This window comes from Rhinolophus ferrumequinum, chromosome 8 (genome assembly GCF_004115265.2).
Source record: "Rhinolophus ferrumequinum isolate MPI-CBG mRhiFer1 chromosome 8, mRhiFer1_v1.p, whole genome shotgun sequence".
Classification (NCBI taxonomy): domain Eukaryota; kingdom Metazoa; phylum Chordata; class Mammalia; order Chiroptera; family Rhinolophidae; genus Rhinolophus; species Rhinolophus ferrumequinum.
This window is the reverse complement of record NC_046291.1, coordinates 43,599,602-43,721,497: the sequence shown is the minus strand read 5'-3', so window position 1 is coordinate 43,721,497 and position 121,896 is coordinate 43,599,602. Positions and strand designations below refer to the sequence as shown.

General features: G+C 35.7%; 2 protein-coding genes across 3 annotated transcripts; both read left to right on the top strand.

Annotated features, from left to right (window-relative positions):
• Positions 1–9,296: 9,296 nt before the first annotated feature.
• On the top strand, positions 9,297–40,481 carry DUSP19 (dual specificity phosphatase 19). 2 transcript variants are annotated; one of them, XM_033112207.1, is made up of 6 exons: positions 9,297–9,693; positions 14,628–14,674; positions 21,488–21,640; positions 30,704–30,794; positions 31,262–31,299; positions 40,352–40,481. In XM_033112207.1, exons 1-5 carry the CDS (start codon positions 9,468–9,470, stop codon positions 31,291–31,293), a joined length of 549 nt encoding a protein of 182 aa, XP_032968098.1. In that variant the 5' UTR covers positions 9,297–9,467; the 3' UTR covers positions 31,294–31,299; positions 40,352–40,481. The 2 variants fall into 2 exon arrangements, with proteins under 2 accessions (XP_032968098.1, XP_032968097.1); XM_033112206.1 differs by lacking the exons at positions 30,704–30,794; positions 31,262–31,299; positions 40,352–40,481 and adding an exon at positions 26,704–29,960.
• NUP35 (nucleoporin 35) lies at positions 36,848–70,615 on the top strand. The gene is given in 14 exon segments (XM_033112208.1): positions 36,848–37,001; positions 40,352–40,366; positions 40,369–40,409; positions 40,411–40,495; positions 40,498–40,524; positions 42,816–42,848; positions 42,851–42,923; positions 42,925–42,940; positions 45,557–45,617; positions 63,869–64,010; positions 66,894–66,963; positions 67,765–67,893; positions 68,944–69,108; positions 70,081–70,615. Coding segments are annotated over 14 exon segments (975 nt in total). The 5' UTR covers positions 36,848–36,961; the 3' UTR covers positions 70,159–70,615.
• The last annotated feature ends 51,281 nt before the right edge of the window (positions 70,616–121,896 follow it).

Sequence of the window (121,896 nt, the reverse complement as noted above, 5' to 3'; positions counted from 1 at the left end):
TAGCCAAGAAATCTCAGAAGGGATAAATGGTTAAAATGTAGGAAGCCGAAAATTTGCAGGAGAAGCAATAAATATAGATAATCCATAAAATGAAAATCAGACGGAATGAAATCTTGAGTTTATTATAGGAATTGTGATTGCACTTAACCATAGTTTATCTGCAGGTTTGGGTATGTTTTTGTTGCCTCTTAATTTTGTTGGTTACGGAATGGATCAAGGTTTTCCAAAATTATTTTTTGCTGCTACAATGGAAATCTACAAAAACGGATAATAGACTATTTTGGGACCATTGTTCAGAAGTGCATTTATTTTAGAAATGGTTACCATGGAGATGAGCACATGTGGTGTGACTCTACAGCTTTTGAGTTAGAGTCATCTATGCCACCAAGACATAAATAACCATATACACATAGAGGCACAAGAGTTCACGCACACATGCACACTGAAGTTATATTGTTCCCCTCTTTTTGTAATATAACAATAATAAAATTCCATGCAATGCTGATCTCTGATGGTGGGAGGAGCTGCAAACTCTAGACATTTTAAATGTAATACTGTACAATGATATAAGAAAAACTTTTAAAAAACATTGTAAAGTAGTCTGAATCATGCTTAAAGACAAATGACATATTTAACATGTAAAATAAATGATGAGAAAATACTTCTTAAATATCACTGCTCTTTAAAATAGAATTAGAAAAATAAGAAATTAAAAGAAGTCAAACCCAGAGTATATTACAAAAAAGTCCTTGAGTTATTTTCCCCAAAGTATATTAATATTGGACATAGTTATTTAGCTAGTCTTTCTCTCTCTCCCATCTTTTTAGTCAGCTAGCTAAGTAATTTCTTTTTTTTGTTTGTTTCTTTTCATTTCTTTGTGTTTCTTTTCCTTTAATAAATACAATTTTTTAAGATGCTGAAATTCCCAAAAGCCTGGCCAATTTCAGGATATGACAAAGGTATGTATTTTGATAAAAGTTAATTTATCTTTACTTATTTTACTTTTTTGTTCACTTTCTAATAATGAACATTTTCAAATTTTAAAAAAGGAGAAAGTAAAATTAACCCCCTTTATGTAATCATCACCCAGTGTTGATACATAACAACATATGTCTACTTCTGTTAGATTTTTAACCCTCCTTCAAATCCAAAACATCGTAATAAAGATTTTTTTAACTAATGACACTAAGTCAATAAGAAATTTTTTCCTCCATAATTTGATTTTTTTATATATTTCTTGGAAACTTCAAAGGTTTCATTATATATTAGGTGCAATATGAGGTACTAAATTCAGTAGTGTGAGCAGTAATGACTAGAACCAGAATAATAATAATAATAATGCTTCCTTGAACGTTGAAGCAATTTAATACACTGATGATTTTGCCACATTTAGCTTTGTCTTATGCGAAAATAAATCTTTTTTTTATGCAGCAGAGTTGCTTTTTTTCCAGGCTAATGAGTGCATATGTATTTAAAAGTATATTTAAAGGAAGCCATGCACCTTCACCTTAACTTGTTTTATAGAAACTTAAGAAATGTACATCAAATAAAACCAGTAGGTGTTTTTGCTTTTTTTTCATAGATAGTTATTTTAACATATTTGATTAGTAAACAAATGTTCCATAGTTGCTAAGGAGTACACAGAAAGTTCAACTATAAAACAGTACATCATCTTTGGCAGTCTTCTCATAAAAATTAGTCATGTAAAGTTTCTCAATAGTTGTTGCTATGTTCATACTGAAGCATCATGTACTTTTAGAGCTGGGGTAAATCTTTCAATTGAAAAATCAACAAAATCCCAAACTGAGGTCAACATAAAAGCTGGTAATATAACTTTTATTCCCTGACTTTTACTTCTCTACGCTTGCACACTGCTTTCTAGAATTTCAGCACCGAAAGATGTGTGAAATTTGCGTTTTCCTCAATTTATGAATCCAATATGCTTTACTCTTTTTATTGTTAAATACTTATTTATCAGAGTATTGTATTAAGAGCAAGTCTTTAAAAATCTAGTCTTTAAATCTTGGCCTTTTAAATCTCAGTGTCAGGAAGTAAAAGATTTAACTCTCATACAACGAGAGACCTCTCAGATCAGAAAAAAATCCTTTCACTCTATATAGTCTCATGCCAAATTAATTAACATGGTTTTAAATAATCATTGTTTGAAAAGAATGAGTGCTTTCTCCTATTTGCACAACTCTAGTGATTTTAGCTTTTACTCTTACTCCTTATAGAATATCAAAATCAAGCGATATTTCCAGAGAAATATACAGTTCTTCAGGAGTATTTCCACGGGAAAAAAATTGCTAGGAATTCCTGACTCAGTTGAAAGAGGACTGAAGATAAAAATAGGAGACATGTCATACTTCATTGGACCAGTTGGTCATCCAGCTGAATGTTGACATTAAGACACCTTTTGAAGGGAAACACTCTGGCTTTCTAATCATCCACCTAAAATCCAGAAATATAGATGGTTTCCTTAGAGAATTGGATCAGCTGATGAATGATCCTAACATTTTCCAAACTTCTTGTTCATTATTCTGATGATTGATTATTCCAGTGCTTTAGACAACATATTCAGTTAACTTTACTACCCACCAGATTCCTTTGGTTGACATAAAATTACTTCTTTTAAGCTTCACAATACACTCCTTAGTGTTTTTAATATCCTAGGATTTTATTAATATAGTTAACAGTATCGATATTATTCCTGAATCTTTTGAATAATTTGATCATAGTTGTTTTTTTTACTATTTTAAATAAAAATATCATATATATGTGTGTGTGTGTGTGTGTATATATATATATATACACACACACACACACACATATATTTTGTAATTAATGTAATTAAGTTTAGAAGTGGATAAATTTCTGGCAGAAAGTGGAGAGGTCTACATTCCTTGAAGATGACACTATGGAAAGGAATTTTCTGTCACTGACAATCGATTATTTTCTAAGCATGACCTACTTCTGCCTCCACTTCCAATCTATCAAATCTTTTCAACCCCTCTAATTTGACAGCTGCCTCCACCACTCTTTTGTTCTATGTAAAATCATCAGTTGATTTCATTTCATCATATCAAATGATCTTTTATTGTTTCTCGGTATCTTTGCCTCTCTGCAACTTTTTATATCACTGGACAACATTTTTTTTTTCTAAACTCTGTTTAACCTTTGGTTCCATGGCCCAGGTTGTCTACTGGCTTCTATAACTTCTCTTTATCTGGTTTCTTTCCATGTTTCATCTGCCTTTCAGCCCCCCAAAGTTTGTCCTGCAGAGCATTATTCTTGAATGGGCTTTCTCTAAACTGGCTCCTTTGAAAAATTCTTTTTCTTTTTTCTTTTTTTTTTTTTTTAAATTTATCGGGGTCACAATTGTTAGTGAAATTACATAGATTTCAGGTGCACAATTCTGTATTACATCACCTATAAATCCCATTGTGTGTTCACCACCCAGAGACAGTTCTCCTTCCATCACCATATATTTGATCCCCCTTACCTTCAAATCCCACCCCCCCATATTTTCTCATTCAGTCATTACCTCTATGTGAATGATCTCAACTCAACTCAGATATCCTGGCTTCACTCATTAATTCATCCCTTCATGAAATATTTATTGAATGCTTACAATATGGCAGGCACTAAATAATAAATTGGGTTCCTCAACACTATAAAAATACAACTCATAACCCTCATAAGACTCGTGTCCAAGTTTCTCTAGCTTTAAACTGTCAAATCATCTTTGATGAGCCCCTTTATTCAATTTCTATATTCGTTTCTTCAATATCTTTTATTTATTTTTGAAAAGTGTGTTTTGAGTTATCTGTTCTTACTGGTTTCAACATATTCCAAGTTTTCATGTCCCTTATAGCTGGCTTATTACTTTAGCTTCCTAATTGGTCCTCTGATTATTTTCTTCAGCCTGTATAATAATATTTTTTATCGTTATCACTCCTATTGTTCAGAAACACAAGCCCAAACATCTCAACCGGGTTTTTGAAGCTTATATAATCTAGACTCACCATACTGTGTAAATTTTAGTCCCTACATGCATCTTTATAGCTAAGATATTTCCCCATAACACGAATTATTTTTTACTTCTATGTTTTAGCTGATATTGTTTTCTTATTCTGTGATTTATTTTTTCTTGGTTGATTTTTCCCCCTCCCAAATGGAATTGTAAGTTCTTGGAAATCAGGATCTATTTTTTGTTATTGAATTTTATTAATTCTGAAATGCACATTTTTCAATATTATTAACTTCCCTGAAATTAAAATACATCTTATAATCAATGATGTCTTAAGCATTGTAATAGCTTAATTGGCAGTATTTCTTCTTCCTTGGTGGTACATAAAACAATGATGTGTCTTATAATCTTAAATTCAATGGAATACCATTTTTGGGGGTAACTTGACAGACTTTGATCGAGTATGAAGCCCATTGCAGATACTCTGTGAATGCTTGTTGGTTGATTTATTTCCTAGTTATGTGGTTTTTGAACCACAGAAGTGACTACAATAAAGATAACCCACATATCCAGCATGTGACTAATTTCAAAAATTAAAACAATAATGGTTTGTTTTTGAAGGGAGGTAGAAAAGATGAAAAAGAATTTGACAAGTATGTGGACCTGACTTAAAAAAAATGTGTATCTTAAAGGATTAAACTCTAAATTTCTGAATTATATCCTAAACTCTCTTTCTCCAGGCTTAGAAAAGTTCTCACTAGTTTTGAGCCATGTGATAGCCTTAAATATCACCACAGACATGCAAATAATTAATATTTGGAAGGAAATGTAGAAAGTTTCTGCTTCTGCTTTTACTGCTTCTTTTTTGTATTATTACTGTAACCATGCATATATAGGCAAAAAAAGGTTGTGTAATCAAAATGTTCCATTAACAAATTCATATAACAAGCATTGTATTCATAAAGAAAATTTGCAAACTTATTTTATTTAAACTAATATTTTTGAAAATGTCCTTGAAAAGCTTGCATAGGAGCAGTGCCATAATTATGAAAGAAGTTTGGTTTTTCTCTGTATTCATTTCAGGCTGTGTCTGCATGTTCTCAGTCAAGTGCAGCATTGGCTGTTAAGCCAAAAGTTGTAATGTAAAGTATATTTTGGATTATTTATTAATATTTTTACTCATATAAATCATATCTGAATTCATGAAAATCGTATATTCCCACGATCATTTTATTATGTAATATGTCAGAATGTGTAATGTAGTGGGATGAAAGAGTGCTTTGGGATCCAACTCACCTGAGGTTGAACACAAGATCCACTTTTTACTAGTTTTTTGCTTTTCAATTAGTTTATCTAAAAATGTTTTTTTTTGTGAGGATTAGAGATAATACTTGGAAAATGCCTAGCATAGCACTTGGCATAGAACTCAATATCTGTTAGGAGAGAAAAAATATATGGGGGGGGGGGGTTAGTGGCACAAGAACATATTCCAGGGTGTATTCATTTCACACTTTCCCTTTTCCCCCAGACCCAGGGGCTCTTAGCATTTGGCTCTTAGCCACCTCCTTCAGGTCAACCCCTTATCAATCATGTCCCAACATAGGCAAAGCCTCTTCCATGGATGGAATGCTCCCCTGCCCCTCTGGCCTGGGTCTCAAAACCTTTTACTTCTTCTATGTCTTCTGCCAGCACTCCAGGCCTAAGAGAGTGATACTTTCCCCAATCCCTCTGCATCTGGGCTAGTTATGTGAAAAGAACTTTTGCCCTTAAAGGACTTTTTGGAAAACCGTATAGTGAAGTGGAACAAGCACTAAGTATTGAATGAAGAGACCTGCGATCTGGGAGCACGAATGATGTGACATTAGACAAATCAGTTTATTTCTCTAGACCTTGGTTCCTCTTCTGTAAAATGAAGAGTTGAGTCAGTGAATAGAATCAGTGTGTACTACTATGCAGTGCTACTGCAGAGAGGTTAGCATTGCAGTATTATCAGCAGGGACTGCAGCTATGCATGTGCAACCAACAATTCTACCCATCCTCTATAGAAAACCTGGGCAAAAAACCTGGGCTTTTGAGTAAGAGGAACTCTGTTCAACTCTCCTTGTTACTTGAATTTAACAAGTAAATGCAAACTCTGTGACCAAAGGCTTGGTCCTTAAGTTTCAAATTAAATATCCTCCTATTAAAAAATGTAGTAAATGTTACCTCCCTCACAGGTTTGTTATGAGGATTGAATCAGATACTGTTTGTAGAGTGTTGGGACACAGCATCGTGTCTTGCTGGGGAGGCCCTTAAATCCAGTACTAGTGCTCAGTCTTCATCTTATTCAACACTGTCGGCAGCATATGACACAGCTGATCACACTGTCCTCCTTGGAACTCTTTCTTTATTTGTATTCTCAGACCTTTCTTTTCTATCTCCTAGGCTTCTCCTTCTTCTTCTCCTTTGCTGCATCTTCTTCATCTTCCTCACCCCTAAATGTGGGCACACATCATGCTTCTCTATCAACCTTCACTGTTAGATCATCTCCTTCGATCTCATGGTTTTAAATCGTAATTTGAAGCGGACTACTGCAAAGGTTACGTCTCCAGCAGAGATCTCTTCTATGAAGCCCAGATTCCTATTTCCAGCCGCCCACTTGCCATCTCCATTTGGTCACTGATACGCATATTAAATTTAAGATGTCCCAAACTGAACTTGTCATCTCCACATCAGCCCTGTCTTGGTAAATGGCAAGTCTACGCTTCAGTTGCTTAGGCCAGAAAACCTTGGAATTATCCCCTTCTCGCCCACATCAATTGTTTTTGCTTGGCTCTCATACATATCTAGGACCCGACTACATGTTACCTCCCCCTCTGCTGCCTTTCTAGCCCAGACAACTGTCATCTGCCATCTGCACCATTGCAGTAGTCTCCCAGCCAACATCCCTGCTTCCATTTCTCCCTCTCCTCACAATAGCCAGAAAGATCCTTGTGTAGCATAAGCATATGTCACTCGTCACAGATTGGGTTTTCCTGGAGGGAGACTGAGGCAGGAGACTGAGCATGCAGAACGTTTTAAAGGAGTGTCCTTGGGATAGACAGTTATGGAAGGGAGGGGAAGGACAAGTCAGGAGGTTATGCAGGGCCAGTGACAGGCTTAGCCAAGCACATGTTGGCCATTAGCGCTACAATGGTCCTTCAGAGTTGTTTCAAGTAGGGCTAAGATGGCCAGGCCTCTATGGTACCTCATCAATCAGTCATGGATGTGGTCTGGCCTGTGAGGGACAAAACCTCAGGCAAGGCAGTCCTCTGCAGCTGAGGCAGCCTCTGAAGGGATTGTCACCAGTCAGCCGGTAGCACTCCCAGACCACAGGCATTCATTGAAGGGGTAACTGGGCAACACAACACAGGATCTATGACTCCTGTACCTATTTCCCTCTAGTGGCTTCCTATCTCACTCAGAATAAAATCCGAAGTCTTCATCATTTCTCTTTGTCCTCATCTCCTCCCGCTCTTTCCTTCACTCACCACTAAAAGCTACATTAGCCACCTGGAAGTTTCTTGATCCCCCTCATCGCCTACCTCTCCCGTACACTCCTGTCTCAGCACTTGGCTGTTCCTTCTGTCTGCAAAGTTCTTCCCTCAGATAGCTACAGGTCTGGCTCCTTCACTTCATTCAAGTCTCTGCTCAAATTTCACTTTATTAGGATGGACTTCTTTCACTAACTTATAGCAAATAACACACTGCTCATTCACTCTGTTCTCTTATTTTACTTAATTTTTCTTTCTAGCACTTAAATCATGACCTACCATGGCTATTTATTTACTTATTGTCTGTCCACTCACTATCTCCACATCCATATAAGCTCCAAAAAAGACAGGAGTTTGTTTTCATTTATTGCTATATCCCCAGTGACTATAACAGTGCCTGGCACATAGTACAGGCTCAATAAATACTTAACTTCAATTATTTTGGGAGCAGGGCTGTACTCCATAGCAAACGAGAGCTAAGGCGTCGGACTGAAACAAACCTAAGTTTTATTTGTTGGTTATAAATGTATAAGCTGTGAAATATGAGATGTTATTTGTTCTTTGTGCATCCAAATTTTGTCACTTGTAAAATGCATATACATAATACGTTTGTGGTGAGATTAAATGGGCTAATGTGTGTAAAGCATCATTAAGCAACTGATGGGTAACACTGACAATCTAAAAATTGCTTATAAGCACAGTACCCAGCATACAGTAAGTGCTCAATAGTTGGTAGTTTTTAAAAAATCATTTATGATAAACATATGAAATGTTTTGTGATTAGAGTTGTTTTTGAGGAGGTTGTGATTGTTTAATTGATGCAAATAATTTTTTCAGTTTATCACTTTAGAGTGCTGGTAGATAGCCTGAGCTGATATCTCACTCTTTTCAACAGGGAGAAATTTGGTTTATTTTATGTCAGCGAGTTTCAACACAACAAAAATTGTAATATGTGGTGTTGGAGAATGTTTTCATTAAATGCAACTTCTTTACTTTATACATGTATTTATACATTGTGTCTACGTCCATTTAAAGTTGCATTTTCAATGAGGAAAGGAAAACTACTATTTAAAGGAATCTTGTGATTTCTTTTGCAAAAGAAATCATCTTTTTGTAATCAGAATCATCCTGTAATTATGTTTTGTAAATTTGGATGTTTGCATATTTGATTTAATCAAACTGTATGGAAGGACCTGCTGCAATGCTTCTTATAAACAGTGTATATTTACTGCATAAAAGGCCTCTTTTACTGGTGAAAATGTAGGAGAGAAGTCAGAAAATGCTTTAAGCTTTTTCAATTTGCATCTTACAGAAACATAATTTAACAATTTAATAGAAAAATATCTTTGCAGATTTAAATTGTTAACTCACAAATATACAAAACAGTTTGTATCTAGTAAACGTTCCTCTGGACTATAAAAGCAGAAAGAGAAAGTGTGAAGGGCAATGTCTGTTGTATCCCCCCACCCCCCTGTATTTCTTCTACAATTTTGCACCGTGACTCCGCCGAAAAACCCAGGTCAACAGATATAGCTCACGGTCACTAACACAAATGACACAAATCGCACATGGAGAATCACTACTTTTAAAAAGCGAGGAACTATTACCCCTCTCTCCAATTAAATCTTCTATTTTACCATTCTGCGTGAATGATAGAGCTGGAGTTAAACAACAACAGTAAGAAAACGTCCCTGCGCATCCGCTGAACCTTTAAGGAAAACGCAGCTTATCCGTAGTCCGGAAGAAGAAAGGGCATCCAATCCGCGCCCGTTTCTCAATGGCCAATCAAACTTCGCCTTACATTGCGGCGCTGGGAAAAACCCAGCTGGAAGTCTCTGTCTCCGGGGGGTTGCTGTTACTGTCACCTGGAGGGCAGTCCACCCCTGAGGCTGCATTTGTTACCTGAGCATTCAGGAACAAGCAGTTCAGCTCTTTTATGTGCTGGCTGGATTTGCTTGTATTTGTTCCTAGTCACTGCTCATGTGATGCACTCCCTTAACCAGGAAATTAAAGCATTCTCCCGGAATAATCTCAGGAAGCAATGCACCAGGGTGACAACGCTAACTGGAAAGAAAATTATAGAAACATGGAAAGATGCCAGAATTCATGTTGTGGAAGAAGTAGAGCCGAGCACTGGGGGTGGTTGTGGTTATGTGCAGGACCTTAGCTTGGACCTGCAAGTTGGCGTTATTAAGCCATGGTTACTCCTGGGTGAGTATGTCGATTTGTCATTGAGTCCTTCTAATCATGTTACTTTCTCATTATTTCCCTTAATATGTAGTAGTTTGTACTATCAGCTATCCTGCCAAAAAGTTGATAGGTTTCCTTTTTTGAATATGGAGCTTCGATTAGCTAGCTAGAAATGTTCCTGCTCCCACAATATATCTATTAAAAACATAGGTTCTAGTAGCACATGGCACCTGGTATTTGAATTTTAGAAAAGCTTCGTGTTTTTCTAACTTCTCTGGAGAATAACACACTGATGTTGTGTTTTCTGGGATTATGAAAGGATATAGCTTTTTCTTTTTATCACCCAATTAAAAATACTGCTTTTATTAGGCAAAACTACAAGTGACAAGTGTTAAAATTATAGAAAAGTTAATATTGGAAATAGTCAAGGGCTTGTTTGCCTGCTGAGGTTACAAACCATATGGAATGCATGCCTCCTGTGGCCACGTCTGTGCATGGTGGCTGTTTATAGAGTTAAGGAAAAGGTGGACTTTTATAGCTACGTATGAGTCTGATGGTTTTACGACTTTTTGTATTATGGAAAATGATTTTCTATGCAAAGCATAGTCCACAAAGAGCAACCAAAGCAGTTATGAAAACATAATACAAACTTGTTAGCTTGCCAGGAATATGGTATGGTAGTATTTTAAAAAAAATAGTCAACAATATTTCAAGTAGGTTTGAATTATTTTTCATTTATGAATAGATAAATTAAGACTTTAAAAGATTAATGATTTATCAATATTTATGCAGCCAAGCCATTTTTGAGTAAAAAGAATACTAAAACTGTGAGTCAGAAATAGCCAGATACTACATGAAGTGCACACAGCATCTCACTCCCTTTAAAAATTCTGTGAAGTAGGGGTTATCAGCTCCATTATACAGATGGGAACTGAATTTTAAATTGGTTACATAACTTCCACAAGGTAACACACCTAGTAAGTAACAACTGGGCATCGAGCACAAGTCTGATTGACTCCTGCTCCCCATTGATACATAGACTGCCTCAGGGAGTCTAGGTTTTCAGCCCTGCTCTGCTTCTAACTTATGAGACGAGCTAGTGCAAGTCATTTATCCTCTCTGGTCCTCCAAAAAGCTATCTGTAAAGCTGAGGTAACAGTACCTGCTTATCTCATAGGGTTATTCTGAGGTTGTGAAAGGTTTTTGAAACAAATCAGTTGCGGTATACATATGAGTTGTTATTGTACATGTATATTATATGAATTGTTACATGAGCAATCTTTAAATTCACCAAATAAGTATCTGCAACTAGTTTCTGCAGCCCAGTGAAAAATTAAGAGGGTCATCTAGCTAGTCTGGAAGATTTGACCAGGATTTGTACACCATTTCTAGGAGAAAATATGTCCAGGCACATTTTTAATTATTTGGCTTTCACTGTAGTAATAATGGTTTTAAATTATTGTAGAATTTTAAAATTTGCTTATTATTTTTTTATCTAGACTTATCCAAAGTGAGCTGATAGAGATAGTGTTCTCAGATTGGCATGGAACCCTTCCCAGGATCCTGGGAGGGTTCTGGAAGGGGCTGGTGAAACTATTCCTTATATGGTCCGCTTTCTGGACCAGGAAATGGGATATTTTCATCAAGTACAACCTCATTTTTTCTGACAGATAGATGGCCCTTTTTCTGTCTAGTTACAAGTGCCTTATTCCTGAGGGACCCATAGTTGGTTACGTCTACAGTTCTTCCACATGAATGATGCAGGGGTTGTTTCTGACCAGACTAGGTTTCTTTCTGGACATGGGATTGTTTCTAAGTTGCTTCGCAGAGCTTCCTTCACCTCTTCAAGCAACACAACTCCAACCCAGCTCTACATGGCAATTAACTTTTGTTTTTGGTGGGGAATAAGGAAAATGGAGAGCTATTAAAATATAATCTGTCTTTTTCAGTTAGCTCATAAATTCAAACAAGCTTCTGCCATTCAAAAGTTTTACATAAAACTTTGAACTAGTATCTCATAGGTTGATAAAAGATCTTAGTCAGTGGGCATTTTCGTCCTAGGTTTTGCAAATTATATTTTTACAACAAAAATCAATAAGATTTTTGGATCAATCCGACTTTATTTGGAAAAGTAGAAAATTCCATTTCTCTTGGATAGTTAAAAGGTGCACTCATTATTTGTCATATCCATTCTATTAAGCAGTCCCAATTGGTGACATTTTGAGATCTTCAATTTCAGGTGAAAAGTTTGGGATTCTTTATAAGGTTATAGAGAATATCTGAGATCTCGGAAGCCCAATATTCTTGGTGGTCAGATAATACATTAAATTTGTATATAGCTCCTTATTTTGTAAAATTCTTTCACAAATCTTATATTACCTTATTCTCATATTAATTTATACTACTTCTATCCATTTATGAATGTTCGTGATGACCAATTTTCTGAAATAAAACATTTCTCTTTGGAATATCATTTATTTCCCCTTCAGTAGTATAATTTTTTTTGGTTTGTTTTTGTGATGATGAAAATAGCGATTTGTAAATTAAGATATGCTACATCAGAATTTATATAATATTTGGTATTTTCATAAAAAAGATCCCTTAAAAAATAGAAACAGGATTCTAGAGATCTTACATAGCCTGTTTTTTATGATACATATAATATGATTGCAAAACATTGAAATTATTAGAAGTCTCAACTCCAACAGCATATATTATATATTCTTTCTAAATCAGTTATCTGTAATATTTCTATAATACTTGGCCAAGATAATGAATACTAGTGATTTTGTAAGTGTCAATGTACAATATAACTGTAAGTTATTATTATTAGACCTCTTTGTTTAGTTGTATTTCTAGTCATCAGCTTTTTTATTATTTTTAAAATTGTCACACAGTAAAATTGACTCTTGGTATTCAATTCTGTGAATTTTAACATAGGTTCATGTAGCCACTGTTAAAATCATCAAACTCTTAAAATTGATACTTGTTTTTAATCTTGATTAAGATAGTTTATAAAAGGTTAACATTCTAATTTTTCAAAACAAAGGTTTAAAATAACAAGTCACAATGTATGATTTACAGTGTTTATTTCTTTTTAATGATAAATGTTTTTCCAATAAAAGTTTAACACAAGACTACAACACAAAGCAACCATTTAAAATTGGAGAAAAGCTGATGTATATGTAGAATTTAGAGAGAATTAACTTAAACTGAATACTACGAATTATTAGATGAAACACACAAGCTGATTACCTGAAATCCATTTGTGTTGACTAAAATTGTTACCCCACAGTTAACACTCATATAATTTTCTTATTGTTGGAAATGGCAGAGCATACAGGTTGCATTTTTTTGGTCTTAGGAATACTAAATTTGTCTCAATATAGTCATATTTGGAAGTCACGTTCAAAATCTGGCATCCAACCCTGAAATATAATTTCTGTTCTGTTTGGCACGCACGCGTTTGAGTGTGTTTAATGTATCCAGCTTTGATAAATGTAATAATGACAGCCTAGGGTAAAAAAAGGAAAGAATTTCATTCATGCATTTTTCCTTTTATTTTTTTTTGTTTTAAAGACTACGTATAGTAGAATTATTATTTAAAAATGACATGCATATTAAACCACTAAATTTCAATTAATTTATTTGATCCCGTTTCCTCCCACCCCCCGAGATGGGTAGGACTTCTGATACAAAACTGAGAAAATTTTTTACATTCTGAAGTATTTCAAATGTATAGAAAATTACGGACAATAATATTACAGATAATTATGTATCCACCATCCAGCTTTAACAGTTGTTAGTATTTTGATAGGCTAACTTTTAAAGTAGAATACAATTACATGTAGACTCAGTAAGGAGTTGTATTACCAAGAGAATACTGACCAACCAGCACATTTGCTGGCCTTTCAGCTACTTAAACTCATATCTTAGAAGCTGGCAGATTTCCCAGAAAGGTAAGGTAAGAAAAACAATTGTTTATGGAAATGGAACCTAATTTAGGAAACTGAAATACTTGAAATCTTTAAATAATCAATGCCTTATTTTTTCAATTGTACAATTCACTTTATTTTAATTAGTTATTCTCCTGTAAGCACGTGCTTATTAACTAGAGTCATTTTCCAAGTGTGGGAAATCTGGAAAGCCAACTTTGACACGAAGAAACTGTAAGAGTACACCGCTTGTGGTACATAGAATGTGGGTGGAATTCTATAGGCCAGTACTGTTTGCTTTAAGCCACTGGGTCTTCCCAAATGAGCTGGTACTAAAGTCATTTTGTGGGTATGTTTTTTTAATACCATTTTTTTAATTACAAAGGAATAGATTTTTATTATAAAAAATACAAATAAGCGTAAAGAAGAAAATATCACCTATAATCCCACTGATAACATTTTGTTCTATATAGTTCCTGTCCATTTTAAGCATATACATTTTTTTGTTTTTACAAAAAGAGATGATGGTATTTTGTATCGTGCTTTTATCACCTAATATATTGGGATATATTTCCATGCCATAAATATTCTACATTTATCATTTCTAAAGTCTGTATGTATTTCACTACATAATTGGACCATCTTTTACTTAACCCAAACCCTACTATTGAGCTTTTTTAAAAACAAGATTAAAAAACAACCTATTATTGGGTTATTTGTTTTTTTTTTGTTTTATTTTTGTGGTATTACAGACACTACTATGGTGAACATCCTGATAACTGATCTTTGTAACATCCAGAACTTCTAGGACAGATTCCTAGATGTGGGATTTCAGATTCCAAGAGTATATATAAGATGAATATTTTTTAATAAATATTTCCAAATTGTCTTTCAGAAAGTTAGTCCTTCCAAGTTGTGTTTTTAAAAATAATTGAATACCTAACAGAATTATTGCAAAAATTGATAGAAAGTCAGGATGATCATTTTTATGTTCAAGGTGATATGATTTATTTCTTATAGGATCACAAGATGCTGCTCATGATCTGGATACACTGAAAAAGCACAAGGTAAAAAATGTTTCAGGTCTGGCACAATGTATCGGAAGTATTTTAACTGTTACATTTATTTAGGAAAAACTGTCAGTTCATTTCAGAGTTTAATTGGTAACATTTTTGGCTATTATTTTAATAAAGTTGCAAAAGTAATCTCAACTAATTCAAACATGTGCATTTATAATCCATTTTTCCAATTTTATATTCTCTTAATCTCCCTTCACATATCCTCATGAAACTGATTTTGGACGCACATCTTGCTTATGCAGTTCCTCTGTGTGGGATAGATTTTCCCTTCTTCTTGCCCGAGACCTACATAGGCTTTGAGTCCCAACTCACATACCTCTTCTTCCCCAAAGCCATTTCCTCACATCCTCTCACATACAACTCGTGATTTATTAGTAATTTCAATATTTACTCATAATATTAGGTTGGTGCAAAAGTAATTGCATTTTTTGCAGTTATTTTTAACCTTTTAAACCACATCTACTTTTGCACCAACCTAATAATTTTAGCCTTCTACTATTTTGCCAAGCACTGTTTTAGGGTCATGGAATTGCTATGGTTTAAGGAATGCAAGAGGTTCTTGTTCACATGAAGCTTATGATCTGAAGGGCAGGGAGGGGAGAAAGACAAGTAGCTATCATTCAGGGCATTGTGTGCTGTGATGGGAAAGTACAGGGCGCCGTTGGGGCGCATAGGAGATGACGCCTTTAACCCGTATTTGTTTTGGGTTGGGTCAGAGTTGGCTTGGGAATAAGAAGAACAGGGAATTTTTCCTGGAGGAAGTGATGTTGAAGTTTTGCTCTGAAAGGGAATGGGGGAGGGGGAGAAAATGGGTGGGGGAGGGAACAGATAGAAAAAATGGTTTGTGTGAAGACACGGAGGCAAGAGAAAGGCTGATGCTCTCGGTATGGAAAAGAAGTTCAACAACACTGGAATAGAAATTGTGAGAAAGAGGGGTACCAGGAGACACAGTGAGATAAGTGTAAGCCAGATCACGAAAGTCTGTGTAAACCAGAATAAATTATTTGGACTTGGTCCAAAAGACAGTGGGAAGCCATTGAAAGGTTTTTACCCAGGGCTCCAACTTGCATTTTAGAAAGATTGTTCTTTAGAGGCAATGTGGAAAACAGAGAATTGCTCAAGCTAGAGATGGGAGACTAGTTATGAGACTGTTGCAGTAATCTGAGATTAGGCTGAGATTAGGATTCAGGAGGGGTAGAGAAGTACATGGATTTGAGGGGTTTTTTAAGAGGGTGGAGTCCTCACAATTTAATGATTAATTAATTAGTCACCTATGAGAGAGGGTGGGAAGGGGAGGGAGAGATTGAAGGAGAAGGAGGAGTCAAAGCTGATACCCAGATTTCTTGGGTAACTAAATAGGGTTGGTGCCATTCCATGAGATAGGGAACAAAGTAGGGCTCAGTTTTGAACATTTTTAATTTCATATGTTATGGGTAATCTAGGTAAAGTTATTCAGTAGTCAATGTGGATATATCGTGTCTGAAGTTCAGTTGAGAGGTAAAAATATAGATTTAGGAATCTTCAGCTTATACGTGTGATTGGGATGAATAGAGCAGATAAAATCATTTGGAGAAAGGTATAAAGTGAGTGGAGAAGAAGGCCTACACAGAACCCTGAGTAATACCAAGTCATGAAGAATGGTCAACGGAAAAAAGAATTTGCAATCAGAAAGGAGGATGTAAGAGAGGTTATAGGAAAGTAAAAAAAAAAAAAAAAAAAAAAAAAAAGTCGTGTCGTGGAAGCCAAAGAAAGAGAATGTTTTAAGGAAGAGAGAATCAGTGGTGTCAGATGCTGCCAGAAGTTTAAGTGCAATTAGCACTAAGTTATTGGACTTTGCAATAAAGTCGTTGTTGGTGGGAACAGTTGTGTTTGAATTGGAGGCCAAAGCCAGATCAGATTTCAGAAAATTGAGAAACGGAAGATATGATGACAGAAAAAAAGAAAGAAAAAGAAGGAGGGGAGAATGGAAAGAGCCAAAGGAGGGAGATGGGAGAATTTTGAGCATGATTTAGGGCTGATGGTGGTAGAGGAAGGAACTGAAAATACAGGAGAGCAAGAATTGTGCCCAGAGGGATGGGCCAAGAAAGTACTAGGCAGTTTAATCCCAAACACAGGTGCCAAAATGAGACTTACAAAGGATGTGGGAGCACATCATCCATTGTAGTAAGAAGGCAGAAGAAAAATATGGGTGAACATGTAAGCAAGTTGTTAAATTGGATGGTAAGATGTGCGGGTTCCTATGATGCCTTCTGTCTTTACTATAAAGCAGTAAGTGAGGTGATCTGCTGGAATAAGGAAGAGATGGTACGCCTGAAAGTTATTAGGAGAATGGGGAAAGACTGAATGAGCTGATATGGGGAGTGAGGAGGAGAGCCTGCTAAGGAAATATAGTTGCTAAGCATTGCTCAGGGTTCGGAAAGGTTGGCTCTCATAACTTTGGCATGAACTGCAACGTCGTGTGACTTTTCTCCAGCAATGCTTAACAGTCTGGGTATACTTATACGAGTCCACTTTTACCAGACAGGTGCAGGGGAGGTAGACCATGGACTATAAACTGACTAGAAAAGGAAGTAAAGGCAAGAGGGGGCTGATAGATAAGAAGAAAATAGAAAGATTAAGAAATTGATGGGCTCTTGTGAAGTCTAGTGGGAGTAACTGAAAGAGCTGGAAAGATAAGAGCAGATACCTTAATTTATGGTATCAGACTTGGAGCAGTTTGGGGCATTGGCCTTGAAGGGGTGTGACTGAAGTGGAGCAATGATGAAAGTCATTGGAGATGAGGTAGTCAGAGAACTAGTAAACCTAAATGGATACTGATATCACCTAGGATAATGGTAGGACTTGGGGTAGGATTCAGCCAACTGAGAGTCAGGTGCCCAAGGAACACAAGGTATAGAAAATGGAATAATCAGTTTGTATGAATCTCAAAAAGCAAGGATTTTTACTGGAGGGTGGAAAAGAAGGGATTTGGAAGAGCAGCCAAAAGAATGCAACCCTGCCTCTCACCCATGAGGTAAATGAGTGTTAGGCCCCCTTTGTAGGTTCAGGAGATACAGAAATAAAGGAGGAGTAAGGTCCTTGCTCTTAAAATATGATACTTTGAGAGGAAATACATTCTCTGAAAGAATTGAAACAAGGCAATGAGAGGAGTTGGAGGGTAGCAACACAAGTCAGGGTAGGCCTTTCTGAAGGTATTGTTTTTCAGCTGAGACCTTATGACAGAGTTGGCCCTGATTAGGTCAGGGCAAGAAATATTCAAGCTGAGAGAATAATAGCAAATGTGAAGCTTGCAGCGGGAAACAATTTCAGAAATCTCTTCCTCTCTCTGGTCCTATAACACTTTGTTCTCCTATAGCTCTTCACACCTCTGCTTTGTATTATTACCCTCAGTGAACATGTTTTCTCCTTCTCTGCTATTCAGCAAACTTCTAGAAGATAGATAGATAGAGACCTTGTCCGACTTCTTTGTTGCCCACATATTTGAGAAAAAAATTTTGATTGAGTTGAGGCTAAAAATTTTATGTGATAAACACTTGCAATTAATTTCTCGAAGGAAATAACTATTAACCAATTCACTAACTAATTTGATATGTTTACTTGTCAGCTTACTTGTGTTTAAACTGGACTCTCCTTGTTTTGTTATAATAATTCCTGCCTGACAATAACAGATAATGGCCTGGAAGGAATTGTATAAGGATATGAGAATTACTATGTTTCTTAACAGGAATGCTCTTAAATCAATATTTTAACATAAGTAGAACAAGGTTCAACATCTTACATTAATGAATTAATATTTCTTAGGGTAAAAACGAAAAAAATAGCTGATAAATTTGTTCATTGTCAAATACTGTTATTGTTTATCCCCCTCTTATGATACATCAGTTCAAATTCCATTTCATCTTGGTGATGTGTACCAAGTAAATGTTTAAAAGGTCCTTCTCTCTCTGTATACGACCTTTTAAATGCTTGGAAGAAGCAAAGGTAAACTGAGCAGCGGAATAGAGGGTTTCTAGAAAAATTTAAGGATGTTGCAAAACAAAATTATTGACTTAAATACATGGCACATTTCAAAGGGATATCCTAGAATTCAAGTAAAATGCTGTAGCTAGGAGAAATTCTCTGGTGGAAGATCATTTCAGAAATTTCTGGAGGAATTTCATTAATGTTTAGATATGGTAATAATGGTTGCTTTATTAATAAGGTACTAGAGAGCCTAGTGTGTGCCAAATAAAGCACTATAGAGAACAGAAAACTGAGAGTAACATAAAATGTTCCCAGTTATTTATTGCAGCATTGTTTATAATAGCAAATTATGGAAATCAAACCATGTATCCATCAATAGGGAATTGGTTACATGGACAATAGACCACCCACATCATAGACTAGTATAGAACTATAAAAAAGAACACATAAAAGGGTCTCCAATGACTGATATGAAAAGATCTCCAGGATGTATTTAAATGTGGGGAACCCCAACGTGTTGGCTTTGTGTAAGAAAGGGAGTAAATAAAATATCTGCAGAAAGATACTCTAAAAGAATGTACAAGAAACCAACAATGGCTGTTATCATAAAGGTGGGAGGCAATGGAGTGGATAGGGACAGGGTGAGAGCAAGACTTGTTAATGTTTCTTTTTATAATGTTTTATTTTTGAAACAGTGCAATAATATATATATATTTTTAAATTGGAAATAATAATGCCTAAATATGAGGATTAAGTGAGATAAACTGTATGCCTAGCACATACTAAGTACTCAATAAAGGGGCTATTCTTATTATCCCTATTGTAAAGGGCATCCCAAGGGCAACCATTGTTAGAATGTCTTTAACTGCATTTTGGAAGCATGTTTGATACTAGAAGGGTTTTAGGTTGGGTTCCTACCACCACCATTACCTGTGACTTAGTATAAAACTTTTCAATGAAGGCCTTTCAAACACATATAAATTGCATTTCCAAACAGCTAAACTACCCAGGCATTCGGTAGTTTAATAATCCACAATATTTGTAATGCACTTTTACCTCTCAACAGGTTTTCCCAAGATTATCACTTGGTCTTCTCCATAATCCTGTGATGTATAGGGAAGATCTATAGATAATGATATACATATATATAATATATATGTAATATATATAATGATATATATAAATTCTGGAAGTGGTCAGGCTTCATTCCTGGTCTTTTGGGAATGCAGAATATAGTTGTAAAGACAAGGCAAACACATCAATATTACAAAACATTGGAAGGTGTTATCTAATTAAGGGCAGAATCGTATAATCCTGGCTAGTCGTATAATGGGAGTGAGAGTGTGACTTCACTGAAGAAAGCAGGACACTTCAGACTTTATCTTCTGAAATTGTCCTTCCTTCCTTCTAGCTTCTCCCATTTCATCTCTATTTAAGAGTCTCTCTGGAGTAGACATTTGAGATTTTTTTCTGTTGTCTTTCTTCCTCGGGGCAGTTAGGTTAGTAAATGGCCTATGGCTCTCTCTTTATGAGGCCTAGCTCCCTGACTGCCTTAACCAATATTCTTTTGGTTGTGAACCACAGAAACCTGGGCAAGGAAAAAGAATGTGTATGATGATTTAGGGGGATCTCTGGAACTCCAGGGTAGAGAGTGGCCAGAGAATAGAAGGCCATTCAAGATAGCCCCGCTCTCCCACTGGCGTCATGGTCCCTCTCTGCACATGTACTCTATTCTTCACATTTGGGTGCAGGAATTTTTCAGCTTCTCTGAGCATGTAATAGAAAATGGCTGTCTTAAAGCTCACTTGGTGGATCATTTTAGCTGTCTTTTACACCTATTTTATAAATTTCTAAAGATAACGATCCGCCTAAGCTTGTCAGGTGTCCACCCAAACCCAGTCAGCTGTGCTGGAGGGAGGAGTGAGGGGCTGCCAGAGATATACCTGTGCGGGAAGTTGGGGCAGGAGAGGCAGGGCTGGACAAATACTCTAAAATATGTGTGAAATACATGAAAATAATGAGATCAGGCAAAAATCTAAGACACATGCTAAGAAAAGAATAAATGCAGTGAGAAGCATGTTATAACAAGAAACACTGACTCATTTTTCTTTTCCATTTAGCCTTTGGATTGTCTTAATGGACTTTTCGTGGCTCCTTCCAGATGCCTGGTGGATATAGGAAAGGGGCTCGTATGCATACATGGAGTAGGAGGTTGCTTATGTTTACCATTGGAAAGAAAATCCTTCAGAACCATGCCACCTTTAAACCAGACTACTGCATCAGAACCTCTGGGTTGGAGGCCCTGGGGCATTCATATTTTTTAAAAGCTCATCAGGTGATTCTAATGTGCAGCCACACTTGAGAGCCATTGTCCTTACAAAGAGTATGAAGGAAAATTGGGAAATAATTATTGAAAGGGAAGTTTGTGCTGCTGATACACTTCCCTTAAGTTTTTTACATGGACATTCATGGATTTATTCAACAAATATTTTAACTAATTTCTGTGCTAAGGTCACTGCTCATTCACAATGCTTATTTATGATAGTGAGTAAGCTAAACATGGTCCCTACCTTCATGGAGTTTCTAGTATGGCGAGGTAGACAATCTCTAAGTGCTAATGGCTATAATAGGGCAAGTAGAGGGTGCTGTGGGAGTATATAGAAATAGCACCTCTGGTGAGGGATGAGGCAGTCAGAGACGGCTTTCTGGAGGAACTGTTATTCATGTGAGTCATGCTTAAATTGTTTATTCTTGTTACAGATCTCAACATCCAGTCTCTTTAATTAACCTAACTCATGAGTGTTTTTTTAAAATTATCTTTTTTTTTCTCTCTTTAAGGTGACTCATATTCTCAACGCTGCCTATGGAGTTGAAAATGCTTTCCTCAGTGACTTCATATATAAGAGCATTTCTATCCTGGATTTGCCTGAAACCAATATCCTGTCTTATTTTCCAGAATGTTTTGAATTTATTGAACAAGCAAAAGTGAAGGTAAGTTTTATTTTGATCCATAGTTCTTCAAAAGCAGAAAATTTAAAATATGGGTCCATTATCCCATCTTTATTCTTTTTGTAATGAATATGTAGAGGACCATTATGAAATTTCCCTTCCAACAATATTTTATTAATTCCTACAACTATTTAGTTCTCTAACTGCACTTTTTTCAATGATATATTTATTTTTAAGATTAATTTCTCATCTTCCTGTGTCTTCCTGAGAAATGTTAGGAGATCAAGTTCTCCATTTACTGAATTTTCCTGTATATATATATGTACTTAGATTTCCTTTGACAGTTTATCACTACCTGCCCTCTGACCAGTTTGCAAGATAATCAGGTGGACTACAGGGAAAATAGCTGCTCTAGTTCTGTTAGTTATTTATGAGAATTAATTTGCCTTCATTTTCATGGCTGAGGTAGGGTTTGTGAATCTGCATTTTTAACAATAGAATTTTAGGGTGCTCTAAAAATTAAACGTATATTGCTTTACTGAGATAGTATGAAAATGCTGAACAGAAGCTGTCCATTGGTTCTCTGACTATGGAAGACCATCACACATTATGTACTTTGATCTTGATATTGGATCCAAGTCAATACTCAGACAGGCAGGATTTCTAGGTTGGCCGTTACCAATAATTATACCTTGAAATGATATCACTTTTAGTCAGTATATAATTCTTACAAAATTTATATGAGGTAAATAGATGGGAATATAGAAGCACTTACAGAGCAAAGCCAACTCTCTTGGAACACCTAACAATTGACAGTTAACATTAGAATCCAGTTTAATTGAACTCTAATGATCTCCCTTCTGCCTTTTCTCCTTCCCTTTCTCCCTCCCTCTCCCTTCCTTCTGTTCATTTAGTAATATTTATTGAGTGTCATATGTGCCCCGCACTGTTCTAAGTGCCTTCTCTGGATTACCTGGAAAATATAAAGCTATTTAACCCTACCACTCAACTTTATTTAATAACAGATATTTGGATGAAAGAAAAGGAAGAGGTTTTCTAATTCAAATCCTAATGTTGGCCGCTCTGTTCTCCTATGAAAAATTTGATAAGCTTTAGATTGTAACAGTATAGGCTGCCAGTAATTAGCGTTAAAAATTAAAATGATACTGTTTCTGTATTAGCTACTTTTCTAAGGAGATGTAGAATATACCTTAGATGGTAAATGAAAAATATAGACATCATTCATATTCATATTCGAATATATGTATTTGTTGCAAGTCAAAAGTGGAAAGAGTAATAGTTAATTAACATAGTCCTTTGCTTGGGTTTCTGGAAAAACAGAACCTGAGACAAGGATTAAGAGCTGATGCTTCATTTGATAGGTGCCGTCCCTAGGCAGTGAGGGTGAGATGGAAGGGAAGTGATTCAGGGAAGGATGAAAAGCAACATAAGATGATGTGTTTAACCCTGCTGAGCACAACTTCACAATGAGCTGACAGTGACAGCTGTGTGCTCCAGACATCTCCTGGCAGGGAGTACAAAGGAACTGCACCTCAATTCAGACTTTGGGAGGAAGGGTAGACAGAATTGATTTGCCTGACTCTCTGTCAATTCCTGTTTGCCACTGGTCAGAGTTTACCCATGGGGAGGTAACCACGCCCACAATTCCAGGTTACAACTTGACTTCTTTAGCAGCCACCTTGAAGCCAAACCCAGTGCCCTGTGGTGTGACTTTTCATCCAAGTTCAGAAGCAGCAAGGGTATAAAGAACTCAGGGTTGTACCTGTCTGTGCAGAGACTGCCACTGAGAAAGGGGCCTTTTGAGGCAAGCACAATTCAACAGGCCTAAGAGGAGGGGCACTCGGCCATAGAGGTGACGGCTGCAGGGGAACAAGCTTAGGGTCCATGAGATGATAGTACTGAGAAAATCTGAGGAGATACATAAAACATTTCTGCTACAAAATGTATGAGAATTCTGTAATACATTCTAATATCTCAAGCCTTTTTTTTTTTTTTTTTTAAAAAACCCTTTTATTTATTTGTGTTTTCCAGGACCCTTCAGCTCCAAGTCACGTAGTTGTTTCAATCTAGTTGTGGAGGGCGCAGCTCACAGTGGTCCCTGTGGGGCTCCAACCGGCAACCTTGTTTAAGAGCATTGCGCTCTAACCAACTGAGCTAACCGGCCGCCCCTCAAGCCTTATGTTTTATACTGGGATCTGAATCTCAGCCAGTATTTCCTTGCCCTGAAAACTCTTATTGTTTAGATTAATACATATTTGGTTTTAGCAATAGAATTCTTGAATTGTCTTCATTCATTTTTTTCTAGACAAGATCTCTTCATGACTTTGTCTATCGTATATGCAAGTATTATTAAATCTGATTACTCTATGAATTGCATATTTCAAAACTACCTTTTTGGTCCTAGTTTTCGGGTTTTATCTGTTTACATATAGCTGTCAATGGAGTGTCTTCTATTTTCCCTTGTCTTTCCTCATTTCCCTCTGTACTTATAAAACCCTGATTTCTCTGTCCTTCCTCTATCTCTGCCTCATGCATTATTTGTCAGGTTTATGCCTAAAGGGACAGAAATAAACATGAGAGGGAAGTAGTAAGGTAACCTTTGTAGCCTCAAGAGTTCTCTGGAAAATTCACTTGGCCCCTTTTATATGTGTGAAAGGTTTTGTTTGTTAGTATGAAAATGTGTATTTGATATTTCATGTTTACTGTATTATAAGATGTGATTTTAAAAACATGATGTATGTAATCCATATCGTAGAAAAATAGGAAAATACAGATAAGTAAAAATTAAGATCACCCTATTTCCAAAATTTAGACGTAATCACTGTTAGCATTTTGATATGTTTTCTATATATCAAAAGACTCATTTACAAAAGACCTGAACTTGGCTAAGTTAATCTTTCAACAAATATTAATTACTTATTCTGAGAAGATATGAGGGATACATATTGCTGCCCTCAAGGAACTTGCAATCTAGTTCAGAAGCTATTACTAACAATACAAGAACAAAGAAAGCTTGATAAAATGAAATACTGTAACCTAATTACTATCTGCCCATAGCAAAATGGTGATTTGAATTTTTAAGAGAATGCTTTTCTTCTCAGAAATGCAGAAAAAAATTAATTGATTTGATTAGTAAACATTTATGGAATATCTACCACGTGTCAAAAATTGCACTAAGTTCTAGGCATACAAAGATGGCTGAAACAGCCCTCGGCCTTCGTCTCACTCAGAGGGAGGCAGGCTTCTTAGACCAGAAGCCAGAGTTAGCTGGACCAAGAAAAAGAGCAAAGGCCTTCCAAGCAGAGGATAACAGCAAGTGCAAAAGAAAAAACTGCTTTATAAATTATTTAATTGTCAGTATTTTGAGTTCTGGAAAGGGGATATAAAGCCAATATTTTCTCAAAATACTTGCAAGGACAGTATGATTACCAAGGAATAGTAAAAGGCAAATAGGTAAATTCAAAAGCTACAGAAACCAATGGAGACATAACTGTTACAGAAAGAATGTAAGAAAGAAGAAAATGTTAACACTATTAAATCTTAGCTAAAACTGGATGCGTAGTATATGCGACTGAAAATAAAGCTAGCTTCATTTTTAAAGGTATGGATCATAAAATAAAACTGACTAGTATGTAGTCAGAAAATATTAAAAATGACACTGAAGAGTATCTCTTATTAAGGTTATGATTCTAAGTTTCTTTGAAATATCTAACTTATTTTGAGTTAAAAGAAGTTCATTACTAGTTTTCATCAGTTACTGTAATATGATTTTAAAATATCTTCAGTCTCAAAAATGAAGTATTGTACAAAGTGAGAAAAATTTCGTATACGAATAGTGAATATTTGTGTTTTACTTTTCTTGTACAGAAAGGTATATCTGGAAATGACTCAGAAATATGTACATAGAAGAAAACAATTGAAATTATCTTTTCGATATGAGGATTTTCAAAATATTAACTAATTTGTTGTGAATCATTTAGCTTTCTTGAAATGAGATGTACTTGCAAATTTGTTATAACAGATCTAGGAAAGGAATTTCGCAACAGATTTATGAATCTGAGAAAACTGCCTGTCAGATGTAAAGTAATCCAATAAACCATAAACATAGTCTTGTTCATGTGTGGTTTGGGTAGGGTTTTTTAGTTGTTAAGTTTTGTTTTTTCCCCTTTGTTTGTTCCCATCTGTCTTTTGTGTTACACCAAAAGAGGAATCAGGAAATGAAGTAACTAACATGTCAAGTTCTGAAGGGCATGCTCACAGTTCCCTACATTTCATTTAGATCATTAACTTTTTAAAGCCTGAAATAAGCCAACCTGTATCAATGGTGTTCCATCAGATCTATCACATTCATTATTAATGCAATATTACCCCCACCAGCATTGGGCCTGCACTGTGTCCCTTTTCACTTGTAAAGTATCATTTGCAAGTTACCCGAAACGTTTTTCATTTATTGACCTCATGCTGGTGTCAATTACCTTTTCCACTTCACATTGTCATGAGCTTTTTGTGTCGTTTCACTACCTCATAAGTTTAACTATTTTTTAAGTTGCTTCCTTCCAACATAAATTATATCTGAGGGTAGAAAATTTTTTCCTTGCTGATCATTTTACATGTAGATTTCCAAACTAGTGACACTATTAATAGTTTCTTTACAGGAATACTATGTATACCAAGACGGTCACAGTCTTTCTGTTTAGTTTATTATTTCAGTTTTCTTCGTGTTTGCACATCTGTTTCCTGTAATTTTTCTCTTATTTATAGGCATGTGGCTAAGTTACTAGGCTTTTATGTGTAGTTTTACTAGATTACTTCAGTTTAAAGGGTACTTTTTCAGAATTCTAAATACATCAAAGCATTTCAATCCTCGGGGTTGGTAAGAGGTGTTGCATTTTTCCAACTGTTGACTGTTGACTGTTGGTTGACTGTTTTTTCCCTTCTTTCCTTACACGAATTGTATTTTAATAATTGAATACATTGAAAGAATGAATATTTTTATTTTATAATTTTAAATAGTGTAAGAATGTACGATAAATTTAATAACCTCTCAAATGAATAATGAAGAGTTTTGTTTCATTTTATTGCAGGATGGAGTGGTTCTTGTTCATTGTAATGCGGGAGTTTCTAGGGCAGCTGCAATTGTAATAGGCTTCCTGATGAATTCTGAAGAAATCTCATTTACTAGTGCTTTTTCTTTGGTGAAAAATGCAAGGCCTTCCATATGTCCAAATGCTGGCTTCATGGAGCAGCTTCGTACATATCAAAAGGGCAAAGAAAGCAATAAGTGTGACAAAATACAGGAATTAGAAGGGGACAACAGTTCATGAGTTACATTCTAGCAGATGATGGACAAGTGTAAATTCTGAGTTGTCCTCTATAGCTACCTTTCCCCTTGTTTGGATAGTAGACTAATAAAAAATGTCCTTTTCTCTTGCATTTTTCAAGTGGAAGTGGAGGTCAATTGATTGTCCTGAGCTAGTGTATAAATAATTTTTAAAATTATGTATTCTTTGGTATTATGTGATTAAATGCGTCTTTGATTTGCTAAGGGAGAATAACAATGTATTACCAATAATTGATTTCTGTAGAAGGAAAAGGTTTAAATTTAAAATCTATGTTAGAACATGGAAAGATTAAATCAGTTAATTAAGACTTTTGGTATTTTTCTATTCCAGCAACTGTTTCCATGAAGGAAAAAAACTTGAAATGCTACTTGACTTACTATTTCAGAGGGGGATAAATTTCTTGTAAATAATTTAAGATTAAAAACCAATACCCTAAACCTTCCAAAAGAGGTAACCAAAATGTGAAGGTTTACACAATAGTTACATAGTAGTTACCATAGTCACAACATTTTTATGTCCTTTTATGAAAATGTACCCACTTTTCATTTTGATTTTAAAAAATTTATATTCCCTGCTTTGACTTTTTAAAGTTTTTGTATAGCTTTTTCTCTCTTACATTATAGTGAGCTTATGGTTCGTTAATGAGGTGATCTAGTCTCTTACATTGTGTACTTTTTATCCTGGGTCCCTAGCATTCTGTTTTTGGATCCCGTAATTTTTTTTTTGATTTCCTTGGATCAAGTTTTATACTGAAAGATCATTTTTCAGATTTGATTTGTTCAATGATCTGTTTTCTAGTTTGATATTCTACTAGAGAACATATTTTTAAGGAAAGAATGGTTATGGTTTTGTAAGAAATTTTACATACATTGTTAGACAGACTAAAATCATTTATAATTTTATCTCTGGCCAGAGACTTTGAATAGTTTCTTTTTTTTAAAATTAAGTCTCCATATTGGCAAGGCTGAACTTATCTATACACCATAAATTTGCTTAAAGATATTCTTTGACTTATTCAAAATAAAAAATGTACTTAAAATTAATTATAATAATTAAGATAGGATTTATTTAATAGCTTTCAAGTAGCCTTTCATGACTTAGACAATTTTATTGTCCTTTAGATTTTATAACAGTTCTGAGCTCTTCTTCAACATATATTAGAGAGAGTAAGCATATTCCCATATGTAAGTTGAAAGTGCATGCACATACATTGAGCACACAGTGCATTTGAGGAAAACAGGTTTCTTATGTTGTCAGGAGCAAAAGCATAAGTGAGAAGTGCAGATTATGTCTCGAGATATCTTATAGTCTGACAAGATGCCATCACATGCAAAGCTATGAACTTTGCTTCTGTTAAGCAGCAGCATACATGTAATCAACCTACTGTGAGCTGTTTAAAACAACCAAGGTGGACAGAATCACCTTAAATATGAAACTGATGTGTACTGTTGTCTCTGTTGCTGAGGGTTTGCAGGGTGAACCTTTTCCATTCACATGAAAACATTTATTTAAATACATTTTCTTTTGCCTAAGTGCTGTTTAGTTTTTCAGCCATTAAATGTTGTGACATGAAGCCTTGAATAGAACTTGTTCATAATGTAGTATAGTACTTATCTCTGTAGTTTGTATGCTATAGTTGTTGCCTCTAGTGGTTTGGTTATGGTGCAAGCTCATATTTTCTTTATCATCTACAGAAGTGTGTTGAATATCTATTTCATTTGATCTTAAATGATAGTAGTTGCTGTATCTAAAATAGATCAATGAGTGTAATTCAGTCTTTTAAATTAGGGGTACTATGTAAGGCAATGATGGGTCATATATATAGTATGTTTATTGTTTCCCATGGATATAAGGCACTCTGTCATACCTAGTTATTTATAAAAAGGAATTTTATCATTATGATGATTTATCTCACATCAATGAAAAAAAATGTATATCAAATAGAGGGAAAAATATTCAAGGAGTTTGTACCTGTATTTTAAAAATAGGTTTGTCTACCATTTTTTAAGGGGCAGAGGAAATGAAAATATTTATTTTTAAACGTTGAAAAGAAATATAGAGCCTTCCTAGCAACCTGAAAAGATGAGTAGAACAAGGTACTGAAATATATGATAAAATTCTGTTTATTTGAGATTAATATTTTTTAAATGTTTTGCTAAAACTTTATGTTTTAATATGTTTGTGATTATACATAATTTGAATTGAAAACCAAGAAATATTTTAAATTTTTTGAAAACTGAAGAAATCTTTTTTTAAAGAGTCTTTTGGACAAAATTTAGACCATTTTAACTCAAAGACAAGATTTCAGAGTAAATGGAGTACAGTATTTAAAATTATTATTGCAGTTTTACTTTCACATCCTTTTTTCCCTATTGAACTTGATTGACATGTATGAATAGCACGTTCATATTGTATGAATATGTATTATGCAACCTAGGTAATATACTTTGATTCTGATTGATAATTTCAGTGCTGACGGGGAACTGCCAGGACTTGTCCACATGATTATTAGTAACTCAAATGTTCAAATGTATATAGCAAGTTCCCCTCAAAGGTAATTTATCCAAAGATTCTTGAATGTAGCAAGTATAAATCAGATCTTATAACTTTACCAGTGAGTTAACTCAATAAATTGACACCTTTATAAGCAAAGCCATAATACATTCTAAAATAACAGAAAATGTAGCACAATGAATTATTTGTTTTTGCCAGGTGACTCTAAATAGTTGATTTTTCTGCCCAAAGGATCCTGAACATATTTAGTCACCATGTAATTATTTAAGAATATAAACCAGAAGATTTTAAAATTTTATATTCTTGCAATACATTCAATGGAATTTACAGTTAACAAATTTATGGTTTGTTTTCATTGCTATACTTTAAAATAACATAAACTTTTCTATTTCAAGTGAAGCTTGACTTGTTTTGTATCCATATTTGTAATTACCCTTTATTGTTTCTAGGTATTGATGTACTTTAATAAAATAATAAATTTATTATTTCCCCTGTTAATACCTTTATTTCTTTGAGTTTATTTGTTTTAAAAGATTTAATGCTGACTTGCTGTCAAACTCTAGGTTAAAAAAATCTGTTGACAGGGTACAAAATTATACATTTTTCAATATAAATTTGTTTCAGGTCCATGGAGATTTGTTGGTTCCAGGCACTTCAAGAAATGAAAAGCTAACATAAGATCTTATAATTAGCATTACTGTGAATAATTGGCATTGAAAATTCAATGGAACATGCTAGTATTTTAAATCAAGAGAAGGTGCTGAATTACTCTCAGATTAAATATTCTAACCATGACAGCATTGAGATTAGTCAGACCATTGTCTGGTACCCACCTCCACATTCACATATTACTTCTCTGACCTACTAATCACCTGCTTTCTCCTCACTCTGTTTCAACCAAACTAGCCTCTTGGCTATCCATTCTTTGAAAATGCATAATCAAGGCCCCCACTTCATTACCTGCTGTTCCCTCTACCTAGGACACTTATCCTCAGAAACATCAGATCTTTGCTCAAATGTTACCTTCTTAGTAGAGTCTTCCCTGACCACCTTATTTAAAATTGCTCCCATCCCTAACACTTTTATCCACCTTCCTGTTTTATTTATGGCATTGCCCTAATTTTATCACCAAAATTCTACATATTTTACTTATCTTGTTGTTTTTCCCATCAAAACTTGAGCCCACCATGAGGGCAGAGGTTTTTACTATATTGTTTATCTGTACTAGGTGTATCCCATAACAGGCATTCAAAAATTGCTTGTTCCAGGAGGAAGGAAGGAAGACAAAAAACTGATGTATGTCTGTCTCCCCAAGTTATGTAAGTTCTGATGTTACTTTTTCACTTCCAACACATGATAAGAACCATTTAATTGATTAAAAGATAACAGGTGAATCAGCTAAACAGATGTTCCCTTTGATGTTTGGCTGCCCCCTTTCTGACAGTTATTTACTGTGATGAAATGATCAGAAAAATCTCATAAATTTCCAAACATAATATTTAATTTATAAAGACTTACCTTTGGTGCTAATTATTTATAGAGGTCAGATAATGCAAATAACTAACGGATCTGTATGTTTCTGTACACCGTCCCTACAACTTAAACACCACAAAGCTCCTTTGGGGATCACTTGTCCTTGGGCCCTACAAAGTCATGGTTCCTCTGTGTGCTTTAGGTGACATCATAGTCTAAGTGACTAACAGCCCGTGCTACACCAGTTGCCAAAGGCTGGCATGATGAGAACATGAATGATAGGATGTTCCCTCTCCTTGCTCTCTTTCCGCAGGTGAAAAACTCCATCTTTTTCCTAAAGTCTAACTAAAGGTGGGTATCTTTTCTCTTCACTTCAATTTTTAAAATATCTTGGTTTTTATTTTTAAAATAGACGGATAGTAGGAATTTAAGACAAACAAGTTGACTTGATGTTTATATACAAATAGTGTTATTAACAGACATTTATAAATAGATTGATGAGTATTCAGTATATATGGTAGATACACAAGTAGTTTGGCTGTGAAAATATCAAATATATTGAAAATAAATAAAATTGAGATTTCACATATATCCAACTGTTTAAAATTTTCTTTTGAGTTTGGGAGAAAGATGAAATATATATAGCCCAGAGCTCATTTTCTGGTTAGATGCTCTGTAGCCCTACATACTCCATTCAAGTGAAGAGTAATAGTCAGTAGACAGTTTAGGGTACATGAACCCTGAATTAGTGGGGCTTGCATTCTCCCTGTTTTTTTTTAAACCCCAACTGGAGCAGTTCTGTGGTATGTATTAAGTACTGCACCATAATTAGTTTAAAGAAAGAGTTCCCTATCTAAGTTGATTGAAAAATCATTGATTTGAAAAATCAATGGTCTACAATAATAGCACTTTGATGAAATCTTACGCCAGAATAGAAAAGGGGAACAGGTATTCCACTTTATATGATATTTTATTTAATATGTTCATAAGGGAAAGGAAAGCAAGTATTGTAATTAAGATAATATTCATGAACAGAAGCATATGGTGAACATGCAATATTCCTAAAGATTATAGTTTAACAAGAAACATAAAAGTAAAATCATGCCATACAAACGTTTTTCATGCAAGATAATCCAAGTTATGAGAATATCATTTTAACAAAACAAGGATAAATAATTAGAACTACAAACAGTGTGTTCATTTTATAATATAATTAATAAGCACTTCTAATAGAATTAATCTACAAAACTTTAATTTTAAAAATCTGAAAACATGCAAAATTGCATCAAATAAGTTATGTCAGATAATTACCCATTATTCAGTATTTATTTAGAGCTTGTCATTAATTCATTTACTTTTTCAATATATATTTATTGAATACTGATAGAAATACAGAAAAAAACTTTAGGTCCCTGTCCTCAAGAAAACCTATCCAGTGGGACTGAAAACTTATAAAACAAGTATCTTACAGCAAATGAGTTGCAGAAGTAATATGTTATACGTTCTGAAATGGCATGATGATTGAGGGCTGGCAGGGCTGGGGCAAGTTTGATGGCAGAAAAGAGCTGCTACTTAGAGGAGGGCAGGACTTTGCAAATTGGGGTGGGAAGCAAAGAGATGCTAGGCAAGGGGATTGCTGTGAGCAAGAATACGATGTGGAGATCTTTCACAACAGGTTGAAGGCTTGCAAAGGGCTATAATGGGAGAATTGATTGGAGCAGAAGGTTGAAAAGCTTTACTTTTTAAGGCCAGGGTTTTCAACCACCCTAGGTGAAGGTAGGTGACAAGGTGTATTCCCTTTAAGGGTGCCTACTGAAATTTCTAAAAGAGATCCTCCTGCCCTCCTGTCTCAGTCCATTTTGGCTGTTATAACAGAATACCACAGATTGGGTGACTTACAAACAACAGAAACTTATTTCTCAGAGTTCTGGAAGCTGGGAAATCCAAGATCAAGTCACCACCAGATTTAGTGTCTGGTAAGACTCTGCTTCCGGTTCATAGGTGGCAGTCTTGTTGTTATATCCTCACATGGCAGAAGAGGGGGTTGGGGAGGAACTCCCTGGGGTCTATTTCGTAAGGGAACTAATCTCATTCATGAGGGTTCCACCATCATGACTCAATCACCCTTAAAGTTCCCACCTCCAGATACTATCAAATTGGGGCATTTCAACGTATGAATTTTGGGGGACACCAATATTCAGTCTGTAGCACCTTATCCTGAAAGATTGATTTTCCCCTTCCTTTGCTGCCCAAGTGAAAATGTTGTAGTGTAATGAGGGGTGTTATTGGTTGGCATGTGTTGCCCATGTGAATTCTGTGGAGCTGAGGATAAGGAGGCTGATGTAGGGAACAGGAAATCCATGCGGGTTTTTGGACAGCTGGGTAATGTGTACAGAGAAGGGAGAATTGGCCAGTGGTATTTTAGATTTGGTGGGAGAGACTGAACACAGGAAGATGTTAAGGATTGACTGCAACTGTCTAGGAGTTAAGTAGAGAGAGAAAGAATAGGACTTGTTATCTGAATATTTGATGGCAGGGAAGGTGGAAGCGGGAAGGTGGAAGCCGGATAAAATGTATGTAGTGTAATGCTATAACATACTGATTTTAATTTCTGGTTACTAAAAGATTAATAGGAAAGGGACAATTGGAATGGGGCAAGTTTTAGGGGTAAGATGAGTTTGTCTTTGAGGTTTCATGTGCCAGTAGGTTGTTCTGCAAGCATTTGGAAAGTTATCATTTGGCTTTAGAGAGAGGAGGGGCATTACAATAATGGAAATTATTTGCACAGCTGTGACAATCAACAAGGACTCCAAGGGAAACCATAAAGAATTGAGAGAGAGAGAGAGAGGACAAAGGCTTCACTAACAATACTATATCCAGGTGTCGTGCGGAGCATCCTGCCAACTTCGCCATGTGTCACGCAGGGCGGCCTGCAGGGTCTCAGCTCCCACTCCCCACATAAGAATGCAGGACATGGTGAGGCCAAAAAGGAACACCCACGGAGCGGAGCCATAGGTAGGGAGAGTAATACCACTATACTCTCGCTGGTGGCTGGGTTGGAGACACAGGAACCAGGAACAACACAATTCTCAACCCTCACTGTGCCGCTTGCAGACTCAGCCACCATCTTCTTGCTAGCTCCCCCCTTTTCTTTTTGCTACTAGCCTAGCCACGGCAGTTATATTCATGGCTAATGGCTCACTGGTTACAGCTGACGGCCAACTAGCCACAGATGCTGGCCATTTGATCACAGTCGATGGCCATTTACTACCTGAGCCAGCACCTTTCTATGTGAGGCCGAGAGCCTGGAAACTGCTTTTTGGGGCTCTGTCCCCACACCAGGTTACAATAAAATGGGATCAGGTATGGAAAAGCCAGGGAAAGAGTAGAAAACTATGAGGAGAAATAGGAAGTGTAGCATCATCCAAAACAAGAAAAACACTTATATATATATATATATATATATATATATATATATATATATATATGTATATATATGAATAGATTGTCAAAGCTGTTGAATACTGAGAGGTCAAGGTACAGACCTAATAAGGCAATTAGGAGAAAGATAGTTGGGGGGATTTACACAGGAACCAGTGTGTAATGAATTAAAAACCACAGATTTACACAGGAACCAGTGTGTAATGAATTAAAAAACAAGATGGTGAAGTTACAGAAATAGACTAAATTCTGTAAGACTTTTCTTTGAAGATCTTGAAAAAAAGAAGAAAATGAGAGAAATTAGTGCATGGTGGCTAGAAGAAAACGTAGTTCTAGGGCAGATTGTTAGTAGAACACAGTGGGCATCTTTATACCTTGATAAGGAAATAGATAGTTGAAAGCATAGAATTAGAAATGCAAGTGAAGAAAGGAAAGTGACTTTCTTAAAATAAAAATATTTTAATCTTAATTACTCAAAATAGTAAATACACCTACAATTAACCACTAAAAATTATGTAAATTAAAAGCCCTTCTTAAGACCTCCAATTTACAAACCCCTTTCCCACTCCATCTTTCCCGTTAATAGTTTGGCACAAAGGTTTTCCAACTTCTTTCTTTTTTAAATAAGCATCTCTCTCTGTTTTTATACTTTTTTTAATTGATTGTTTTTAAAGTTTTTTATTGGGGAATATTGGGGAACAGCGTGTTTCTCCAGGGCCCATCAGTTCCAAGTCATTGCCCTTCAATCTAGTTGTGGAGGGTACAGCTCACTGGCCCAAGTGGGAATCAAACCGGCAACTCTGTTGTTCAGGGCTCACATTCTAATCAACTGAGCCATCCGGCTGCCCTGTTTTTATACTTTTTGTTGTTAAATTAAAATGGTGCCGTATAAATGTTTTAAAATTGCTTCTTTTAGTATATTCATCCTGAAAATTTTTCTAGGTCAATAGAGACACTCAAATATCAAATCCATCTTCTTAACAGGTGCATGATCTTCTGTTAGGCTAGATCGTAATTTATACAGAATTCCTTCATTGGTGAACCTTTCTTGGTACCTTAGTTCTGAAAAGGCGATTACTGGGTGTGGGGCTGAATGACAGCCCCCAAAGATCACAGTCTAATCTCTGGAACCTATGAATATTTCCTTACATGGCAAGAGATACTTTGCAGATCTGATTATTAATTTAATCAGAACTACTAGACATTGAAATGGTAAGATTATCCTGGATTATTTGAGTAGGCCCTAAATATAATTACTAATGTCCTTATAAGAGGCAGGCAGAGGGAGATTTTACTACAGAAGAAGAAGGCCATGTGATGATAAAAGCAGAGAGAAGCAGTGTTGGAGAGATAGATGCTATGCCCCTGGCTTTGAAGGGCGAGGACAGAGCCTCTAAAAGCGAAGGAATATAGTTAGCTTCCAGAAGTTAGAAAAGGCAAGGAAACAGATTCTCCTCTGGGGCCTCCAGAAGAAACCAGTTTTGCTGACACCTTGATTTTAGCCCCTTATAAGACTCATTTCAGATTTCTGGCCTCCAGAACTGTAAAAGATAAATTTATGTTGGTTTAAACAGCCAAATCTGTGGTAATTCACTATGACCTCATCTGAACTTGACTACATCTGCAAATACCCTATTTCCAAATAAAGTCACATTTGTATGTACTGAAGGTTAGGACTTGAACATATCTTTTGTGGGGGACACAGTTCAACCCACAGACCTATAAAAAAGAAAGTCAATTCATCTGTCAGTGGTTTTAATTTTTTATCTCTGGGAACTTGCCAGTGAGTGCTGGAATTGTTATTGCCTCATTCAAATTACAAAATTTTTGCTACATTTGAGATTTCCGGAAATCCCAGAGAACACAGTGAGGGAGGGTGGGTATTTTGCAGATACTGAGTTTGGTATGGGCCAGACACATCCCATAACATATACATGTCATTTTTATAATTAGTAATTGAGCAAAACTTTATAATTAGTAATTGAGCAAAAAGAAAGCCCGGCTGGGATAGGAAGCCGCACAACTGTATTCTGCTGTGTGGTGGGCTCGTATTTACTATCTTTTGTATGTATTAATATGTAACAAAACAGCAAATATGAGTTATGCTTTAATGTAAAATTGTGCCTCTATGACACAATGTTTTTGAAAATGGCAGAGATGATAGAAAACAAGCTTTGAGAATGGAGCTTCACGTACTAAACCCAGAAATCGATACTGGAATGCGGCACCAATTGTTTCTTCAAACCAGCTTTTTCAGGTGCTCCTTGGAAAAGCTGGCAGATGACAGAGCACTGGGTAAACTCGCGCTACTTATGAAACCTTGAGCTAAAGTATTCCCACAACCCTACTAGTTTCAAAGCAGATTCGTCACCTACCCAGCGAAATCCCCCTCGGAGTCTGCGCAGAGACGTTGCCCTACTCCAAAACCACGGCTCCGGTGCCCACAACTTACGGGAAGCGCATATCCGGAAGTTACGCAACCCCATACGGCAGCGCGCCCCTACCCGTGGGGACAGTTTCCGCCATTTTTGAAAATCGGGAAGGTCCCAAGCTAAGTGTAGTTGCCGCCGCGATGGCAGCCTTTGCCGTGGAACCCCAGGCACCCACGTTGGGTGAGTGAAAAAGTGCTTCTCTTTTCTGGCACTGAGATTCACGCCGTAGGCCCGGACGCGGGCCAAAGTGAAAGGCAGTAGTCATCAGGCTCTGGTCAGCTGGTTTCAGGGGCCGAGGGGTCGTCTTTGGCTCGCTCCCAAGTTCCTAGTCAGCCCCCTGCTGAGGCATCGCCACCCCGACACTTCCAGGGCGGCTCGGGAAGCTGCGGGCCCGGTGCAGGCTGAGGAAACGGCCGCCGAGTGTTGACTGAGCCGTTTTGTGCCCCCATACGCCCGCCCGACAGACCTGTCGATACCTGAGACCCCCGGCGTCTCAGAGCGGACGCTGGGGGTGTCGGATCCGGGGAAACGTCGGTGGGAAGAGATTTATGGGCGTACACGTGAGTGGGCGGTACCCTGGAGTGTGGTGACCGACCATTGCTCTTTGGTCACCTGGGCTTCGGTTCCTGTTTGATTCCTGCCCACCCCTGGGGTTTGCCAAAGGAACCTGTTATTACTGGACGCTTGAATCGTGCCACACTTATTTGATCAGGTGATGACAGTCATCGAGATTCTGGCCCTAATAGGAAGCCAGGAGTTCTCACGATTCTCCCTGCCTTTACCTTGGGAAAGTGACCAGCTACTATAGGAGGTCTTTTTCTCAAAGCAGTCACATAATGAAATTTAAAAAATTTATTCACTTTATGTAATGGGGAGCATTGCTGAAATGTGTCGTTGAAAAAAATTTAAAAGTTCACAGGACGTCGACTTCTTTTTTGTCTGCTGAGTTTTTGGGACTTGTGAGAACAGTCGAATACTTAGAACAACAGAAAATAAACCGTCTACTTTCATATGTTTGAAAATTAGGTTACAACTTTCTGAGTTTGAAAAGAAAGCAAGTGTGATATCTGTAGAATTGAAGTTTTCTTTTAGATTGGAAGGGTATATATAATGCTTTCCATGTTTTGTGCAAAATAAGTTTCTTTTGAGACTAGAGTAACGTGAACTGTTTTAGTATTAGTCATAAAAAACTAAATGCATAATGTCAGTGGAGACACTCTGCTATATTTAAATTTATGTGCAGATGTTGGTGTAAGTATTTATGTTTTGTATTATTTTAGTGATCAGAAAACTATTTATTTCCAGTTCCACAGTTTTCTACTCACAAAAACATTTTGGAGTGCGTATTTCTTGGCGTTGCAAATGTGAATAAACCTGACCCTGGTCAGAACTGACATTAGCTGATATCAATTGTTCACATATTGCAGATATTCTAGGTGATGAATAAACATTTTCCCAGCACCTAATTGTATGTTAAAACTAAGGGTTACTTCAACAAACAGTTGTAGCTGAGTAAGAAGGCACAGTACTTAGCATTTTGGAAATACATACTGTGAAATGGAATTGGAAGACTTGCACAATCCGCTGGTATACATAGCTTTCTCCTTAAGTGAAATTTAGCCTGAAGGTTCATCACTGATAGTCTGATAAAGAGTCCTTTGTGCCATCACTCTGGTGCTTTGTACAGTATCAAAATATATGTCCAGATGTATCAGAACTTTTCTTGACTTAATTATTTTTATAATTACCTTGTTTCCTCGAAAATAAGACCTAGCCAGACAGTCAGCTCTAATGCGTCTTTTGGAGCAAAAAATTAACATAAATATATGAATATAAATTTCTTTATTATATTAATATCAACACAAATATAATATAAATTAAATATTAATATAAATGCTAATATAAAATATTAATAAAAATTTTACTATAAGAATGGGTCTTATATAGTAATTTAAAGCCGGATATAATACAATATAATAGCAAGTCTTATATATATAATACAAAGTCATGTAATATAATTATATTAATTTTTTGCTCTAAAAGATGCAGAAGAGCTGATTGTCTGGCTTGGTCTTGTTTTTGGGAAACACGGTACCATATTATTTTTTTTTCTTTTGGGGATGGGAGAGTGAAGGTAGTTGGTGGTACCTAAAATTTTTATTTATTACTATGGGTTTTAATATCTGTTAAGAAAACGCTTTGTTAGACTTTTGGTTTGATTTTAGTGTATGTTCTTTGGAAATATGTAATAGTACCATAGTAACATAGTAACTAGCACTTAAAATAATTACAATGTAATTATAGTGTTTTCTGCTTGCTTTATCTTTTTCCTGAATTACTTTACCTTTTTCCTATTTTATACACTTGCATTTTAAATATCTAGGTTAGTAACAAGAAATAAGAGGAAGAATAAATTAATTGACAGCATTTGATGCAAGAACAAATTTTTGAGGCTGTCTTGAGGTTAAAGAGTAGTTAAGATGATTAAATAATACACAAAACGTTTACTATTTCTGAGTGCCGTGAATCACATTCAGGCTTGTCACATAGTTGAAAAATTAAATTTTCATGAGCAGAAATTGCAAAATTTTCATATATACATTAGTCACTCAGTTTTGGCTATTATAAGATCCATTGTATTAATAATTAATATTTGTTGAACACTGTATATTAGGCACTGGGTCAAGTGCTTTACTTACTGTAATTGCAATCAAAGCTGGTGGATGCTGAGAGACTTGAACCCAGGTCTCTGACTCCAGAGCCATATTTTCCTGCTGTGCTGTTTTGCCTCTGAAATTAGAGTAAGTTATAGTTCCTTATCTTCATAGTGGGAATAATAATAACTACCCTGTAAATTGTGAAGGTTAATTTTTCAATAGATGATTATGAAGTATCAGCTGTTTTAAAATTGGTCATATCAGGGAGCTTGAAGTTATTCCTAACTTAAAATGAATGATTTTTAAAATGATCCAAAAAGTAAACTTGGCAAATCTTTTAATATGTTTCTTAGGTGGGATGCTAATCATTCTGTTATTTCATATGTGCTGTGTGTGCATGAGTTCACTTCATTCCAAAAATGATTTACAGCTTTTATGTGTGGGGATTTAAAAATGTGACCATATAGCAAGTTAAACCCATTGTTTGACATGCTAAGACTTTGTGTAAGTAACTTGTACACCCTGTCTGTATTTTTGGTTGTTAACATAATAGAATCTGATCCAGAAATGCAAAGAGGGTTTTTCCTGCATGTATTAGGGATTTCTTTTTATGTAATAAAAATTTTTTTATTTAAAAATAATGTTGATTCTTAACCTGTGAAATAATGCTCACAAAAATAGCAGTCAGAGATTAATAAAATAGTCATATTTTTCTAGCATAATTTTTATTGGTTTTAAAATAATACGTTTAATTGGTTCTACAGTATTTTAACAGTATTGATTACATTTCCAAATTATTATGTTAGATTCTTACATCTTTTGTTAGATTAGTATAATGTTAAAGTTCTTTATTTATTTTTTTGATTCATTTAGGATCTGAACCAATGATGCTGGTTCACCCACATCTCCAAAGCCAGGGGTTAATGCCCAGTTTCTTACCTGGATTTTTAATGGGGGATTTGCCAGCTCCAGTAACTCCACAACCTCGATCAATCAGTGGCCCGTCAGTGGGAGTAATGGAATGAGATCACCTTTACTGGAGGTAGGTAAATTGCTTAAAATAGTTTCATAGTACTATTAGTACATGTACTAGAATTTTTAAAAAGAGTCATGGTGCAACTTTCATCTGATTAACCCCTTTACTAATTAAAAATAAATAATGGCTTTATTTTTTATTTTTAGGACTCTTGGAATAGAGGTGTAAGGGATATAAACTACAGTAGTTCCCCCTGCTTATCCTCAGAGGATATGTTCTAAGAACCCCAGGAGATGCCTGAAACCACTGATAGTACCAAACCTTGTATATGCTGTATTTTTTCCTATATATATGTACCTATGATGAAGTTTAATTTATAATTAGGCACATTAAGAGTTTAACAATAATAACTAATAATAAAAAGAGCAATTATAACAATATACTGTAATAAACTTTGTGAAGTGTGATCTCTCTCAGAATATCTTATTGTACTGTATGTACAGCATGGATACACTGGACAAAGAGATGATTCATAGCCCAGGCTGGACAGTGAGAGATTTTATCATATTACTCATGACGGTGCATAATTTAAAACTTATGAATTGTTTATTTCTTGAATTTTCCATTTAATGTTTTCATACTGAGGGTAACTGAAACTGCAACTAGCACAACTATGGGTAAGGGGGGGCACTGTATTATAATTCAAGAAGCACTCATTAAAAATGTGCTTACTACATTCATCTAGTCCTAAGATGCCACTGATTATAAACTCAGTTATTTTGAGTACCACTAAGAAAGAAAAACAGTAAATATGCTACAATGCCAAGATCCATTTTTTGTCAATTACTCCTGTTTCAGAGGTGTTAAAGGGTGTGTGTGTATGGGGGGTGGGGGGGAGAAATATGGTTGTTTAAATTGACCTGAATTTAGTTTAAAAATATTCATCTTAAATGTAATATAGCAAATATTCAGTCAAAAGAAGTGTAATTTGAAAATTTGTAAGCTATGATTCACTTCTAGTCAGAGTGAATTAAGAATTCTCGTTTGTAGTGTGTTTAGTGAAAGGTCTTACTTCACAAACTGGAGTTTTTGACATAGAATTGCCATTGTCAGCACAGAATGTCGTTACCTAAATGCAACATGTATCTTTCACAGGATGCTTTAAGAAAGAAATATTTTAAAGATAACTTTGAAGTTTTGACTATGAGTAGTGAGGATTAGGTACAAAAATGATGCGATTCCAAATGTGAGCTAATACCCTTTCAGTAGATGTTTAAATGTAAACTCTCCTTACTTTGTCTTTAAAGTATTGTTTTGTTTAAAGTGGTTTATTTTATATATATGTATGTACATATACACACATACACATATTATATGTATGTATATAGGATTGATCAGGTACAATTATCATAAATTATATTTGAGGTAATTTACTTTAAAATATTATTCTGGACAGATTTTTGTTTTGTATATATTTTGAATGTGTTATTATTTTAGCTACATATATTGAGTACTATGAGCTGGGCAGTATGCTGAATATTTGTTATTTTCATTCTTTATATCAATTTTAAGGGATAGGTAGTAGTATCCCTGTTTTTCAAAAGAGGAAACTTAGGCTAAATGCAATAAAGAACTTGTTGAAGCTCACTTGTTAGTAAGTGACAGAGCAGAGTCCAAAGCCCAGGTCAGTCCGGCTCTATAGGCTGTGCTCCAAAATAGCTTATGCTGTACCGTCTAGGTTCAGACGTTAGTCTTACAAAGCGCATGGGCTGCTTCACTATTTGGCATTGCTGATTCTCTGACTTAATAAGACATCTTTATGTTCCTAAAAGTTGGTCCTTATATCTTTATTATGTACTTAAATCTAGTTTTACTGTGAGAAACATGAACGGGATCTGTTTTCATTTGACAAATTCCACATTAGGGGATTATATTTATTAAAGTATATACAAACTGAAGCTTTTTAATACCTACTTTCAAGTGAGAATAGGATCAAGTTTTTGTATTGACATGTTAAGCATTTGTAGAGAAAGCAAAGTTACATGTGTTTACTAAAAAACTGAAATTTCTGTTTACTTATTCTGGAATCTTTATTCAAAGTGCGGGCTATGGATCACCAGCATTGGCATCATTAGGAGCTTGTCAGAAATTCATAATCTCAGACTCTACCCTACACATTCTGAATCGGAATCTGAATTTTAACAAGATCCCTAGGTGACTTTCATATGTATTAAAGTTTGAGAAGCACTAGGAGACAAGAGTTTTAAGTCAATATTTTAAAAATGTAAATTAAAAAAAAATCTTATCAGAAAGATGGAAGATTTCTTTTTCTCACCTGACTATATTTTTTATACACTGTAGGTGGGTCACCACCACAACCAGTTGTACCAGCTCATAAGATAAAACGGGAGCTCCACCAGTTAGAAGTATATATGATGACATTTCCAGCCCAGGCCTTGGATCAACACCTTAACTCAAGAAGACAGGTGATACACATACCCTCATTCGTGATCCACAATTAATAATTTCACATTTGGCTCTCCAGTGAGGGTCAGTAATTTGAAATGTTTCCCTGAGGTCTATTTTAGTGTAACTTTGTTGCACAAAATAAGCATTAAGGACATTTATCATAGACTCTACTTAAATTGTGTTTATCATGAAATGTACTTAAAAATATAATAGAACTCCGGATTATTTTCTCATATAGGTAATTCTATGGATTCTGTAGGTATGCCTTATTCACCTGTCCATGCTCCTAATCTACTTAATATACATGTAGAATAATTATGGTTTAAGTCATACCAGTTCTTTAAAAAGTTCAATATTTATACATAATTTTGTGAAGAACAAATGAAATTCAGGGTTTTTTCCAGATCTAGGGCACTTAGTAATGATTTGAGATCTTTGTTTTAGGAATTGTTTATTAATATAAGACCACCATCCTTTTAGATCTAAGTTCCCTGTTTACTTACTTACTAAAAACACTGCCTCCTGCATATTTATGAGCTGATGATTTATGATGGTTTAGTATGTTCCTGATGTCGGTGTTCTGATGGTGATGTTAAGTTTTGGTTGGTGTAGGTGTTTGATGGTGTCATTTTTACTCGTAGAGTATGCAAGATAGAGATTCTCTGCTTTGATGGGCCTGATTGCTATGAGAACATGTCTGATACTTATAAAGTTCCTATGGTGCACAGGCCCTAATCTCACAGTTAAGTAATTGTCAAGGGTAAGGCAGCTGGTCTAGCAGAGCCAGGCTTTCAACCTAGGCAGCCCTAAATCTAGAGCTTGTGTTTGTAACAGCCATCTTGTGCTAGTATTACTGTGATAACTCTTGATTGTCACTTTGAAGGTGGTATGGATTTTTTTTTTTAAGTAGGAATTTAGTAACTTTTGTAGTCACAAGTGTTCTCTCCTACCACTATTGTGCTTAGGACTTACAAAGTATGTCAGTTAACTGATAATTTTTTTTTGTATAAAGACATTTCTGCTGTTTAATTTGGAGAAATATTTTATGGCTTTCCCTAAGTCAAATATAGCATAGTGTTGGAAAGTTGAAGAATAGTAGAAGGCATCTTTCAGTAAATTTTGATTATTATAGGATTGATATCCCTGGCATAGTAAGCCTACTTGTCATCAAGCAAAATGAATTCATTGTGTTGAACAGATTATCTCTTTTTGCAACACTTGCAGACCTTCCTGCCTGTCCAGTATAGTAGCCACCAGCCAAGTGTGGTGCTGGATACTTGAAATGTGGCTACTGCTTGTACTTAATTGAGGTATATGTGTCTATAAAATTTAAAATTGCCTGTATGGCTTGTGTTATATTTGGATGTGGTGGTCTAGACCAGGGGTGTCCAGACTTTTTTCTACATTTTTCACAAGGGCCATATGTGGTAAAATACACAAACAGCCGGGCCATTCACGCGAGGTGAAGTACGTATTGCCTCACCTGGTTTATTAAGTAAACTAAATATATTTTGGAATTTGCTGCAGGCCAATTAACAATGGATCATGGGCTGCAGTTGGCCCGCGGGCTGCAGTTTGGACACCCGTGGTCTAGACTTAACAAATCCAGAATATTCTCGTCTGGAATATTTTTCTTAAAGTTGGTAAGCAAATCTGATGTTTAGTTGGTATGAGAATCACTGGTTTATAAACTTGTTAGTTGTCATTATTCCTCTGATGATACATGGAAAGAAAGGTAGTTTATAGTTATTTCTGTGTTCAAAATATTTATAAGTCTTGTGTGTCATAATTTGTAGAGAATGTTTTTGACTTGAAAATTGGTAAGAATATTATTAGATTAAACCCAAATTAATTTTGTGTCCTAAGACTTTGCTCAACTTCTCTAATTATGATAGATGTTGGCATTAAGAATTCAATGATACATTTTGTATCTCTCCTGACATTCTTTCAACATTTAATTCTGGTTGTTAGATAATAGTAAGATTTTAGATTTTCTTAGTTTAATCAGGATTTGTTAATAGAATTTATATTTACTTCTAGAGAAAGAGTTGTCATTCTTGATTTGATACTATTATCTTTGTTTATAGAAGGATTTTTACTGTAATCTTAATTTTCTCACATTTAAAGGAAATAGTATTGATAATCTTGCTTTGTAACTTTCTACTAGTAAAGGCAGAGATATGCTGTCTTTTACTGTGTAGATTGTTTTTAAATCTATAGTATTGCATGGTTTGTAAATGTCTGTTTAAAATAAAATCTTGCCATCTTTCTATTTTTCTATGTGAGCTTCGTCGTTTGAAGAATCACCATTATTTGTGTTATGTCAAATATTGTACCTTAGGGACTAAACCAAATAGCAGTGTTACTTTCTATTAAAAATAATGTCTTTTTACGTAATGTAACTTTACTATTTTAAACAAATAATACTAAGGGTCTAGCATGTTTTAGATTAATAATCCTCAACTTAAAAAAGAAATTAGGGAGTACTCTTTGATAGTGAGCTGGTTATAGGCATCTGTAGTACCTGGTAGACATTCAGTTGTCTGTTCAGTGAAGGCTTTCAATATCTATTGTGTTTGTTATTGGGAGAACTTTGCAGTTTTACCTTAACAGTTTCTTCTGTTTTTATGTAGCTAAACATGTCAGTAATGCAGAGTCCTCTTGTTGGAGTTACGACAGCTACTCCTGGAACAGGTAAGCAATGCCTTTTTAACACCAAAGACTGTTCTCTACTCTTCGAATGAAGATAATATAAGACCTTTGTTGATAATTGCCAATTTTATTTTCCCCCCAAACTTGGAGATGTTCTCAAATGTCAGTAATTTCCTTCAGGAAGGAAATACTTTGTATATGATTGTTTTCTGAATTTAAAGATAAGATGTGATATTCTACTCAAAATATTAAGAATTAAAAAAAATTATATATTTCATAGTGTCTCCTGAGTTACTAAAAACTAATAAAGAGCTGTTGCAATTGAGAAGAATATGGAGACTGAATAATAAAGTTGTTTTGAGAGGTATTCATAGATATAAATCTGTCATTATAAACAGCCACTGATTATATTTAGATTTTTTAAAGATTAATGGTATTCTTTTATCACCATCAGCATCATCATCAGTACAACTCTTATTACATATTCATATATTTATAATCTATCAAGTGATCATTCAGCAAATAATTGAGCATTTAACCATGTACCAGGCCCTGAGAAACTGGACAAAATAGATAACCTGGCCCTATGGAGCTTACATTTATTTACAGAATTTACATTTGTAAATAAAATAAGTAAATTATGAAGTTTGTTAGAAGGCAATACATTTTATGGAGGAAAATTGAGCAGCAAGGGGGAGTAGGAGGTGAGAGCTTATATAGTTTTAAGTGGGGTGGTGTATTGGTTTTCTATTGTTACCATAAAAAAATCATCACAAACTTAAAAGTGGCTTAAATAATACAAATGTGTTATTTCATGGTTTCTGGAGGTGAGAAATCTGAAATGGGTCTCTGGGCTAAATTAAAGCATTCATAAGGCTGTGTTAATTTATGGAGGCTCCGGGGAGAATCTGTTTTCCTGAATGTTCCATCTCTTAGAGGCTGCCCATGTTTCTTTGCTTGTGGTCCCCTTCCTTTATCTTCAAAGCCAGCAACTTTGTAACTCTGATGATTTTTCTGAAGTCATGTCACCTTTCTTGTCAGGACTGTTGTGAGTATATTGGGTTCTTCTGGATAATCCAGGATAATCTCCCTATTTTATGGACAGCTGATTAGCAGCCTTAATTCCACCTGCAACCTGATTCTCCTTTGCCATGTAATGTAACATATTCCAGGTTCCAAGGATATGGACTTGGCCATTGGGAGTGGGGGCATTATTCTGCTTACTACAGATAGTTGAGGAGAAAGTAACATTTGGTCAAAAACCGGAACTACCGTAAGTAAGGGAAGTAGGAAAAGTGTTCCAGGCAGAGGAAATGGCAAGTACGAAGGCACAGAGACGGGAGTGTGTCTGGGGTGTTCAAATAACAGTAAGAAGGCAAGTGTGAAATGAGTGAGTGAGGGGAGAGTAGTGGGAAATGAAATCAGAGGAATAATGGAGGCCGATATCACAGGGTCTTGTAAATCATTGTAACAAGTGGTTCTTACCCAGAAATGGTGGAAAACAAATACAATGAGACTTGGTGTGATGAGAATAAACTTTTGGGTAAGGGTAAAGGTAGAAGCAAGGAGAACAGAAAGGAGGCTACTGCATTAATGCAGGTGAGAGATGGTGGTGGCTTAGATATAAAGGAAGTTGGGAAAGGAGGAAACGAGGAACAACAACAAAAATACGGAACAAAACAGCAGCAAGAGAGTAGATTTAAAATGAACCAAGTCAACAAATATATAAAACAAAACGTAGTGAGCACTCCAGTTAGAAGGCAGAGATGTCATAACAAAAGCAATATCCGATGACAAGTTAGATCTTTCTATTCTCCAGATCCAGATTTCTTCAGTCAGGAATCCTTACTGGCTGTGTCCTCAAAGTCTAGATTTCTACTTTCAGTTTGTTCAAGGCTATGTAGGTTTTTTTCTATCACACTCCTCACATTTCTTTCCGGCTTCATCCGCTGTCCAATTCCTAAGCCACTTCCACATTTTTAGTTGTTATAGCAGCACCCCACTTGTGATACCAAAATCTCTTTTACTTTTAAATTGCTACCATAACAAATTATCACAAACTTAGTGGCTTGAACAACACAAATTTATTATCGCACAGTTTCTATAGGTCAGGTGTCTGAGCACAGCTTGGTTCTTTGATTTAGAACTCAGGTGTCAGCAGGGCTGTGTTCCTTTCTGGAAGCTCTGGAGATGAAATGCTTCCATACTCATTCAGGTTGTTGGCCGAATTCAATTCCATGTGGTTGTAGGACTGAGGGTACCTGTTTCTTTGCTGACCCGCTTGGAGGTTGTTCCAAGCTTTTAGAGGCTGCGCTTATTCCTTGGCTTGTAGTTCCCCTTCGATCATCCAAAGAACAAATGGCAGATAAGTCCTTTTTTATGCTTTGAATCTCTTGCCTCCTCTTTGTTGGATCTCTCTGACTTGCCTTTTCTACCATCTGCTGCTATTAAGGGCTCATTTTATTACATTTGGCCCAGTGGATTACAGTTTTCCCCCATTATCGAACAGTGGAGCTTTCCTATGAAACCTGAAATCTGAAATGGCCTAAAGTAACGAAGCGATTATGTATCTCAGAATACATCTTGCTAGCGGAGGACAGAATAAATCGAAATAAAGCACATAGTCTCACAGACACAGTTCAAAGCGATGGCAGCTGTTGCTGAGATGCTGAATGTAGTTGGGAAGGAGCTTGGAGGTGTGATCTTGCTGCTCCTCGGGTATATGCTGCCTCTCTAAGGCTCGCTTGAAAAACAAATGTTGAATGCTATTTTCAATGTTCACCTTTTTTTCCAAAAGTGAAATCTGGATTTCTTTCGGTTAGCAAACACAGGTACTAACATAAGTCTTTTGTAAAAGGAAAGAGTTGTAGCACAAACTGAAACTGCGAAAAGGTGGGGATACCTATAATCCAGTGTAATTCCTTATTTTAAGCTCAGCTGATCAGTTTATACTATCTGCAGAGTCCTTTCACAGCAATACCTAGGTTAGAGTTTGAATTACCCATCAAATTTTGGGGGATATCTTAGATTTCTGTCTTCCACATATATCATGGTGAAATATCTAGGATGTCACCTCAGTCTCATACTTGACGTGGAATGACCTAAGGGAATAGGTTTTAACAGTCCTATTCTGATTGGACAAATAAGTAGGTGACAGTGCTTTGTTATGTGACTATTTGTTATAATAGTGACTAGTTGTTTAATTGAGTCAGTAAGTGATGCCAAGGATTGAAAATGCAAAAACACATAATGTTAAGTAATGTATTTGATGTTTTACAAGATCTCTTAGTTGTCTGAAAAGCATGCATTATAATGCTCTTGTTGGTGTCAAGTAAAAGAGTACAGGATTAAAATCTGCTAAATATCCTTTTGTTAACTTATTTTTGTATAATATAATTTCTGTGAGGGTCTTGTAATTTTGGAAACGAAATATGAAAATAAGATTTGTGGTAAGAAAATATACCTATCATAAATTGGCCACTGGGAACCACTGGTGCTTCTACTTTGAGTTTAAGGAATTTGTGTATAGAAAGTCTTAATTGGGCATAAGTGAAAAAGAATATTTTTGAAAATATATGATGAGCATGAGGACCTACCATTCAAGGCCCATAATAAGCAAGAAATGGGAAAAACGAGTTGCCTTGAGAAAATTAAGAGGAAAACGGAGACTTTTCACTTAGAGCTATTTTTAAACTGTTATTCGTGTTAAATAGATGAAAATTCTTGTGTAATGAGTAAATTTTAAACCTTTCTGAGATTGGCAACTTTATAAAGAGATGTCGTGGGATTTAATGACACAAATGGTATTTCATGCTTAGGTCTTTGTGTCCAAAAAGGAAGGATTTTTTTTTTTTTTTTTAAAGTTCTGTAACTGATGTTCTCTTTTAGAGTCTTATTTCTGGTGCAGGAAAACCTTAGTCATATGACAAAGAGGGGAATCTGGATTAAAGAATTTCTGAAACTCTACGCAACCTTGGTGTATTATTGCCCAGGTAGAGAATGCTGACTATGTTTGCCCTATCTTTCCACATCCTCCCCCTCAGTTTTCTTCTGCTACTAAATATTCATCTGCTTTTCATCTTCTTTTAAATTTAATTTTTTTCTTGAGAACTTCTTTTACTTGTCTGTCTGCTCTCTTCTCGAAAGGCATACGTACCACTTACATCTACTGAATTAAAATCCTCGTGTAGCATGTTGTTAACAGATTAAGTGTGATGATTTAAACCAAAGCACTTTTGGGCTGTTTTTGTTAATGCTGGTAGCTCAGAGTTTTGACTGTGTTCCTGGAAGGGAGAAAAAGGGACTAATTTATCTGAGGGACGGTGCCCTGATACTTTTTTTTTCAGATCTGGTTTAGCTGTTCCCTGTACGTGCTCCTATAAAGCTCTCTCTGCTCAGCTCTTATCTTTCTCCATTACTGATTTATGAATTCCTTCAGGACATAGATTCCTTCAGTATCTTCATTATTTACCCATCACAGAGGTGGGTGTAAATGGACCTCAGTAAATGTTTGTTGACTGAGTAGATTGATGGATTTAAGCTATTAGTAAGTTGAATGGTGGCCCCAAGATTATACATCTGCATCCTAATACCTGGAACCTGTGACTATTAGTAGGTGGCCAAAATATAAGATTAAGGATCCTGAGAGGAGGAGCTCTCATGGAGAGTTTAGACAGTTAAGGAGAGAGGGAAGTGAATCCTGGTGATTACCTGGCTGTCCCTAAATCCAAGTATAAGTGTCCTTAGAAGAGAGAGGCAGAGAGAAATCGGACAGAATGGAGAGACATGCAGAGGAGAAGGTGAAGTGATGACTGTGGCAAAGATTGGAGTGATGTGGCCACAAGCCAGTGAACACTGAAACATGCCAGCAATCACCGGAAGCTAGAAGAGGCAAGCAGTGGATTCTCCCATAGTGTCTTCTGCAGGCTTTTGGATCTGCCGAAAACTTGATTGGAACTTCTGGCCTACAGAACAGGGAGAGAATAAATTTCTGTTGTTTTAAACCATTCAGTTTGTGGTAATTTGTTACAACAGAAATAGGAAATGTATATATGTATACAGTGTTGAGGCAATGACATTCCAATGCCAAGCAAGAGGATTGGAGTATTTGTGTCCAACTTGGTACAGCATAGTTTATCTTTAATAATAATTAGAGTAAACACAGCCTTATTCTAGATTGCATTAGTTTCTTATTGCTGCCAAAACAAGTTATCACAGATTAGTGGCTTAAAACAACTCAAATTTATTATCTTAAAATTCTGGAGGTCTGAAGTCTGAAGTGGGTCTTAATGGACTAAAATCAAGGCATTGGTAGGGTTACATTCTTTTAGGGGAGAATCTTTTTTTTTTCTGTTCCAGCTTCTACTGTGTTTCCCCGAAAATAAGACCTAGCCACATAATCAGCTCTAATGTGTCTTTTGGAGCAAAAATTAATGTTAGACCCAGTATTTTATTATATTTATTTATATTTATATTTTATATTATAAAGACCTGGTCTTATAGTAAAATAAGACCCAGTCTTATATTAATTTTTGCTCCAAAAGATGCATTAGAGCTGATTGTCCGGCTAGGTCTTATTTTCGGGGGAAACATGGTAGTAGCTGCCCAGGATTCTCGGCTCATGGCTTCCTACCATCTTCAAAGCTTGCAATAGCCAGTTGAGTCCGTATATCACTCTTTTCCTCATTTAGGGTCCCTTGTGATTATGTGAGATTTACTGGGTTATTAAGATTATCCTTTATAGGATAATCTTAATTTAAGATTAGATGATTAACAATCTTCTGTCTTCATCCTTAATTCCTGTTTCCCATGTAATGTAATTTATTCACAGCTTCTGAGGATTAGGACATGGACATCTTTGGGGGACCATTTTCTGCTTACCATATAGACTTTTAAAAATTAGTCGCCAACATTTATTTAGTTTCATGCCAGGTTAGGCATAGTACCATTGAATGGTCTGTAGTTTTAGTGGGGGTAATATTTTACATTTTATTCAAAATAATAAAGGTAGTTTAAAAAATCAAATAGTATGTACTTAAATACAATGAAATGCAGCAGTCTTTAGCTTTATTCCTCCAGAACTAACCAGGTCAGATCTCAGAGCTATTCCTTTTGGAATTTACTTCCTAAATGAGATGCTGTATTCATTTTTTCATTGCTACTATAACAAATTATCACAAATTTAGTGGCTTAAAACAACTCAGCTTTATTCTTTTATAGTTCTAGGAGTCAGAAGCCCAAAATCAATTTTATTGGGCTAAAGTCAAAGGTAGTGTTGGTAGGGTGGGTTCATTCTGGAGGCTCTGGGAAGAATTCTTTCCGCCTCCCACCCCCAGCTTCTAGCAGCTACCTGTATTCTTTGGCTTGTGGCCACTTCTTTCATCTCTAAAGTGTATCACTCTGATCTCTGTTTCCATCATCAGATCACCTGTCTGTAGCAAAATCTCCCTTCCTCTCTTGTGAGGACACTAGGGTATATATGGGGGGCCCACCAGAATAATCTTCCCATCTGAACATCCTTAATCACATATGCAAAGTCCCTTTTGACGTACAAGGTAAGGTTCCAGGGATTAAGGATCTGGGGATGAGATTCCAGGGATTAAGATGTAGTCATTTTGGAGGGCCATTGCTTTGGCCATATATGATTATATTGCTAATTCTTGATTTTCAGTTTTTAGTATTGCTCTATTTAAGATAATTGAAGATATTATCTCCCCCACATTATCTGAATATAATTATATCAAACTTTATTCCTTTGTCAGTGTTTATATTATTATGACTATATAAGCACTGTCAGTGCTGAACCAAGTAGCATATTATAATGTATCCTTTTTGTAAAATTTTAATTTTTCTTTAGTTAATAAGTGTTCCTTTTTTCCCATTTGTCAAATTTTCTATGTGTCACTTGTTTCTTTTATTTTAAGCAAATGTTCTGTTGCTATGATATGCATCTATCTTTTGTTTTTTAAATGCTCAAACATAATTTCAAAACAATTTTTGTTTGTTTATTTTAAACTGAGAATATCTTTTAGTCTCTCTGGCTGTTTCCTATTACAGCTATCATCCTGGGACTTGCCTTAGCAAGTTTCTAGAGTTGATGTATTTTTCCAAGATAACATGTTTTCTTATTTCCTCATTCTGGTGAAGAAATATGTTTGAGTACCTTTCTAAGAAGGCTTCACTTCAGGGAAGTGAAATTTAAGACCTCATGTCCGAAATGCTTTTTTTCTGTCTTTCGACTGGATTGCTAGCTTGGCCGGGGATAGTATTTTACATCAGAATTTTGGAGGCATCATTCCATTGTCTCCTAGCTTCTAGTGTTCTGTGGAAGTTATTTGCGGTGATGATTCCTGAGTCTTTGTATGCGGCCTGGTTTTGAAAATTTTAAGATGCCTCTATGGTTAGTGTTCTCAATTCCATAAGTGTGCCTTGGTGTGGGACTTTTTAATTTGTTTTGCTGGGGAATTAATTGATGGATCCTTTAAATCAAGACATCTTTAGTTCTGGGAAACTTCCGTATATGTATTTATTTGGTAATTGCTCTTGCTCTTTTTTTTGTTGTTTGTTCCCTCTTTCAGGAATTCCTTCTGATGGTGAGTGAGCACTGTAGACTTTTCTACTTTTTCTTCCTTACGTTCTTTTATATGTATATTCTATTTTCTGAGAGTTATCCTCAATCTCAGCTTCCAACTCATATAATAATTTTTCTATTCCGTCATTTTAATTTCCAGGAATCTTTTTTGTTGTTGATGTTTTCTGAATATACTTAAAAATGTAGCATCCTGTTCTTGTTTCATGGGTATAATATCTTACCAGTGAGATTAATGTTTGTTTTTTATTTTTTATTCCTGCTCATATTGTCTGTTTTCTTCTAGTTCTTTCTTTTTCTTTCTACCTCTTCTGTCTTTCTTGGTGGAGGGATATTTACTGAATGAGGCACTACAAAGCTACTTGGAATCTGTGCATGTGTGTGCATCAATATTGGCAGTAAGGGGAAAATTGGTGGCGAGAAGCTATTTGTCTCTTACCGGGCTTCACTGTAAGGGAATTGGGCAGTTAGCTAGATTTTTGTAGGGAAAAATCTGATTTTAGCATATGTAGGTCTTTTTTCTTTCAATTATTCCCAAAGAAGAATTTGTTAATAGCCTTACCGTCTAAGCTGGTATTCTTCATATAGAATGGGAGAAGTCTCCTTTTCAAGACGCAGATTTTCGCTTAATCACTCTCCTTACAGTTATTCTCCACTGTGATTGGACTCATTGACTCCTGAGCCATTTGGATTCCTTTTCCTCAGAGAATACTAAGTCGTTGGTCTCTTGGGTGTGGAATGGCTGAGTGACAGTCATCTGGCTGCCTAAGATGTGGAGGGGCCTGCCATTTCATCCTTTATTACACCCACTTTAAACTAGTCTTTCTTGATTTCAGTCAGCAGCCTCTTCTACACCTTTCATAGTTGCTGTGGTCTCCAAAACCTGAGGCTTTCTAGGATGACTGTCATTGGGTGTTTGAAGGCATTAGAGATGAAATAAGTGTTTACTTATTACCATGTTTTATTGGATGTTGTTGTGTCCATTGTTCAATATGACTTTTGGGTACAATCAGATTGTTAAACTGAAAAGTCAAAGGAAACAGTCCCCACAAGATTACCCTCACTTCAGATGCCAGCTGCAAGTTTCGGGGTACCCAGAGCTGCTCTCACTTATGGCCTACAGGCTATAAATTCAGGGTTCCCAAACCCACCCTAAAGTTTGGTAATTTACTGGAAAGACTCAGAACCCCCTGAAAGTGCTATACATATGGTTACAGTTTTATTACTGCAAAAGGATACAAATAAGAGCCGAAGAAACATGCATAGGGCAAAATCTGGAAGGGTTTGAAACACAAAGCTTCCATGATATATCACCCTCATGACATTGCTATATGGCACTACACAGAGTATTGACAATGGGGAAGCTCACTGGAGCCTCTATGTCCAGAGTTTTTATTGGGGTTTCATTATGTAAATATGAACAAATCGTTGATCAAGTGGCTAAACTCACTCTCTAGATGCCTCCTTTGCCCAGAGGTGGGCTGATATCACGTGGCTCCAAGTTCCATTCTTTTTATCATATGGTTGCTCTTTATGGTGAGACTTGTCCCCACCATGAGTCATAAACTATTAGTTTGTTAACATAAACTATCTAGTGCACTTGAGGGCCTACCATGAATAACAAAAATACTCCTATTGCTAGGGAAATTCCTAGGGGTTAGAGATTCCCTCCCAGGAACCTGACAAAGGCCAGACTTCTCTTTGGGCTGAGGCCAAATTCTTTGTTATACATTGTGCTACTTCGTTTAGTGGTAAGAAGGTAACCGCACTGCTGGGAAACTTTTCCCCAAATTTCATATGCCATGTATCTGTTTAAAATTTACCACTCTTTGTATCTCTTGTTTTCATTTAGGCCAGTGGTCTATTTTGAAATAATTGAATCTGTTTGTTAATTGAGGATGTTTTCATAAAGAGTAATAAGATCTTTTGCCCTCCACTGTGATCTGATCTTGTGAAGAGTTTGAATTGTGATTTACCAAGGGAGACACATTAGAGTCCAATTTGATGTGGTTTTGATAGGTATATTTTATTTTCATCTTATAAAGTATAGCATGTGGGTACCAGAAGTCTGATTGAAAGGGAAGTAGAATCAGTGGAGCAATTAAACATTAACAAGGTGGGGGGCAATTATGCTAAATTTATGTAAATAGTTTTAGATTATGTATAAGTAATTATGTTTTTCAGAGTAGTTGACAGGGCAAAAATTAGATTGCTTATTCGTTTGAGACTTAATTTTGATTTGTTTTATTTTTAAAGGTCATAATGGTTGTCTCATTTTGAGCCTTCATTTAATTTCTCGCTTGAAGGTTATTGCATGATATAACATAACTAAGTTTTACCTTCTTAATGTTAATACAGAACATAAAAAAATTTGAATTGGCTTCAGATTTTATACTAAAATGCCTTTTACTATTGTTTGTGTATTAAAGGCATATCTTTGTAGTAAGAACTAAATTTATTTGAATATCTTTTGTGTGTGTCTGCTTATTTCCTAACGAGATAGTTGATAAATTAGTTGACAAGCAGACACTTGTCAAAATGGAGTGTTTCATTTTAAATCACCCACATTTTAGAAATGTGTTGTACCAATTATTTAAATGCATCTGTGAGGATGAGGGAAAAAAATTGTTAAACGTGTTACAGCATGGATGCAGTTTGACGTTCATTTCAGTGATTTACTTTGTATTCTGTTTTTCATCAAACATGAACTCAGTTTTAAAAGTCAGATAAATCTATAGGACTGAGCTATGTAGTATACTGGGATCTATTTCCTTTATGTATACCTTTGTTTTCTCTAGAGCTAATTAATGATTTGCATGTCAGCATTTGATTGCTTTTCAAAAAATATTTGAATATACGTTTCTCAAGCTTTCTGGCTGCTAAATTGTTTTTTAACTTGTTAACTTGATTGAAATAAGCAGTCATTCTTGAGCATCTTGTTTTCTAGTTGGGTCTAGGATAGTATTTTGAATTAAATAGATTAATTAAAGTCTAATAGATCTGAGGTTATCTGAAACATTTTTTTCTGAAGGAAAGGCTACATAAATAGGTTAAATTAGATTAATTGTGGTTTCTAAATTTGAGTCCAAATGAAATAAAGGGATTCAAGTTGTATGGCATGCTTAAAGAGTTAAGAATTTTGACATCCTAAGGTCACCATATATATTTTTTTCTCTTTAGTCAGAATCATATTGTTGCATTGTAGTTTTTACTTAATTGAATCTTTTAACTTTTGATTCTGTTGAAGGTGTAGTTTTGGTTTGGTACTGTTTGGAAATAAGAGGTGTTCATCATTCCTAGAAGTCCTTTAGACTTGACTCTGAATATATTTGTGGTGTTAATGCAAAAGAATAATTGTACCAAGTGCATCATTTATATTAAAGTTATACATTGTTAACACAGTTAAGTTTTTTGAGTTCTTGTCAACTGCTGCATTTGATTCTTGGAATTATAGGTAAGTCTTGTGTTACAGGTTAATGTATGGATATAACTAAGGGAAACTAACGTTTATTTATTACAGGTTTATTGAGATAAAATTGACATAAAACATTGTAAGTTTAAGGTACACAATTTGTTGACATGATGCATTCATATCTTACAAACTGATCACAAACACTAACACCTAATTATCATTTCTTTTTGTGGTAAGAACATTTAAGATTTACTCTATTATATATAATGTAGTACAGTGTTATTAATGATAATACCATGCTGTGCTTTAGATCCCCAGAACTTACTCCAGAACTTACTCATCCTATATACTTTTTTTAAGATTTTATTGGGGAAGGGGAACAGGACTTTATTGGGGAACAGTGTGTACTTCTAGGACTTTTTTCCAAGTCAAGTTGTTGTCCTTTCAATCTTAGTTGTGGAGGGTGCCATTCAGCTTCAAGTTGTCTTTTCAGTCTTAGTTGTGGAGGGCGCAGCTCAGCTCCAGGTCCAGTTGCTGTTGCTAGTTGGCGCAGCCCATCATCCCTTGTGGGAGTCGAACCGGCAACCTTATGGTTGAGAGGATGCATCCAGGAGCTCGGAGGCAGCTCAGCTCAAGGTGCTGTGTTCAATCTTAGTTTCAAGGGGCACAGCCCACCATCCCTTGCCGGACTCGAGGAATTGAACCGGGAACCTTGTGGTTGAGAGCCCACTGGCACATGTGGGAATCGAACCGGCAGACTTCGGAGTTAGGAGCATGGAGCTCTAACCGCCTGAGCCACCAGGCCGGCCCCTGAAGTTTGTATACTTTCACCAACATCTCCTCATATCCCCAGTCCCTGGTAAGCACGACTCTGTTCCTATGAGTTTGGCTTTTTTTATGTTTCACATATAAGTGAGATATTATAGTAATTGTCTTTCTCTGACTATTCACTTAACATCATGAACATCCTGCCCTCAAGGTCCATCCATAATTGTTGCAAATGACAAGATTTCCTTCGTTCTCAAGGCTGAATAATACCCATTGTAGATAGCTACCACATCATCTTTATACATTCATTTATTGATGGACACGTAGATTGTTTCCGTATCTTGGTTATAATGAATAATGCTGTAATGAACATGGGAATGCTGATATCTCTTGAGATCCTGTTTTCATTTTCTTTGGATATATACCCAGAACTGGGATTGCTGGATCATAGTGGTAGTTCTATTTTTAATTTTTTGAGCAACTGTCATATTGTTTTCTGTAGTGGCTGTACAAATTGCTATTCCCACCAACAGTGCACAAGGATTGTTTTTTCTCCAAATCCTCACCAACACTGTCTTTCTGATGATAACCATTCTAAAAGGTTGGGGTGATATATCATTGTGGTTATAATTTGCATTTCCCTGATGATTAGTGATGTTGAGCACCTTTTTTTGTACCTGTTGGCCATTTGTATATCTTTTCTGGAAAAAATGGCTATTCAGTTCCTCTGAAAGATAGTCTATTTTTTTTAACCAGATTGTTTGTTTTCTTTATGATTGTATGAATTCCTTACATATTTGGGATATTAACCCCTATCATGTGTGGTTTGCAACTATTTTCTTCCATTCCAGAGGTTGTTTTTTCATCTTAATGGTCTTGTAGATGGCTTTCAGAAGTATGGACATTTTAGTATTAATTCTTCTGATCCATGAACACATGGTATCTTTCCATTTGCTTGTGTCTTCAGTTTCTTTCATCCGAGTATTGTGGTTTCAGTGTACAAATCTTGCACCTCCTTGGTTAAATTTGTTTTATTGTTTTTTTGTTTGTTTGTTTGTTTTAAGGAGGGCATGGCTCACAGTGGCCCATGTGGGGATGAACCGGCAACCTTGGTGTTATCAGCACCACGCTCTAACTAACTGATCTAACCGGTCACCCATTTTATTATTTTTGATGGTATTGTAAATAGGATTTTTTTCTTTATTTCTTTTTAAGATACTTCATTATTAGTATATTAGGATTTTCTGTATATAGGATCATATCATGTACAAACAAAGATAAGTACACTTCTTTGCAATTTGGATGCCTTTTATTTCCTTTTCTTGTATGATTGGCTTGGCTAGGAGCAATAGGAGTGTTAAGTGGACACCATTTTCTTTTTTCTGATCTTAGAGGAAAAGCTTTCAACCCTTTCTCCATTGAGTATGATGTTATATGTGGGCTTGTTGTATATGGCTTTTATTATGTTGAGGTATATTCCTTCTGTATCCAATTTGTTGAACACTTTTGTCGTGAAAGGATGTTATATTTTGTCAAATGCTTTCTCTTTGTCTATCGAGATGATCATGTGATTTTTATCTTCCAGTCTGTAAATGTGGTGTCACATTTATTGATTTGAGTATGTTGAACCAGTCTTGCATTCCAACGATAAATGCTGCTTGGTCATCATATGTGATCATCTTAATGTATTGTTGAGAGACTTTTTGCATCTGTATTTATCAGGAATGTTGGTCTGTAGCTTCCTCTTGTAGTTTCCTTATTTGGCTTTTGTATCAGGGTAATGCTGGCTTCGTAAAAAGGAAACTAACATTTATTGAACCTTTTAAACAGGCTCTCAGTTAATCTTCAACTATGTTGGATAGGCATTTTATATACATTTGTGCTTTGTGTTCCTCATATGTAAAATGGATATGGCAGTTATTTCTCATAGAATTGCATTTAGGATTAAATATGAATACTGTAGTCGTCCCTATTCTCTGTTTTGCTTTCTGCAGTTTCGGTTACCTACAGTCCAAATATACATGGTCCAAAAATACTAAATGGAAAATTCTAGAACTAATTCATGTGTTTTAAATTGCATGTTGTTTTGAGTAGTATGATGAAATCTCAGCCATTCCATTGCATTGTGTTCGGGATGCGAATCATCCCTTTGTCCAGTGTATCCATGCTGTATATGCTACCCATTTGTTAGTCACTTAGTAGCCTTCTGGATTATCAGACTGAATGTCATGGTAACCACAGTACTTGTGTTCAAGTAACTCTTATTTTACTTAATAATGGCCCATACGAGCAAGACTAGTGATGGTGGCAATTCAGGTATACCAAACAGAAGCCGTAAAGTACTTTTTAAATGGAAGGATGAGTATAGTACAAAAAGGTATTTTGAGAGAGATGTCATTCATATAACTTTTAATACAATATATTGTTATAATTGTTCTACCATTATTAGTTGTTGTTGACCTCTTACTGTGTCTAATTTATAAATTGAACTTTATCATAGGTATGTATCTATAGGAACAGATACTAGGGGTTGCAAAACAATGTATACAAAATGGACACTTTGGTCAGTGTTGCTCAAGCAGTAGTTCGCCATAATCATAAGTGTCTGAACGTTAATGATAACCACTGAGCACCTCTTGTAATTGCAGAAGTCAAATGTGACTTGTGTTCATGTTTTGTTATCAGTTATCAATATTGAGTTTTGTTATCAATATTGAGTATTACAATTTTAATACAGTTTTCCTTTCTTAAAATGTTTTTGGCATCCTCTGTATATAGTCATGTGTTGCTTAACAACAGGGATACATTCTGAGAAGTATGTTAGGTGATTTTGTTGTGCAAACATGGTAGAATAGAAACACAGATGGTGTATCCCACTACAGACCTAGGGTATATGATACAGCCTCTTGCTCCAAGACTACAAACCAGTACAGCATGTTACTGTACTAAATACTGTAGGCAGTTGTAACACAGTGGCGTTTGTCTATCTAAACATAACTAAACATAGAAAAGATACAGTAAAAATATGTTACAAAAGATAAAAAAAAATGATACACTTGTGTATGGCATTCACCATGAATGGAGCTTGTAGCATGGGGACGTGTCTGGGTGAGTCAGTGAGTGAGTGGGGAGTGAACATGAAGGCCCAGGACGTTACTGTTCACTGCTATAAACTTTATAACCATTGCACACCAGCACCACCACAGTCACTTAAGTTCTAATGTGTTGTCCTACAATGTACGACAGCTGTGACATCACTAGGCAATAGGAATTTTGGAGCTCCATTATCTTCTGGGATCACCGTCATATATGCAATCTTGTTGGCTGAAACGTCGTGTGGTACATGGCTGTAGTATGTCCAGGGCTCAGTGCTAGCCATGATTTTAGGCATCCACTGTGCGGCTCTTGGAACGTATCCCCTGAGGATAAGGGGGACTACTGTATAAGTACTCGTATATGCTGACAGTCGTCATTAATGTTTTTATTTTTGTTGTAATATTTGGGAAGTGAGGCTCAATAACTTGCTTTAGTTATGACCGTAGTAGAACTGCAATGTGAACTGACTACAAAGCATATCACCCTTCTCACTACCTGATTCTCTTTACCAAGGTGAATAATTGGCCCAGGGCTAGTGTTGCTATCTGCCATCCAATCCAACCCAGTCTGGACTCCTAACACAATTACATGTTGCCTTCCAAAAAGCAAGATGCTGTGCTGCCTTCCCGTCCCTTATATAGTAAAGACATTTGCATTTTTCAGTAATTCAGCAGCAGTTAGAACATGAGGATCTAGAAAAAAGTAATAATCTCTGAAAATAAGTTATTGAGGGTGGGTTAGTGTTTTGTTTTTAGTTTTCTTTGACCTTTCGAGTGTTAGAATTTTATCTTGAGAGTAACCTGACTCTCCAGTCCATTTTTTGTTCTAGGTTAATAATGTATTACTGTGAGTCATGTGTTAAGAGAACAACTTTTGCTTTTGTTCTGAGGAAATCATTCTATATGTATTAACAGAAAATTAAAACTCAGTTGTAACCCTTTTTGTATCTCAGCTTTGGATTTGAATAGTAGCTTTATTATTCATTTCCTAATAGCCTTGGTCTCTGTAAATTCTTGTGTTAGTCATGCATTTATTTATAAGGCATATAGGAGGTACTGGACACAAGATCATTATTTACCAAAATATGTGTTTTATTGAGGATAAAATGTGGTTAAGTAGACTATAGGAACTTTTGAGTTGAATGTAGTTACAAATATTTCTTTATTGGAAAACCTTTGAGAGTTTTTTATGTGCATTGTAAGTCTCCCATCAGGACAGTATAATATATGGCCTTTCATAAAACTTTTACCACAGTACCTTCCCCCCCACCCTGTAGCATATCTTTTTTTATTTCTTAAGAATATACTTTAACAAATCCATTTGACTATAAACACTTTGGAACGACTTAGGGTGATTTTCAACTCAGTTGGGAATTCAGAAAAAAATGACAAGACAGCAGGTAGCAGGTATTATAGTTAGAAGATGTTGAGCAGAGAGCCTTCAGAAAATTAGTAAAGATGGAGTGTGAATCATGTGCAAGGTCCTATAGAACAGCTGTTCTTAAAAATTGAAGACCTGAGAGCTTTGGGAGTACAGCTATTGATACTTATTGCATTAGAAATTAAAATTGAGGACATTTTAAAGTATGTATTAATTCATTTAAAAATAGTTTCATGTAAACATAAGTAACGCTTTTTAAAGTAAAAACTAACTTTTCTACAAGATTTTCATGAGAAGAGTGACATTGTTTTATGGTTTTCAAATCTTACTGTCTGGCTTAAAATACAGCTGAATTCTCATATCTGCTTCTGTATTCAACCTGAACTGATTGAATCACATCAAATAGCCTCTGGAAAAGTCCAGTGTACCCTCATGAGTGAGTGAGAATGAAAAAGGCAAGTAAAACCTTAAACGATTAAGAAAATAATTTTGATTTGGCTTAGCCCATGAGAATGGGCTTGGGGAGCTATAGGCCAGACATGTACAACTGCTGCTGTAGTGATTACAGGTGTAACTAGATTACTGACTAAGAGCAATTTCAACTTCCTCTCTGGGTGTTATTTAACATCACCCTGTTTCCTAATTTGCTAAATGGAGCTACTAATAGGATCTACGGTGTAAGGTTGTTAGAATTAAATAAAATTATACCTGTAAAGAATGGTGTTATAAGTACTCAGTAAAATGCTACTGTTCATTATCATTTCAAAATTTCAGTGCTGTTACCTCGTCCTTGCTCACAAGTTACCATTGGCTTTCCAACTCATTTCAGGTAAAAGCCAGTCTTGACAGTGGCTTGCAGAGTTTTTTCATGGTCTGACATATTGGTACCTCTGTGCTCATATACTTGTCCTGACCTCAAAACTCTCTCCTCACTGGACAAATACTGGCCTTCCTGCTGTTCATCAAACACCGGGCATGTCCTTTCTCAGGGCCCTTATACTTGCTATTTTCTCCACCTGATATTCACATCTGCAGATATTGTCATGGCTTGCCTCCCATCTCCTTCAGGTTTTTGTTTTAGTGGCACTTCAGTGAAATTGTTTTTATTAAACCCTTTCACATATATACATATTCCTTATCTCCCTTCTCTGTTTCATTGTTTTTCTGTAGGGTTTTCGGTTTCCTTACATACTGGGTATTTACTTATTTGTCTTTCACTAGAATTTAAGCCCCATTAGAGATATGGTTTTTTTGGTTTTTTTCTTTCTTTTTTTTTTTTTTTAGTCTAACTTGTTCACTACTGTATCTTAGATACCTAGAATGATGTGACTATTTAAGTGCTGAAAAAATATTTCTTTATGAGAAAATCATTGCTACTACTACAAAGACCAAAGAAAAATTTCTCTGCTGCTCAGAAGTGTGTGGTCTTGATAAGACAGTGCCTCTGAGATAATTGACCATGTAAAGCGTTTAGCTTGGCATGTTGGACATGAAGAAATACTCATTATTGAAGGGTATTGAAAGTTGTTGAAGGTTAAGAAAAGAAAGGACAGAATCAGACACTTAAGATAGAAATGACCTGAAAAAAATAAAACTGCATTCACATCTTAGGAGTTAGGGTAGAGACCGTTTAGTGGCCGACTAGAAAAAGAAGGGTAGAACTATATTGTGGGGGCCAGGGCATTTGGATTTTGTTCTGTGGGTAATGAGCAGTTACTGAATATTTTTAAGGCAGAGGTGCCATGATGCAAGTGGTAGGTTTGGGAGATTAATCCAACAGAAGTCTTTGAGGTGGACTGGAGATCTTCTGGTGTAGGCTTAACTGGAAATTAATAAAACATTTGCAAAATCATTAGTTATGCTCAATTATCAATGACTTCTTAAATTGTATGGTAGTATAAAATTATCATTTGATTACAGTTGTGTATTTTAAAGCTATTTATGCAATTGCCAACTTTTAATACTTTTTCATTTAAAACTAAAAGCTTCGATTAAAAATTAACCAAGATTTTTATATTGGTAACTAACTTACTAAATATACTAATATAGGACAAAGTATGTTTAGTCCCGCAAACATTGGTCAACCACGAAAGACAACGTTATCTCCTGCCCAGTTGGATCCTTTTTATACTCAAGGAGATTCTCTGACTTCTGAAGATCACCTCGATGATACATGGGTGACTGTGTTCGGGTAAGGATTCTGGATCATTTACCATTAAAAGAAAATAACCCTCCTTAGCATTTTTAATGAATATTATCAAACATATACAAAATTAAAAGAATTGCACAGTAAACAGCCGTATACCTACCACCTATGTTCCACACATAATATTTGCTACATTTATTATATCTTCCATTCATCTTTTTTGTTGTTGGTATAATTCAGAGTAAATTGCAGATATCAGTACAGATCACTCTGACACTTCAACATGCATATTACTAACTAGTGTTAAATATTTGTTTGTAGTTTTTTCATCATCTGTCTGTCTGCCTTTTCTCAGATTTTTTTCTCTTCAGAATATTTGCTGGATATTGAAACAGTTGCCTGTTTAGACTTAGGAAACTCCTTTTTCTCTTTCTAGTTAGTGACTGTTCCTCTGCTTATAGTAGACTTAACCAGTTTGGAACTAACAAATTGAATTTCATTTGTGTATGTGTACTATGTCACTATATATATATATCTGTATATTTTTTTTCTAGTCACAGAATATTAATTATTAATAGAAATTGTGCATGACAGGCCTAGATGTATTTTGAATAGATTTTTAGATCTAAAAAGTACTTTAAAGCATCTTAGAGATACTGCATTTTTACAGATGAGGAAACAGGTATAGACAGATTTATTTAGAGGTTTACATATAGTTGTTAGTAAAGCTTCAGCAAAAACTCAGGTGTTCTTAGGTTTCAAGCTCTTATTTGTATTGTACTATGTAAGATTTGTTTCTGAAAGTGTTATATGTCATACTGATATTGGACCTAACTATATTTAGTTTGGGAGTAAAAAAGTATCATAAATATAAGAATAAAAATATAAGAACGAGCTCCTTGAAGGAAGAACAATGCACAGTAAATGTAGTGGGCTTTATATAAGTCAGTGTATTTAAAAGTTAAAAATTCAAAAGAATATACAGTGGAAAGTTTTCCTTCCTGTTTTTTCCCCCAGCTACAATTTTTCTCCCCTTTAAAGCAATAATTGCCACCTACTTTTTGTGTAATCTTTCAGACAGATTCTATGTGTTTGTTACTGATTGTGTTTAGGTAAAAAGTAGGATCATTACTTTCTCTTGTTTTGCAGAAAGCCCACAGTCAGCCCTTTATCCATGGCAATTGGTCTGGCTACTCGTGTGTGTGTGTGTGTGTGTGTGTGTGTGTGTGTGTGTAAATGTTTTGTTTCCTCTCATGAATGGCTGTATGTTTTTGAATTTGGATGTCCGTTCCTGTCTGTTTTTTAGGATCAGTAGTAATGATGTCACTTTTAAGATTCCTTAGGAATTGACTAAATTACTTGAAGTACTTCTGCTAGTCCTTTTCTTCATTTTTAAGACATACACATTCCCAGCTATTTATTTTCTGTTGGTTTTATGTTTTTGTAACCCTCTGTATAAATTTAATTGCAAGAACTGAGACATTTTCTTCTCAGGAATACAGTATTTCAATAATTTATAGGAAAGTATATCTAAAATACATTGTATATGTTCTTTCTTTGATAATTTAACTTTTCCTGCTGACTCAGCATCGTTATGAGAAACCATTCATTGTTTTAGGGTGATTCTTTTAGAGGGTATTGGAATGTTTCTATTCAAAGTGGTCCTGAGTCTTAGAATTATGTTTTATTTCTCGAGTATGTCCTTTACTTGTAACCATTATTTCTCCCCTTCATTTATATTTTCTTTAGCTCTGCTTTGTTAGGCACCCTGCCTCTTTTGTTGTTTCTTTGGGGTTAAAAATTTTATATTCAAGCTTATATAACATAAAATAAAATTCCAGTCTTGAATGCAGTGAGTAGTTTACTCGCATAGATTTTAATTTGCAGAGTTTCTCATTTATTTTTGTGACTTAGATTTTTGTTTTTTAAGCGTTGTAATCTAAGCTTTCGACTGAAGTCACTGGTTAAGGGAACTCTGTAGATTTTCAAATTGAAAATGGATTTATTGATTTGACTATATAAATATTAATGACTTGTAAAATATTCAAACCATGTAGAACTTTATAAAGAAGAAAGTAAGTTACTTAGAATTTTCCCGTACAGAATATATGGCTATTAAAATATATATATATATTTTTTCCCCTTTCTTCCGCCTCCCCACCCCCCTCCGGTTTAAGCCGTTGTTTCTCAGTCTAGTTGTGTAGGACACAGCTCCCTGGCCCATGCTGGTATTATGAGCCTTGCGCTCTCCCTGGTTGAGGCAGTCGGTTGCCAGCTCACAGCAGCTCACGGCAGCTCACGGCCGCTCACTCTGGCTGCCGGCTGCTCACGCTGGCTGCCGGCGACCTTGGCGTTAGGAGTCCGGCGCTCCAACCACCTGAGCCACCGGGCCGGCCCAGCTATTAAAATACTGGTAACCATCCTTTTAAGTGTTTCTATACCATTGACATTGGTACTGACTTTAATTTTTTTTTAGGGCTAAATTTATGAATTTTCAGATGATGCTTAATGTATGATGATATGACTATATAATTTAAAATTCTTTCCCTTTTAATAACTGTAGTATACCTAAATATTTCTCACACACACACACACACACACACATCCTTGCAAAATAATTATACAGAACAGCAACTTCATCGTTCTTTTTTTAAGGGATGTGATAATGGCAGTGAGAGTGGGATTTCAGAGATTTCAGGGGTGGAATCTAGAGATGGAATAGAATGGCTGATTCAAAACTAATTTTAATGTATTTGCTTTTGGGTGATAGACAATGATAGATTTAGCTGGTATAGGGGAAAACAGGATGATCAAGGATCTCCTAGTTTTCTAGATAGTTGGGAGGAATTTATCTTGAGACACTTGTAAGTACGGTAATTTGTATTCATATTTATTGTGGAAGATGACTGGGCAACTCTTTTTTTTCAGGTTTCCTCAAGCATCTGCTTCCTATATATTATTACAATTTGCACAATATGGGAATATCTTAAAACATGTGGTAAGGCTTAATTCTTTTCAATTCCAGGTTTAGCCTGAGGAAAGATAAGCCATGAATTGAGAGAAACTTTGTTGCTGAATTTTGTCTGTATTTCCTTTTTTTAAAAAGTTTTTATAGAATGTGCCCACTGGAGTCTGGAAGTTGCATAGTATTTGTCAAAAAGGGATAAAGAGAGAAAATAAGAAAGAGAGAATGAGAGTTTCAGGCTTCCCCTCACCCCTTTTTGTAATTAGTTTACAGTCTCTTAAAAAAGATTGTACATAATTTTATTCTACCGTTTTCCAATTTGAGCTTGTTTTGTTGCGTATGAAGAAAAAGGGAGAAGTTCTAGACTCATAGAGTTCTTAAGGCTTTATAGTTTATAGAGAGCTTTAAAGAAAATTATCTTACTTTGCACAAGTTATAAATATAAAATAACAATATAAATAACAAAGCATTTTTTCTGTTATTAGAGATTGACTTATTTAACTTCTACACAAAAATCAGGTTAATGAATATAGTTTTAAAAGATTTTATAACAAATGTTGATAAGACCTTTTTACTGGAAACAATTATCTTTTGAGAATTACTTTCAGAGAATATTTGTTACATATTCTTTATATTAGAGAATTGAGAGTCAGATAGAGATTATTGAAATTGTTTAGTGAGATTTTTGTTGAATCCTAGTATCTAGCTTTTTACAGGGCATCAAATAAAAAGTGGAAGCAGATTTATCTTCATATATTTTTATTTTCTAATGTAATTCATCAAGTTTAGATTTTATATATTTTATATTGTAAGAGACAGCTTTATTCTTTGCAGATGTCTAACACAGGAAATTGGATGCATATTCGTTATCAATCTAAACTGCAGGCCCGGAAAGCCTTAAGCAAAGATGGGAGGATTTTTGGAGAGTCCATCATGATTGGTGTAAAACCATGTATAGATAAAGTAAGTTATTGCTGACGTAAGGAAAATAGCTTAATCTATATGAAGAGCATAAGTCTAAGTTTTGACATTGGTGGTTATGTCACTTTGCTTCACTATGCCTGTTTTTCTTAGTTTGTAAAATGTGATGATGTTATACTTTTTTTATGGAAAGCAAAAGATGTTTAGTCGCAGACTTTAAAATTTAGAAATCATCTATCCTTTTCATTTTACATATAAGGATAAGAGTACAAGAGGCCTTAAGTAACTTATCCAGAGTTGTTAAAAGTGAGGTCTAGATTCTAGATCTCTTAACTTCTAACCCATTCTCTTTCTTGTGCAAAACAATATCAGATTTTTTTAAGTACCTTGAAAGGAATGATGCTATTTCAGAATGAATTATTTCACATGAGGGTTCACTTAAATGGCTGGAGCTTTTTATTTCTATTTTAAGATATTTAAAAATTATATATTTATATGCTTATAAAACAATGCTGAGCACAATTTAAACTTTTCTTTGTGGCTTTAAAATCACGATCGTTATTTTTAGTAAATAAATGTGAACTTCTACCTACCAGGAACTGTAGTTAGTGCTTGCATATACACATTAGTGCACAAAGCAGACATGGCTCCTGTTCTCATAATCTAGGATGGCTGTGTAGTTGTATAATTATTATAATGTGTTGTACCAGATATTTGTAGAGGCTAGATGAGAATTTGGGGTTACTGGATACTATATAGTACTGGACTTTGATTTTTCCCTCTCCCCAGATTTCTCCAAGAATTCTTTTTCTTTCTGGCTGATTTTCCATAGTGTTTGTTAGGAGATTCTTACTCTTGTGAATCTGTAGTTGGCTTGAGGATGTTTGAGATCATTGAAGTTACATTTTTGGCTGAACATTAGATCACACATGCTAGCTAAGAAGCATATATTTTATCAAGTCTAAAATTATTTTAAAAGTTAATTAGATTAAATGAAGTCTTTTAATCAAGTTTTCTTTGTAAGTAGGATATAATATTGGGTAATATGTATTATGTTTATAAACAGAAGTTGTTATATCTTTATTTCTCTAGAGTGTTATGGAAAACAGTGACAGGTGTGCTTTATCATCTTCATCTCTAGCCTTTACACCACCAATCAAAACCTTAGGTACACCAACCCAACCTGGAAGTACTCCTAGGATTTCTACCATGAGACCTCTTGCTACAGCATACAAAGCTTCTACTAGTGACTATCAGGTATTTTAAAAATTGGATATAAAGGATGTACTTTCAAGGCTGAAATGCATGGCATGTTTAACTTTTTCATTGGATTGATTTGTATTTTTATGCCATTAAATATTTCCTACTGAAGTGATAGCCTTGGTGAAACCTATAAACTTTATATTCTTAAATTTCCTATTTTAAAAATTAGAATTTTGGTCAACTGGAAACTTATCTTGAATTTTTAAAAAATTTCTTTGCTATTTTTAAAAACATTTGAGAGTTTTAGTTTTTTAAGGTATATTTGCATATATAAAAAGTTTCTCTTGTGAATGTCTCTGGCATGAGGGAGTATTAAAAAGCCTACTAAGTTGACAACTAAATCTGATGGTATCAAGAACCTCAGGTGGAAGTAGCCTTTGGTTATCAAAAGAAAACATTGACCAGTTCTCATTTTAGAACTTCTCATTTCAAAAAAACTTAAAGGAAAAGTTTATTATATTCATTGAAGAATGGTGAAAGCATTAATGACTATCATTCAGCTATTGTCCCCTAATTAATTAGGCAGGAGTTCTGAACTTGCCCAGCTATAGACATGGGTTCTGAAACAGTAACTAAGAGTTGTGCTGTAGTCCTGCAGGTAGTAACAGTTTAGTCTTTTGACTTACCCTGAAATTTGGAGGTCATTCCAGAACTGTGTTTTTCTCCTTTCGTTTCTTTTTAACCAATATTTTAAAGCCCTCATCTCTTGTAGATTTTGTGTTGTTTTCTCAGTTTCCTAATTTAAGGAGTAGATGTAATTTGCCTTGCCAAAAGAATGAGATTTTACCCTTTTTAACTACATAAGGATGTTCTTTCTAACTAAAGGCATATTTTAATCTTTAAATATACAATTTCGTTCTACAAATGCATTTTAATGTTTGGCTCTTTTAAATCAGCCATTAACTCCAGAATTGACTATGCCACTGAAGAACCCACAATCTAACAATTATGTGTTTTTTTCACTAGGTCATTTCTGACAGACAAACGCCAAAAAAAGATGAAAGTCTTGTATCCAAAGCAATGGAGTACATGTTCGGCTGGTAGTATAATGACAGCTAAGAACTCAACTACAAAGGAGGAAGCTGCTACATTCAAATAGTTGGTGGAGTACTGCCAGTTTTCCTTGGGTTAGTTATATAACCACTCCTGGCAGTATCGCATAGCTATCTCATACTTCCTTTAGAAGCCTTTTTCTTTTAAGGAGACAGCATATTTGTAGCTCACACTTTAAAAGATACGTTTTAAAGAAAGAAAACTTGAAATATGTTTCAAAGAAAGAAAAGTCCCAGAAATTAGGATTTTATGCTTTCTGTGGTAGTGCATGCTTAAGCACAAAAAACTCATCAGCATTGATTACTGTAAATCATATAATTGAGTTTTCAGTGAGGCTGTGTTGTCTTCATCAGTTGGTGGGGTGAATTTCATGAAGGGTAACTTGTACAACTGCTTCTGACAAGACACAAGGATTATAATTAACAATTTGAATTATGGCCTAATATTTTAATTATCCTTGTTTGTATATCTCCTATCATGGATTGTCATCTTTCAGTAGTCTTATGCCAAAACAATCTTTTTAAAAACCTGATAAGTTCTTGATAATAAACTTTATCAATTATATGTATTGAATGTTTTTTGAAAGAGTGATTTATTTTGTTACTACAAAAAGTCCTAAGTGGTTGCCGAAATAGAGAAAATGTGTCATGAACCTCCATATACCTGTAATCCAGCTTTAATAACCATAAATATTTGTTATACTTGTTTCTTCCCTCCCCCTTTTATTTTGTTTAAAGCATATCTCAAATGTGATGCCATTGTAATCTAAATACTTGAGGATATATCAAAAGCCAACATTTCCTTATGTAATTACAGTGTTAGTATCACACCTAACAGAATTAATAATGGTCTCTTAATATCTAACATCCAGTCCATTCAAAAATTTATCAGTTGTCTCAAATGTATTTATGCTTGGTTTATTTGAATTCTATTAAGACTCAGTGTATACGTTTATTTGGTTGTTTGTTTTTGGAGTGTTTTAAAATCTAAATTAATTTCTCCTCCCTTCCCCCTTGTCCAACACACCATGACTTGTTGAAGGAACCATGTGAGTTTCCTGTAGTGTCCCATAGAATGAATTTGGTTGATTGTTTTCTTGTTTATCCCATGTCCTAGAAGTTAGATCTAGAGAGGATTAATTAGATTCTCATTTCATTTTTTTGAGCAAGAATACTTCATATTAGTATGATGCACTTTATACCATATTAAATTAAGAGACATTTAATTCTGATTGTCCCACTTTTAACAATGCTGAGATTGGTCATTGGCACATGGGCAGAAGCCTGACGCCTTCATTGGATAGTTCCCTGTAACCTTTTTACATAATACTTTTAAAAGCATGCATTAATGACACTTGCCTGGCTCAGTTATTTCTTAAGGTTTGCAAAATGATGATTTTCCAAATCTATCATTCCTGTTGCATTTATTTGCTGGAATTCTTTTATATAGAAGAACCTTGAGCCATCCATTAGGGCTATTTGGTTATCATGGAATACATTCATAACCAGAATGGCAGGATAAATATTTAATCCTTTTCCTTCATTAGTTTTCAGAGTAATTTTTGTTGCCCTGGCAACTTCTGTTGGTGTCCTATAAGTTTTAAAAAAAAAATTTTTTCCTTAGGTACCACTATGAACTTAAGACTTTTTTCTTTTAACTCACTGTTTCAATCACTTAGTCGTTATTCTTTTATTCAAATTATCTCCCTTGGCCGGTGAGAACCTCATCAAGTTGGCTCTTGTGTGAAAAGGAGGTTTTTAATTGAAATAATATTTCACCATAGTACATGTATCTAGGTAATCTGCATCTTTCCTTGCTTTTATTACATCCTTATAAATAATAACTAAAATAACACATTGTATGGAAGGTTTTGAAATGATTTTGAAATAACAGCAAACTACCATTGAAGACTTGTTTAGTTCTCTGATGAACTGACACTAAGGAAGGTACTGGCATGGATGAAAATTGATTTATCATACATTTTATAGAATGTTTTTCATCTGAAACTTATATTGAAGTATTTTAATTTAAAATAAGATGGCATTTTATATCTACTTCATTATATTCAGAACTCAAAGGTAGAACTGGCTACTAAATATTGAACTCTTGCATTTGTATTTGAGTTAGACACATTTTTGTAAAAAGACTGCGGTTTTTGTTTGTTTTTTGAGAGGGCAGTTTTATTTCCATAGACCTCTGGAGCATGAAGTTTGCTTTCTGACCAAAAATATTTGTTTGCTATGTTTGGGTTTGTTTTTTTACCCAATGTTGTATCTTACTATCTTTGTATCTTTAAATAAATCACAATTTATTTAAAAAGAGCAAGGAAACATATAAATGTATCAAACCAACTCATTGAACACCTCAAACTTCTACAATGTTTCAATTATATCAATACAAAATATAATAATTAAAAAGCAACCACCATCATCACCAACAACAAAAACAAGCCAGGCAAAATCTCAAGAAAGTAAGCTGCCATACTTATGAATACTATACAAAAACAACAGGACTGGGAGCTCTGAAGCTAGAAAAGTTACCCTGAACCAAGTCTCTTTCTACAAGTTCAGAACAGCTGATTTCACACAAAAGTAAGTAACATGAAACTATAGTCATGCAAAGTTGTTGTAGCCTTACAGAAAGTACATCAGAAAGGCATGCCAATGAAATAAAGCTGACACTATTTCAAAATGAGTAGAAAATGTTTCGAAAATGATACAAAATGTGAAAGAATATAAAAAATCAGAATTTTAAAAACTTGAGAAAATAAAGGGAAAAAATAATTCAGAAATGACTAAACTAGAATAAGCACAAAAGTAGATAAACAACAGGTAATGCCTTAAGGGAAATAGAATTTGAAAAGGGGGATAGCTTTAGAAATCAGGAACGATATACAAAAGATTAGTGGGAAGATGACAATTTTAGACATTAAAAAATTCAGAACATATATACAGAACAAAATATGAAAAATACTTTTTGAAAAAAGTTATTTAGAACTACATATTGAAAGAACACCCTGCTTACCTGAGAATATTATCTCAGATATAAACTTGGACAAAAACAGTAAGTGACTTAGAAAAGCAAAACTAGCACTATACAAGAAGTATAACACATTTAAGAATATTTGTGGGGGGAAAAGAGCAAAAGATTTTATATCTAACAAAACTGATTTTTATAGAAATCACTGCTCAGATATTCTCAATATGCAAGAATTCAGGAAACATACTTCCCTTGAGCACTTGCTGAGGAGTGGACTAGAGAATACGCTCAGGCAAGGTAAATAACTAGAAAGATGACGGAAGTCTGGTGTGCATCAAATTTGACATATCACTAAACCAAAGTGCTGACCAGGTAGGTTTATTGCTGGACGCTCAGCCCACGGGGTGGATTTTCTTTTATCACTGTCTTGTAGCAGTCAAGTTTTAGCTTACAGCAGATCCTGAGTTGATGGAGAAATGTTAGTGTCTTGGAGGTAAGTGGCGGGTTCTGGGCCACGTTTTCATGAAATTTGGAGCCTCTGGAACTGCTTGGGCCCCCTCTTAAATGTACCATGGGTTCTTACTATGTTGGCTCAGTCTTAATGGCATTTTGGATCTGACAATACCAAGCATATGATGGGCAGCTCTGGTCACATACTTATGCTGTGATGTGATTGATGGTTTGGTGCCAAGTCACTTGTTTTGATACCCTCTCTCACTCCCAGCCCCACTAAAATCTTCCAAGTCCTCTGAGAAATGGTTTGAAGCATTTTCCCCATGTATGTTTTTTGCTGTCTCCAACATCCAGAAGCCTACCAATTGCTGTATCTTTTTTAGTGGTAGGAGGAGCAAGGTGAATAATTTGTCCTTTAGGTAGCAGTGTTTCAGCATGCTCTAGACCACTGGACCCCTCCTAACCACCAGTGTGGTAAGCCTCTGAAGTTTTGTGGTGCAGCTCCTATCCACTGGCTTAGGTGTTTTATTTGGTAAGTAAAATGTCCAGAGTATGTGCCACTGCTTGCAGTTTCGATGAACATGATGCCATCAACGTAGTCAACCAGCACAATGTCCAAATGATCAAGAGCTCTCTGACTGTATTGTGACTTGCCCCCTGTGAGACAGGCATGGGCCAAGATTCCATTTATCACTGGCTGCTTATGGCCCCACCCTAATAGGGACCATGAGGAACATTTCGGTTCATTAGTGTCAACTAAGACCCTGTATCTAACAGTCCTTGAAATAGCTGGGTGTTCCTCTTCAGTGTACAGTTACTCTGAAAAGTGAAGATGACCTAGGAGTAAGTATGTATATACATACTGTGGCCTTGAAAATTCCTTCCGCAATTGGAACTGCCTTCCATTTAGTCTGGGACTAAGAATTGACTCATATCTGGAAATGGCTGTGTGGCAACTGACATCATCCTTCTGATTATGTGCTCTCGAGCTTTCTAAATTATATGTAGAGCAATACGTTTGGTGGCTTCCTTCCCCTTCTTTTAAAAAAAGCACTTTATTTTCCAAATAAAACATGCAGAATTAAAATACAACTTAATAGATTATAACGTGAGTCACCTTGCAACTGCCACTCAGTTGAGAGAATTTTAACAGCAGTCTCCATATGCCCCATTTCAATCTCTATCCTTTCCCACAAAATTAAACACTAAACTTTTATAATTATTATATTTAAATGGTCTTATCAAAATGTGCATTCCTAGGTACTATAGTTTGCCCTTAAAAAATGATGTCTTAAATCTATTTTCATCTACAGGTTCTCCATGCATCCTTTTCTTTCCTTGAATTTATTGTTGAAGAACCAGTATCATTTGATGTGTAGAATTTCCCACACACAGGATTTGCTGATTGTATATTCCTAGGGCAGTTCTGCATATGCTGTGCTCTGTATTTTGCAAATGGACAAATGGGTCCAGAGACTTGAACAGATTCAGGTTTGATCTTGGCAAGACTACAGGTAATGCTGTGTCTTATCAAGAATCTATTAATTCACTGTGGATTAAAAAGGGTGATATTCTAATTTTATTATCGTATTTACTAGTGTTTTTATAAAAGGACACTTCCTTTTCACTTGTATTTGGTTGCCAAAATGGTATAGTTACTGTAGGAAAAAACAGAATATGTACCACTTTTCAAATTAATGAATTGATTCCCTATTCTCTGGAGGCTTATTTTACAACAGGTCCTTGAATAATGTTTCCTTATTAAGTTGATGAGATACTGTAGGAACTTAACTCTTATGTCAATTAGGCTATGGTAAAATTGGTTTCATTATATGTTTCACTTAAAGTTGCAGAATCTGTCAATGACGTTAAATGAGGACTCACTGTATTTCATTATGAGCTCCTGGAATTAAGTATATTTGACAGTTTTCGTCCATTATTACAAACACATTGAACCTCCAATTGTCCCACCTTTAGGAGCTTCTTTTTGGCTCAAGTTGGCTCCTGAGTCCTTTTACCTGGATTCTAGTAGTCTGATTTTTTTTTCATCTGCTATGAGATGGTCTATGGTTATCTCGTTACATTTTCTGCCCTATACCTAGAATCAGCCATTTCTCCAATAAACCCCAGCTCTTTTTAGGGAAAACAACTTTTTAACACCATAATCTAGGTACTTGGAATTGCTCATTTCTGCTAAGTTCATTATTATATTTAATAAAGTACCTCATGAGCTCATACTGATAAGACTTCAAACTCAGCACTACAGGTTATTAATATATTTTGTAAACTTAATATCTTCTGTGTTATATGCCTATCTCCCAGAATTCTGTATTTTTTTAAATGTAGGTAGAGTGCCAAGAACACACAATAGGGAAAGGATAATTTCTTCAATAAACATTGTTGGAAAAACTGGACACTCATATGCAGAAGAATGAAATTGAAACTTTACATCACGCTATCTACGTAAATCAACTCAAAATGAATTAAAAGCAATACATTTGGAAGCTTCCTTTGCGTTCCTTCTTTTAAAAAAGCATTTATTTACCAAATAAAATAGTATACAAAGTTAAAATACAACTTAACAAATTATAAGGTGATTCACCTTACAACTACCGCTCAGTCGAGAAATAGAATTTTAATAGCTGTCTCCATATGCCTCATTTCAATCTCTATTCTGTCCCACAAAACACTATTATTTTTTATATTTATTTTTATTAGTTTCAGGTTTTCAAAACAATATAATAGACATTTATACCCCTCACAAAGTGATAAGCCCCACCCCCCAATCTATTACCCCTCTGACATCGTATATAGCTGTTACAATTCCATTGACTCTAATCCCTATGCCTGTACTCCATATAAAACTAAACTTTTATAATCATCATTAAGTAGTTTGCAGGGTTAGTTAAAATTCTGGCTAAGTAGCTTCGTTAAAAAAAAAAAAGTGATACATTAAAGATGGCTGCAAATTTTGCACGCTTCCCCCTTGAGAGGCAGGATCTATTTCTCCTGTGTTTCTGTTTTTTTTTTTAATTATTATTATTACTACTATTATTATTATATAATATTGAGGAAGTGATGCTATGCCAGTTCCATAATTAGCCTGTAAAAGAGGACCATCAACTTCTACGTTGGTTTCTTGAAGTCCTGATCTGCCATGTAAGATACCCATTATCTGGTGGGAGAGATGGAAAGAGTCTGAGCTACATGCAGTGTGGGAAAGGGACTCCACTAAACCCAAACTTCCTGTTGACCATGGCAGCCCAGAATGAGGCACCTGTTTAAGCACAGCCCAAATGCCAGCTCAATTGCCAAGAACCCATTAATATCACATGAAGCAGGAGAATTAGCCAGCCAAGCCTTGCCTTAATTCCTATTTCACAAGCTTTTGAGCTAGAATAAAATGGTGATTGTATTAAGTTTTAGGGAGCAACTGGAATAGAGGATAATAACAGAACACATAAGTGGCTCACCTAAGATCACATAGATATATACTGACAGCAATAGGACTGAAACCAAGATTCTTTAGAATGCAGTGTTATGGAATTACAGCATATTTTATGTAATAATTAGGTTTTTTAATTTTTTTTTTAAAGATTTTATTGGGGAAGGGGAACAGGACTTCATTGGGGAACAGTGTGTACCCCCAGGACCTCTCCTCCAAGTCAAGTTGTTGTCCTTTCAATCTTAGTTGTGGAGGGTGCCATTCAGCTTCAAGTTGTTGAACTTTCAGTCTTAGTTGTGGAGGGTGCAGCTCAGCTCCAGGTCCAGTTGCCGTTTTCTAGTTGCAGGGGGCGCAGCCCACCATCCCTTGCTGGAGTCGAACTGGCACCCTTGTGGTTGAGAGTCCACTGGCCCATGTGGGAATCGAACCGGCAGCACCAGGAGCCAGGAACATAGAGCTCCAACTGCCTGAGCCACCGGGCCGGCCCCAGGTTTTTTTGATTTTTAAATCATTTAAATTTAAGATGTACTGGAGTTGAGAAGCATTTTAAATGAATCTCCTGGGTTCCAATTGCAGCTCTACAATTAACTACTATGTAAAAGAATATTCAAAAAAGTATTAAGAACAACTTATAGACAAATAAATGAATTATTTGAGGCCATATAAAGTATAGTTAAAATTTATAATATACAAAGGATTATCTCAACACAAATCACTGCGCACATTTGTTAATTGTGAATATTTAGATATCATTAAAGTTTGCTGAATTCTACATATATTTTGTTTGTGCTAACACTTATATTCTAGGCCAAGGCATAAGAAAATTCTTGGTTCAGAGGACACGTACATGTCCTTTAGCTCTAAGTTTCTGCAAACTGGGAGAAACCTCAGTGCATTGTGTGCTGGAGTAGGGACAGTGACTCTGGGAGCAACTCAGAACTTTGTTCTACGAGATGGGTCAGTGACAGGTTTCCTTGGAGCCTTTGGGTCACATTAAATTGTCAGGTTATTTCTTGGTTACTCAGTGGAAGATATTTTATAAACTTAAACCATCTATCTCTTTCTGGTTGCTTCTTATAAGTAATTATTAAGTCTTGCAGAAGCAGTTTTTGAAGTGTAATTTCAAATGGAGTTTAAATAGAATTTCTGTTGTAAAAATGGTGTTCATGTTCCTAATATTTCAGAAACATTTAACTCTAACTGCAGATGTAGCTCCATCTTGTGGTGACTGTCGGAACTGTCCAACAGGAAAAAGTATAAACTGAAACGAGAAGCTGGAAAACCTGAGATAAAAAGCAATTGCTGTCTTCAAGATTTTGTAAATATTGACTTCTTTTTATATATATATTTGTTCCTTTCTGCATTTTTTTGAGGCTTAGTTTTAGTTTTACTGTACATATTTATTTTTATCATAAAGGGTCAAAAAATGTGTTTTGGAGGTAACGGACAGGTATAAATAAGTCAATTTTCTGTTTCAAAATTTTCTTTTGAGCCAGTATAAAAGAGCTATTCATCTTGATGGATTGAAATATAGAAACATTGAGTTAGGTCATTGATTTAAAAAGGAGAAATTAGTAGAATCAAGGAGCTATAATTGTTTTTCAAGTAACTCTACTGCTGTTTATATGACCTACAAAAAGAACATGGGTTGTATATTCCTGTAATCCCCGAATCAGTGAGTATTTGGAAAACTTTGTCCAACAACCAACTTAAGTAATATTTATTTAGCTCCCAATATGTGCCAGGGCCCTGGGATACATCAGAGGAATAAAGACAGTTTCCTACACTTGTGGAGCTAACATGCTAACAGAAACAAACAGCAGGACATAATCATGGTAAATAAGTTGTAGGGTAGGTTAAAGGGTAATAGGCGTTATGGGGAAAAAAAAGATCAGAAATGCTGAGTATTAAACAGGGCACTTGTGGTCTTACGAGAAGTTGAGATTTGAGCAAAAACTTGAAAGGGATGTTGTTAGCAGAGTGGAATCTTGGGAAGAACATTCCAGGCAGAGGGAACAGCAAGGATGAAAGAATTTGCTGGTATGTTCAGGGAACAGCATGGAGGAGGCTCGAGTTGAGTAAAATAGGGGAAGAGTAATAGGAAAAGAGACCAGGGGTTGTGGGGGTTCAGGTCACATAGGATCTATAAGACCTTTATAAAAACTGTGGCTTTTGCTGTTTGTGGTAGGCAGAATAATGACCCAAAGATGTTAGTGTCCTAATCTCAGAACCAGTGAACATGTTACATTACATGGCAAGGGGAACTATGCAGATATGGTTAATGGTATGGACCTTGAGATGAGGAGATTGTCACTAATTATTCAGGTGGGCCCAATCTAATCACATACTTGGAGGAACTCCCCACTCCCCACCTAAGTCCCAGATAGAGCCTTTGGAATCTGGGAACAGCCCTCATCTGACAGCCAGCAAGGAAATTGAGACACAAGTCCTACAACTGTAAGAAACTGAATTCTGGAAACAACCTGAATGCGCAAGGAAACCGACTCTCTCCTAGAGCCTCCAAAAAGGAACACATCCCTGCTGACTTCTTGATTTTGGCTTTGTGAGACTCTAAGCAGAGGCTCATTGGAGCTTGCTGGACTTCTAACCTATAGGAACTGAAAAATATTTGTGTTGATTTGATTTGCAGGAATAGAAAATGAATACACACTGAGTGAAACAGAGTGATTGGATACTTTTGAGTAGAGGAGTATGATATGACTGTGTACTTTTTATTAATTATGTAAACTTCTGAAATCTCTTGATAACAAGTGGTTTTTACAATCTTTTACTACAGGTAATCTCAGCTTTTGGCTTTGGTGTTTAACAGCTGAGTAATTTATATCCTTGACCATCAGACATTTGTGGTAGGCAGAATAATGGCCCCCAAAGATATTGGAAAATTTTGACAGCTTGAAAAGCCTTTTATACTTTCTGAATTTCAGCATTAATATATATTTCTTCAACAGGAAATCCAGATTAATATAATCTGGAACACTTAAATGAATGTAAAATTATTTAATTCATTTAGGGAAAAATTGATACCGATTAGCAAAGCCACTCCTGAATTACCTCTGAAGCCAATAATAACCATCTACTTTCTTTTTCCTTTTCTTTTTTTTTTTTGCATTTTTCTTCTCACAAATTAAGTCCTTATTAAACCGAAGTTGCTGAAGATTAAGTGAGGAATAAAAAGATATTAAAATTGTCTTTAAGCTCCTGTCTCAAAATGTTTCTTAAAATTTGGGTCTGTTTTCCACAGCATTCCATTTTGACTGCCTCTCTATTCTTCAAAAGAGGTTTCCTCAAAATGATTTGTATTCAGTATAGTATACACATTGATGGAAGCTAATCCTCTATCGTGCTTTTGTGTTTCAAGATAAGTTTACCCAACTCTGTGCACTAGGAGGACACTAGCTTAAAAAACTCACTTTTAAGTGATAGAACTATACTATGTAAGCATTCTTAGGGAGGAACTCCCGTTCCTCTGGAGAGGAAAGAATTTAATACTCTCTTTGTGGTAAAATGCTGGGCACAATAGGTATGCCTCTTCTACACTACTTTATAAACTAAAAAAGATCAAGTTACGTTACCTAACATTAAATTCACTGATGTGTGAAAATTGCACCAAACATAAGGCAATTGGTTCTCTAAGGGTCAGTAAAGTCTGTTCACATTGTATCTTTAGCATCAGGCAGTTTCTCACTCCACGGAAACCCCCAACCCAAATGTGGCATTGTCAGACTTAAAAGTTTTGAAATATTAATTAGTATTATGATTAATGTAGGAAAGAAAAGTTAGTACTATAACTTGACCCCGATCCTATATGACATGTGATGATAATATTTCTATGATGGCTAATGGAATATGTGTTTGTGTATATTTGTGTTTCAAATTGGGTGGTGGAGGTGAGAGAGGCTCTTAATTTCCAGGAGTGCAAAGGAGTCTCACACTAAAAGTGTGAGACACAATGCCCTGTAATGTCTCAGGGAAAGTCTGTCATTACAACTTCATTTAATGTGAGCTACCTTTGAGTCCACACATTTTCCCAATTGTTTTTGTATTTTTAACTTCACTGATTTCTGTGCTAGTATTTATTTTATTCCTTCTGTTTGCTTTAGGTGTAATTTTTCCTTATTTTGGTTTCTTATGGTTGAGCTTCAGTTATTGATTTTAGATCTTAGTTCTTTTCTAATATAGGCACTTAATGGTATAAATTTTTCCTGAAGCACTGCTGTAGTTGTATTCTACAAATTTTGAAATGCTGAACAGTAGCAGTCCCACCTTATTTGTGCTTTTGCTTTTCATGCTTTCAGTTACCTGTAGTCAACCCAGTCCAAAAATATTAAATGGAAAAATTCCAGAAATAAACAATTCATAAGTTTTAAATTGTGCGCTGTTCTGAGTAGCGTGATGAACTCTCGCGCGATGTCTTGCTTGCTCCGTTCCGCCCTGGACGTGAATCATTCCTACGTCAGCATTTCCACGCTATATAAGTACGTTCCCGGCCCAGTAGCCACTGAGTAGCCCTCTTGGTTCAGACCGATTGTCGTAGCATCATCTCACTGCTTGTAGTCAAGTAACCCTTATTTTAATTAACTGTGGCCCCAAAGCACAAGAGCAGTGATGCTGGCGATTTAGATATGCTGAAGAGAAGCCCTAAAGTGGTTCCTTTCGGTGAAAAGGTGAGTACAGTACAATGAGATATTTTGAGAGAGAGACCACGCTCACATAACTTTTATTACAGTGTGTTGTTAAAATTGTTCTATTGTATTATTAGTTATTGTTGTTAATCTCTTCCTTTGCCTAATTTATGAAGTAAACTTTATCTTAGGCATGTATGTATGGGGGAAAACATAGTATATATAGGTTTCTGTCCTATCCCCAGTTCAGGCACCCAATGGAGGTCTTGGAACATATCCCCCATGGATAAGAGGGGGATATACTGCATTTTAATTTTCATGTAGTTCAAAATATTTCAAAATTTCCCTTTAGAAATGATTATTTAGAAATGTGTTTACTTTCCATATATTTGAGGATTTTCTAGATACCTTTCTCTTACTGATTTACTGATTTCTAATTAGTTTTGTTATGGTCTCAGAACATACTTTTATGATTTCTATCCTTTTTCATTTGATAAAATTTGTTTTATGGCCTTGAATAGAGTCTGTCTTATTGCATGTTTCATATACACTTTAGAAATAATTGGGAATTGACTATATATTAGAATGTTGCAGAATAATACACATGAAATAGATAAATCACAGAAAATCCCAGTTATTAACCTTGTGTCCATTCTCCCTTGCAATGTGACTTTGCAGCTTCTTGTATCACAGAGTGGGCTCTATTTCCTCACCCCCTGATTCTGGGATGGCCTGGTGAGTTGCTTTGGCCAGTGGAATTGATGGAAATAGTGTAAAAGTCCCAAGTCTAACTCTCAAGAAGCCTTGCACTCTTCTGTCTCTTGAAGCGCTGTGATCAGTGTAAGAGCAAACCTGGATTATCCTAATAGAGGCTGAGAGAGTAGGTAGAACAAAGCAGAGTCAACCCAGGTATTTTAAATCAACCCAAGCCTGGTGGGATCAGCTGCCTGCATGACCCACAGCTGACTGCAGGAGTCTGAGGGAGGGTAGCAAAGGCTAGAACTGCCCGGCTGACTGACAGACTTAGGGGAAACAATAAATAGTTGTTATTTTAAGATTCTGTGTTAGGATAATTTATTAGGCAACATTATCCTTACAATTGGTAATTGATACATGGCCCAAGCTTAAATTTAGTTACCCAAAGTATGCTTACATGGAAACATATATGGGCACTAAAAAAAGAGTTACAAAGACTTTCAGGTCATTAAACCCAAGGTATCACAAATTATGTGGTGACAAAATGTCATGTTTCTCACAAAAGGCACATCTCTTCCTCACCCCACCCTTGATCACCTACATCCGTAAAAAGATACCCTATTCAGTAATGCTTCTGAAAACAATACGTTTCCCAGATAGAAATGAAAGACAGTTTAGTCTAATGATTAAGAGTGCGGACTCTGGAGGCAGATCCTTCCATTCACTAGCTGTGTGATCCTGGGAGGTGATATTGGGATCTACCACACAGAACTGTTGAAAGAATTCATTAATTAATGTATATAAAGGGCTTAGAATAGTACATGACATATAGTAAATATTATGTAAGTAAATGTTATGTAAGCTACTCTTAGTATGTTAAATGTAGACTCTATTAGTGAGATATTACAAAGCTTATGTACTTTAAAAAAATTACTTCATAAAGAGGTCAGTCTTCAAGAAATAATTTTACTGTGGATAAGTCTTAATGTGTTTAAGATGATTTATTCCATTTCCAATCACTGTACTCAAAAAATGCTGCTTCACCTTTCTTGCTGGCAGAGATGGCAAGCAGGCAGTAAAGAAGTAATGGCACTTCAGGTAGCAAATGTACATTGTTAGGTGTTCTAAAGCAACATGCCCTGAATGTTTTTAGAGCTATAGAAGTTTGAGGTTAGTAATTCTATCATAGTACAAAACATAGGAGCCCTTAAAGCTTTAAAAAAGTCCTTGGTTCTTTGCTGGGCATGATGCTAATTGTATTACCATTCAGCTATAAGGCCCTTTGCATCCTGCTGTACATAGAGATATTTATTTATGTTTTTATTAAGCTTGACAGATGCTACATTAACCTTTAAAAAAACCATAGTCTGTGTAAAAGAAACGTTTCTCCAAAGTGGGGAAAAATATTTTTGCAGGGATTAGAATGTGAAGGATCAGAAGGAAATATAATATTGCTGTATTATGTAACTATATATGTTATATTTACACTGTGGTCCTTTCCAAGAAACATTTGAAGTAGCTTCTAAAAATATGTGCAATATAACAGAATGAAAATTATTTAAAGGGGACATCGGTTGAATAACACAAATAGGAAGCTGTTTATTCCTTTCATCTCTCCCTTCCTTTTTAATGGAATCTTTGAAGTTATATTTTACTGAGCACCTACCATATGTCAGGCACTTCATAAAAACTGTCACTATTCATAAAACAACCTTTGTATAATTGTTCCCATTTTACAGGCAAGGACATTGAGACAGTACACTTAAGCAGCATGCCCTAGGCCATAGCTGTGCTAAGGAGTAGAGTTTTGACTCAAATGCAGATTTATTGGAAGTTAAAAAGTTCATGCTTCTCCCGGTGGTGGTTTTCAAGTCAGCTCTGCTCAGCTCTGCAGGACCCTAAGGCAGCTGCTTAACCAGAGCATATCTGGTTTTATGTGTTTACATAGTAGGGCTTTCACACAAGGTCACTTTTGAATACAGCTTTTATGTTTTGAGACACATTTTACGATTTACAGAAGGACAGTTAGGACACTCAAATGGAAATACATTCAATTATTGTATAACTGTTAATCATGTGGTCACGAGCTCCTTGAGAACTGAAAGCCCAGAAAAAACCAAATCTCTCCCTTTCATTACTTAGTATAGTAGTACTTGGCATTTAGTAGGTGTTCACTAAATACCGTGTTTCCCCGAAAATGAGACCTAAGCAGAAAATAAGCCCTAGCATGATTTATCAGGATGCTCGTGATGTAAAATAACCCCTACCATATTTCCCTGAAAATAAGACCGGTTCTTATACTAGTTTTTGCTCCAAAAGACGCATTAGGGCTTATTTTATATTACAAGCACCCTGGAAAATCATGCTACTGCTTATTTTCTAGTTAGGTTTTATTTTCAGGGAAACACGGTATCTGTTCTAATTACATAGAATCCAGGACAGTAAAAGATGTGCTTTCATTGAGTAGGTAACATTGATCCCAGAAAACAAGAAATTGGCATTATCTGAGGGCAAGGACCATTAGTTATTGTTAATGTTCCTTAGGGCATTTAGAAAAAGATGAGCACTTAATAAATGTAAAACAGTTTTAATTGTCATTATATGCTTATCATCAATTAGCTAGATTAGAAAATATTTTCCAAAATCTTTGTGTTCAATGTGAAATAAAGCACAAACTATTAAGAGAAAAATTCCACTAATAAGATATAAGAACTACAATGAAATATAACATTTGGGGATGTTATAGACCCAATGTCATTAGGTTACTCTTGCTATACAATTTGATTTGTTTGAGCATTACAAAACAATATTACTACCTTACCATTCTTCCTAACCTCCAATATATTTGTAGTTTAGCCCCCAAAAGTCCACATTCTCACATCACAAAAACACATTTAGCTCAAGTGAATTGACTTTCTCCTTCATAAAACAACTCTATATGATTAATGAATTAGTCTATTAAACCTTGAATTGAAGAGGAACAATCAATAAAGCAAACATTTTTGATCCATTAGGTACAATGTTAACTCTCAAGCCTCTTTGGCGAAGCTCTATTTTCATATAATATTTTCATGTGGTATTTGACAAGAAGAAAAGTTCTCAGTAAGGTGGTGGTACTTAAGTGTTAATAAGCATTGAAGTCCTAACAGCACTGGCTGCCAAACCTGTGTGTATTAATGAGAATTAATGAGGTTTTCTTCTCCAAAGAGGAAAACAGGTTGTTAGAGGTTAAATGATGATGAGCAAAACACAAGCAATGTCAGTTTGATAGAAAGCCTTCAATTTAGAGGAGTGACCTTTAAAAGGGACTGCATAAATAATATCAACATAATCACTTGGGATAATATTTTGGATTTACAGTTTAGGTAGCAGTGAAGCATATTGATTGATTGATTTGGTTTTTAAAAACTGTGCCCTTTGGGAAATCACCTCAGTACATAATTAAAGCAAAAATACAGTGATGACAACAAAACATGAACAACTGAAACAATCATAGCATGAAATACTGGTTTTGCAAAAGTCACCCTTTTAATGACATATTATTGGGGAAAGACAGGTATTTTTAACTCAGCTCCAGATTACACAGAGCAATTAGAAAGTAGTAGCTGGTATGGAAGGGATAATATGTTTGGGCAATTAAACCAATATATTTTCATCTTTAGTAATTCCCAGTTCCAAGTTGATCCAAGGCTTCTGTTATTTAGAATTGTGCCAAGAGGGCTCAGATCACTTATTGTCTTCTATAATATAGCAAAAATAACCCTTCTACCATTCAGACTGAGCAGTTAGGTTTAGTACCCAAAAGAAAAGAAGGAGGAGGTCACGCTCTGAAGACTCTGCCAAAAGAAAACGGGCAACCTCTTTCTTCTGGTTACAGAGTATGTGGGAGAGAGATCATTAGACATAGGTGTCTGACTTCTCTTCTCCAGGCTGATAAATTTGTAGGAAAGCCAAAAATAGAGTCACATTTGTTCCATTCTCCTTTTTGAATGTTGGCATGAGGCTGCCACTTAGGGCGGCTCTGTGTGAACATTGAAGGCAATAGAGTGGCAATTGTTGATGAAGGTGGGGAGAAAGGTGAGTCTGAGGCAGCATTCCTGGCTCCCACAGAGCAGCTGTATCTGGAAGGGATCTTGCTGGGAACTTGCTCTAAGTGGTTTGCTGCAGTGGTAGGCTGGGCCAGACACTGAATGGGAGTTGCCTCCAGACTCTGTGAGGACATCGTCACAGCCAGCAAGGTCTGACTGGAGGGTGGTATCACTGTGGCTTGGATAGGGTGGGGGTGGAGTTTGTCTAGATCAGGACTGAGCAGAGACACTTGTATTCTTTAGTCATGCAATTTGGCACAGCCAAGGATCCCACAATGGGAAGTCTAAGATTAAGGTGCTGGCAGACATGTCTGGCGAGGGCCCTCTTCCTGTCTTACATATGGCCATCTTCTGCTGTGTTCTCACATGGCAGAGAGCAGAGAGAGACATCCCAAAGGCCCCGCCTTCTAATACCATTACCTTCAGGGTTAGGATTTCACCATATACAACGGGGGTGTGTGTGCAAACCTTAGTCCATCACATGCCCGCTGAAAACCACAACACCACCACTGCCACATGCTCTTAATGCAATTCCACCCTCCTTCAGTCCCTTATCTCTTCTTTCTTTATAGCAAAACTTCTCAAATACCTCCAATTTCTCCCAGTTTATTAAAAGCCCCCTTCGGTGTGTTTTCACCCCAAACATTCCACTGAAACCGCTGTAATGAAGATAACCTATGACTTCCGTGTTGCTAAATGCAATGGTTAATTCTCCATCTTTATCTGATTTGGCCCATCAATAGCGTTTACATCAATGGCACGACTGATCACGTTCTTCTCCTCTTTCCCTTACCTCACTGGCTGCCCCCTTTTCAGTCTCTTTTGCTGCCCCTCCTCATCTTTCCAATTTCTCAGGTTTGGAGGTCCCACAAGTTCAGTCCTTGAACATCTTCTCTTTTCTATCTACACTGATTACTTTTGTGATCACATCTAGTCTCATGATTTTTAGTATCATTCCTATGCTGCTGTCTCCCAATTTTTAAATCCAGGAAAAACTGCGTTCTGAACAGCTAACTCCTATGATAAACTGCCTATTTATCGACTCCAGTGGGATATATAACGCACATCTCAAGTTTAACATGTCCAAATGAAACCTTTTTCTCAGTTGATCGTAATTCCGTACTATGGTTGTTCAAGCCAAACAGCCTTGGAGTTATCCTTGACTCTTCCTTTTCTCTCACAATCTATATCAAACCCAGCTGCAGATACTAGAATCCAGCTCTTTCTCACCACCACCACCACCCCCACCACCACCACCACCACCACCACCATTTTTTCACTATTTCCACCTTTGTGTCTCTAGAATCTTTGTCTCTCTAGAGCACCAGAGTGATGCTTTTGAGTGCAAAGCCATACTACTATTCTGTTCAAAACCCTTCAGTGGCTGGCTCCTTGTTTCCCTCAGAGTAAAACCTAAAATTCTTGCCCTGGTCTATAAGCTTCCACATAGTCTTCCTGACCCTTCTCCACCAGCTCTTTGTCTCATTCTTCTACTTTCTCAGCTTGCTTCTTAACTCAGCTACACTGGTCTCTTGTTTTTCAAACACCCTAGGCAGATTCAGATCTCAGGGCGTTTGCATTTGCTGTTTCTTCTGTTTGGAAAGCTCTAACCTTAATATCTGCATGCCTCGGACTCTCACACAATTTGTTTTTATTTCTCAAATGTCACATTCTCAATGGGTCTTTCCCTGACTACCTTATTTAAAATTGCAATCTTTACCCCCCATCTGGCATTCCCTATCCTTTTTCTGGTTTTATTTTTCTCCATAGCTTTTATGACTTTCTAATATCCTATGCAACTTATTTATTTTATTTTTAATAGGGTTCTACTTTAATGTTGTGTGAATATGTCTAAGAAGTAGAGGTTGATTGTAATTTGCTAAAGACACAGCATTCAGTTCACAGCTAGACTAGGGCAGGGCTAAGTACGTTTAAAAGGAACTCTGTTATCTGGGAAAGTGTGAAGAAACAGAATTTTTTTTTTTTTTTTTTTTTTTTTTTGCGGGGTGAGGGAAGTTAATAGACGGGAATTTCCAGGGGATCTAAAGAATATCATGGGTTTATATAGATGTAAAACAAAAAGTGAGAGATCATGCAGAAAGTTTTCATTCTTTCTAGGTAAATTACATTTATATTTCCTGCAAATTTAAGTTTATCGTTTTTTTCTAGGAGTGAGACAAGAATCCCAAAGAAGTCCTCTGAGCCACTTTATTTGTGATACCATCCTATATCTAGACCAAGGCATAGGAGATAGTGAGGTTTGCAGCTAAAACTTACCAAACCACAGTGATCCTTGAAAATTAGTGTGGGTAAGAATCACTTGAGCAGGCTGGAGGTAGAGAAGCTTGTTAAAAATCTGCATTTCCTGGCTCAACCATGAGGTGCTCTGCACTGGAAGGTGGGGGGGCCAGGTTGGTAATCCACAGTTTTAACATCCTGCTATGGTGATTCTGATGTAGGTGGTCAATCTACCTTCCTTTGTGAAACACTATCCCATTGATTATTATTGTAGAATTGAATTACAGAGTCAGAGGAATCTGAAAGAAATTTCTAGAGAATTTTATGTTTTGGTAGGACATTGAAGGATTAAGGGATCTAGATGACATTCTTATTTCTTCTTTCTGTTGTTGTTGTTGTTTTTTTTTTGAGAAATATGAGGAAATTTCTTTTGTATGAGAAAATGAGGAAATTGAATAGCTGGAGACATTAGTGATGTAAGAAATCTGGATTTCACTTCTTGTATCACTGTTAATAAAGTCAGAATGGTGGAGTCCTTGCAAGGGACTAACTTTATTTTACAAACACCAGAAGAATGTGTTTGACTTAAAACTAGCACCTGATCAAAATCAACGTTTGAGATGGGGAGAAAAATTTCCTGAGAAGGCTATAAAATTGATCATTATGTAGTTTAAGAGAAAAATGAAGCTGCATTCATATTTATGAAATAACACATTAGGTCTTTCTTTTATTTGAAATATTTACAAACATGCAATATCTCTTGTAAAGTAAAATATTTAAACAAATATAGAGGTAACTAAGAAAATGGGCATAGGCTGCATTTCTGGTCAAGTGGGTCATTTGCAAACACATGAAAGTTACCTAAGTTTTGGTTTGCCTACCAGGCAGGAGAAGCTCCATTTTGGGCCTAGACATTTATTTCAACATGCCATTTCTCAAATTCCTCAGCTTAAAATATCCAATATGCCAGGGTGCCATATTTCAAAGTCCTGAGCCCTGTCAGAGACATTTAAAATCTGGAAGGTTCTTAGCCTAACCGGCTAGAAGAGCACACTTCTTATGCCAACTGTCTAGCTGATTGACCTTAATGAGTCACTCCATCTCTCTGGACTTCTGTTTGCTCATCTTGAAATCACAGAAGTGAATTATAAAATCTATGCTAGTCTCCTACCTTAAAAACAAATCTATGAAATTAAAATATGCATTTAAAAAATTAATTTCCAGCCTAGAGGCATAGTGCATTTCTGTTTTCTTGCCAATCAACTTTGAAAAAATATAATGTTTATTAGAGTGCGATTGTTGAATATTAAAATTCCAATTGTGTTTTTCAGGAGAATCTATATATCTTACTGAGATAAACTTTTTTTATTTTGGTTTGTTTTTTTGGCCTCAGGTTGTTGGGTTTGTTGATTTTGAATTTTCTATTATGCTTTTGAATACTCCTTAATTCTACATATACCCTTTGTATTCCAATAAAATTCAACTAAATGCATGTCACTTCACATACAGGCATGCATAAGCAAGTAAACAGCATACAGCCATACATTTCAGTAGAATTAACTGAGGTGAACTTATCCCTCATGCTGGCACTGTAATAGGCTATTGATCTCAGATTGCATTTTTCTGTTTCTTTATAATTGAATTTTGTTCTCAAATGAAAGAGCATGTTCATTTTTAGTTTGCGTTTAGTAAAATATAAGCTGCATCTGGGATCAGTTTTATCATGTGCTCAATGGAGGACTAAATCTTTCATAGAATTAAGCATGGAATGCTATAACTATTTTTTAAAAGTACCCACTTCTTAGAAGAGACTTTCCCCCCCCAAAAACCTAATTTTTATATGTTAACTGTTTAAAAAATGCTGCATAATAATATCTAGAAATCAGAATATTATATGCAAAACTGCAGAACTCTCCCCTTTGAAAAGTAATGGAAGATATTCTGCAATTACATAAATTAACCCATCTATAGGAACTAAAAGAAATTAAAATTAAAAAAATAGGACAGAGGGTTTAATAATAAAATAAAGCGATCTTTAAGTAGAAAACAGTTATCTGCCAAAACTAGAGGTGATTTTTCATCGTAGGCTACACCTTTCTTTGATTTTTTTTTTTTAAATGGCAACGAGAAGGACATTTTTAGGAAGCTAAGAAAAGACTTTTGTATGCCCTTTATTCATTATCGAATGCAGTGCTCCCAATAATATTCAGATACTAATCACACTGCTTTTAGCTGCTAAAGGTGAGAGTCTTTAACTGTTCCAAAAGTCCTGGGTCCCAAAACTCTTCACTTACTTGTTGGTTATTGTGTGCAGATAACAGAGGGTCTGACTTCCAGTGGCCTATAGGGGCACGGGGTTACTGGTGAAACATAGTAGGATATCTCTGACCCCCTTTTTTTTTAATTGGGGAATATTGGGGAACCGTATGTTTCTTCAAGGCCCATCAGCTCCAAGTCAAGTCGTTGTCCTTCAATCTAGTTGTGGAGGGCACAGCTCAGTTCCAAGTCCAGTCACCATTTTCAATCTTAGTTGCAGGGGGCTCAGCCCACTGTCCCATGCGGGAATTGAACCGGCAATCTTGCTGTTCAGAGCTCACGCTCTAACCAACTGAGCTATCCGGCCACCCCCTCTGACCCTTTTCATTGCTCGCCTTTGGTGGGGGCGGGGAGATATAAAGTGCCTATGGTAAAATTCCATTATAAAACAGTCACTTTTAAGACTCTCTTCAGTCCCCAGGGAAAACTTCTCTGCTTCTGTCGCCCAAAGTCCTTCAAACAAAATGGTGTGAACCACATGTTGTGTTGATTACATTGGAAAGGAAGCATGGGGGGAATGTGAGCAGAGGAAACAGATAAGTGAGAAGAATTAGCATATCAAGTCCTTCCTCTCAGACAGCATGAATGCACTAAATCCCCACAGCGCCTCCTGTCGTTTTCCTGTTTCACTTTGTTTTCCAATGTGTGGTCTTGGAGGTCCCCGTGAGTTAGTGAAGTACTCTCAGTGATTGCACAAGGTTGCTGAGGAATATTTTGCAGTGGTGAACAATTAATTTTATTCTCAAATTTGCATGTATTTACGTTTAGCTATAATATGCATTAAGCATGATACCACACTGGCAACTAGGTGGCTATTAAAGATTAGAATGGGGAATGGCTTTATTTTTCTCAAGTATTTAATAATATTAAAATTTTTTAAAATTAAACAAAACTGTTGACTTTAAATAATTTTGATTTAAAATTGATTCCATTAATAATTGTGCTTTTTAATTTGAAAATAGTTTTGGATATTTTAAGAGAAAAATAAACTATTTGAAAATGTATGAGGAATGCTTTTTCAATTTTTTAATGTTTATGTTGACTCAGATTTTTGATACAAATATATCCACATTTGAACATTTGGAAAACAATTACATTTGCTTTTTAATTCTTTAAATCATTGGGGACGAGAATGTCAAAAGCAATAAAAATTGATAGCATAAAAGTAGAAAAAAATGGAGTCTTACTTTTTAAGTACTTCCCTCAGAAGTGAAGCTCAGGAAAGAAGAAAATTGGGGGCGCGGGGGAAGAATAGAAAATTTATAAGAGACAGTCTGCTTAAATTTTTAAAAGCTAGAAACAAAGCAAAAAGTTTCTTTTGAGCATGACCCACATGAAAATCATAAATAGGACATTATAAATTTTTATTTAATGATGATTTACTTATTGATCAAAACAAAGAAAATGAGCAAGACATTTATTCTCATAAAACCCACAACATGAATAGATCATGGGAAGTTTCTGAAACTTCATTATCTTTACTAAAGATTTAATTACTAGTTAAAATTATGAGACTGTATTTTAGCCTCCGTTTGTACTTGTGCCCTGGTTCCTCAAATGTTAAGGATATTTCCTTCTTCCTCTTCCATTCTCTCTAAGCTCACCCTTTTCAGACTTTTGTCCCCAGAACCCCACTGAAACTACACAGAGCAGGTTACTAATAATGTCTTGCCCCTCCCTGATTCCATGGTCACTTCTCAGTTTTCATCTTACTTGGCATAGCAGCAGCCTGTGATACCCTTGATACCCGTGTATCATTCCCTTCCCTTGATACACATTTTTGCATTCTCCTAGGACAGCATGCTTTCTTGTTTTCATCCTATTGTATTGTTATTCCTTCTCAGTCTCTTTTGCTGGTTTCTTTTTCCTCTCTGTCTTCTCGTGTTGGAGCACCCCAGAACTCATCCCACTCCATCTCTGTATCTGCACTCATTCCTTAGGTGATCTCATCTACTCTCATGCTTTTAACCAAGTTTATATTTCCTCCCCAGCTTCTCTCCTAAACTTCATATTCAGATATTCAGCTGCTTAATTGACATCTCTCCTTGGGTGTCTAATACATATGTCATGTTGAACTGCTGATACTAACCCCAAAAGTTGCTACCTCAGCAGGTCTCCCTCAGTTAATGATAATGCTATCCTTCTGATTGCTCATGCCAGCAACTTGTAGTCAATTCGTGACTTCTTATTTTCTTATACGCCTCATCTTATTCATTCCTCAGTAAATGCTGCTACTTCTATTTTCAAAGTATATCAAGAATCCATCCAGTTCTTAATATCTCCATGGCTATCACCCTATTCCACTGTGCTACATCTTTCACTGCAGGAGCCTCCTAACTAGTCTTCTGATTCTACCCTTGCCCTGTGTGGCAGTTTAAAATAGATTCACAAACTCTGACTCTTCAAGAGATAGAGCCTAATTCCCTTCTCCTTGAGTGACCTCTTTCGAATGAATAGAATAAGGCAAAAATGACAGTGTGTATCCTCTGAGGACTCAGTTACAGAAGACATTGCAGCTTTAGCCTTTGTCTCTTGGATCACTTGTTCTGGGAAACCAGCTGCCATGCTTTGAGGACACTCAAGCAGCCCCATGGAGAGACCCCATGGCAAGGAACTGAAATGCCTCTTGCCAACAGGGAACTGAGACCTCTTGCCAGCAACTGTATGGGTCAGCTGTCTTGGAAATGAATTCTCTGGCTCATTGAGACTTGCGATGACAATAGATTCAGCTGACATCTCAACTATAACATTGGGAGAGTCCCTTGTGATGTAATAAGTTCTACAATGTGAGGAAAACACAGCCCCTTGCAAGTGGTTAACAATCAAACTAAAAAATTAAATACAGGTCTGGGCTGTAGCTAAAGTGAGGCTCTTGCTTTTGCCATTTGCTGTCATTTACTTTGCCAACCTCAGCAATGGGCTTCTGATTCACCAATTTCTCCCTTTCTTTTTCCCTGCTCCCTTTGAACTAATGTACCTCCTCAGTCCCTCTGTACTCCTTCCGTCGTTTCCTCCCTCCTATCACTGCAGGCTTCCTTTAGATTCTATCACAGTGTCCTCCATCCTTTCTCAGTGGAACTTCTTAAAAGAGAAGCACGTAATTTCAATTTGCACCTCTTCACCTCTTCAGCCAAGTTGACTTTTGGCTTCATCAGTCTAAAATGGCTCATGCCAACGAGACTTCGTAAAAACCACATATAATTTGTTTTCAGTTCTTTAAAATTTCTACATAAATCTCTTTAATTTTACATGAAAATTAAATCATGCACACAGTGCATGATTATTTGCTGAGTAGTTCATTTTGTACTAGCCAAAGAGAAAATTGAACCTGTCAGTCAAACTGCATGGAATGAGAAATAATATATTTTTATTAGCAGTAAACAGAAACTTGTACAACAAATTTTTTTTTTGTCACTTCAAATGTTATCAACGGTGGCAAGTTTTAAAGGTATGTAAAGTGTTTTCTGTCCTTATTTATTTTAGTAGGGATTTTGATTGCAAGGCAGCTTACCTTTTATTTTTTTCCCTTTTGGCGTATAGTCACAATCCTTGAGCACAAGTATAACGAAGCCTTGTTCAAATGAAACCTCCTATAGTAATGTAGTAATATAATATTAGAAAGATTTTTTTGACACACATTTCCTCATTTAATCCTCAAACAACTTTTTGAGGGGTATTTAAAAACCCCCAACCCCACGTACTAATGACGAAACTGAAACTCAGAGGAAGATAAATTGCCACATTCACATAGGTTGTGAGTATGTGTTTGCTGAAATCTAGGTGTTCTGACTCCAAAGTTAAGAGCTGTTTGTACTGAGTCCCAGCTACTTGGATGCAGTCCAAGTACACAAGTAACATTATAGATATAGTGACACTTAAGAGTAAATTATTTTTTAAATTGATATTTCTGTTTAAACATTACAGGACCATACATTTCCCATAGATTTAAGCTACTTTGTTTCCTTATCAAAAAGTTACTTATTGACTGAGTATAGATATTGAATAAGTTTATTATGAGTTTTTATTAAAAGAGATTTGCAGTAAGGAGCCACCATATACTTTGATACTCTTTCACACAAGTTTGCTCTGAACAGACATGGTTACATTACATTTAACATAGAGATAGGTGTTTAATAGTCTTTGGCAATGAGAAGAGATTAAGGAGTTTCAATAGAAATGGTGAGGAAAGTAATTGGATATGATTGTTAAGTTCAATATAGCCACCAGGCTGTTGATTTAAGTTTCAGTCTGTCCTGAACTATTAATAACAAAATTTTGTGGGCATCTCTGGATCATTAATCATTGTCTATGAATGTACAAAATACTAATCTATCTGTAAGGCTGATGTGTTTATGACAAACTGAAATCTAGGCACTCTAGGAACCTTTAAAAATTAAAATAATAGACATATGAACACTTCGAGTAAGAAATCTGGCTTGGCTTTTCCCAGTTCAAATTTATATCAATAAAAATGCTTTCCAAAGACAGCCTCCTTGACTACTGGAAATAGTCAAGACAATGAGATTAAGATTAATTAGCTGACTCAGCAAGAAAAGGAATTCAGGGAATTTGATTCTAGAAGGGAAGCAGAACAAGCAAACAGGATGAGTAACTGCTTATTGGAATAAATAGAATTTTATGGTTTCAGGCACATTTAAATTGGAGAAAGAGTGAGGTTCCCCCCTCTTCTGCCCCCTCTCTGAGCATGATCAAAAGCCTGGAGCTGAAAAGATAGTACATGTAGAAGACAGTGAGGCCACCTGCCTCCCTGGAGTAGGTGGACAGGTACAGGAAGACCAGAGTGGAGAGGCTGCTGTACTGTAGCTGTTGGAATGCATGTTGAATTCCAGCAACAAAGAGCTGTTGAAGTTTCTTTTCTTTCCCCCAGTTTTATTTAGATATAATTGACATACAACATTGTGCAAGTTTTAGATATACAACATAATGATATTATGATGACATTGATATATTGATATATGTATTGATGCATTGATATATGTACATATTACAAAAGATTACCAAAATAAGCTTAGTTAACATCCATCACTTCACAGTTTTTTTCTTGTGGTGAGAACTTTTTAAGATCTATTTTCTTAGCAGCTTTCAAATAAATGGTACAGTATTGTTCCCTATAATCATCATGCTTTGCATTCCATCTGTTTGGTCTGATCATGGGTTTTGGAATAGAAGGAAGTAACCGGACTCAGAGAGTTCAGCTATGACTGTTTCACCGAGTTTTGTATTTCAGAAACCAGTCAAGTTCCAAAAAACGTCTTGAGGACTGACATATATTTGTCAAATTATTTATTTTGCTAAGGAAGAATGTTAAGAAAATAACAACAAAAAATAAAAAGTAAATTGCTACACCAATTCATAAAGGAATGCATTTTAACATCAATTTAGTAGGAAGGACATACTCCCAGAGTAAAGGACAAAACATTAAAATGAATAAAATTGGTGTTATTAAAGACTTCCTGCATTGTACTTATTTTTCTCTTGTGCCAAGGAAGTGTCACGTACCTGCATGTCTCCACACATTGATGTCTTAGATCCATTGAGCTAAGAGAATGCCATAATTATTCAGGCATTAGATGATGAGAACCTGGGAGATGAAAAGAAAGAACAAATGAAAGAAGGAAGATGATGACAGAAGAATGACAGCACTTGGCGCCAGATTGAAGATAGATGATAAAGGGAGACTGTGAAATATACCTACAAAAATTAAATTGTGACCTGATACAGTTTTTAATAGTTGCTATTGTATATAACATTGCACTAATTTCTTCTCATAACAGAACTTTTGAGACGTCATAGCAACTGATCGATGTTTTGTTACCTTCTTTTTTCAGCACCGGAAACTAGAAATGCAGTTTCTCAAATGTATGAAGAACATGTTTTTATTAGTGACTGATCAGTTAAAATATTTGTTCATCTATAACCAAACTGGTCTTGAGTAGGATTTCAAAGGAGGCAAGAAAGTTGATTTTAGAGGAGGTTAGAAAGTTCACTTTAATGAACCACCATAATATGGTCATATCAAGCGTTCATAGATGTTATTCTAAACAATTACCAGGATTCTTAGAGTTTATTACTAACATCTCATTTTTGACTCTTGAGAATTGACATTTAGCATTTCCCAGGTTTTATGGCTGTAGAGTTTCTGATTCTTTTCTTTTTCAATGGAATGATTTCACGATATAAGTAGAGGTATAAGTGTGTTTATATTTGCAAAAAAAGAGCAAAGAGGTTTTGTGACTTTGGAAATTATTTTTCAGACTTACTCACAAGAGGATATGTTCTTTAGGAAAGAAGGTGAATTCTTTTCTTTCAAGCAGGAGATTTATTTAAAAAATAGTTAATGGCAAATGTGTTCTTTGCTGAATATTAATCTGTAGCATTAAGTTAAAATGTTCTTAATCTATGTTTCTGGAGTTCTTTTAAATGTTAGACTCTAGAAATGAACTGCTTCACTACACTGCTAGGTAATGGCTAGTATTGTCTTTGCTGCTGGGTATTTAAAATGAAATTTTGAAGTGTATTGAAAAAAGTTACCAGTTCACTTACTATAAAGTAGCTTGGAATGTGAATATCTGAAAGATGAAAAATTCAATAAATGGCTGTAGAGTTATTTACAGGAATTTACAAGATAATAAGAAGAAAAGGTTTTTGGCTTTGATCATAAAGTAAATGAGTCATTTAATATTACCTTTAGTGCTGGTACAAAGTTTTAGCACCCAGTAAGACGTCTACGTGCATTTAAATAAAACGATTATTACAAGAAAGTTGCGATAAATAAATGGCATTTATGTAATAAGGAGACAGGGTTTAAACTGCTTTAAAATTTCCATAAGAGCAAATTCGAGTTCAGAACAGGATTTAGGATTTAGTAACAAAGAGATTTCAATCCCTTAATCCCTTTGTGATGACTATATTCATCATTTAACCATTTTACAATGAAAGGAATAAAAATGTCAATGTTGATTCTTATTAGCACTTGTGACTGAAAAATTTATTGTACAATATATGTACTTTTGGTCCCAAATAACTGTTTGATTTATAATTTAGGTATTGCAACGCAATGAAATACTTTCTACTCTTTGTAACCACTGGAAGAGCAATACGAATCATCTTTCAAATAAAAATATTTCCTTTTTTGACTTTTCCCAAGGTGTTTCAAAGTATAAGAATGCCTTTTCCTTTTTTCTGATGTTGCCAGACCTTTAGTCATCATATCAACAGTGATTATTTTCTGAGTTGATCCTAGCCTTGCAAAGGAGCTCTAGAGATTTAAATATGTTATTAACTTAGAAAATAAATTTCAAACTACTCATACTGTTTTACCTAGAATTATTATATTATTAAGAGTAAATATCTTATTAAACTCAATAGGGAGCCATAAAATGAATAAATAAGATTTCTAAAATAGGTACCTGAGTGTATATAAAATAACTAATAACAAATAAGAGCTAATAAAATGGGGCAGCTAAATCATATAAGTCAACAAAATTTATATTGAAAAGATCTTATAAATATTAACTTTAATTTTCCTAGATTGCCATATGGAATTGCTGTTATTTGAAGTGAAAACAAACATGGGAGGTATCTGACATTTTACTTAAATTTATTTAATCAAAGTTTGTATGTGTTCTGAACCAGCTACAGTTTTTGAGATGTCATTTCAAGTGCTCATAGGTATTAGGATTTAATCCTCACAACACCACCATGGTCTGGAAATCCTAGTTTATGCCCATCTTATAGATGAGGGAAAGTACAGCACAGAGCCCCACATGGACAAATACACAGCTTCACAGCTGTGTGGTCTGGGTGTGAGTCACGTCACCTAAAGAGAGTTGTATTTCAGGATTCCTTCTCATCTCCTGTAGTCCTTCTGTCACCAAGTGCTATAATTTCGTGTCTTTGGATTGTTCTTTCCTCTTCTTTTCTGGGTTCTCTCCATTTATGCCTGAATGACTATCTCAGGCATCAGCTTGAGGACTAAAGTCTATTTGTGATGAAATTTTGGGCACCATCCTCTTAAAACTATTAATCTAGTTCTGGGTTCCAAAAAAAAATAGTTCATACTCCACAGCTATTATTTATATAAGCTTGTAGGAACCGCTACCTGCACCCATTTATTAGCACTTAACAAGGACACTTATAATTTCTCGAATGGCCTCCCTGCATCCACTCTTGTTTCCTCTAATTTGTTCTTTATTATACAGCAGCCAGAACTACTATTTTAGAATGTAAATTGGAAGGTGTACTTCCTTTCCAAAATCCTTCCAAATTTTCCACTGCTACTTAGCAGTGGGAATATATCCCAACTGCTACTCAGGACGACAGGACCCTGAATAAACGTGTTCCTGCCCATCTCTTGTGTATCTCTGTCCTCTTGTTACCTCAAATATATCTTTGCACAGTCATTCCTCTTTACTCTAATGTTTAATTCTTTAGCTCCTTTGCATACTTTGTGTCTCACCTCTCCAGAGAGGCATTTCTTGACTCCCTTGGCTAAAGTACACCCCACGGCGATTCTCTCTTGTGGCACTCAGTTCTTTTCCTTCAGAGTTCTCATTCCATTTTATGGTTCTATGTTTATTCATTTTTTCACTTTTTAAGTGTATTTCTTATGTACCAAACTGTAAGCTCACTGAGGGCAGGAACTCTGTCTACTTTGCGAATGTATGATCAACATTCAGCATAGTCTCATGTACATAGTGGATTCTGAATAAATATTTGTGGAATATGATTATACTCTTATGTATTTGTTTTGACAATGGCTGTTTTGACAATGGCTGCAAAAATATGAGCCTCATGAGGATTTGTAGAGTCCAAATTTGAGGTGAATTAGAGATAGGGAATGCAAAAATCTCAAAAATGGTAGAGATATGTTTTTCACAAGGCTGAACTTTACATTTCTGCCTCATTATATTTCTGTACAATTCTTTTAAACAAGAAAGAAATTGAAAAGAAAAATCATCGTAGAAAACAAATGACTTCTGCTTATGGAAAAAACCAGTAGTAATAGTGTGAATAATGGCATATGGGATCAGAACATACTACCCCCAAAATGCCACTTTTGCATAAGGATTGTTTTGAGCTGAAGGCAATTTACAGGCACCAAATGCAGAAAGAGGTCTCTACCCTCCCCTTTTCTGTCTAAAAACAAGATATGAATTTCCTTTTGTGTCCTGGCTTATGGCTCCATCACTCCAATCTCTGCCTCTGTCTTCATGTGGGCTTCTCCTCTGTCTGTGTGCTTGTTCTCTTCCTTTTTATTTTTTCAATTACAGTTTAAATAATTTTTTTATTTTTCAATTACAGTTGACATACATCTTCCTCCTCCTCTCTCCTGTACCAGGAGGAGGGAAATGACCATTATCACTGGAGACAGAAATCACTGAGATGGATCTGCACAAACAACCCTTATTGAAATTAACCTTTATCTGTCATTAGTTTCCCCCAAATATTTACCTTTGCACAATTCACCATGCTGGTAGCCCAAACCCCTTTTCCTTTGTCTTATCAATTCTCTACACATTTATTGCCCTTTGTTAAAATGGTATATAAGCCTCTAGGTCTAACTCCCTCTGTGGGTCTTCATTTCTTTTCTAAGAAGATCCCTGTGGACATAAAAAATTACAATATTAACATCACATAAAATTTCCTCTTCTTAATCTGTCTTTTGCCATTTTAATTCACAGGTCACAGCTACTGAACTTAAGAGGGTAGAGGAAAAGGTTTTGTTTTGTTTTTTATCTCTCCTACAATAGTCAGTCATACAGATGAGCTCCATTTGTATGAACCATCAGAATTATGTCTCTTCCTTTTTGATAAGGAGAGGAGGGCTTACCAGCACTGACTTCTTGCCTCACAGCCATAAATTTGAGGTATTTGTTTGCATTGCATTACAATTCTTTGCTATACTACATGGGCTCCTTTGCCAGGACCTCCCAGGCTTTCACTTTTTGCTTCTCTTCTTTCCCTAATGGGTACATGTACTCCTAGCTAGTTAAATCTAAATTAATAGAAATTGTCTAGTGGCTATGCTATTGGACAGTGCTGATAATGAACGCATCCATTATTATAGAAAGTTCTGTTGGATAGCACTGTCTTAAGTTGTTCCTGAAAGACTTGAATTGTAAGAAACATAACAGCATGGCTTTTCAGCCTTAAGTTCAGGTGGTTATAGTGCTTTTCTAATATCTAAATAAAATTTACAGTCACATAGGCTCAGCTAATGGAGCAATATTTCTTTCTTTCTTTCTCTTTTGGCTTAAAACAACAGAACTTTATTTACTCATAGTTCTGGAGCTCAGAAGTCAAAATGAAGGTGTCAATAGGGTCATTCTCCTTCTGAAGGCTCTAGGGAAGAATCCTTCGCGTTTTCCTAGCTTCTAGTGGCTTTCGGAAACTTGGTATTCCATGGCTTATGGCTGTATCACTCCAATCTCTGCCTCTGTTTTCACAAGGCCTTCTCTCTGTGTGTCCGTGTGCATGTCCTCTTCTTTTCTTTCTTTTTTTTTTTTTAAAATACTTTTTAGTTTTTAATTAAAGTTGGCATACAATATTATATTAGTTTCAGGTGTACAACATAGTGATTAGACATTTATATAATTACAAAGTGAGCACCCCAGTAAGTCTAGTACCCATGTAACACCACACCAGGTTGTTACAATATTATTTACTATATTCCCTAAGCTGCTTTTTTAAAAGATTTTATTGGAGAAGGGGAACAGGACTTTATTGGGGAACAGTGTGCACTTCCAGGACTTTTTTCCAAGTTAAGTTGTTGTCCTTTCAGTCTTAGTTGTGGAGGGCACAGCTCAGCTCCAGGTCTAGTTGCTGTTTCTAGTTGTAGGGGGCGCAGCCCACCATCCCTTGCGGGACTCGAGGAATTGAACTGGCAACCTTGTTGTTGAGAGCCTACTGGCACATGTGGGAATCGAACCGGCAGCCTTCGGAGTTAGGAGCATGGAGCTCTAACCTCCTGAGCCACCGGGCCGGGCCCCCTCACCCCCCATGAATATTTTGTAAGTACCAATTTGTACTTCTTAATCCCTTCCCCTTTTTCACCCATCCCCACAAACCTCCTGCCATCTCACAACCATCAACATGTTTTCTGTTATCTGTGAGTTTGTTTCTATTTTTGTTTGTGTATTTTGTTTTTTTGATTCCACATATAAGACAAATATTTTCTTTCTCTTTCTGACTTATTTCACTGAGCATAATACCTTCTCGGTCTGTCAATATTGTTGCAGATGGCAAGATTTCATTCTTTTTTATGGTTCAGTGATATTCCATTGTATCGTATGTACCACTTCTTCTTTATCCATTCATCTGTTGATGGACATTTAAGTTGCTTCCATATCTTGGCCATTGTAAATAATGGTGCAATGAACATATGGATGCACATGTCCCTTCAAAGTACTGTTTTGGTTTTTTTTGGATAAATACCCAGAAGAGGGAGTACAGGGTCCTTTTCTGTCTCTTGTTATAGGCTTTATTTTAAAGTCTATTTTGTCTAGTGTAAGTATTGCTATCCCAGCCTTTTTCGTTTGTTTCCATTTTCATGAAATATCTTTTTCCATTTCTTTACTTTCTGTGTGTGTCTTTCCATCTGAAATGAGTCTCTTGTAGGCAGCATATGTGAAGGTCTTGTTTTCTTATTCATTCAGCCCCTCTATGTCTTTTGATTGGAGTATTAATCCATTTACATTGAAAGTTATTGTTGATAGATATGTAATTATTGCCATTTTATTCATATTTTGATCTTTTTCTTTGTTAGTTTTTCCCCTTCTTCTTAAAGAAGGCCCTTTGACATTCCTTGTAATACTGGTTTGGTGGTGGTGAACTCCTTTAGCTTTTTCTTGTCTGGGAAGCTCTTTATCTGTCCTTCAATTCTAAATGAAAACTTTGATGAGTACAGTAATCATGGTTGTAGGTCCTTGCTTTTTCATCACTTTCAATATTTCATGTCTATCCCTTCTGGCTTGCAAAGTTTCTGTTGAGAAATATGCTGACAGTCTTATGGAAGCTCCCTTGTAGGTAACTAGCTGCTTTTCTCTTGCTGCTTCTAAGTTTCTCTCTTTGTCTTTCACCTGTGGCACTTTAATTATTATGTGTCTTGGTGTGGGCCTCTTTGGGTTTATCTTGTTGGGGACTCTGCACTTCCTTAGCTTGTATGTCTATTTCCATCAGTAGGTTAGGGAGTTTATTGTCATTATTTCTTCAAGTAGGTTTTCAGTTCCTTGCTCTCTTCTCCTTCTGGTACCCCCTGATGTGAATGTTGATATGCTTGATGTTGTCCCAGAGACCCCATAAACATCCTCACTTTTTTAGATTCTTCTTTCTTTTTGCAGTTCTGATTGGGTGTTTTCTGCCATCTTATCTTCCAAATTGCTGATTCAATGCTCTGTTTAACCTAATCTACTGTTGATTCCCTCTAATGTATTCTTAATTTCAGTTATTGTATTTCTCATTTCTGACTAGTTCTTTTTTATGTTTTCTACCTACATTTTTGTTTCCTATCTCTTTGTTGAAGTTCTCCCTGAAATCACTGAGCATCCTTATAAGCAGTGTTTTGAACTCTGCCTCTGGTGGATTGCTTGTTTTTATTTTGTTCAGTTTATTTTCTAGAGCTTTGTTCTGTTCTTTCATTTGGGATATGTTTCTTTCTCTCCTCATTTTGGTTGCCTCCCTGTGTTTGTTTCTATGTATTAGCTAGAGCTGCTATGTCTCCTGGTCTTGGTAGAGTGATCTTATGTAGTAGGTGTCCTGTGGGGCCCAGTGGCACAGTCTACCTGGTCACCGAAGCCAGATGCTCCAGGTGTGTCCCTTGTGTAGGTTGTGTGTTCCCTCCTGTTGAGCCTTGATTGCTGTTGGCACATCAGTGGGAGGTTGGACCCTCAGGCTGATTGCTTGTGAGGACTGGCCATGACTGCAGTGGAGGAGCTGTGGTACAGAGTCTGACTCTATGGAACAGGATTTGCTTTATCAGGGCTCTGGTGCCTGCTGAGTCTGCCCTTTTGGTGTATCATTTTTAGATGTGGTTGTGTGGTGGTCTGGTGTGGTCTGAAGCTGGCCACTAGGTGTATTGGTTCTGGGGCCTCTTGGGAGGGGCTCTGGTGCAGGCCAAGTTCAGCTGCTGCCTGTGCCCTGCCCAGGGCCACTTGGTATGAGTTACAGAGTGATCTACAGGTGGTTGCCATTTGTGCTGGGCTTGGAGGTACTAAACTGTGAACTGAGGCTGCTACTTCTAGTGCCAGGCTTTGGGCTGTTTAGCAAGAGGTATGGAGCACACTGAGGCCAGATATTGTTTGTTTGGGTTTTGTGAACCTTTGAGAGATTTTAGGAAATATTGCAGCATGAGCCAAGATAGGTAATTTGTATGGAAAAGCCACTGGAAACAGCTTGAGTGGGCCTGCAAGTTGGGTTGGGCAGAGTCTCCGGGAATCACCAGAGTGGGGCAAATAGTGTTAGCTAGGTTGATAGACTCAGATATGGTTGCTGCCTCTGCATTTGCACAATGGGTGGAGGGAGGGCTCAATAAAGGGACAATGGCCTCTGTCAATATTTCTATCTGGGAGAAAGCTGGCCCTCCATCCCTTTCCTGAAGCCAGACAATTCAGTTCCTCCCTGTATGTCCCTGGCACCTTTTGAGCTGCTCCCCCAGTGCTGGGTCTCAGAGTGAGTCAGTTTGTCAGTGAGTAAGTCCATGTGCAGGCCTCTTAAAAGCAATGCCTGGGACTCCAGCGGCCTTCTGTCTCACTCAGCTGCAGTATTAACTGTTTTTCATAGCCAGAAGTTATGGGGACTTCTCTCCCTGGCACTGGAACCCTGGGCTGGGGAGCCTGGTGTGGGGCTGGGACCCCTCGCTCCTCAGGATTGACTTCCACAATTGAGATATCTCTCCTAATTTTCAACCACCATGCAAGGGTGTGGGACCAGCCTGTTCCACATCTTCACCCCTTCTAAAGTCTTGACGTGGCTTCTTTTGTATATTCTTCTTTATAGAACTTTTGTTTAGCTAGACTTCTACTGATTCTCAATGATGGTTATTCTGTAGTTTAGTTGTAATTTTGATGTGGTTGTGGGAGGAGGTGTGCAGAGTGTTTGTCTACTCTGCCATCTTGATTGGAAGCCCTCACAATATTTCATATTTAATTGTCATATTCTTCTGAAAGATAATGGTAAAATATTAACTGTATAAAACACTAAGGATCAGGAGTTGTTTGGCCTAGTCATTAAGAGGGAGGAGATGATAATTAATGTAGTGTTCTGAGGAAAGAGGAATCAGCTGAGATCTGTCATGCCATGATTGATTTGGGTGATCCTGGTGGGCAAGGAAGGTGTCCATTTCCTCCCATGTCCTTCATGACCACCCTAGTGAAAAGAAAAAAAAAAAAAAGCTTCTAGATGACCATTGTTTTGGCAAAGATCTAAAACTTGTAATAGTTTTTCAGTACATGAGATTGACCTAGGAATTGTGTAGATAGTGCTAGTTACGTTTACCCTGTTCTAGAAGTGAGGGCTAAATCGTGGTAAAATGATATGTCTTTTGTTTTGCAGAACTTTCCTAAAAGAAAACCATGGTTGAGATTGAAGAGGTTAATCCTGTGGCATTTCCTTCAGCAAAATCTCAAGAAAAGATAAACTAGGCAGTTACATAATCCTAAGGGTTAGATTACAAGAACAATCCAACTTGCTTTTATGTAACCATTTAAAACATTCTTATTAAATGAATAATCTGTTTTCCATTTGTAACTCTATTCAGATTTACCGCCATAATGAATGTTCAGTGAACAACGTTTAACTTGATGACTCTTGAAAAGTGATACCATTTTGATCAATGATTCTTCTTTTTTTTCCTTCAAAACAACTTGTTCACCAAAAGGTACACTAAATAACTATACCTTAAAATATGATATGGTTTCAGGCAAAGACACACTCAACAATGTACTTGCATTAACAATTTCTAGTCAGAATTTATCATATGGAACACATTTCAATTGCCTGCCATGTATGGATGAATCCAAAACATTTTACTTTGTGTATGTAAGGAGGAAAAAAAAATCTTTTTCCTTCACCCTCCTAGGTTCTCTGGATGGGGCTTTATAAATTAGACTGAGAAAACATAAATTAACAAGAGAAAAACACAGAAGTTTATTGAAAATGAGTTTTACATGACCTGGGAACCTTCAAAAGGAAATGAAGACCCAAATAAATGGTTAAATCTGAGTATTTTATGCTAGGTTTGATGAAAGTGGAAATTTGTACAAAAAAATATGATGGGATGAAGGGTATGAGCTAAGGCTAGTATACTGGGAGAAACGTAGTAAGGCCTGTTCATTTGGATTCATTTTTATGCCCTTCCCTCTTGGGAGATTAGGATGATCCTTTCCTTTCCTTTGCATGTGGGGGGCACCTCTCAATGAGGGTTCTATGACCTGCTTCGGGGGAGAAAGGGAGGTCAGAGAGTCTTTCCTACACCTGTTTCTCAAATTCCTTCAGTTTAAAATCTTCAACTTGCCGAGACACCATATTTTAGGGTAGCATGTTCTGAACTCCATCATGCAGATACTCTAAGGAGAGAGATGAAGATGTAGTACCTTTTATGAATCTTCAGTCTGTTATGCCTTCCCATACTTAGGCTACATTTTGTGCAGAATGTGTTTTTCTGTGATATGATTTTATTTTTAAGTGAAGTTTATGTGTAAAATAATCATGAGACCCCAAATCTGAAAAATCGGTGAAGAAAATGTTTCAGAAATAAGAAAAAAGGACAAGAACAATTACATTACATATTATGTACGAACTGTATTTGTTTACATTCAAATTGCTGTTTATTACTAATATAAACACTTTTTTCATTTAACTGAGATATTTTTCTAGCTGTGAAAATTGAGTATCTTGTGTTGAGATGAAACACATCACAATTTTCCCATTACATTTAATGGTACTACTTTTTATTTTAATTTAAAAGCTCTTTACTTAACAGCAGGGTTTTCAAGTACTAAGGAAAATCATTAAGTAAGGGATAGGTGTACTTGAAAAACAGCACTTTGATTGGGACACTTAATGACTACTAAGTTCTGAAGAAGATCCTGCAGTTTGAGAAACCATCACTGTAAATGAGAAGTCTTGACAATTTTATTATTGTTTCTGCCTAGCATTCATCTAGGTTGAATTCGTTTGCCACAAAGCTGTCAAATTTTCCACTCTGCTTTTATATCTGCTACGTCTTATGGGCTCAAGAGGAACAAGTTAACAACACCATTCGCTTTTGCTAACTTAGCATTATTTTCACTCCAGTTCACTAATATTTATGAAATAATTCAGATGGTTGAAATTATTTTCCCATTTAAAATTATTTGCCATAGGAGTCCATACATTTTTTTGAATTAATGTTTTCATGTTCTTTGGATAAATACCCAGAAGTAGAATAGCTGGATCATTTGGTAGTCCTAATCTTAATTTTTTGAGCATCGGTCATACTGTTTTTCATAGTGACTGCATCAATTTACAATCCTACCAACAGTATATGACGGATTACAACATTATTTACAATAGCCAAGATATGAAAAAAACTTAAGTGTCCATCAACTGATGAATGGATAAAGAAGATGTGTCATATATATAAATATACACATTTATACACATTTTATAAATATAAATATACATTTTATAAATATAAATATACACATTTATGCACATATATAAATATACACATTTATACACAAAGTATACACATTTTAAAACAGGAAAAAACTATATTAAAATTGTAATAATATATACCAAAGACAAAAGGTGAATACAAGTCATGTGTATACATTTTTTGGCAACCCCATATATGGTATATCATATATATGATATATCTAAGGTTGACAATTATGTTTGTGAACTCATCCTAGAAAGAGTGGTACATACCTCATTGCTGAATATCACTATGGTCACCTTTGAAGTACTCCCCTAGGGAAGCTGTGCACTGACACCAGCTCCTAGTATACCCTTCAAAGAAATTTTGGAACTCTCTTTCTGGAATGGCCATCAGATCTGTCATATTACCCTCAATGTCTTGAATGTCATCAAAATGTCTTCAATGTTTATCTTTGGGTAAAGAAAGAAGTCATTGGGGGCCAGATTAGATGAGTAGGGAGGGTGATCCAATACAGTTATTTGTTTACTGTTTAAAAACTCCCTCATAGACAGTGCTGTGTGAGCTGGTGCACTGTCGAGATGCAAGAGCCCTGAACTGTTGGTGAAAAATTCAGGTTGTCTAACTTTTTCACATAGCCTTTTCAGCACTTCTAAATAGTAAACATGGTTAACTGTTTGTCCAATAAATAAATTCATAATGAATAATCCCTCTGATTTCAAAAAGGGTTGGCAACATGGTTGCAACAAGTTCGCGAAGCTAATTGTCAGACTTTCATATGTATATATATGATGTATATGATATACATGTCATATATATGATATATATACGTGTCATGTATATCATATATATGATGACATGTATATCATATATATGTCATATATACCGAGGGTGCCCAAAAAATGTATACAAGTGGACACTTTGGTCAATTTTGCTCAAACAGTAGTTCACCGTAATCAGAAGTGTCTGGACGCTGATAGTAACCACTGTGAACCCCTCTTGTAATCACAGAAGTCAAACTTGACTTGTAGTCATCTTTTGTTATTGGTATATATTGAGTATTATAATTTTAATAGTTTTTTCCTTTCTCAAAATGTGTATACATTTTTTTGTATGTACACACATGACGGAATACTATTCAGTCATAAAAAGATGAAATATTGCCATTTACAGCAACACGGATGGACCTTGAAGATACTATGTTAAGTGAAATAAGTGAGATGGAAAAAGCCAAAAATCGTATGATTTCACTCATATGTGGAATGTAAAACAAAAAGAAAGGAAGGAAGAAAGAAAGGAGAAAACAAAATAAAAACAAACTCACTGATACGGACTACAGATTGGTGGTTGCCAGAAGGGAAGGAGGTGGGGGGCATACATTGGTAAAAGGGGTGAAGTATATGGATAAATAGTATTGGATGAATACCCAGAAGTAGAATACCTGGATCATTTCGTAGTCCTAATCTTAATTTTTTGAGATTACGTGAAGGATGGAATCTCGACTTTTGATAGTGAGCATGCTACAGTGTATATAGATATCAAATTCTAATTTTGTATACCTGAAACTTACATAATGTTATAAATCAAGTTATCTCAATAAAAATAAATTGACCACAAATACTTGTTTTCTTTTGGTGAACATGTGTTTAGTAACAAGTTATGCCTTGAAGCTATATTCATTCTCAAGAAATTTTTAATAAAGGACCAAAATACCTTTGAAAAGTCTTTTGCTAATCCTCAACTCAGTTGTTTCTTAACATCTTATTTCTCAAAATAAAACACCAACAATTTAGATACTATAAAATAATATATAACTCTGAATGTATAGTTAACTATATGTAAATATAGCTATAATTGTATGTATTTTTCCTTTCTAAAAATTTTAGGCCATAGTTTCAATTTTGCAACTTTAAAAATCCTGTTTACTGCTTTTGATGTTTGTCTCTGTAAATCTGGTTTCCTGAGCTAGATTTTGGGGCTAACGTACTCTGAAGAGATTTCATTGTAGGTAAATATGAATGTGCTTTGCTTCTCCATATGTAACTCTTGATATATGCAAAGGAAGAGCTTTTTGTTAGTCAGGACTAAGGGTCGTTTTATTGTGGACCTTTATTTGCACCTCTAATACAGCGTTCCAGGTGAGGAAAGCAAAGAGAAAATCAGTTATCTCACTAAGTAATTTATTTGATGGAGGAGCAAAGTTAAAGTTAATGACTAATAAAATATACATGGCTTGCTGGTCATAGATGGTTGAATAACAATTTTTAGGTCTAAAATGTGAAACATCATTAATTTCATCAAAAATGATATTAATGAATGATGCTATCACCTTGCCTTGTACAAAATAGGCCTTAAATAAATATTGATTTATACAAACTTATACAGTACCTACTTTAATAGGTACTTTATTGACTTTATTTACATAATAATGTGAAGGATATTAGTGAGGACTAAAATTAAACTGTGAATACCTTGTATCATATTACCATATATATCATTGTTTAGGTACAAAATGTGTCTTCAGGTAATTTCATTTGATTTACTTCTGATATTAATTTTTATTTAGGGACATTTCAAGACATAAGAGCTCAGATTACTAAGTATTTAGGTTGTGCCTACATGAACTAACTAACTAAAGTAAGAGTGCAAAATACTTTGTTTATATGAGTAACTTTATACCAAAACACATCTATTGTCAGGGAAAATTTTTTTCAGCCTGAGTTCTTAGGGCTTACGTTGACTGAGTTATTTCTAGTTTCTACGTTCATTGATTTATTGTCATATTGTACAATTCAGAAAACAATATGAACTGGTTGATTAATCTTATGAATTAATCTTGAAAAAGTCTCTAATATTTTTTAAATTTGTGGATATGATTTTTCTGAATTTGCTTTTTTAAAAATTCAAGCTCATTTAATAACTCTTAATAAATCATTATTATATAATTAACTCTACTGCAATTCCATGCTAAGGAAAATGTTTTATTTGGATAAAATTTTTGCTCAAATTTACACATTATAAATTAAGCATTTATAATAAAGTATAAAATAGATTGTTATCCAAACAAATAGAAAATTCACAGTCGTTTTTTGAACATTTGACATTTTACAGTCTGACATTTAAAAAATAGCATTATTTCATTTCCATTGCCGTTTCCATAAAGACACTTTAACTACCACATGTAACATTGAGTTTTATAGAATATAAATGCTTTCTTTAAAGAATTAAAAACTATCAGGACTCTATTGCCTGTTATCTGTAAGATAAGGTAAAAATTAAGAGGGGATTTGACTTTAAGACCGATTATGTAAGTCACTGTGATTTAGAAAGTAAATCTCACTTAATTTTTCCAATGGCCCTTTGAGGTAATTATTATCTCCATTTTACACAGGAGAAAACTGAAGTTCAGTCTGGTTAATTAATTTGCTTAAGGTCACACAGTTAGTAAATGGTGAAGTCAGCATTTGAACACAGTTATGTCTAATACCATGTTTTTTATACTGTAACATGGTACCTGCATTCTTTAATTATTGAAAAAGGATCTTTAAATTAGCTTTTGACAACACATAGTGCCATTTCAGTTTCATATAATAAAGAATTCAATTTTTAAGCACTAATCTGAAACTGCAGCTTGGAGAGACTTGCTAAGGTTTCCATAGCTACTTGTTTGATCCGCCCTACTTCGCCTCTATGATCTCATTTAGTCTTCAGCACAACCCTGTGAATTAGGCATTATTTCTCCTTTAGCAACCATGAAACAGGTGGAGAGAGATAAAGTGGCTTGTCTAAGCTAGTGTTCAGACAAAAGACAGATAACTAGGACTTCATTTGAGGTCTTTTGTGCTGAACTCCAGGGGCTTTTTAAACCACTACAGTGAAGATATTGGGAGATTTAAACAGATTCTGAGAACTGCAAAAACTGAAACAAGTTCCAGATGACTTAGCAGAACCCACCTGTTTACCTGTTGAATAATAATAACAATAATAATAATAATAGAAATTAGCATTTACTGAGCTCATCACTCTACTAAATATTTTGTCATTATCTCTCATAATGTTTATAACAAATCTTGTGAATGTCCCCATTTTGGAAATGAAGAAATTTAGTCACTTAGAGATTAAATGATTTGCCTAAGTTCACACAACTGGAAGAGCTAAGTTGTAAATACAAAACAATGCAACTTTAAAGTTCTTGCAAGTAACCAAGAAACATATTCTATATTTAATCTCTTGTATTCATCCTTCTGAATTACCTCCTCTTTATCAAACCATTCCTAATGGTGCCAACTGGACATGGCCTTTTAAACCTATATAATAATGCTAGGTTTGTATCTTTTTTTTTTTTTTTTTTTTTTTTTTTTTTTTTTTTTTTTTTTTTTTTTTTTTTTTTTTGAGGCATAAAATCAATACCTTTATTTCTCTGGAAAACGGAGATAAATGTCTTGTTGGAATTAAATGTGGTTGCACATAAAGCATTTAGCTTAATATCATTCACATAGGAGGTGTTCAATAAACACTATTTTGTCCCTCCCCACTAATTTTCTTTTTTTTTTTATTTTTTTATTTTTTTTATTTTTTTTTATTGTTTAGCATATATTCTTTTTTTTTTTTTTTTATATTTTTTTATTTTTTTAATTTATTGGGGTGACAATTGTTAGTAGAATTACATAGATTTCAGTTGTGCAATTCTGAATCACATCATCCATAAATCACACTGTGTGTTCACCACCCAGAGACAGCTCCCCTTCCATCACCGTACATTTGATCCCCCTCACCCTCATCCCCCACCCCCCAACCCCCTTACGCTCTGGTAACCACCAAATTACGTTCCCCAGATTAATTTTCAAACCCCGTGGCCATCCTGTGGTCACCGACTGCCCTCCAATCCCCTCACCCTCCCCCCCACCCCCCACTCCCCCCGCCCATCTAGCAACCCTCAGTTTTTCCTCATTGTCTCCCAGTTTCTGATTAGTTCATTCACTTATTCTTTTCTTTAGAATCCGCAAATAAGTGAGATCATATGGAACTTATCTTTCTCTGTCTGACTTATTTCACTTAACATAATGTTCTCTAGATCCATCCATGTTGTTGCAAATGGTAAGATTTCTTTCTTCCTTATGGCTGCATAATACTCCATTGTATAAATGTACCACAGTTTCTTAATCCAATCATCTACCGATGGGCATTTTGGTTGTTTCCATGTCTTAGCTATTGTGTATAGTGCTGCAACTTTATTTGAAGGCATCTTCTTCTTTTTTAGGGTTGAGTTGGGTTTATTTACATGTTTATTGTCTCTCGCTCTAGATCCTAAGCTTCCCAGGAACATGTCAAAGATCGGAATCAGCCAGAGCTTTATCTTCTCCCACCTCAACTTGATGAGAGGCCCTACATCTTATGTACAATTTTGGAATCGACAAAATTCAGCCGTAGAGAACTGGGACCATCTGTGGGTAAGTGAGGATTTTAATAGAATCTAATTAGATTGACAGGTATAAATGCCTTGACAGGGGCTTAAGGAGATTATTTTAAAATTCGGTTGCATTTGCTCTTATGCTCTAGTTAATCAAAAAATCTAAAATAATGACAAGGGAATTAAATACTTAACCCTCATTTAGGCAAAGTCAATGAGGCTAACTTTTATAAAAACTGAGAAAGTTAAAACGAGATAGATGGCTAACAATCAATCTAAAACCAAATTCCACTTTGCAATTGGTGAGTAATGTTTAATGGCTTTCTATTGTTCATCGGATTGTCAACAAACTCCTTACCAGGACGTCCACGTCTATGTGTTGTCCAGCCTTACTTTACCATTTTCTCAGTCCTTGCAACTCCCCATATGCTCTCCGCCACAAAGTTTTACACATTCTGTATCCTCTGACTGAATGCAACATGATATTTTTAACTTTATTATGAATTAAGAACTTGCAGTTCAGTCATTTTAAATATTGTCTGAATGCCTGCTCTATGTAAGGCAATGAGAGAGATTTGGGGCATAATGACATAGTACTTGTCTCAGGTTAATTAAAATCTTGTTGTGGGAAAAATATGTAAACATCTTAAAAACCAATTAAAAAGACAAAATAATTTAGGAAAATAATCAAAGGACTGTCATAGGCAATTTGTGACTAGATATCCAATGAATAGTACTATTTGGCATATCAATTTTGTAGTCTCAAGTTTCTTGTACTCTCTCAATAAAGTAAAAGCTCACAATAGCCTATTTCACAATAATGTACATTTGAATAAAATACAGTTGGTGTACTACCCACTATGATGTACACCTGAAACTAATATAGTATTGAATGGCAACTGTAATTGAAAAAAAATAATTGGTGATTGGCCATTTTTCTCCTTATCTTCTGCAGGTGGAAGGACTGTAAGGCTAGGTAGAGAATGTGACGGGAAATTGGGGGGATATCTATGAGTCCCCTCTTTTCTCCCTGGATTGGGCTGATGGAATGGGCGTGAACTAAGTAGGAGTTTCCTGGAATCCCTGTCACTGTCCTGCAAGTTACAGACTGTCAGAATTATCCCCATTAATAGTATTTAAGCTTGAGTTTACAACTGCTACCAGGTGGTACCAAAGCAGAGACTAGAAGATTTTAGCTTGCACAATTCGACTAACAGAACTCTTGAATGGCTAGCCCTACAGGCTTACATATGAAGTCTGGCAATTAAGTTTGCAAACTTGCTATCGTGCACTTACATTGGCAGCGCTGTACAAACAGCTCAGTAAGGTTTTATAATCTTGGTATATCAGTGTCTCACAGCTGTGTTCATGTCGGTGTGTGAAGATGTCTTGCTGAGTGGCGTTCACTATTGTTGTATGTTTTTGTGGGCTGTTGCGAGAATGTTTGAGCTTGAATTAGAGCAATGAAGAAGCATTAAATTTCTTGTTAAACTTGGCAAGAGTGGATGTGATATCAGGGACTTCTTAGTCCAAGTTTATGGAGATTATGCCTTGAAGAAAACAGCAGTGTACAAATGGATTAAACATTTTTCGGAGGGGAGAGAATACATCACTGACAAAGAGAGGTCAGGGCTGCCAGTAATGAGCAGAAATGACAAAAACAATGCGAATATTCATCAAATTGTGCGTCAAAATCATGGGCTGACTGTGAGAAACACAGCAGACCAAGGAAACATTGATAAAGAAGGAGGAAAATCTTAACTGAAACTCTTGGCACGAGAAAGGTGTGCAAAAATGGTCCCGAAGGAGCTTACTGATGAACAAAAACAAAGGAGAGTAGAAGTTGGCCCAGACCTTTTGGAGAAGCAACATGATGTTTTAGGCTGTGTTATCAGTGGTGATGAAACATGGGTGTACCAATACGACCCTGAAACAAAGCAGCAAAGTGAACAATGGAACTCAGCTGATTCTCCACGACCAAAGAAGTCCTGTCAGTCCAAATCAAGAGTCAAAATAATGTTGCTAATTTTCTTTGATATCAGAGAGATTATGAATTTGTACCAAGTAAACGAACAGTTAACCAAGTTTACTATTTTCAAGTCCTGAAAAGCCTGCATGAAAAAGAGGAAAGCAACCTGAACTTTTCGCCAATTCATGGCTCTTGCATCACGGCAATGCACCAGCTCACACGGCACTGTCTGTGAGGAAGTTTTTAGCCAGTAAACAAATAACTGTATTGGAACACCCTCCCTCCTCACCTGATCTGGCCCCCAATGACTTCTTTCTTTACCTAAAGATAAAGGAAATATTGAAAGGAAGACATTTTGATGACATTCAGGACATCAAGGGTAATACGTCGACAGCTCTGATGGCCATTCAAGAAAAAGAGTTCCAAAATTGCTTTGAAGGGTGGAGTAGGCACTGGCATTGGTGCATAGCTTCCCAAGGAGAGTACTTCGAAGGTGACTGTAGTGATGATGTTCAGCAATGAGGTGAGGTTGTTGCACTTTTTCTTGGATGAGTTTGCGAATGTAGTTTTCAGACCTCATATGTGTTCTTATTTCCCCTTCTTTCTTACAAGAACGTAGCACACTGTATCATCTTTTGCAGTTTGCCTTTTTTCACTTAGCAACGTATCCTGGAAATCATCCATGTCAGCATATAAAGACATTTTCCTATCATTTTTATAGCTGCATAATATTCCATTGTGTGGATGTTCCATTGTTTATGATATTACTCTCCTATGTATGAGCATATAGGTTGTTTCCAATATTTTGCAACTGCAAACAAAGCTGGAAAGAATAACTTTTTGCACTTGCATTTCTGTTTCTCAATCTTAAAAAATCCATTGTCAAGCATTTACTTATATTTGATAATGTTATGTAAGTATATAAACATAAATATGTATGCATAAACAGACACCTTTCATTCTTGTAGCTCTAACACAACAATAAAATCGTAAATTTATACATGAAACATCAACAAAACCACAAAAGCAATTAAAATTTAAATTAACAATATTAATTTAATATGATAGAGGGTAGTGTTTATATGAAATTAACTCATCTTTTGTAATAAGAATTTTGTTTGATGGTTATGGTGTCATATCTACTTGCTGACTCACTTCTCCTACCACTTCTTTTTCTGTGCACTGAGAAACTTTATTCATACAGCAACTCTGGATTCCATTTGGCTTCATTTTGGTGTTAAGTCAACTGATGTCCCTTTATTTTTGGTCTATAAGAACTAAAGTTCTACATTTTCTACTTTAGTACATATTTTTTGACATCAAAATGGAGTCTCATTTAATCAAATACCTTGCAAACTAAACTCTTATTCTATGAAATTCTCTTAATTTTGAATTATTGTTACAAAATTAAAATTTGACTCTATAACCAGTAAAATAATTCAACATGCATACAGAGTTAAAAGCAGGATGATTGTTTTTATTTTCACATGAAGACATGCCAACTTTGTGGCAGCCAGACATCCTTATCAACTCATTAAATGTTAAGTATTGCTATTTATGCTTCCAGAAAGTTGGTGGAAATTTTCCCACTACAAATATATAGAAATGCTTGATAAAATATAGCAAAATATTTTTAAAAATATACACGGATGAATTTAAAAGAGTATATGGGAAATCCTCAGGTGCCAGAGCAAATAAAAATATGAGCATTAGAGAGATAGGTACAGACACTGTGATAGCCTGGAAGAGGTAATGGGCCAGGTGGCAACCAGAGGTTTGGGTTTGAACAGCTACACAAGGATGTAAGAGTAGGCCTTGGGCTCTTGAGGCGGAGAGCTGGAGGTGAGACCCATGCATAAAGCTCTGGCCTATTGAAAAGGTATACTCCAAGAGAGGACTAAAAACATCTGCCCCTTGTGGTGGAGGCTGAAAGAGATAAAAAGGAACAGTTTTCCCTCCTTTATTTGGGTGGGAGGAAACGTTCCTGTGAGAAATTCAAACCTTTGTCTATTTTTCAAATTTGTTTGGCATTCAAGTTACAGTAACTTTATGGTTTAGGAAATTCTAAACTGAGAATTTAATGTAAAAATGTATCTCAAGCTGGTGCCATGTTGGGGCACCTGACCAAAGGAAAATAAAACTACTAAAGAGAGATACTTTGAGGACCCATCATGTGCTGCATTTTCCTAGGGTTTGGATTGGGAAAGGAGAGACTTGCTTAAGAATTAAATTAGACAAAATGCTCTATAGGGCAGAGATTATTGTCACTCAGGAGTGAGATTACTAATCTTAATATCTTGCCATTGTTATGGACTGAATGTTTGTGTACTCCCAAATTTCATATGTTGAAACGCTGACCTCCATTGAGATAGTATTGGAAGATGAGGCTTTTGGGAGGTAATTAGGTCACAAAGGTGGAGTCTTCATGATGGGATTGGTGCCCTTATTATAAAAGGAGATACTGAGAGCTTGTCTCACTCTCTTTTTTTTCTTAATTATTAGTTTCAGGTGTACAAAACAATGTAATAGTTAGACATTTACACCCCTCACAGTGTGATAACCCCCCTCCTCCAATCTACCACCCCTCTGACATCACACATAGTTGCTACAGTTCCACTGACCCCATTCCCTGTGCTGCACTACACATCTTGTGACACACACACACACACACACACACACACACACACACACACACACACGCCATAGTCGACACCCATCACTATTCAGCTTCAGCTTCAGGTGTACACCGCAGCAGTCAGGCTCCTACACCACCCATGAAGTGGTCTCCCCAATAAGACAAGTGTCCATCAGATACCCTACAAAATCTTTACAACATTACTGATTATACTCCCTGAACTGTTCTTCATATCCCTGTGGCAATCTTGTGGTTACCGACTGTACTTTCTAATCCCCTCACCTTCTGCCCCATCGCCACCCCCGTCCCATCTAGCAACCCTAAGTTTTTTCTCTGTATCTCTGAGACTGTTTCTGATTAGCCTGTTCATTTATTCTATTCTTTAGATTCCACATATAAGTGAGATCATATAGTATTTGTCTTTCTCCACCTGACTTATTTTACTTAGAATAATGTTCTCTATGTCCATCCATATCATTGCAAATGGTTTGAAGAAGATTTCATTCTTCTTCATGGCCGAGTAGTACTCCATTGTATAAATGTACTACAGTTTCTTAATCCTGTCATCTACCAGTGAGAATTTTGGTTGTTTCCACGTCTTGGCTATTGTGTTTCACTCTTTCTGCTCTCTCCACCTTGTGAGGATACTATAATCACACAACACTTAACAATGGATACATTCTGAGGAATGCATTGTTAGGTGATTTTGTCATTTTGAGAACATTGTAGGGTCCACTTACACCAACCTAGGTTGTATAGCCTACTACTCACCTAGACTGTGTGGTATATACTGTTGCTCCTAGGCTACAAACCTGTACAGCATGTTACTGTACTGAATACTGCAGGCAATTATAGCACAATGGTAAGTTTTTATATATGTAAACTTATCTACACTTAGGTAAGGTACAGTAAAAATAAGGTATAAAAGATAAAAAATGGTCCACCTGTATAGGGATCTTACCCTGAATGGAGCTTGCAGGACTGGAAGTTGCTCTGGGTGAGTCAGTGTGAGTGGTGAGTGAATGTGAAAGCCTAGGATGTTACTGTACACTTCTGTAGGCTTCATAAACACTGTACACTTAGACTACAATAAAACTATAAAACAACGGAAGATTAAACCAAACACAAGATGAAATGATACAATCAAGAGATGCAGTAAACACAAGATACACGAGGCTGCTGTCAGCATAACACAGTTTACTGTTTTACAGCAAACTGTTTTTTAAAGTAGAAAGACTACATTCTAAAATAATGATAAAAAAGTATGGCACAATATGATGTCAGAGAGGCAGTAGATTGGGGGTGGGGGGTTATCACTTTGTGAAGGGTATAAATGTCTAACTATTACATTGTTTTGTACACCTGAAACTAATAAGTAAAAAAGTATAGCACCGTAAATACATAAACCAGTAACACAGATGTTTAATATCATTATCAAGTATTATATCCTGTGCATATTTGTATGCCTTAGGCTTTTATATGACTGGCAGAGCAATAGGTTTGTTTATACCAGCATCACCACAGACATGTGAGTAATGCATTACGCTCTGACGTTATGACAGCAATGATGTCAGTAGGCAATAGGAATTTCTCAGCTCCATTATAATCTTACGGGACCTCCATCTTATATGCAGTGCCTTGTTGACTGAAACATTGTTATGCCGTCCACGGCTGTATATGAAAAGACCATCCTCTGCAAACCAGGAAGAGTGCCCTTGCCATCATCAGCTCTGCTGGCACCTTGATCTTGGACTTCACCATCTCCAGAACTATGAGAAATAAATGTGGTTTGTTTAAACCACCTAATTTATGGTAGTCTGTTTTAGCAGCCCGAACTAAGACAACCATATAACTACTGCCAGATAACTACTGCCAGATTACTCTCAAAAAATACGACGATGATTTACAGTGATCTTTTTAAAACAAGTAAAATTTCAAAGCTGTACAAAAATTTACAGATATCTAAATTTCCAGAAGTCCATATGTAGGTGGCTACATGACTCTGTAAACAACCCTAAATCAGTAACCTTATTGGATGGATTGTATAGGCTCTGACATGACTTTTTTCTTAAAAAGTGATATGTACTGAGGATCAGTTTTGAGCTCTTTAATTTTCTTATATTTTATTTCTCCTATTGACCAGAGTTTGATAATATATAAATTTCATAAGTACCATGTTTCCCTGAAAATAAGACCGGGTCATATATTAATTTTTGCTCCAAAAGATGCATTAGGGCTTATGTTCAGGGGATGTCATCCTGAAAAATCGTGCTAGGGCTTATTTACCGGTTAGGTCTTATTTTCAGGGAAACACGGAAATGAAAATATACCATTGAAATATACCATTTTACCTGGTGTATCATGGATATAGGACAGTTTGTATCTATTACTACATTTTCAATAAACACATATTTTCTTTTAAACTGCATTTTCTAATTTTATTTGTCCTAGGAAAGAAATTTTTGAACAAATTGCCTAATGAAGCTCTGATTAATGAGTATTAAAATTTATTATAAAAACTTTCAAATATAGAAAAATAGTTCAATAAACTCCCTATACTGATCACTCAGATAATCAGAATTCTGCCATATTTATTTCATCTACCCTCCCTTGCCCTTATTTCTTTTCTTTCTTTCTTTTTCTTTTTTTTTTTAGAAGCAATGAAATGATACTCAATATTACAGAGCAGGAAACAATGAGAGAGATTAGGAATCAAGTCCCACAGTGGCACAAATAAGAACAATATATTGTAACTGCAGCAATTTTAAAATTTTAAATTCACTTTGTGGAATTTCAAAACTCTTGAGATAAATCCACAAAGATGGGCTCATACATGTACCACCATAAATTCTGTGGCCACCAAATTACAACCCTTTAAGGAGTTTTCAGAGGAAACTGTTAAAATGCCCATGAGTTAATCTGAATTTGGCTTATTTATTTACTTCTTTGCAACAAAATCTATACTGTAAGTATAAGTAAGGGCATGCAGGATGCAGAGGCCAGGACAGTCAGGACCAGCATGGGGCCAAATTCCTGTGGAATTTCTACCAGGTATTCCTCTGTTCCATCTCTTCTGACACCCAGTTTTGCTTACTCTTGGCTATTATTAAGCTGTTGATAAATAGAGGGTTAAGCTGTGACGTCACTCTTAAGGGGATTTACATTCTCCTGGAAGTGGGGAAAAAGCTTTCAAGGAATTGAGCTAAAACCATAGTCCCATAAATGGGGGAACAGACACTTCCAGAGGTTAGGGCACCACCGAAGGAGAACGAGCAGCCAGCACCCAACCCTGCCCTTATCTCTTTGCTGATTTAGTTTAAGGCAAATCCCGCACATAACATCATTTCACCCCTAGAAACTTCAGTTTTCATTTCTAAAAGAAATAAAAGCTATTTTCTCACAGTGCCAATATCACAATGAACATTGAAAAGAATTATTTGGTATCATCTAATACATAGTTCATAATTACATTTCTCCAACTTTTAAAAGTCTTTGCACGTGGTTTTTTAGAGTAAGAATTCAAACAAGTCTACACATTGGGTGGTTGTTTCCCTTAAGTCTCTTTTCATGTAAAGCTATCTCCTCATTAGCTTTTCCCCCTGTGTCATTGACTCATAAGTACCCTGTAGGTTGCCCATATTCTGGATTTGTCTATTTGCTGTCTTTTAATGTTATAATTGTTCTTCCTTTCTACATATATCCTATAAGTGAAAGGTTGCTCTAAAGGTTTGATTAGATTCATATTCAAGATTTTTTTGGCCAGATTATTTTTTAGGTGGTCCTGTGTGCTTTCTATTGCGTCACATCTAGAGGCGTGACATCAGGTTGTCCTAGTTGTTGTAAGACTGAGATTGATCCTTGGTTTTTGGTGATGACAGCCTGATGCCTCGCATTGAAAAATTTACCACCAACCTGTTATCTAATGGTGTCATCCATTGAGGAATATTGCTTGAATCAGTGCTTCGATTTGGATTGCAAAATGGTGTCCCAATGCTATCGTTCCTTTGATATTTATTAGCTGGCATTCTTCTATAAAGAAAAACTTTCTTTTATGATTGAATAGAACTTTTATAAACATTTCAATCTAATGTAGAAGAAAACATAATCTGATATTTTTTATTTCTATGGATGTGTCTATCTATGTTTATCTTCTTATTCACTACATAGACTCATGATGGAATCTTGGAGATTTTCCTTAAT

Excerpts from the sequence above, each read along its gene's own strand:
- DUSP19 (XM_033112206.1), top strand. The coding sequence starts at position 9,468 with ATGCACTCCCTTAACCAGGAAATTAAAGCATTCTCCCGGAATAATCTC. Across the intron at positions 9,694-14,627 it reads TAAGCCATGGTTACTCCTGG|GATCACAAGATGCTGCTCAT; the intron begins GTGAGTATGTCG and ends TATTTCTTATAG. Across the intron at positions 21,641-26,703 it reads TTGAACAAGCAAAAGTGAAG|GATGGAGTGGTTCTTGTTCA; the intron begins GTAAGTTTTATT and ends ATTTTATTGCAG.